The 144,179-nt window shown below is 35.3% G+C and overlaps 1 protein-coding gene across 2 annotated transcripts; it reads right to left on the reverse strand.

Annotated features, from left to right (window-relative positions):
• Positions 1–22,326: 22,326 nt before the first annotated feature.
• Positions 22,327–99,915, reverse strand: LOC125669484 (galactoside alpha-(1,2)-fucosyltransferase 2-like). 2 transcript variants are annotated; one of them, XM_048904012.2, is made up of 4 exons: positions 99,655–99,915; positions 37,748–37,997; positions 31,480–31,524; positions 22,327–24,201 (listed from the first exon to the last, which is right to left on the reverse strand). In XM_048904012.2, the coding sequence occupies exons 3-4, from the start codon at positions 31,499–31,501 to the stop codon at positions 23,228–23,230; spliced, it is 996 nt and encodes a 331-aa protein (XP_048759969.2). In that variant the 5' UTR covers positions 31,502–31,524; positions 37,748–37,997; positions 99,655–99,915; the 3' UTR covers positions 22,327–23,227. The 2 variants fall into 2 exon arrangements, with proteins under 2 accessions (XP_048759969.2, XP_056019258.1); XM_056163283.1 differs by lacking the exons at positions 37,748–37,997; positions 99,655–99,915 and having other exon boundaries at positions 31,480–32,467.
• Positions 99,916–144,179: the final 44,264 nt, after the last annotated feature.

The following is a 144,179-nucleotide window of genomic DNA, read 5'->3' on the forward strand; positions in this document are numbered from 1 at the left end:
TAACAGAACTCAATATAAATATTCATGAGGCTCAATAACCATTGTATACAGAATGTGGAAAATAATACAACAAATTTAGCTTGAATTCAAAAGTTTAACCAGTGGTATTAAATGGAATAATATTTGGACAACATTGCACCGTAATGTTAGGCTAAATCTTATCAAAATCATGTAACCGTCATTTCTCAATGCAGAAATAATGAGACAAGACGTCGCGTGCATTGATCAGACTATTATCAATCAATGCACTGTGTCACGTCGTGAAGATCAGTATGAATTATCATTAGTATTGACAAGTTCGCAAACCATTTAATTTACACTAGGACTGTCCTTCATCATTCATCTTCTGCCGTTCATGCGGTAATTGTCCGACCGTCAGTCCCACTTCGTTTTCCGCATTTTACTTTCATCATTGATGTCTATCTTGCTGGGCAGTCTTTTAATGAAAAACAATAAGGACATTTTTGAGTTATCGTGTAATAATCCCTCGGTCGTTACTTTGACATTTGACTTCCTGGCATCAAAATTAATTAGTGTGAAACACAGGGACTAAGCCCGTTTTGGGGCCAGAACTCTGTAATACCATAAATATAGAAAGAGGTCTTAACTCTGATCCATTTAAAAACTACCTACTCGCTTCAAATGCCTAAAAAATCAGATATACGTAATTTGCCGATCAATAGATTAATGTTTTGACAACTTGCATGCCAAATTTCAAGCCACGGGTTCTTAAAATAATAGAGATACACGTCATCGTTCTCTCGATTTCTTTACCTGTCCAGGTCACCAGGTGGATTTTCGCCTATGACAGCAGCAAAATTCAGACTAGTGTGGAAGATTTCGGACTTATCAATTAAAAAGTGTCTAAGTATTTTCCACGAGGTAAAGCTCTAACTATGTCCTTATATTGATAAGTTCAACAACTGTAGTGATGTCGCTTGCACTATGAATGTCTCAGAGCTTCTACTCATGTGATTGTTTTGTTTCTTCATGACTGACTGAGCCAGGTTTAATTACATCTTGTTTTTTATTGTCTGATGTTAGTTTAGTTTAGATTAGGATATGGACAGGACAGTGGCGTGAAAAAAGTCAAGTGGTAAACTCTTAGTATAGGGGATCCTCAATACAAAATGACTGCTGAGACTCTTGTCATTGCACATGCACCTGGTGGATAGCTTATAATACACATACCTCCGGATCCCATTCAATCAAATGGAAAAGTAGATATAGAACCAATAATTTATCCAAATATATGTGATTTCCCCGCCGATCATCTTCATAGGTCGTTCTGCTTAGCCAATATCTACCCTCTGTAAGCTTTGTGATTTCCCCGCCGATCATCTTCATAGGTCGTTCTGCTTAGCTAATCTCTACCCTCTGTAAGCTTTGTGATTTCCCCGCCGATCATCTTCATAGGTCGTTCTGCTTAGCCAATCTCTACCCTCTGTAAGCTTTGTGATTTCCCCGCCGATCATCTTCATAGGTCGTTCTGCTTAGCCAATCTCTACCCTCTGTAAGCTTTGTGATTTCCCCGCCGATCATCTTCATAGGTCGTTCTGCTTAGCCAATCTCTACCCTCTGTAAGCTTTGTGATTTCCCCGCCGATCATCTTCATAGGTCGTTCTGCTTAGCTAATCTCTACCCTCTGTAAGCTTTGGAGATGGTCACTTGTGAGATACTAATAAATGTAAACGTGCGCAACAAAATAATGTTAACAAACAGGGGGCTAGCCATTCGCTTCGAGACCGATTCATAGGGTATAGATAACTTTACCAAAGGAATAATCTGCGCATAACGTGTCAGATTAATGTAGTTCTACTTATGTCTTTCAAGCAAACCCCATGTCATCCGTTTTATTTGTTGTATTCTGCCATTTATTTCACCGGACCCGAGTTTTTACGTCCATTGATAGCCTTAAAGGACACACCGCATGTTTTTAAACTTTTTAATTTTTTCAGCAAAATTAATTCATTTCATGCCTAAAACTACTTTACATGTGTTTTAAATGAAACAGTTTGCGTAGTTTTCGAGTTTGAAAGCGATGAAATTCAAATCTTGCGATATGCATATTTTCTTCGATATTTTACGCGCCATTATCTGTGACGTCATATGCGACCTCGAGCGAGAAGATTTGAAAACAGTTGATAGTCATTTCATAAACAGATTAGATTTAATTGACAAGCAAACAATTATCACATTAACAGCTTGTAAATAGCACTGCATTAGGGTGTTTTGTGCCGTTTAAGGGTGTACTTGCTGTCAGTAGAGAAGATTTGGACTGTGTTTTTTTCAATTTTCGAAGGAAGGTATGAGGGACAAGACATGAATATTTTTTGTCGGCACAACGACTTTGCCATAAAAACCCCAGTAGAATTTGTCCCTGTACTTTTTTAAACAAGCACTTGGACAAATACGTAGATAAACTGCGAGAAAATGGTTCTATCGAAGCTACGCACTGTTACATATAGGCCTACGGCATATGCTTTCCGTTCTGCTCTCGAATTCAATACACACTCGCACCAACTGACCTTCACCTTGTAACAACATATAGGCAGAACTTTGCTAACAGTGTCTACCAACTGGTAGTTTTAAAAAAGAGATTTAAAGATAAAAGATAATTGAACTTTCAATTTTAAATAATAAGATATAATATTTCCCGACTTTGAATTGAATTATAATGCTTACATTTTGTTTAAGGAACGCGTACGTGTTTACAACAACAGCACGCCGCGCTCCCACTTCCTAAGTAACAACGTGTTGATAACCAAAAAAAAAAAAAAAAAATGATTAGGCCTAATAAAATTGCTTTAATAAAATAATTTAAAAGTATTGTGATTTTCACAATAAGTTTGATCATTATTATTATTTTTTCTTTTTCGAAATGCACCCGTGACAGTCAGGCCTAGTTGTCATTGATACATAATCGTATCATAATTTAGGTCTATCTAACTTCTCCAAAAATAAATTTAATAATATATTGCACTGTTTATTTTAGAAAAGCAACACCGCTAATTACAGTTGTTTACAGAAATGGCATTACCAAATTGTGTTTAGACAGTGATCCCATGTAAACATTATTTACTCGCAAATTTATGCAGATTTCATACTCGCTTTCCTTGCTATATTTGGGTCGCTATTTGTATGCACTGGTGGCTAAAAGACATAAGACTCGGGAAATTTGTCAACATCGAAATGAATGTTATCCATGGTAAATAAATTAGGTCCCTAAAACCCGAGTTTTTAAAAATATCTAACACTACTTTTACAACAAGTTGATCGACGAAGGTCGCATATGACGTCACTGTACCACGTGACTACCTATCTAATTAACTAGGCTTTTTTGAAATTGGGGCTTAGATTTAAGTCCGTATTGTGGCTAATTATCTCATTACTTCAGCGAACGAACTATTACAATTAATTTCTATAAGCATAAGGAAGACAAAATGCATATAATTCTGTATACTTTGAAAACACGAGATGTGTCCTTTAAAGGAGATAGTGACATCACTTTTTGTGGTGCGTTATCTGATTAGCTCTTCGATATTAAGACGCCCTTAGTGTTGTTTTTTTTAAGATATGGAACTTATAGTTCTGTATTTGATGCATGTATCAAACGCTACGCGCATTGATGAAAAAGTTTTCCATCCAATTTTTCGTTTGATACATGTATCAAATAAAGAATTATAAGTTTTATTTCTTATCATTTAATTATGTTTTTAGAGTAAAAAACAAATAGTTTCCCTCATCAAAAATCTTGAATTAACGTTTTTCAAATGGTGCGTAGGAATACCTAGATAAGGAACAATGAAAACAACAACACAACTGGCTGTGCGTTCAGGTCAGGCAGAGTTACTGTGCAGAATATTAAATGCATTATACGCCAAATTAAAGGTGCAATGGTTAGAAGCTGTATTATGTATAAAGGAAGAGAACAAGTGGTGACTGGATGTATGTTGCATTGCGTTCGAGGAGACATTGAACACTGGTTGTGTCGTAGGAACGGTGGAATGCGACTCCGCTTCATTTTAACATCAAGTAAAAACCTCAACACCTCTTCATCTAAATTACCGTCGTTGACTCCCATATAACGCAGTTCAATTTCATTAATATGTCGCAGATCAGAAGTCACTGCTTGCTCCGTCATGTTATCGAACTCGTAATTTTTTTTAAAGTAAACGATACATACTGGGAACTCGTGTTTACAATCTGTCTACTTCTACCAGTCAGTGTCCTACGTCATCAAGTTGACTATTCTGCCACGTCATTACTAGGGCTATGTGTGTTGTTTCTTTAAATTAATTTGTATTTTATTCATATCTTTGGTTGTGTTTATTTTTGGTAACATCAAAGGAATACATTTCGTTTACAATGCTTGTGTGGAATTTCCCGTTCTATGAATTGCGCTAAAATTAGAACAAGGAAGACGCATACCAGAGAAAAGTAGTCTCGCGTGCTTGGTGCAGATGAACTCCGGACGAAATTTTTATTGACTAAAAAATCAAACGAATTTTTCAACCAATCAGCATCGTTGTTAAGTCATCACTTTAAAACTTATCAAATGATCTAGCAATCAAGGAAATATACAAAAGAGCTTTTCTAAAAAAAAAAAATGTTAAAGTGGCATGTTTTTAAAAACGAAAATGACTGAATGAATATCAACCTAGATTATTTCATGGTAAAATGCTACTTTTGATACATAACTTTATAGAATTAATTATTTGAGGATGATAATCAATCAAATTAATTAAGCTAAAATGCTTATATCTGTTTTCAGAATGATGTCGCCTCCGGCATGTTATCGACTACTCGGGATAAATGCAATAGAAACAAAAACAATTTCTGTTTGGTAGAACAAAACGCTTTATCAAAGGAATAGCTGCTTCGATTTTAAACATGGTATCATATGTTGACAGAATATGACGACTTTCGAATAATGTTAAGATTTTGCTCCTAGAGACAGACATGAAACACACGTCTTAGAAGTGGCTATCAAATTAAAATAAAAATGTTAAATGTCCATTAACGATTTATTCATTATTTTTTGAACGACATCTTTGGTACCGGCAACTCGTTATAAAGAACTACGCACGATAACTCTGGATTCCCGCCTACATTTTCAACTCTTATATTTTCAACAGCTTTGTAATTTTGCTAATGAAAAGTGAAGATAACGAACAGTGATTAATCTCATAACTCCTATAAGCAATACAAAACAAAGAGTTGGGCAAACACGGAGCCCTGGACACACCAGAGGTGGGGTCGGGTGCCTAGGAGGAGTAAACATCCCCTGTGAGCCCTATATCTTGATCAGGTAAACGGAGTTATCCGTTGTCAAAATCAGAGTGCCAAGAACGGCCTAACTATCGGTATGAAACAAGTCAAACAGCATTTGACCCATAATTTTTAAAGTACAAGGTAGAATTCATTAGTAATTGATTATTAACTTTGATACCAATGTTAATTAATCAAGATTATTTGATACATATCAAATAGTCCACAATTAATTAAGATTGGTTAATACAGTTCGTACCGTTTACGAAATAAACCTGGTTCGAACTATCTTGCCTCATACAATTCCGCCTAACGGGGAACGAGTTAACTTTTCATTTTGCTCAAACCCAATCTCTATCCAGAGTTATCGTTCCCGCTACGCTCCACTAATACCTCTGTCAACGTCTAAAAATTATATCAAAATGAACAAAAACTAACTTAGCATATCGAACTGTAATGATAATATCTGAGCAAATCAAACAAATCTCTGAATTTTTTTGAAATCAGAAGATGGTAAATATGAGACACCTGAGCGAATTAGAAGGTTTATATAAATATTCATTCATTCAATAATACTAGTATAATCATGGAATTCGTTATTTTTGTGAACCTACTTTAAGATTTAAAGCATAAACTTAAACTTATTAAATTATTATCCATGATGCTATAGGTATAGGTAAGTTTTGCCAAGAATCTTGACATTTAGACGTTGACAGAAGTGTTGTAGCGCAGCGTAATACGCCCTCTGGTGAGAGATTGGCTCAAACCTTAGATTCAAAACTTCATAGTTATTTCGAATTTCAAACATTTCGGTTGAGCATCACTGAAGAGACATTATTTGTCGAAATGCGCATCTGGTGCATCAAAATTGGTACCGTATAAGTTTTACATTCAACACATTGTGAAAAATGATTTTCTTTAGGTGGTATGCTACACCAGAGAAATTTGACGTAGATGAAAAGTGGAAGATATGTTCAACAATATTTTGAAGTTGAAAATTTTCAAATTTACTTTAATTTGTCAAAAAATGCAGTTTCAGTGGAAGGTAATCTGATTTTTTTTTTAAAACCCCTGCTGAACTCGAAACTGTGACCTACAGGTCAGCAGTCGGTAGTCTAACCTACTGAGCTAATCGGCTAGGTATTTAAATGGAAAAGGAAAAGTCAAATATTGCTGATATCGACTTTTTCATCCATGTTTTTAAAGGAAGTCAGTCATTATGACGATGTAAAGTACTACCTTAATGACATCCATTGCCATCGAGCTAATTTATTAACATCGTACAATCGTATACGCAGCCAAACAATCCTATACCAGTGCAGCAACAGGATGAAGCCAAAAAAAAAAAAAAAAAAAAAAAAAAAAGGGACAGATAGAAACAATACCGATCGATTGGTTTTTGTTTGGTTTTGTCCATGGTGAAGAAAACGAACCTATCTAATTCCTATAAGCAATACAAGAAAACATCTCTTCCAACAATGGAATCGTCACCACTGTCGGCGATGGGTTGCCAAACTTTGGCCAGCGTTCGGCGTTTTCTCGGCCGCTTAGCGGGGAGCCTCAGCCTCAGCGATTTTTATCGTGCCACCTGCTGTGATCGGACCCGCGGTTTAATTTGAAGGCCTGTTACAACTGCGATGGGTGCTGTGGACCGTTCTATCCTGGATCCCCACGGGACTTGAGTCCGAGACTAGGAGGGCATGCCAGCCAGTCAAGGCAGTGAAGCACGGCAACGTTATGGTCACCCCCCCCCCTTTAAATGCAGGAGGTACCCATTCAGCCGGTGATAGGGGTTTAATCCCGGGCGAACGCTACTCTCCTTTCTCAAGGTCAACATGAATAGAATCGTCACCACTGTCGGCGATGGGTTTCCAAATTTTGGCCTGTGCTCGGCCGCTTTGCGGGGAGCGATTTTTATCGTGCCACCACACACGGACCTTTCTAACCCGGATATCCACGGGACTGGAGCTCAAGACAAGGACGGCATACCAGCCAGGCAGTGAAGCACGACAACGCTGGTCATTAATTGATTATTAACTTTGATACCAATGTTAATTAATCAATTACTCTTAATTACAACTACTTTAGATTAGGGGTAAAAAAATCTGTTCCTAGAAATCAGGCTTTAAAACATCATATACTTTAAAATGCTTATTGATATAAATAAATAATCATTTAATTTGTCAAATTACTTTATATCATTAAGTTAAAAGTGATTAATCTTCATTTTTCATAGTTTAACCTCATTTGCAATTGATCAAAGAGTGAACATTTTCGCCGTAAATCGGTCTGTAAACATATGCCTCCCCCCCCCCTCCCCCGTGAAACAACAAAATTTTTGGTATAAATTTGCTAAATGACAATTTATAAAAATACATGTATAGAAAAGGATTTTGTGTTTCACAGGGGGGGAGGGGGGGGAGGGGGTTAAAATATGGTTCGTTTTCCATTGATTTCTATTGTGAAATATGCGATTTTAATCCAAATTATAGAGTTATCTCTTCTCCATTTGTCAAATAAGTGAACTTTTATGAAAATTCATATAAATATCTATATTGACATTAAAAAATCATTTTAAAATGATAATTTTGAAAATTGACCAGATGGTACAGTGTAGACGGCGAAACAATACTATCGTTCGCAGTTCTTTGTTTACGATCGGGCACAAAACGTGCCTGCGAGTCTGCGACGCCATTTTTCTCGTTATGTGACCCAAAGTAGGTCCACTATGGTGATGTATAACGATCAAGATTTGTTCTTACTTGACGGAAAAACGTATAGAGAGCAATGCTCCGATCGCTATTATGACGTCAAATCTCTGACATAATACATGCTATATATTTCACGTGGTCAGTACCCTACTTATCCGTTCTGTTATGTAAGAAGTAAGTGATCATTTTCAAACAAGTGAATATAAGATAGAAGAGACTTACAACCTGTACAAGTATAACACAAATGGATTTTACGCTAAACGTTTAGGGAGGAGTGTAGTTTTAATATTACTTAACTAGTTACAGACTTCCAACAGCTGGTATCAACAACGAAACTAATAAAGCAACTACATCTTCAATAAAGGGCACAAAAATGCGAGGCAAATATGATCATATGATAAAATTTCGTCAGTAGGGTTCCCCTTCCTCACAACGTAAATAACAACTGCCACTACATGCCAAACATGGAGCAAATATGGAAGACTCCTGGGTGTCTTTTATTTCGAGTTCACTGGGATACATGTCAAGTTGAAGGCCATAACAAGAGAGTGTTTTATTTTCTGAATAAATCTTACTTCATGAGTCAGCTAATAAAGGAGCACAATTCAGGCCCATAGAAATTTCAGGACTGTTGGAAGACCTGATCAACAAAGACAACATGTACGTAGATATTGTCAATGAGGAACTCTAGCATCTTTTTATGTTAACCTCAGAGTATCAGAATGGTGTTTAACAAATCAAGTTTTTGGATGACTGATCACAAAACATGAATATTTCTGTGCTCCATTTTTATTGAAGAAGCAGCTAGTCATTAATTTATCGTGAGGAATGGGCGTGTAAATTGTTGAAAAGTCATATGTATTGATGATGATTATATGAGAAAAGTTTTATATCAAATCGTGGCCGAGAGGTTAGAGCGTTCGCCTCGCATGCGGAAGGCCGGGGTTCGAATCCCGGCCATGACAGACCTAAGTCGTTAAAACAGGTAGTGACAGTTCATCGCCAAACGCTCGGCATCAGGTGTAAATGTCACGGGTCATCGGAGATGACCTTAAAAACGGATGTCCCGTGCCACGGTAGCTGTAGCACGCTAAAGAACCCGCACTGCTCAATAGCCGTCAGCGCTGAGCATAGGCCTAATTTGAAGCCCTTCACCGGTCTTGGTGACGTCTCCATATGAGTGAAAAATTCACGATTGAGATATTAAGCAAGAAATCAATCAATCAATTAAATTTACTAAACGGTCCTCTGAAAATTTTCAGAATCCACATTTGATTTGCACCACTTCTCACACATGAAAATAACAGTGATCAATCTCATAACTCCTATAAGGAATGCAAAATTAAGAGTTGGGCAGACACGGGCCCCTGGGCATACCAGGTGATAGGAGGAGTGGGCACCCCCATTGTGACCGGGCACACCCGCCATGAGCCCTATATTTTAATAAGGGAACTGGAGTAATCCGCTGTCAAAACCAGTGTGTAAAGAACGATGTAACAATTTGTATGAAATGCGCTCGACAGACTTTGACCCAATGACAGTAATGGCAAACTAGATCGTTGTAACGACTATAAAATTTCCAAAATGTTGATTCTAAACGAAGCTGTTGAAACCCCCGTAACATCATCTTGTTTGTCAGTAGCCTGCCTCGATTGAAGAAAAAAAATGATTATACGCAGAACAAGCTCTTGTGTAACGAATCAGTTGAGAGACGTAAATACCACATGCAGGTAATAATAGAATATTGCTACATAAATATGGTGTGTTGATTAAGGAGAAGCTGGAGTCATCCCGTTTGTCATAAAGTTCAGTTGTCAATTTGCCATTAACATTTATGTTCAATACAATGTCCAAATACGGAAGACTACATGGTATCTTTTATTTCGAGTTCACTGGGATATATCGAATCTACGAATTGATGAAAATGAATAGTGTTGACAACTAATTCGATATATCTAAATGTCGAGTTGAAGGCCACGGTAAGAGAATTTTTCTTCTCGTGTAGAAGCTTTTGAATACATTCTAACAGGTCAACTAATAAAGGAGCACAATTCGTGTCCATGGGAATTCCAAAAGACTGTTGCACGATTTGATAACCAAAGACTACGAAGATATTGTCAAGGTTCTTTTTAATATCAATTTCAGAGTACGTGTGCGCAGAATCAGAGTGGTGTTTAACAATGTATTTTATTTTAATTTACCGTGAGGAATGGTCGTGTAAAGTGTTGAAAACTAATACGTTTTGATTTTTCTGATTTGCGGAAAAGAATTGATGAAAGATGAAGATAAGGAACAGTGATTTCATAACTCCTATAAGGAGTACAAAATAGACAGTTGGGCCAACACGGACCCCTGAAAATACCAAAGATGGGACCAGGTGATTTCAAATTTACTAAAATTTCTTTAGATTATCTTACATTTCACATTTGATCAATACCATTTTTCGCATATGTTGTGGCACAGTAAGTTTGAAGTTTCTCCACAACAATTAATATTTTTGTGAGGAGCAAAGATAGGGGCTCTATCGAATATTTTAACTGGATCCAGCCATGTATCTATGTTTGTTTGAGTTTTTGTGAAATTTAGGAATCCAGCATAGGAACGACAACTTATGTTCATTCACCCTATAGACTGGGATATCAAATGTGTTTAAGGATGAACCTCGAGAATGATTTTGAAGAATGTCATCTTTTGAATGGGCGATTGGAGTATAAGTGGGATTACCAAATATGGAATTAATGCCAAGTTCCTTTAAAATACAGTTGTAATAATGAGCCGTACAAACCAAGACAATGGTATTACAAGTTTTGTCGGCTGGAACCAAAACATATTCCTCATGTAACCTATATCATTCTTTTTATAACTTCTGGTTTACGAAACACACAAAGGATAGATGGTACGCCCTTTTGTTTAGATGTGTCTAATACGTGTTTTCATATTCTTCTTATACTTTTTGTCCATAATATATCCATTTCAAATATCTTAATATGAAAGATAGTAAAGCTTTAGTAATCCTGTACTTGCTGCGACATATTATTCACGTGTATTGTTATATGTATGCTGAAATGCATCGATTTTATATCCTCAAAATTGTATCTGTATGTCTACTCACCCTCTACTGTCTTATTTGTATATATTTGTAAATATTTTGTATTTATAACCGATGAGCTGTATAGCTTATCTGAATCTAGTTTAGGTGATGTCACTGCTATTTGCTGTCATTAATTTGACATAAAGTGTATTGATTTAATTGGGGCTTAACTCCTTTCCTCCAGTATCTAGATTTTTAAAGAATTTCGGGCAAAGTGTGTCGACACCAGTACCAATACCCACTAACATCTTAATTTCTTTACCTTCATTATATACCATATCAAATACCGTATAGCGGGGTTTTTCCGCGGGGTGATGCATTTGGTTTATTTTAGCGGTTGGATAGTTTCCGCCAAAATTTTACGCCAAATATGCGACTGCATTTGCAAGAGAGGTAACTATTCCTTGTCCGCCAAAATTATTAGCATACCTTTAACTAGACCTGCGGGGAAAATCCGTTATACGGTAATATCTTTTTCTTTTTCGCCTTATTGTTTCCCACTAAATTTTATGAAAGTTACTCAAGTTTTCCTTCAGTCTCCTCCCCGTGTCAGGTTTGAATTTTTTCTTGAAATCACATCATGACTACTGAAAATAGATAACAGGAATTTGCTATCATCTAAGGTTTGTTTGGGCTTAACCCGTTGTTTTGCCGGCTTATTACCCCTAAATTCAACATTGAAAAATTTATCTATTTGTTCGTAAGCGATTTTGTTTAGAGCTATGCATTTCATTGTTCCAGCTTTTACCAGCATCAAAGGGACATGGACACAATTTGAGCTGGGAAGTTTCAAAATTTGTTTTCCCACTTTTAGGTCACCTGAGTAAACTGTCGTCCGTCGTGCGTTAACAATTGAACATTTTTAACTTCTTCTTAATAACTACCAGTCCAATTCTTTTCAAATTTAGTATGAAGTATTATTGGGACAAGGGGGACATAAATTGTAAATTACAGGTCTCCAGCACCCCTGGGACATTAGGGGTGGGACAAAAACTGCCCAAAATTGACCAATTTTCAAAAATCTTCTACTCAAGAACCGGACATGTATATATATATATATATATATATATATATATATATATATATATATATATATATATGTGTGTGTGTGTGTGTGTAAACCTAAATGCATGGTGATGTAGAGCAGGAAGGCCTCTACCTAAATTGTAAATTTCATGATCCCCGGGGTAAGGGTTCTGACCCCAGACCGGGGCCAAACTTGGTATATAGCGTTTATATGTATAAATATATAAAAAAAAAAACCCCACTTAAATAACATCTTTAGTGCTGTTGATACTATATGGAAACTAAATAGATATTTAGATTTAGATTCGAGCAATGGATGAAAAGTATTCCATGCAAAAACTCAGTTCTATTCCAGTATGGCATAACACAAATACGTGTGTTGGTAATAAAGACATTTATGTTAAAACATGGTATCAAAATGGTGTGAAAATAATTGGAAACTTTTTAGATGAAGATGGAAATTTTTTATTACTACAAGATTTTTCACAAAAATTTAGACTAGCAAATGTATGTACAATGCAATACAACAGTATTACCAGTACTATATCATATACCTAGTAGTGTATCAGCCCTGATACACCTATCTTGGCTAGGGTGAGACAGCTGCTAGGAGCTAGGGCTGTCTCGCCCTAAGGGCCGAGATATCTCTGTCTCGGCCCGTTGTCAAGGGGCTGTCTCGCCCTCAAATTTCAAATGGCTATTTCTTCTTTAATCTTTTGAAATCTAACATAATTACATGAAAAACTGATGTTGCACACAAAAAAGTTGTCTAATGTAATGCTTTTTTTCACCCCAAAAAATAATTTAAGCAGTAAAATTAAATGAAAAGTTTTCAAAAACAGCGCCAAACTGTAGCCCTACGGGCTCGGGCCGAGATCAACTCTCGGGGCCAATCCCAGGTCCGAGATCAACATTAGAGTGTGATATTCTATATATATCTAAGTTTTTAAAGACTTTGTCTGTTAAGAGATCAGATGTTAAAAAAAATTGTACAACATTTATTCCTTTTTACGTTGAATTTATACTGTTGAATGATAAATGTTCCAAAGTGTTATATGATATGATAAATAGTAATGATCTCATACCCAAATCAATTCAAAAATGGAACACTGAATTATCTGTACATTTAGAAGGCAATGCTTCTGTCAAAGAGCTGTTTAAAGTTTGTTTTAAAACAAGTATTGATACCCAAGTTCAATGGTTGCAGTACCGAATTCTTTACAAGCTTCTTCCTAAGAAATATTACCTCAAGAAAATCAGTATAATTTCAGATGACTGTTCATTTTGTAAAGAAAATTTAGAAACAATGCAACATATGTTTATGTCTTGTTCTTATACTTTAGCACTTTGGAATAATCTTAGCATGCATATTTTCAGAAAAACATCAAAAAGAATTGGTTTTAATGTTAGTAATGTTATTTTTGGTGAAACGCCTCTCAGTTTGTGTAATAAAGTTGTTAATTTCATAATTCTGTATACCAAACAATATGTTTTCAATTGTTCAAAACAAAACAAAATTCCTCATATTACTGGGCTGATACATTATCTTTCTTTCAAATACAAAGTTGACAAATTTGTAGCAATTCAATCATGTGAAGTTTTGAAATTTGACAGACTTTGGGAAAACTGGAAAATTATTTTTTATCTGTAACCTAGAATAAGAAGTATTCAACCAATAATGCTGAACTAGTAGTGTGAAAGAGTGTGAGAATGTATAAAATGATTAATATGTATCTTCATTACTATTACTGATGATAATGTGAATATGGAAAAAGAATAAATTATATAAAAAAAATAATAGATATTTAGAAAGAGCAGGTAGTCCTTTACCAAAATTGTAAATTTAATGATCCCAGGGGTAGGAGTTTTGGTATCAGGGTGGGGCCAAAATGATCAGTTATTAAATGTGTGAACAATAGACATTTTTAACTTGTTCTTGATAACTATCTTTCCAATTCTTTTCATATTTGGTATGAAGCATCTTTGGAACAAGGGGGACATAAATTGTAAATTTTAGGATTCCTGCACCCCTGGGGCCTTAGGGGCGCGGCAAAAACTGCCCAAAATTGACCAATTTTCAAAACTCTTCTTCTCAAGAACCACACACGTTTAAGAAAAACTAAAAGCATGGTGATGGAGAACAGGAAGGGTTCTACCAAAATTGTAAATTTCATGATCCCCAGGGTAGGAGTCTGACCCCAGGGCGCGGCCAAACTTGTTATATAGTGTTTATGTGTAAAACACTTAAATATATAGTGTTTATGTGTAAAACACTTAAATAACATCTTTAGTAAATTGAAACTAAATGGATAGAGCAGGTAGTCTTTTACCAATATTGTAAAGTTGATGAACCCCAGAGTAAGGGTTCAGACCCCAGGGTTGGGCGGAACTTAGTACATAGTATATATGTGTAAGTTTGCTGATACTATATAAAATCTAAATGCATACTTAGGAATAGCAGAAAAGGATGTACAAAAAATGATGAATTTCAATCAAAACCCAGGGTTATGACTTAAGGATGAGTCCAAATTAGTCATATGTTTTGATGTTTTAATGTTAATACCCCTATTATTTAAAGCCTATCATCAGTGTATGCACTTTTGAAGGCAGTGAAGTTTTAAGAACACATCTTGTTTTATACTGTTGCAGAACATTAGAATTTAGCTTAGATATTCAGAACAGGAAATTTTTTCTAGATTTCATAGCCCATGGAAGTAGTGATACTTTTTCAGTAGTATCCAGGTGACCGATAAGGCCTGTGGGCCTCTTGTTGATGTTTAGAATGCTTAACTAAGGTATTTCTAGTGGTCAGCAAAAATTTGAATGTTAGTTGTCAAGGTACATGGGAGATACAGAGTTCACAATTCTTTGTTATGTAAACAAGGCTAGTGCAATGTTTTCATTTACATAGGTTAAATATACTAGTACAGGTTCGTTAAAAGCAGATTTTTCAATTTACAAGTTAATTCTGAACACAATTAAATAGTTTCTAGTGTTTAGCACACCTCATTTTGTTTTAAACATGCTATTTTCTAAAACGCGATCTATATGTAAACAAAAACATGGCACGAGCTTTGTTTACATTGCAAAGAATTTTGATTGCTGTATTTAACTCAAAAAGTGATATTCAAATTTTAATTGAACATTGTCTGTTGAAGATTGCTATCAAAGTCGTAAGAATCAGTGCCAGTTTCTTGTATGGAGTGCCATGTGTCTAGATAAATACCCTTTTTTAAATACGTGGTACATCAACACATTGTAAACAATAAAAATGGGGAAATAAAATTTTAATAATTTCAGCTCAAATCGTGTCCATGTCCCTTTAAGGTGATTGCTGGTGTTTGCTGACTGGGCTTTAGGGTAATTGAAATACGTGTGGGAGCCCTCGGGCTCACTTTGGTTTTGCGTTTTGAAACCGTAGATATAATACATTTTTGTCTAAACCGAGTACTAGTATACAATTATGTGTAGAAGCAGACCTCTGATATTCTGTGAATTTCTTAGCAGTTGGCAAGAGTCCGCCTCGTTTACGTCCCTTGGTCTAGCCTCTCGTAATCTTAGAATCATGTCGGCATCATGCAATATACATTTATAATATGGACATGAGTTAGGAATCAAGTCAAAGGAAGGTCGATAGAATGGTAGGCTTACCGGGTTTGTTTCTTCATAAAATGTGCTAATTCAGATAAAAATTCTTTTTCAATTTGAGGTTAGTTTTGAGTTTTGAGACGAGCTCTAATTAATAGCTCGGATTTTTCTATGGATCCATACTTCCTATCAAGGAATTGGCATTCTTCTCTGAACTTATTTTACTTCTCTGAAAAAAGGCGCTACCATGCAGTACCTGATAAACTGCTAGCATGTTAGAGTTTTTTCGAGTTGTAGTTCCTTCCATGAAAATGATCAAAAATTTCAAACTGAGCAAATACTCACTGAATTCTCTTTATTTATCACACATCTGGGGCTCCGTATATGGAACTTTGGTCTGATAGAGGAAAGATTTCTTTCTTCATTCCAATTTTGCAATTCATTCATCGGGATTATGTATGGGACAAACCACATTTTGGGTATTGTTTGTTTGCTTATGTATGATGTTAAGCCGAAGCTGTGATATTTCAGCTATATACCGGCTTGGAAGTTGAATCAGTGTTCCATTTTGAAGTGTTTAGGTCATTTTTGTGTTTCGTAATAGGTCTGTTCTTTTTGTGTGCCAGAAGGGTTGTAAATCCTGACGTAGGACACCATTGTATTAGTATTACGCCCCATTCCACTAACCACTCATTTACCAGTTTGATCTGATTTATGATAGGACACTCATAACCTAATGATTTCCCTGTCATCATTGCTCCTCTGTTGATTTCAGATTCTCAATATTTCTCTATAGTAGCTCAGTTTTCTTTCTTCCTTTCTAATTATTCATATTTGCTGCGTAATTTCATAATCTTGTCCAGTATTTTGCAGCGTTACGTGAAGATGGTTTGAAAGTTTTGTTTATTGTTTTACGTCTCATTGGAAACTTTTCACTTATGTGGAGACGTTTCCAGCTCACTAGCCTCACAACTTTCATTAGTAGTCATAATCAAAATATGAGATATAAAAAGAGTCAATGAAGTTACAGAAAACTGGATATCTTCATGGGATCTATGAGATTGATCACTGTTCGTTATCTTCACTTTTCATATAAAAATGAGTTATCTTTTCTCATTACTTGATTTTTCATTAGATTCCAGATAAATGGGTCCCGTGAGAATCCAGGTAAGAATAGGTCCCCAGTACCCCTAGCTTGTCGTAAGAGGCGACGGAATGGGGCGGTCCTTCGTACGAGACCGTAACAATCGAGGTCCTGTGTCACAGAAGTTGTGGCACGATAAAGATCCCTCTCTGCTCAAAGGCCGTAAGCGCCGAGCATAGGCCTAAATTTTGCAGCCCTTCACTGGCAAGGGTGACGTCTTCATATTAGTAAAATATTCTCGAGAGGGACGTTAAACAATATAAAATCAATCAATCCAGATAAATGGAGACGAACACACAACTACTAGTATCCCACTTTGTAAAGGTTTTGTCTCGGATCGCAGGACATCTCAGAAATTAATTACAAATCAACCTGGAAACATTCGCTGTCCACGGAGGAGTAATCACTCATTATCAACTACACAACCTGATCTTGGTCAGCTTAATCTACCCCTGGATAGCATAAGTCAGGATGGGGGAACCAACAGAGGACCAATCGACATCACTATAGGTAATCCATCCTTACAGAATTTCATCACTAGGCAGACCACTTCTGCTTAGAGGCATACGTTGCACAAAAGTGCTAAGGTGATCATACAGTACATGTATAAATGCATTTATTCATATCTACTGGACATCAAGCAGACATACTGTTTGTATGATTATTATGAGCAATGTGAAATGTATGACCGTTGGGTTCAGTTCCCAGGGTGAAGCTTAGTTGATCATATGTTGAAAATGCAATACATCTTTGAAATTATTTACACCTGGACATCAAGCAGGCAATCCGTTTGCATAATTATAATGAACAACGAGTCCTCTTTGAAAACTGTAAAAATTCATTTACATTTTAGTTGACAATGGAGAAACTGAAAGCATCCCGTTTGTCATTAATTTTGTTAGTTTATCGTTATCTATGTTCAGTAAAAGATCAAAGTACGAAGCAGATGTGGAAGACTGTTGAGTATTAGATTTAGTTCACTGGAATATATGGAATCAACATATACAATTTCCAATATTTATGTAGCAATATTCCATTATCATCTGCATATGTTGTTTATATCTCTCAACTGATTCAACACTGCGTATCATCAGTTTTTAAATCAAGGCAGGCTACTGTCAAACAAGTTGATGTTACAGGGGTTTTAACCGACCGTCTTGTTTAAAGTCAGCATTTTGCAAATTCTATGGTCATTATAATGATCTAGTTTGCCAATACAACCTATCATTGGGCCAAATGCTGTCTGACGTGTTTCATGTCGATTGTTAGACCGTTCTTTACAGACTGATTTTGACTAGGGATTACTCCATTTATCTGATCAATATATATGTCTCTCGGCGGATGTGACTGGTTGACAGGGGATGCTTACTCCTCCAAGGCACCTGATCCCAACTCTGGTGTGTCCAGGGGTCCGTGTTTATCCAGCTATCTATTTTGTATTGCTTATAGGAGTTGAGATTGATCACTGGTCGTTATCTTCACCTTTCTTATCATTGTCTTTTTAAGAATATCCATCTTGTAGTATCTGTCGTAATTTATGTGAGGACAATTACCATTTTTTTCTCAAACAGTCTAATCGCGTGGGGATCTGTGTTAGAATAGGTATTCAGTACCCCTTTGCTTGTCGTAAGAGGCGACTAAATGGGGCGGTCCTTCGGATGAGACCGCAAAAACCGAGGTCCCGTGTCACAGCAGGTGTGGCACAATAAAGATCTCTCCCTGCTCAATGGCCATAAGCACCCAGCATTGGCCTAAATTTTGCAGCCCTTCAGCGGCAGTGGTGACGTCTTTATATGAGCGAAATATTATCGAGAGGGACGTTAAACAATCAATCAATCAGACAGTCTATATCATAATATACAAAGAGACTTGCTCTTAAGTACTTGTAACTGTCACCAATGTCCCTGTAACAATAGAAATATTGTTGTATGGTGTCGTTGGCGAATCCCTTAGTACTAATTGAAATTACTGAATTATGTTGAGACAGTGCACATTTTTATTGAAATAGTAAATGATTCAATATCTAATGCAATTGTATTTGTATCAATAACATTCAATATGTATCTATCTTAATAAACTGTGCTGATTGAAAAAGTTACATTCGTAATATTGTTATAAAAAGAAAACAACTGATGATATATAGATACATAACACATATGTATAAGCATTTTTAAAACCTATTTTATAGATATTTATCTACCTGATACTACATACATGAATATATAAATGAATGTTTCTCAATCAAAACTAACAGTCATCTCTCCATTTCCCTCGTTTTCCGTTTACTTTACAATTATTTTACGATTTGTTGCAATTTTTCGCGCACTTTATCATGTTGTTTAATCACTCTATATATGTTTCTCAATACACATGACGTTGAAATAAAATTTACGTTGAAACACACGATGGTACATATTTACTGGTGTACATTTTAGAAAATTCGAGTGGACATAGGTGTCGCAAGTCATATTTGGTTGACCTGAGATAATGAACTAACGTGGATTAACTCCATTTCATCTTAGTCTTATGATCTCTTGCATAATATAGTGCGTCATACTTACTGGAAATGAATACGTTTAATGTATAAAGAAATGTAATACCTAGCATAGCCGGGACAAGAACAATACGTCTTTTTTGACGAGAATACAAATGATGAAGTGGAGGATCTATCAACACTTCAAGGTTAATTTATCATGAACCCACAAAGCGAAAATCAACCATTGTAACACATCACCTACAGCTGGTGACATATCTCTGCGAGTTAAAAATTATAGAACTTAAAAGAACACAAGTAAATGTTATAAGAAAAGGAATGATAGCTATCTTCTACTGTATCACAAGGATTGTCAAAGATACTGCAGCAGAAATCTTCATTGAGAATACTGTTGTATTAAGGACTTGTAACTGGTTTGTTTGAATATTGTTTACGTACCATTAGATAATTGTAGACCCATATAAAAACGTCACTAGATTTAGGACACGTGATACAATATAAAGGTGTCACTAGCTTTAGGTCACGTGCTACAATATACAGACGTCACTAGATTAAGGACACGTGATACAATATACAGACGTTACAAGCTTTAGGTCACGTGCTACAATATTGAGGCGTCACTAGCTTTAGGTCAGATGCTACAATATAGAGACGTCACTAGCTTTAGGTCAGATGCTACAATATAGAGACGTCACTAACTTTAGGTCACGTGCTACAATATAGAGACGTCACTAGCTTTAGGTCAGGTGCTACAATATAGAGACGTTACTAACTTTAGTTTGTTTGATATTCGTAGGATTGGTTAACTATATATCGTTAACCGATTGGTGACTGTATTATCTGCCATAATACTATCCATCTCATTGCGATCCAGCCTCACCCTCCAACACCTCCCAAATGCACCAACATAGTGAAGTTGAAGTGTGTTGTAGTAACATACATATGCTCCGTATGGGACGTATGGGTTGTCCCATGGTTTAAAAATAAATAAATATAAATAAATAAGGACCACCGTGTACCAACACGTCTGATGACTGTGGTACTGTCTTTTGATGGCCGGACACATACATGTGATGGTCGTATGTCATAAATCATAATGAAATAAAGAAGTAACTTATATTTATTAAAACTAAATAAAAAGTAAAAATTAATGAAATAAATTATATTTTTTATTTATATAATAATTTTAATAATAATTTTTAATTAATTTGTTCAATGAATTAAAAGAAAAAAATAAGTAAATTAAAATTAAATAATTAAAATATTTTTTATTTATAATAAATTATATTTTTATATATTTATATAATAATTTTAATAATGATTTTTATTTAATTTATTCCTTAAGTATATTAAAATTTAAAAAATATAATAAGTAAATATAAAATTAGATATTTAAAATATTTGTTATTTATTTGGATTCTAATAGAAGGTAATAATTAGTAATCGCACGAGTCTCCGTCCTTCGTCCAATTCAAGATACACCGAAATAAATATACCATAACTATTACATAATTAGTAATATTAGCAACAGGTAATAGTAATATGGATGTAGGTATGTATATACATGTGAAATAACTAAAATATATACAGAAAAGAATTAGGGTAGGGTCGCCAAAGAAAATTTTGATAATAGAGTGCCGCTAGTTATTACTTTGTTAATCATAAATTATAAAATTATGCCAGACAACAATTTTGAGATCGTCATCAGGCAAGAATTTTGAGGTCGTCGTCAGGTGCTACACCTCAGACCCTGTACCATGTTTCTGTAACTGGATCCAGCTCGTAGCACGACATGGCTCCATAATTCTTATTCGATAGTATGTATTATGTGTATAAAACTGAAGATGTATAATGTAATAAGTGGTGAGTTAGTACTTATGTTAAAATTGTATGACAGATAAAATATCAACCATAAGAAGTGGTATACTTAATTACATAACATATAGATTTAATTAAATAATGAAAATACAGAATAGATGCAAAATCACAAATCGCATACATCCAACAAGCTTACAGATATTAAATATAATAGTATGCAGCAGGCCTGCATACATACAAACTGCGACATTGCATCTAAATGTTTGTCATAAAAAGAAGTTTACAAAATACATACGTATAATAACATACCTGAATTTTATGTATATTTGCATATACATATACGTATAATATATCTGGATTTGATGTATAGCTGCATCTATATTTTAACTACATGTTTATATAAACTAAAACGATAAAAACGCAAAGTTTATATTCCTAATAATTCCAATGTTATTTATTACAAGTGTTTTGATTGGACAAAAATAAAGCTGAACAAGAGTTTATACATCAATAAATCCGAAAACGCAATGTATTCATACACGCCTGAAAACAAATAACATAGTGCGGGGAAACTATTCAAATTTTTGCAATTGTTAATAAAGTGAATGAATTGGAATTATAAGAATCAAACATTCTTTTTGAAGAATTTATCGATGTGTAAACTCCGGCCATTTTACTCACAAACTTAACATAAAAGTGCTTCGCACTTTTATTCAGTTTGTGAGTAAAATGTCTGGAGTTTACACATCGATAAATTCTTCAAAAAGAATGTTTAATCCTATAATATTAATATGCTACGATACTTAATATGTAAATGTTTAAATACTAATAAACATATAGTTATACACGATAGAAAACCCGAATTATATTCTTAGATGTTTATATAAGTATAACACATGTAGTTGTTTCTATATTAGTAAACATATAAAAATTTAACATTAGAATAATGATGCTTAATGGTTTCCATACTTATAAACATTAGGTCAGGTGCTACAATATAGAGACGTTACTAACTTTAGGTCACGTGCTACAATATAGAGACGTTACTAACTTTAGGTCACGTGCTACAATATAGAGACGTTACTAACTTTAGGTCACGTGCTACAATATAGAGACGTTACTAACTTTAGGTCACGTGCTACAATATAGAGACGTTACTAACTTTAGGTCACGTGTTACAATATAGAGAAGTTACTACATGTAACTTTAGGTCACGTGCTACAATATAGAGACGTTACTAACTTTAGGTCAGGTGCTACAATATAGAGACGTTACTAGCTTTAGGTCACGTGCTACAATATAGAGACGTCACTAACTACTAATTTTGACATATATGCATGGCGCTCAATGCTGTAGCAATGAAGATTCGTTACCGTGCAAAAGGCGAAAGTTTTTTTTTTATATTTTATATCCGAAAGACCCACGACGTTCACTTCTACATAAAATGTCGGACTCTTAGCGGAGTAACATTCACTATGTTAAATGATTCAGGGCGCTGGGATCAGAAGTAGAACCTGTGAATACGAAGTGAACGCCTTCACCACTCCGTTACTGCGACAGGTCGAGTTATGGTTAATCCGGATCACCCCTAAACAAACATCAGGATGATCCAAACAAAGCTTTATATGTGAAAAATAGGAAGAAGGGTGATGTCATGAACGCAGTTCAAAAATGTAGACAAATTTTCATATCGTCTTATCATCAGAGCTAACGAATATTCGCGTGTGTCAGTTGAAACAAACAAATTTCATACATATAGCCTACACTTTAACGTTCTATAATCTGGAGTATTTCTTGTCACGTCATTTGATGAGTGAGATCAAGAGTTGGAAATTCAGCCGACAGATAAGCAGGAGTTAAATTGCGGTTTACTTTATGTATTGTTTTCAGTCTTCTACAATAACAGAATATCTTGATGATAACAATATAAACCCATTAACTATTCTAGCTTCAAGTAATTTAAGTTTCTCAACCTTACTCAATGAATTGGACTACACCCAGTGGATCATACTCTACTAACGAGAAAAAAAGTGGTGTAAATAAATGATAAGTTTCCCCTTCGCTTTACTTCCCATGTTTTCTATTCATTCCATTGGAATCCATCCAGGGTATATGAAGTCATCAATGGAATTATTTCGGAACTCTTTAGCGAATCCTGATCCGGGTCTGAAAATATTTTTATAATATATCGAAGTTCCACGCGCCATCCATCCAATCCACCAGCCAAACGTACCAACAGACATGATAGTATGATTAGCCAGAGATAGCATTGCCATGTCTTCAGCAGCTGAATTCTCTGTTGAGTAGTAAACGTTGTTTTCTGAGGCTAGGGCTTTTTTTGACCAATCCATGTCGTTAGAACCAACAACAAAGAGAACAGTCTTATGTTTCTTTTTGAAATATCCCATGGCATTCATATAATAGGATTCATTCGGTGTGAGCTTTCCGTACTTATAATGTCCTTCCGTTGCATAATCACCCCTTCGAATATGTATGCTGACTATAACATTATCCTTGTCTACATTGAACTTCATTTTATTCAATATCTCTCTCATTTGTACGTATGCTTTTTTTCTTATTGCTTCTTTAAACGTAAGTATATCCCGAATTTCCTCTTCGTATTTTATCCAGTATTTCCATGACTGAAAATAACCATCAAATTGCACACTCTTAGAAGGCGGCACTTTTAGCAGATTCTCATCATAAGATAGTCCCCATCTTTCTGAAAGTTTTGGCAAACTGGAACACGCAGTTGCAGGTTTCTTTATCGCTGAAAGTGTCGTTCTCTGAATGTCGAATACTTGAAATAATTCCGAGTTTTCCGGAACAATTGGATATAGCTTTTTGATCTTTGCTATTGTGTATAAAAAGACGTATTCAATCATAAGATTTCCTAGTCGTCCTTTGAAATTTACACACGCAATATTCTTGTTGTAACTAAACTCTACATTCCTCACAACACGGGATCGGCTAGTAACCACTGAACTCCTCTTGGGGATATAGATGTGCCATGCCATAAACACAAACAGCAATCCGATTGCGGTTAGTAGAAACAAGTCTGAAATAAGAAAATAATGCCATTAAGAACCCTTGTACGCTGCGCTTACATTGTAATCCAATGATACTTGAGTGTCAGATGGATTCAGCATGAACGACAACAATTTTATTTTATATTTGTAACCCCAAGTGTAATATCTTATATAAAATATGTATATGATAAATTATATTGATAAATATAAATGGTTTAATTATTGTTCCATAGGATTCATGGTATTAAATCGTGTAGCATATTATGGAAGTAAATTCAATAAACATGTGATAGTGAAATGATTATATACCAAAATGTCTAAATCAGAATTGCTTACATGTTTCCAAGTCTAGCAAAGGTGATATAAAGACATCAAAGAATTACTGAGAAACATTACAGTTTTATATCACTATTGCGGGGTTCATAGAAACAAGTATGGTTGTCGTTCATAGCAAAAAGAGCCCTTAAGTATATTAGTGCTAAAGTGTGAACTCTAGAGAACATCTCTCAAAATATTAGAGCAATGTTGATTGTCGTTAAAATATTGCAGTCAATCAAAGATGACAACCAACTCGTGATTGGTAATCATGACCTTTTTCTTTACAAGTATGCAAAAAATGACGTTACGTTTTTTCATTATGACGTTTTTGAAAAACACTATTGGATAAGATAAGGGCCTCTTTTTTTTTTTCTTTTTTTTTTTTGTGTTGTTGTTGCTAGAAGCGACTCGTTTAATAAGTTATTGGGTAAAACCAGAGACATATTTAACAAATAAATGTTATGTACGTCTCGGGTTGAACGTTAGAACGTATTTTATTGTAATACAATTACAAAGTGATTAGACGCACGTTATAAAAACTTAGATCACCCTCTCGTTTATAATTGTTAACCTAGAAATCTGACATATTGCATTGTACATCTTTAACATGTATGGATGTTGTAAGGAATAATGCTTAGATTTTACTAACATCAATTCTTAGGGGGAATAAAAAAAATTTGAATCAAATTTTTAATACCCGTATGCACAATTATAATCTAAATAGGCCTAGTGCATTGTTTGTATTGTCATGATTTTAATAGTAATTGTCTTAATTATTTTCAGTCTAGTATGGAAGCCCATTTAGGACCTATCAAAAATATTTTTGAATTTGAAATAACGAATTCCAGGATTCGTTATTACGGATTTAATTTGTTTTTTCAAACCTTTAAATTCGTTCTCACGAATTACATTTGTTGTAACGAATTCGTTGAATTTGTTTAAACAAAATTTCAATTTATTTCAACGAATTTGAAAATACGAATTTTAGAAATGGTTATATCAAATTGTCAAGTTCGACATAACGATTTATGAGGTAGTTGATATCAAATTCGTATATAATTCGTGATAACGAATTGCAGAATTAGTAAGAACAGATTGAATAGTTTGAAATTATAGATTTTCAATTCATTAACACGAAATTTTAAATCGTAAAAAGGAATTGATACAATTTGTTAAAACGAGTAGTTAATAAAATTTAGTTGGAGGAATATGTCACAAGATCAGGCACCTAATCCCACCTCTGGTATATTCAGGGTTCCGTGTTTGCCCAACTCTTAATTTTGTATTCCTTATACAAGTTATGAGATTAATTCGTTATTTTCACCTTTCCATCGGTACATTTTTAAAAAAAAAAAATCTTGTAACGAATTAGGCAATTTAATATAATGAATTTCAGAATTCGTTATTTCAAATTTAATTCGTTATTTCAAATTTTGAAATCGTTATTACAAAGTTTACAAATTCGTTACAACGAATTCAATCCGTTATAACGAATTTTAAAGTTTGAAATAACGAATTAAAATCGAAATAACGAATTCTGAAATTTGTTATTTCAAATTAGTAGTATAATTTGATAGGTCCTAAATGGGCTTCTGTACATGATTAGATAAGATATGAAAAGTGTTGACCATGCGAAATAAAATGTGTGCACGTGGCGTGAGGCGGATTCAAACCATGGCAAAAATTCAATCTCTACCCAGAGTTGTCGTTCCTTGCTCTCACTTGCATCTCTGTCAACGTATCAAGGGTTTTACAAGATTTTTGTAAAATGGCACGTATGCTCAAATAAAGTATGGTTTTGACTTCAGTTACAAAAATATACGTAAATAAATAAATATTGAGCAGATGTCAAGTCTTTTTTTGATACAAGAAGCATTGATTTGGGTTGAAACGTGGATATTGGGTAGTTTTATACATAGGTACATGAAGAATATATAGTAATGGGAAAAAATCTACAAATAGTTGCTTGTCCTACATTTTTTCCATATTTTATAAAATAGTTCTTAGTTTTATTAGCCGTAAAAAACGTGGATTTACATGTGAAATAACATTGCTTATTTTGAGACGTTAACAGAGGTTTAAGTGAGTGTAAGGAACGACAACTCTGGGTAGAGATTGGCAAAAAAATAATCACAGCATATACTGCCAACGGTGCAACTGACAGCTATTCTACGCACAAGTAAAACCTGTGTAAACATGAACAATTAGGTCTTCAAAAAACAGAACCCCTAATTTTTTGTCGGGTTTTCTTGAATTTCTACCTCAAGGCAGGGGTGTCCTTATAATACTGTTGTAAAGTGTTCTTTAAAGGTAATCTATCAAAATATCGACAACAAAAGGCCTGCCTTGAAGGACTTCAAAACCAAAATGCATACTTTGAAGGTTAATTTCAACATTGAAGATAATGATTATAGGTTCGAAATGAAAAGATGAAAAATTCATATACATGTATATAACTAAAGATTGATTGTTTGTTTTACCTCCCGTCGAGAATTTTTCACTCATATTGAGATACATAACAAAAGAAACTTTACATACCATTGTGACTTTTTCCGGATAAATTGTTTGTCCCTATAGGTATTTTCTTTAGTTACCCTGCATTTATCTTTCGTTTTAGCACTAAGAATCGATTTGGTATTAATAATTTTCCTTTACTTTGAAAAATCCATAACCAAGCCATCGTTAAATTCAACCTAATTCAATGACTGCAATTAAGAGTTATTCCTTCCCAGTACAAAATGATTTCTTCTGAGTTTCAACATTACACCTTGGAAATATATTTAGGTTAATATATATACACTATATACAGTGTATGTACATAATGTATATGGCGCATATCATGAAATTCGAATTTCGACATGAACGCACTAAATACCCGATAGACTTAAAATTTCAAATACCTTAAAACTGATCAAAACATTATTCTTGTGATATTGCACTTAGAGAAGCAAATTGAACATTATATTTTGGCTTTTTTAATTTTTGGTTTTGTTTATTCTATTTCATTTAGATTATTATTACCCATTTTCCCCTTCTATAAAGTTTTAGACATTTCGGGTATTTAGTGTTTTCATTAAAATGGCAGCTCTTGTCAACAGTTGATGCTGCTGAGGAAAAATAAGTCGTGTAACGTCTACACGAAGAACATTATTAAAATATGAGGAAGTAAGTAGCGTATAATTGATGTGAAATTTTAATTGACAAGTCCGAAATCTTCCATACTAGTCTGAATTTCGCTGCTGTCATAGGCGAGAAACGACTCCGTGACCTGGACCGGTAAATGTCCTAGTAAAAATAAACAAGTGAAATCGAGAGAACGATGACGTATATCTTTGTTATTTTAAGAACCAGTGACTTGAAATTTGGCATGCAAGTAGTTAAAACATTAATCTATGCAAGGAAACCGACAAATTACGCATAGCTTACCTAGTTTAAGATTTTTTAGGCATTTGAAGCGAGTGGTTAGTTTTTTTATCTGTGTCAGAGTTAGACCCCTTTCTATATTTATGGTATCACAGAGTTCGGGCCCAAAACGGGCTTAGCCCCTGTGTAATTAAGTAATTTTCTTATACCGGTTTGTGGTCTCTTTATTTTATTTACTGTTTTAAATATTGTGTTGTGAAATATTTATAATACATTGTCCAAATTAGGTTTCATTCCGTCGTTCGTATATTACATAACGCTGCGTTATAATACACTGTCAAGGTAATGCACCGTTAATATGTAGGTTTTATATATTATGTCGTTGTTTTCCGAATGATTTTAGAGCATTCGGAATTTCTCGCACCAAAACGGTTACGAGAAAAGCATTCTCTATAGTCTATACCTCTGTCAACGACTTTTTACAGAAATCTTGTAAAAGTTTCTAATATCCAACATTTATGTTTTGGACTAAATATTTAGCATAGGCGTAGCTTGGGTTCGAATATTACCGAGGCAGAGAGTCTGGGGGGCGCAGCCCCCGAAGCTATCGACATTTTAACAACGTAAAAGGTGTATTTTTTAACCGAGGCAGCTGCCTCGGTTGCCTCAATGGAAGCTACGCCACTGTTTAGTCATATTATGAAGTGAATTTGGTGCAATTGAATTGATGCTTACTGTGAATTGTTTAAAATAGCTGTTTTCTGATCCTACATGTAATTTTGGAGCTTCTTCGTAATATGTGCATGAATGTAGGACATTCATGTGGTGGATATCAAAAGTAAGAAAGGCTGTAAAAAATACAATAAAAAATTGTAAAATAAGAGACAAACAACTAAATGGTAAACATGCAGAACTTTATCAGAGTGTCAGTGGGCTATAAAAAGAGCCTGATGTATCACATGTTGCCAGAACTTTTAAAGGGAAAGGAAACGAGAATGATTGTGTATATCATGTGATTATATTCAGCAAGTAAACAGGAAAAATCATGCAACTAAAAAAAGTTTATTTCTATGCATTTTCTGTTTAGCGTGGACAGGACAAAAGAGCGTCCAAAACGACTATGGTGTTTTTGTGATAAAACAGGACTAGGAAAAAATTAGGTTGAAAAAATCCTATGAGAAGACATTGGCAGAAAAACATATTTAAAACGAAGATGGGGGAAATGTGGGCTTTCTGAAATTAGTCAATGGGGGAGGGGGTGAATTACTTCACATTACCCAAAAGCTGTAGCAAGTTAACTTTAAACTGTTCATGGTCATCTAGAAACTGCAGGTCAGAGAAATGTGAACCCCAAGTGACAATATATGTATACAAATACAGAGAATCTATTCACTGAAGCTGTAGTTAATCATCCTGAACAGTCTGGAGAATTAAACATTAAAAAATGTGCGACATTTGGAAAACTATATATGGAAACACATAGTCATGTAGCACAGAAATTGTAAATTTGATATCATTATTACCGGGGTAGAGGTTCTGACTCCAGGGCAAGGCCAAATGATCAAATGTCATCGTATGAGTTTATGTTTGGTACATGTATCTACGTGCCATAGATGAGATTGTTCCTCTCACATCATAGACTGCAATTTTAATCTGCTCATTTTTCTTTCGTTCATATCTGTTTCATTCACATGTATGAAGACTTAATGTCTAAGACGACAACATTGGATATTAATACCGGGTTTTTTTTTATCCTAAAATGTTCTCTCCGCAATATAGAAACTTTCGATGCATCCACATGATTATCTAGTTCAGTGTCAGTTTTATCGGACATTCCAAACTTTCTTATTCTGCAATAGATTGTGCTTTCAGAGATCGAAAGTAGATATTTCTTTAATATTGAATTGTCTTTTAAAAGGTTTTCTAAAACTATAAATTCCTTTGGACTAAATCTAGAAATCTTGTTTTGGTCTTTGAAGACCATATGAAACGCATGCATATCAATTCCCCAAAACTTCATTTCTTGTGCTAATAATAAACACACAGGAGAAAATCCTCTAGTAAGAGTATTCTCCAAAGCCAAGTTTTCCCAAAATGTGGCGGATTAAAGCATTTTCAAAAATACTCATTTCATACAAAACATCCACTTTTGAGAGAGAAATCTTCGGAACACAGCATCATATATATGACGACTTATCATACGTTGATTTGATGCAATAATATTTCAACACAACAGGAAGATATCATAGTAACTTCACATATTTTAACTTTTTCTCAATGTATCACATAAACGTGACTTTATAACATGTAGTCACATCAAACTGTTATAATAAAATTACCTTCTAATGACACGTTTTGACTTCATATTGATTAATTTGAACCATGTGCTATACGGATATAACTTTACGGTATATAGTTTTGACATGATACATCAGAACTTCGACTATATAATACATTGTTATGACACCATGACCTAGTTTCACGGAGGTTAGTTAACTTTAACTAACAGTTAAATTGTCATTAGGTCTTATGTCTATATAGTGTTAACTAGACGTTAACTATCAGTTAAACTTAATAATCTTTTGTGCAACTGGGCCCATATTATTGCTTCTTCACTGCACTGCATACCATATCAAGTGGACTTAATGATATAAAGGATATACTTAATATAATATGGTTTTGATGTCATTGTTTAAAAACGTATGCCATGTTGTTTTGATATCACCTCATAACGTCTGAACCCACTGCTTTATGAATGTGACTTAATGAAATACAGTTTAGACGAAATATTATAGACTGAATATTATGCGCATTCGACAATGTTATACATTGATTTGACATCATAGGATAGGGTTTCCACTACATATCATATCAAGTAGATTTAAAGATATAAAGAATAGACTTAATGATATAAAGAATAGACCTAACGATATAAAGAATAGACTTAATGATATAAAGAATAGACCTAATATTGTATGTTATGACAATTTGGTGCGTATTTTGTAGCCTTAAGACAGTTGTAGCGTTCCATAGAAATTAATTTCCTAAAGATCTCCCATTTCTAAAACTTAACAAGATGTGTATGTGAAACACAAATGCCCCCAACAATGCCCAATTCCAAAGATGGCCAAGGTCACAAGGGCAAATATCTTGGTACCAGTAGAACGATCTTGTCAAAAGAAATGCTCATGTATAATATGAAAGCTCTAATATTTACCATTTAGAAGTTATGACCAATGTAAAAAAAAAATTAAAAGTAAGTTAAATGTCAAGGTCAAAAGGTTTAATACCAACGGAAAGGTCTTGTCACAAGGAATACTCATGTGAAATATCAAAGCTCTATCACTTATTGTTCAAAAGTTATTAGCTAGGTTAAAGTTTTCAAAAAGTAGGTCAAACTCCAAGGTCACGGGGTCAAAAATGTTGGTACCCACGGAAAGGTCTTGTCACAAGAAATACTCATGTGAAATATCAAAGCTCTATCACTTACTGTTCAAAAGTTATAAGCAAGGTTAATGTTTCAGACAGAATGACAATCTCGGGGGCATAAAAATTATACATTTGTATATCATAATAGTAAAACGTATATCAAATTATTGATCTAATAAGAATTAGAGAAACCTTACTTTGCCAGCGAATCCTCCGCATTTCGGACCAAATCACACCCTTATCTACAATGTAAATGCACAAAATTAGTATTCTGTTTAAAAAAAAAAAATAAAAACGTTTTCAATTCTTGATAACCCTTTGAACAATTTTTACATTTTGAGCTTTAGATTAAAAAAAACTAAATTATTAATAACCAGAGAAATGTATACAATAACATATTCTATATATCATTGAAATACTCCGAATAAGGCTCCGTGCGGATCTGGGCTAGGATAGGTCCCTTGCTTATCGTGAAAGGCGACTAAATGGGGTGGTCTTTCAAATAAGACAGCAAAAACCGAGGCCCCTTGTCACAGCAGGTGTGGTAAGATAAAGACCCCTCCCTGTTCAAAGGCCGTAAGCGCCCAGCATAGGCCTAAATTTTTCAGCCCTTCATCGTCAATGGTGACGTCTTCATATGAGTGAAAAATTTCTCGAGTGGGACGTTAAAAAATATATTAAGAACCAACCGAATAAGGACTCATACCACTGCTATTGAACAAGACATACAGAATGTTGAAATTCTGACTGAACTGAAGTAGACGAATAATTGTGTTTGAAAAGTATACACCAAGTAATGTTAAACGTATGTATGCAAAATGTTGTTTGGGATGCTGTATGTAAACTTATAATTTAACTGTTGGATGTTGTATGTAAAAGATTTTGAAATATTCTTTCGGATTTGGATATGAATGGGATTGTAACCATACTGACAAAGGTGAAGATAATGAACAATTTTCGATATCTTAAATTTTATAAAGAATACAAAATCGAGAACAGAGCAAAAATGGGCCCCTTGAAACACTAGACGTGGGGTTACGTGCTTAAGAGGAGTAAGCATCCCCCGTCATCCCAGCCGTGATTTATCTACAGGTAAACTGAGCAATCTGTAGTATGTATGAACAGAACGTCCTAACAATGAATGGAACATGTCAGTGTCCCATACATTATTCGTCCTAATGACACGTTGTATCTGAAAGTACGATGATTATCGCCACCAGAGAATTTGCGAAATTCTGACTTTCAAGATTCTACGGCATCAACGTATTTTAAAAGTAGCTTGCCTCGATTTAGAAATTGACAATACGCAGGTAACACATGATGTAAACTACATTACATTTATTTACACTATATACATGTATTTTATTTATAGATACAAAACAGTCATACGCATGTATGCTTTGAATTATTCATTTATTTCAAAATTGAATACGTTGTATTACGATGCCATTAGGCCTATATACATGTATACCGTCCGGACTATTAAATTTCTACTTTAAAAGTTCCAAGCAGTAAAAGTGGGGAGAGCCACTAGGATGGTATATTTATTTCCCCGTGGCAAATAATGATATGGTCTGATTATACTAGTAAAAATAATCCACTGACATAATCTCGCACAATACATTACAATGTAAACACACCTTCCTAAACTCTTCTTATATCGAAATGCATGGTCACCCATTGGAATTTTAAGGTTAGTTTCTTGACAAATTTTCAATATACTCAATAACAAGAGGTACTGTGAGCAATGCTCACTAAGAATACCCCCTTCTTACCCCAATCTCCCAAAGGGTGTTCCATGCGATGAAAAAAGCCGTTAAAGAATTTAAATGGAAACCATATTGCTACTTCGATGTCCAGTTCACGTGACCTTTGACCCTTTGACCCCAAAATCGATAGGGAACATCTTCATCCCATGGGTAGTCCATATGTATGATATGGTGACTGTAGGTGGAAAGGATAACGCTTTAGAGCCCGGAAACCATATTGCTACTTCAATGTCCAGTGCGCTTGACGTTAGACCTTTTGACCCCAAAATCGATAGGGAACATCTTCATCCCAGGGTAGTCCATATGTATGATATGGTGACTGTAGGTGGAAAGGATAACGCTTTAGAGCCCGGAAACCATATTGCTACTTCGATGTCCAGTGCACTTGATCTTTGACCTTTTGACCCCAAAATCGATAGGGAAAATCTTCATCCCATGGGTAGTCCATATATATGATATGGTGACTGTAGGTGGAAAGGATAATGCTTTAGAGCCCGGAAACCATTGCGTCTACAGACGGACGGACGGACAGACGGACAACCCGATTCCAGTATCTTGTTGCGGGGGGTATAAAAATAATGCTCCAGTGATATTATACCTGTGTCCAGTTCACGATCTTCTCGTGCTCTCTATATAGAGATGTTTCTGAACAAGTGATACATCCTGATCCCGATTGGAAAGAAAATTACGAATATGACCATTGGATATAGTAAAGTGGAGATAGTTAATTCATATGGCAGCCGACACATAGTTTACCCGGTGACCGCCACTTAATTTAACTGGCAACCGCCACTTATCATCTGCCACTATCTGGTGGCCGCAACTTCATTTATCTAGCGGCCGCCATATGAATTATAACTGGCGGCAGCCACTTAATTTATGTGACGTTTGCCCCCCCCCCCCCTCTCTCTCTCTCTCTCTCTCTCTCTCTCTCTCTCTCTCTCTTTCTCAAAATGAAAGGGGTGAAACTTCTGTAACTTCCCTCTCGAATAACTAGTGATATGCATATCTTATACAATTAAGAGTATTATTGTTTGTCGATTGTGTTGTTACAGTGTAGTTTATCTGGGTATGTGAATGTTCATGATATCAAAGGTCGACAGATTCGCGCACAAGAATATACACCTTTTATACCAATTATGTACCAGGCAAATACACCCAGAGTACTGCTTCTCCACTTTTTGACAACGTTCATTTTCCTTTATTTTTAATGTAAAATAAGATATATTGGCGGATTGGCCCCCCACTGTACTCATTTGATAGTAATAATGAATGGTGAAAAATCGAACCTTGAATAAACTGATGAATTGAAGGACCAACGGAGCCCACCTCCCTTTAATTAGGAATATGAAGTCTGGGCAAAAGATATATCTTTAGTTTCCTTTTCTGCTTGTCAACATTTTAGTGCATGGTTCGGGGAATTTCATTTTATATGAAAAAATGCATTGATTTTACTAATAGAATTAAATATTTGTGAGAAAAAATACGCTAAATACTTCATAGATATCCCAGAAGGGGTGGGTGGGTCAAACAACCGGGCCTCATCCCCCTGTTTGGAATTCAATAATGATGATATGCAGTAGCCCCCAGAACGCCAAACTTCAATTTATGTTTTATATGTGTTGGTATTTTATACAAGAGGTATTGATATGTCCATGTATGTAGTTTTATATTTAGGGGTTTTCATGTGAACCCAAATAAACTCTAAACTTAAACTCTATTGGTTATTTATAAATTGAAATTTAATATGTTAAATTATCAGTTCCTAAACAGCACCTATTATGTAATGAATACTTTTTTTTTTGCATAAAAACAAACCTGATGAACAAAAGTAGACAAAGTTATGTACAGGGTATACATTGTTTATAAATAATAATTTAACATATTAAATTTCAATTTATAAACAACCAATAGCGTTTAAGTTTAAAGTTTTTTTGTGTTTTTTTTTGTGTTTCTGTCCAAGCCTTCATAAAGTATGTGGGAAATCAGTCGCGCTTCGGTTTGAATTTAGTTCAGCTTACATTTCAAGTGAATCGTTCGAAAACTCACAAAAATCAACCCATATATGATTTTTACGCAAGGGAATATAATGACCTACATTTTTCATAACGATATGCGAGTAATTTCCCCCTGATTACAGAGGGCGCGCAGCAAGTTATATAAGGAATAAATAGAAGATTTACAATTTTTGATTGCAATCAATTGCCAGTTAAGAAATTTTTCTAAGATTAAGTGTAATGACTTAAAAATGGTATAATTGAACCAATTATTTTACTAATTACATTTATATGTTTCCCTTGTGAAGTTTTCTAGCAAGCAATGTATGGTCATGATGTAATAAAGTATGTAAATATGACCTCGTCCTCGATTTCTTTAGATCAGAATCATGATGTCCTTAGTATATCAGCAATTCTTCATTATTATTTTTTATCAATATTGTTGACAACCAATACACACACTCACAACCCCCCCCCCCCCCCCCCCAAACGCATACATGTACATTATCAATTTATCGTTTCACACTGAACAAAACTACTTGTTGCTAAATGTACACTAGGTGCCAATAAATAACGCATGTTAATTATCTTGAATTGGTATCTCTAGTGTAACATTTTAGTTAAAATATTTTTTTCGCGTGTGTTTCAATCTTTTGAAATTAGATTTTGTGTACATCAACTTGTACCTCTTCTTGCACTTCAATTACTCAAATGAGCACAAAAACAATCATCAGGCTTGTAGCAACAATGGGTCTGCCTCCTGTTATTGTTACATTATTTTTACGTGCAGATATAATATTACATGTATTATTCTATAATGAAGCCCAGTACTTAATCACGCCGTCTCTCTAAAACCATAACATATAACATATTATCCTGGCCGCCGATAATAAATTGTCAATAAACAATTTTTAAGTCAAACAAACATGTCTCCAAATTCGATATGCAATAGTGTCTGATAATGCTACTCTCCTCACAAAACAAACCTAATTTTCGGGTTTCTGGGTTTCCTGCTAGCAAAGCGGTTATATACCATAGGCTTCCAATTTTATCCTAGAAATGTTATACACGTGTAATATGTGACCCTAAACCAAAGTCTAACAAGTTTGTTAATCCCTTCCCAAATAAACAAGAACAGAAAACGTTTTCAAAAGGAAAACTTTTGAGTCTTAATGGTGCCTATTTTGTTCATGGATCCGCCGCAACATATACACAGAGACAAACGCAACTTTCTCAATAATGTATAATTTTTCGTGACATTTCGGGTTTGATTCGTATGCATGTTGTGTCTTATTTCTACCAGGAACAAAAACCGGGAAAAAACACCAACAAACCACCCCTCGGGCGCATTACCAGCTGTTTTAAAGTTAGCAGACTTTGATAGTTCCGGGTTGTGACAAGTACAATGTAAAAATGTCAAGTCAACTATTATATATTACAGGAAGTTGTATATATGAACGTGCAATTTGTCGCCAAGACTTCTCATATTCATCGTGACCAAACGTCATTTGGATACAACCATTCCTACGCAGGATACAATCGTGTTTTTAACGCAGAGTACAACCAACCCAACGACAATATTGACTATGGAGAGTGTAGATGTCCGTGAGGAGTGGTTAGAAAGTGGCCCATATTTTTCTTTATACAGATTAATTAATTAATAATTAAGAATTATATCGCCTATCAGGTTGCTGTATAATTAAAATACCCCCATGTTGTTTATATGGCTACCCCAAATGCCTTGGGAATAACTTTTCATTACGTGTACAGGTCACGTTTGTAGAGACACTACGATAGTACCATGCTTTCTCTGATTTATGAATATCTAGTCATTTATACATTGTACGACATATGATTCTATATTATTTAACGGAGATGATTATCTAAGTTATAGAACTTGTATCCAATCCTTTTGTCTATCTGGTAATAAAATAGGAATCATAAAGGGTTCTGATAATCGGTTGGTTTTTTTTTTTTTATCAAGAATTCCTCTTTCGATTTTGGAAATGGTGTTGTACAGTGTCCTAACAAAATCAAAACCACATGACCATAAAGTGAGAGTAGACTTAAGTCAAATTTTCAAATTGATCTAATCATTTCAATAATGATATTCATGAGTCAATAAAATTCATATTGAGGTTAGATTTTAAATTATTCAAATGTTAATACAGTATTTCTGTGATTCTAACAAGTCAAGGATATAAACACAAAATCTTGTTTTTGACATGCATCTCCTACCAGTTTATGGTCATGGAGCAAGAACATGTATATTTGAAATGATATAAGGATGAAAAACTTTTTTTTTCATATATAATCAGTACTTTCTCCATGTAGCTAAAGTATCGTATTGACCTTTAAAAAAATAATGTTAGAAAGCACTGTCTAGATATGCATAATTATCACATTTTCCATTGTAGTGAATCCCCCCCCCCCCTAATATACCTAACAAACGAGACAGTGCCTCCTTACATTCATATTGGAATATAAATTCGACGTATCAAAAATACTGTCTAATAGAAATTGAAATCCTTATTAATTTTTACATAGGCCCCGCCCATTGACCTCTCATTTTGCTTGAACTGAGAAATTTACATCCAGTTGTAAGTTGTGGGGAAAATTAAGGCATTAGAGCTTCAAAGGGTTATCACATAGAAAACAGTTGGAAGTGTTAATAATTATAATTGTAGAGTGTAGCATACCTTTCAAACCAGGACAGTGTAATGCTATTTCTTAGACCATGAATACTTCTCATTCCAGGAGAACGTCCAAGTATTTCTCTATGGGGTCTGTTGTGTTGACTTCCAATGTCTGTAACTTTGTATCACTCTTTATATCAATATCCACAGAATTAGTAGTAAGGTGTCCATGAAAAACGTATATCCACACCAGAACCAAAATACAACAAAGCACTATAGCACCATATCTGCGCTGATTCCGCATAATCCAATTCTGTAATATAAAACCAAATGCATTTTTAAAAGTATTGCCCGAGACTGTAGGAAGAATGGATGATGTGAAGGTCTACATGTAAATGTGCCTCCTAAGGCACTGTAAAATCACTCTGATGGGATTGCAATTAAATAATACATAACGATATTCATCTGCAATTTTTGTTTCATTACATAAAATTCATAATATTTCGTTATATGGTATACTAAACCATCGGCCAGTCTCTACTGTGAGGCAATGGTTCACGTTACGGAATTTCAAAAAGATGCTACTAGTTTTCAAGATAAGTTTCCAGACCATTACTTGTTATAAAAATGGGGCATCGCTAAACCGGTACATGATACGCCCGCATACATTATTGAACCGGGAATTTGAGCATGTAAATCCCTATCCAAGGATAATAATTTGGATCAATATAAAATGTTCTACGAGTTGATAAATCAAAGTATTTTGCATTAAATAAATATAAGTCCAAGGGCTGTAACTCAAAAACAGTGGGACAACATTCCCCTTGTAATATGCACATCTACACATTGTGATCTTCCTGTGTATTAAGTTTCATTGAAATCCCCCAAAGGGTTTAAGAGATGTTGCGAAGACAAAGTTAAAGGGACAAACGGACGACAGCGGTATAGCATAATACGCCCGCATTTTTATGGTGGCGTATAAAAAGGAGAAACGACTTTGTCAAACAGGTTAAGTTGGCACTGATATTTCTTATAACTCCATACATAGGTTTCTGGGCTTGTTCGTATAGATGTTGTTTTTTTTTTAGCTTTGCAAAAAGAACCTAACCTGGAAAATACAATGCCTAGATATTTGAATTATTTCACATTCTCAATAATACTTCCATTATGATAAAAACATTTCTTCAACATAGGGCCCTTTGAGAAAATCAAAATTTTAGTTTTTTCAACATTAACATTCAATTTTCACTGCGTACAGTACACAAAAAATTCATTCAACGTGTGTTGTAAATCTTCAGAAATTTCAGCCAAATTAGCTGTGTCATCAGCATATAATAAAATTAAAAGTTTTAGATATACAATTAATTCCTCGTCAATTGAATCAAAGATGCATGTACTTTGAAGGCCAATTATTCCTTTCTCTTGTAAAAATATATGAAGATCATTAATGTATAATGAGAACAAAAGGGAGATAAATCTCCCCTTGTCTTACTCCAACATTGCATCACTGATCATATCATATATCTTAATAATTGATTTTATCCCCATGTACATATCTCTTATATAAGTAAAGGATTTTCCTTTAATACCATTCACAATTAACTTGTCCCAGAGATCATTTCTCCACACAGTGTCAAATCTACAAATGCACACAATATTTCTTATTTCTGTTCATAAGAATTTGTGACAAAAATTGTAATGAAAGAACATGGTCTAATGCTGAATAATCTTTCCTGAAACCAGCTTGGTTTTCATTTATTAAATCGATTTCTGCTGCGTAGGCTTCAAGACAGTTCTAAAATACATGTGGAAATTTTGCTCAAACAGCTTATTCAAAGTATAATGGGACGGTAATTTTCTTGTGACATCGGATCGTCTTTGCTTTTGTATATGTAAAACTTATACGGTACCAATTTTGATGCACCAAATGCGCATTTCGACAAATAATGTCTCTTCAGTGATGATCAACCGAAATGTTTGAAATCCGAAATAACTATATAGGTTTTACAACTCCTAGTGACCATTCATCTGGAACAAAGCCATTTTCAAATATCATGTTAAAAAAATTTGTACAAAGGTAAAAATAATGAGAGTTGATGTGATATGTTCATTTATCACATTATCATAACCTGGGGCTTTTCCATTTTTAAGTGTTCCAACAGCCCTTTTAATTTCGTCTTCAGTAATCACACAATTCAGAATCTCATCAGAAATATCTACTTCATTTGAACAAAATTCAAAATTACCGTCAGGTTCATCATCGCAATCACCAGCATTAATATCGCTCATAAATCGAAACATTTCATTAATAATGGCAACGCACTTACTAGACTTTCTAGAAGAATTTAAAATCTTCCGATATTCTTTAGAATTTGTAGAACGTAGTTGACTGAGTTGGCACACACATACATACACGTGTGTGTGGGTGCAAGGTTATGTCAAAATGAGCCTTGTGGTAAATTATATATTCCTCCATAATAAAGTATGGCCTAGGGAAATATAACAAGTGACTTTGAAAATAACCGTGGGTCTGGATTATGACAGAATCTTTCGTAATACGACGTTTTTGTGCCGAATATGAACTTCTGATACCTCCCCATGACAGAATATAGTTCATTCAATAAATTGAATAGAATTAGACAACAGGCATAGCCTAAAAATACCCTCTCCTGACAAAAATACCCTCTCCTGATAGTATTATAAGGTATGATATAATACTAGTACATTTATGAGTCACACAAAAATAGTAAGGAATTGTTTGAAAACATATTGTTTAAAGATATGGACATAATTAATAAAAAGAAGAATGAAATAAAGAATGAATGAAAGAAAGGAAATCCTAGAAAATTTAGGTTATGTACTACTGATTGATAAGAGAATGCGAGAGAGAGAGAGAGAGAGAGAGAGAGAGAGAGAGAGAGAGTCCGGTTCATTGAATGGGTAATTCAACAAGAAATGAATGTATACAATAATACAAATTAGTTGATAAAAATAAGTAAATACAATATTTGTCGATACAATTATTTTAAATATCAGAATATTCAAAGTGCGTTGTAATTTCCATTGCAAAGTTCCGATCCGAACAGAGTGTTGGATAGTTACCTCCCTTTGTGAGAGTACAGGGCCCTCGGTTTGATGCAACAATTGCAATGAACTCTTTTAAAAGTAAACATAAAGTTTTGCTTTTTATGAAGAAATGTTTAATGTAAAGTAAATTAGTAGAATATGTCAGTAATCATGGAGAATGTTTTGGAAAGTGCAAAAAAGAAAAATTATTGAAGAATTCTAAAATTCTATGCAATGCTATTGATGAAATAATTGAAAACGCATGTGTGAGTCACTTAAACTCAAATAACATATAGTTATTGATCACTTTGTTGTTACTATGGTAACAAGGACAAAGTCCTTGAAAAAACAGTGAAATATACCTCTTTAAAGTCCAAAATAAATACAATTAAGATAATAAGATGCGTATTTTTTAGTTTAAGGTAAATGAAAAAGGTTTATAAAAATATTTGGTGAAATAAGAAATTTAAATATCTCAGCAAAATTGGTTGCCATGGCAACCAACATACCTTGCATTGTATACAGTCAAAAATTCAATAAAACAATAGATTTCTTAGCTAACTTTTTTCAGAAACGCAACTTGTTAGATTTTTATTTTAAAAAATAAAATCAGTTAAACAATTTTTAGTTTTTTGTAGCTGACCTGACCACTGACCAAAAGCACCTTTTTTTTTTTTTTTTTTTTTTTTTTTTTTTCATGTTCTGCTACATTTTCGAAAATCTATCAAATTACTAGGATGATGATCTAATTTAGGTCAAGAACATTTGCCTTCTGGGTACATCAATTACTTTCTAATGACATGCTAAATTCTATTGAAACTTGTAAATGACCTTGTCCTACAATCTCAAGGTCACATACATTAACCAGTGACCGTTGACTTAAACTGCATTTGTATTTAATTTAAACATGTATTTATCTTTTATCTACTAACCAACCTGTGTATATTTTTTTAAATCACATATTGCTGTGGTTTATATATATAGAGAGAGAGAGAGAGAGAGAGAGAGAGAGAGAGAGAGAGAGAGAGAGAGAGAGAGAGAAACTCGCACACATTTATTAATTAAGTTTGTTTGATGGATGCTTGCAGTGCATTACTATTAATTATAACTTCCATATGATCAGGAAGATAAATTGAACAGATCTCTATAGAATAACGAAATATCAGGAAATAGATATAAATATCAGAAAAGTTAAATGAATCACAAGATTATATTTTCAAAACTTTACAAATTCATTTTTCAAACTCGTGTGTAGATAAACACAATGCTACTTTATGAATAATACTCTTTAAAAGTATCAACAATGGAAAAATGTACATAGCAAGGTCATAGAACATAATTAAAATCACCAGGTTCGTTAAGTTTACTATTAGGGGGGGGGGGTCTGCCATTTGACACATACATGTAAGATGTTTACTATTAATTTACTATCTGTCATTGAGACAGTTTGTATGAATTTGGAATGATTACATGGATTCTAACTTCACTATTAACTAACATAAAATTTTATTTACAGAAAAATAGGCAAATTTCTACATCACCTTTCAAGTTTCCTGTTAAATGAATTCCTTAATGACCATCCAGAATTTTTTATGATGTCTGCTAAGTGATATTCATTCATTTCTTCCTTTAATTCTAGAGAGTTCGCATTGTAGTGTGGTATGAGTGTGTGCAGGTACGAGTTAACTAGACACCGTGTGTGATGCGCATGTACGAGGTTGTTGTCGTCTGGTCTGGAAAGTGAATGGTGGTGTGTTGCCAGGGCCGTAAGTAGGGTTCTAAATCAGGGGAGGCAGGGGATTGGGGGCCGCCGATTGACTTTACGACTGAAAATGACACTTTTTAAATCCCAATTTATCATGTTTGTGTTTCATTTGTACTATGTAAAGAATCGTAATATGGTGTCAAAGACAAAGGTGCTTGTCTTCATTTTAAACATATATCCTATAATATAACATTTATATAATTTTATTTTCTTTTTTGCCAAAAAATCAGACGAGGCAGTTGCCTCGTCTGCCTCATCGGCAGTTACGGCCCTGTGTGTTGCTGTGTATCCTTGTGGAACGATTGCACATTAATACTATTGTAAGTCTTGTATGATTAACACTGAATACATATATAAACGATTACCAGCGTTGTCATTTTATACATACAAATACTTCACTGGCGCTGCGAGCAATCGATTCTGCACGAGAAACTGTGTATTGAATTTTCTTGTGGCGGGAAACTGTCAAGCGTCACATGTAGTCACGGTAGATTATATACATAATAAGCAATAATTTATAGTAAGTTAGGCGAATTCCAGATTTATTACCGTGCTTCAGTCAGTAATATTCCTCGGTTTAACCACTGTTTTTGTTTTTGTGCAATTTCTTGAGAATTTGTGGTGAGGCTAATCACCGGAAAGTACAGTACGTGCACATCATTGGGCTCATGGTATAGGATACCGAATGCGAGACCATTGGCGGTTGAAAATTGATTGAATTGAATAACTTTCGTCATATTCACACGTATTTTTACGTATTTGAATAGGTATCTATCATTTGTTGTGTATTGTGAAATAAATCTTGCATTAGTTTTTGTTGTTTCACCCCACCCCCACCCCCCAATATCATGATGTCTAACTCGAGACGAAGTCCCTTTAGAGTAAACATCAACACCTGTGCCTATGAAGATTTGAGAATCCTACCAGGCGTTGGTCAGGTGTTAGCTGACCGGATATGGGAACTGAGAAAACAAGGTCACATCACAAAAGAGGTCTTTGTTACCATTCCTAGAATGAAAATAACTCAAGAACTACTGGATTGTGTGGAGTTTGAACCATCAGTTCACATTGACCATGGGTATGCTAAACAAACAACTAGTGATGGTATGGACGATTATCTAGCAGAATATATGGTGAACAGTTCAGCCAGTACTTATGACAGTTATGAGGACTTGAATATTATGGGGGTTACCCGTAAGGAAACAGAAAGCGTGACAACAGATCTTCCGTCAAGATTTAAGTTTCCTTATACAGCAACCCCACTAGCTGAACCAAGAAGGACACCACCCCTACCCTCACATCAGAGTTGCATAAATCCTCAGGTCAAAAAACGAAAATAAATGTGAACCTGATCAAACATTCCATATGCAACGAGGGCCAATATCTTTTAATCCACCCAGCTATTCAGGTGTAGACAGGGGACAAAGGATATCAGCAAAATCTGGAAATAATGGTGGTGGACAGCTTACAGATAATACTAGAAATTTGTCCTCCCATACATATCGGCGTACTTTGCCTTCACCTCAGTTATCGCCAACTTTTGTGAGACGTTGAGCGACAGTCTCGGAAAATCAAGGGCGGCACGAAACAAAACCTGTGTATCTGCCCAAAGCCTTGCGGTATGATAGAACCATTAACTGGGAAGCCTTCTTTGTGAAATTCAACAGATATGCAGATGTATCTCACTGGACGGCTACAGAACGCAAAGACCAGTTATGTTGGTGTATCGATGGAAAAGCCAGCGAGTTTTACACTAGTATTGTGAGCAGAGACTACGGCATAGACTATTTTGAATTGGTTCGCAAGCTAGAAAAACGCTTTAACTTTGTGGACCTACCAGAAACTCTCCAAGTCCAGTTTATGGGAGCCCATCAGAACACAGGAGAAAAACTTGAAGATTGGGCTGACAGATTATTATCACTAGCAATGAAAGCTTTTCGTGACCTACCAGAAGAACACATATACTCACAAGCTCTATGGAGATTCTGTCAGGGCTGCTGTGATAAAGAGGCCGGTCAAAATGCTGCTATGTCCAAACCAAAATCTATTGAGGATGCGATAGACAAGATAAAGTGGTACCAGCATACTACCAAAGCCATTTATGGTAAACCCATTAGACGTCGAGGCTTTTCTGAAGACTCGGAGAATGAGATTGATTCTGTGAGAACAATTAATGCAGCAGTGAAAAGCGACAAGAATTTTTCTCCACAAGCACATCAATCAGATCAGCTTACGTCTATGGAGGCACAGATAAAGATTTTGGTGGACAACATGCAGATGCTTCAAACAAAATTAAGCAATATGGAGAATAAACAGAGAAGACCAAAAAATACGGAGACTCGTACATGCTACAATTGTGACAGACCAGGGCATCTAGCAAAAGACTGCAGAAAGCCTAAGAAGTTGAGGACACAGAATCAAAGTAGAAGTCAGAATACAAACAGCAGTTCACAGTCTGAGATGACACCTTTAAACGAGAATGGGCCGGGTCAACAGACGTAAATCCGACCCGTAATACTGCAAAGCGCCTCGAGAAAAATTGTGCTTCAGAAGAAACAAGCCCAAAATCAATAAGGCATGCATCAAGAAAATGCAGGAAGCATAGAAGACCTAGGAAAAAACCATCAGACAGAAATCGACATACTTCCTATTCTGAGGATAAAAGCACAGACATAGATAAAACAATGACCATTCTACAGTTGGGATCAGCTTCTATGCTGAGATTAAATGTAAAAGTGAACTCTACAGACATTGTTGCTGTAATAGATACAGGAGCAGAAGTCACTATCATCTCGGATAGAGTGTATGAAATGATGCAGATAAAGCCGCCTATTAAAAAGCACACTGTCATGCATGGCGCAGGGCGTAATATGAAAATGAATACATTCATCATTGGTCCAGTTGACATCAAGACAGGAACCAGAACATACCCATCTGAAATATACGTAGCTCCTATGGCTGATGACATGCTTCTGGGACTAGACTTTATGCGGAAAAACAATGTAGTACTAGACTGTAGTAAGAACCAGTTCTCCATTAACTCTGAAGTTTTACAGATGTCATATGGAAAAAGTCGGGAAGCTCCAACAATTGCTAAAGTAACAGTGCCTTGTAAAACTGTGATTCCACCAAATTCAGCCATACATGTCAATGGTAAGCTATCTCAACATTTTGTGGGAAGCTACATTATTGAGCCTGAGGAATATATTCCGGTTATGATGCCACGATGTGTGTACTCCAAACAAATCTCACCTAGGCTATGTTTAGTTAATGCCAGTGACCGGTACTTTGCCATCCGAAAAGGCACCATAGTTGGAGAAGCTTTGTCAGCAGACCCAGTGACTATTGTACCAGAACCAAATCCCAAAGTGAAGGACCATTACCAGAACTTCCAGAGCACTTGAGTTCCCTTTTCCAGAAATCTGTCGTAAATTTAGACCAAAGTCAGAGCAAATTAATGATGGATCTCCTCAAAGAATATCAAGATGTTTTCGCTGAGAATGAATTTGATCTTGGTACTTTTACAGAAATAGAACATTCAATCAACACTGGCTCTGCATCCCCAATTAAGCAGAGAATGAGACGCACACCATTAGACTTTGTTCAGGAGGAAGAAAATGACTTGCACACAATGCTGGAGGCAGGAGTAATCGAACCATCAACATCAGAGTGGGCGTCGCCGCCCGTATTTGTTCGGAAAAGAGACTGCAAAGTCAGATGGTGCATCGATTATAGGAAACTAAACTCAGTGACAAAGAGAGATGTTTACCTTTTACCTCTAATCGAAGAGTGCATTGACACATTGTCCGGAAATGAGTGGTTTTCCAAACTTGATGCCAACTCAGCGTACTATCAGATAAAAGTAAAAGAGTCTGATAAGGACAAAACAGCCTTCATAACGAAGTACGGGCTATTCCAGTTTACCCGGATGAGTTTTGGTCTTTGCAATGCTCCATCGACTTATGCTAGAGTCATGAACTTAGTCTTGCGTGGACTGACGTGGAACACTGTGTTAGCCTTCCTGGACGACATCCTTGTGGGGAAAATCATTTGAGGATCATCTGCACAACCTGCAAATAGTATTTGATAGATTTCAACGATACGGATTAAAGCTGAAAGCGAGGAAATGCCTTCTATTCCAGAAAGAAGTAGAATTCCTAAGCAAGAAAAGTAAACAAAGCAGGATTGGCTATAGGAGACGAGTGTGTTGAAGCTGTGAAAAATTGGAAGACCCCAACAACAACTAAAGAAATTGAGAAATTTTTGGGTTTTGCAAACTATCACAGAACATTCATTAAAGACTATGCAAAGATGGCAACACCCCTTAACCGGCTTACAGGTAAGAAACCGTATGTGTGGGGACAAGAGCAGCAAGACGCTTTTGACAGTTTGAAGTTGGCACTTATAACTACTCCAGTTCTAGCATTGCCAAACTCTAAGGATTTATTTATCCTAGACACCGATGCGTCAGACTTTGCTATAGGTGCAGAACTCATACAGGTGCAGGAGGGTAAAGAGCGAGTTATTGCTTATGGTAGTTTTAGTCTCGCCCCAGAGCAACAGCACTATTGTACAACAAGAAAGGAGTTACTCGCAATTGTACGTTTCACCAAACAATTCAATCATTATCTGTTGGGCAGAGAATTTGTGGTTAGGACTGACCATAGCAGTCTAACTTGACTTCTTAACTTCAGGAATCCACAAGGTCAGTTAGCAAGATGGCTTGAAGTATTGAGCCAGTATAACATGACTGTGATACATAGACCAGGAAAGAAACATGGGAACGCAGATGCACTTTCCCGAGCACCTGGTGCGAAACCTTGTCCAGAAATGAAGGTGACAATAGACCCAACCCAACTTCCCTGTGGAGGATGCAAGTATTGTACTAGAGCACATAACAACTGGGGATAATTCACTGAAGATGTGGATGATGTCGTTCCTCTGGGTAAGACAGTAGAAACAACTGAAGTACATGCAGCTTTATCCTGGTTGTTTAACCAGAAGGAATCCAATGACAAGGAATTGGTTTTTCAAGAGTCAAGCTCAGACTTGAATTATACATCGTCGGAAATTTTCTTTGCAGACCCAGATATACCCATTCTCATTAGTATGGAAGACCAACAGTGTAATCAAGTATGCACTGCTTCCCGTACTAGTGGGTTTGCAGGCATTGAATATTCACCTGAAGAACTGAAAGAGTTTCAGAATAAGGATTCTGATCTTTGATTGATACTGCCTTATCTGGTGTCAAATGAAATCCCATCTGAAGATGAAATCTTTATAAGCAGTAAAGCAGCAAAGAAATACTGGGTTAATAAAGAGATGTTTTTCATCGATGCTGAGGGAATACTGCGCAATAACCCCAAGAATGGCGGAAAACCAAGACTGGTGGTGCCAAAGACCTTGGTAGATGAGATACTTGGGCTATGCCATGACTTACCGGTTATGAGACATCAAGGTATAACAAGAACATATCTACGAGTGAAAGAGAAGTTTTATTGGTATAACATGAATCGGTCAACCAGAGATTTTGTTCGGACATGTGACATTTGCAGTAAATACAAAAAGGCCAACAGAAAAGCAAAGTGTCCTATGACAAAATACCAGGCTGGAGTACCAATGGAGATAGTTCACCTTGATTTCTTGGGTCCTTTACCCGAATCTACTTCAGGAAACTCGAACATTTTAGTCATGGTGGACCAATTTACTAAATGGGTGGAATGTGTCCCATTACCATCACAAACAGCTGAAGTCACAGCTAGAGCTGCTATAAATGAATTTTTTGCTAGATTTGGTTTTCCCGTCAACATATTCACTGATCAGGGGAGAAACTTTGAAAGCAGACTCTTCAAGACTATTTGTGACATACTTCAGATTCATAAAAGTCGCACAACGCCTTATCGCCTTTCAGCAAATGGGCAGGTCGAGAGATTTAATAGAACACTTATGGATGCTGTACGCTGTTTTGTGGACAAGTCACAAAATAATTGGGATGAACATTTACCTCAGCTTGCGGGAGCTATTAGATCATCCGTGAACAGACACATTGGTTTCACACCAAACAAACTTATGTTATGCCGAGAAGTGAGCGTACCTGCTGATCTAGTTTTTCGACCACCTGAAACCAATGCACCCAATGACCATGAGGATTATGTGTCGAGATTACAAGACTCTATACAAACAGCTCATGGAGTGGCCAGAGATGTATTGAAGACACATCAAATCCATATGAAAAGAGATTATGATGTAAAGATTCATACCAGAGAATATGCAGTTGGTGATCTCATCTATGTGTTGGATAGCGCCAAAACTAAAGGTCGTTCTAAGAAACTGGACCCACCCTGGAAAGGACCAGGCATTGTTATTCAAAACGTATCATCATATCTCTACAAGGTCAAACTTCGAAATTCAGTCTTTATTACTAACCATGACAGATTGAAAAAGTGTTGTGACAGGAAAATACCAGACTGGCTACGCCAATGCCAACATCGTCTGCGAAGTGGAGAAAATGTTCTCCAGTTGGAATCAACTGACACCTTTTGTATCTGTGACAAACCTGATGACGGACGTCTTATGATACAATGTGACACATGTGATAATTGGTATCATGGAGCATGTGTCGCAATCACTCAAGAGGTAGCAGATACCTTGAAGACGTATATTTGTCCTCGGTGTCAAGTATAAAAACATACTTTATATACTGTGACTTGTTTATGTTGTTTTTTGTTTTTTAATGTATAATAGGTACCATGGAGAGAGATCCAGAGATTGAGGATTATGTGACCGCAGATGAGGCTGACATAACAGATGACGAGCATCTAACAGATGATGCGGGTCAAGCTCATGACATTGACGAATCACATGAGGATTCATCAAGCGCAGACGAGGGGCTTCCGCCATTTAAACGGAGAAGACGTGATTCAAGCATTGCGCCTGCTCAGGAACCTGAGGACGTCTCAGTGAGAAGCCATACCCATGGGGATAAGAGATCTTCCTGTCCAGTGGAGGGGTGCCATGGACGCTCCAAGCACTTGAAGCACCATGCTTAGGAATACCACATTCCCAGAGTTTTTTGGGATCGCCCTTGGAATGAGCTAAATGCTTCTCCTGACTATCACAGTCTGAGAGCCTCCTGCCTTCTCGCACTGGCTCAGTACATTTTAGGTCCAGCAGCAACAGTTCAGGACTTGGTGGACTATGTAAACAAGAAGATACCCTTGCCTCGGGAGTACCCGATCATGCAGAGGACGCTGCATCAGGTGGGTCAGTTGACCCGTATGATGAGGTGGCCTATGAAGGACACCTTCAGTATGTTGCCAATAAACTCTCCAGCAGTACTTATACATTGGAGGATTCTGATGGCCATAGTGTGCACTATGTCACCAGAGAAGAGGGCGGAGTTCAGAGCATGGGGAAAAGAAGACCTGGTAAAGTTAGAAAATCGGGTAAAGTCAAGGAGGGTAAGTTTGCAGAGAGTAGACCAGACGTTCATAGAGCAGGGGGAGGATAAGGCAGAAGAAGAATGGACAGTGGTGGATGAGTGTGGAGGTGAAACTGAAGTGTACGAAGTAGCCATTCTCAAAGAGGGGTACGCAGTGTCCGTCGAAGAGCAGAACAAGGTCAGGACTGGGGGTACCATAACACTCCTGAAGGGCCCTATGACGATAATTGTGAACACTGGCCACCCCAAGGACAAAGATCACATTCTGGAGGGTCTCCAGCAGAATGATGTATCCGTCGATGATGTAGAGTGTTGCATCTGTACCAATTGTAATGTGGACTTTGTAGGAAACCTTAATCTTTTCCTGGACACAGTCTACATTACCTCCTTTGACATGTGCCTGGGTGATCTACATCTCAGACATGACTTTGAATCAGGTCAACATTTTCCAATCGACAAATATGTTGATGTTATATCCACGCCAGGATCATCATGTACTGATGTATCCGTATTGGTCAAGACACTGAGCTGGGGACCGTGGCGATAGTGGGTGACCTTTTCCAATGCCAAGAGGACCTGGTGGACCCAGTCTTATGGAGGAAAAACAGTCTTAATCCAGACCGTCAGGAAAAAAGCAGGACCAAAATCCTTCAGATGGCAGATTACATTGTTCCTGGCAGAGGCAAGATGTTTAAAGTGCCCATTTAATTTAACTGTTTACTTTGCAAGGAATGCAGGGTAGTGTTTACTTCATGAACAGTATGATAGATGATATATATTTTTTTCCTTTTTCTTCATTGCACGTGTACTGTTTAATATAAATCATACTAGTGATTTGTACATGTTTATTCATTTTACATGATTGTATACTAGTAGGTTAACATGCATCGTACTGTTGTTTTATTTTACTTGGCATCATGCATGAGTGAAAGATACACAGAGAGATTTGAAAGTATTTTCTGCTGCAATTTTTTTTCTCATTAGCTGAAAAAGGATATTACTTATGTAGAGTTCATCATGATGTGACATATATTCATAATGTACTCAGCTTTCAGGTTGTTACCATGTTACATGTGATGTTGCTTGCTAAAATGCTTTATTACTATGTCCATTTCATACAAAATAGTATTATTATTTGCATAGTATTTATCAATCTCTTTGTATTCAAATCTAGTCACATGTAAGAATAGTAATTTTTAATAACAAGACTTGCATATATTGTATTAAGGTACAGGAGTTCCTCCCTCTTTTTCAAAAGGGAGGGGAGTGTAGTGTGGTATGAGTGTGTGCAGGTACGAGTTAACTAGACACCGTGTGTGATGCGCATGTACAAGGTTGTTGTCGTCTGGTCTGGAAAGTGAATGGTGGTGTGTTGCTGTGTATCCTTGTGGAACGATTGCACATTAATACTATTGTAAATCTTGTATGATTAACACTGAATACATATATAAACGATTACCAGCGATGTCAATTTATACATACAAATACTTCAGCATGAAAGGGGTAATAATTGTGTAAAATAGTAGACACTAGTGTAGAGTTTTGAGGGGTTTTACAAAAAAGGTTAAATTGTTTAACTGGTTTTATTTACTATATTGGTAGTATAAATAGCTCTCTTAAAAACGGTATGTAGAATCAATGTCAGCCCTGCTGCATTTCAGAGAAAATAGTGTCTGAAAAGAAGTCATAAATGTTCTTTTTACCTTAATTTATGACTTATTTTTAAGAATAAGCAAGAAAATACACATATTTTTAATCACAAGTACAATAATTTAAGTGCTTTCTTGAATTTTCATTCACTGTACATTGTTAGGAAATTGTTTTATTAGAAATATTTGTGAAAAGATTAAAAACTCAACATCTAATGATTTAACTGTGGGTACGGTTCGTTGCCATGAAAACACGATGCAAGGTTCCAGTAATTTTCACTTTTTGGGAGTTGAACTATGTTCAATCTCCCTGGGTCATCACGCACTTTTCTGCGCAGTAATTTGTATTGATTTGTATAGTGGTCGTCAGCGGGGGTTCTGTGTCAGCTGATTTACTCCTACGTAAATCAAAATAAACTTTTATAAACATCCGCCATTAAATAATCCATGTAACTTTTCTGAATTAATCTAATTTTGATAATTGACATGTAAGTAAATGCAATGATATTGTATTCAAATCAATTTGAATAGAGGATTTCGATCAAATTGATACTGATATACATAGAAAAATAAAAGATAAGGTTGAAAATTGTCGTTTGTAGCGCAGCGTCACCTATAAACATTGATAGGGAAACGAACGACAACTGCACACAAGATCTATTGACACCGTGGCGCGAAATATCGAATATGGTGCGAAACCTCAGAAAATTTACAAAAAATAACTCTACAACATTGCGTATGTGTATATATTTGGGTTTTTTTTAATGTGATATAAAAAAAATGCTTGATGTTACATGTATATTGAATTAAAATACGTCATTCCCAGTCAACAATTTTCGATTGGGATCGGAATACGAAATAAAATTTCTTATATCCGGTTGCAAAGTGAAACTGCTTCATGCTTCAAGTTATTGAATTACGTAGTAATTGCACGTTACATATTAGAGAACTGCGTAAAGCCTATCGATTCTGGGGTCACTAGGTCAAAGGTCAAGGTCACAGTGGCTATAAATAGACTGAAATTTGGAGAACATTTTGTTTTCCGCACCATAGCTCTTGAACGAATCATACTATCTCAATCAAACTTAGATGGATTGTCACCCTCAGTAAGACCAGGAAGCCTATCGATTCTGGGGTCACTAGGTCAAAGATCAAAGTCACAGTGGCTATAAATAGACTGAAATTTGGAGAAAATTTTGTTTTCTGCACTGTGATTTTTTAACAAATTATAGGATCTCAATTAAACTTAGATGGATTATCGCCCTTGATGAGACAAAGAAGCCTATTGATTTTGGTCAAGGGTTAAAGGTCAAGGTCACAAAGGATTTAAGTTGGCTGAAATTTATGTACGCAAAATTTTGCTCCCTGCTTGATAATTCTTGCAAACTTTTCTGCCGGTTCCCTCTATGCCCATTCCTTGCGCAACTCGGCTTGTGCATTTCCGATGCCGGACAATTTTTAATTTTTTTGCATTTCATTTATTTTGAGTTATTATACAATTATTTACCATTCCATTGATCCTCTACAGGACTGTAGTATACTCAGGTGACAGTTTAGCATATTGGACTACCTTTTAAAGTAATGAATCCTTAGAATTAGCTACAACTAGGATTAAACTTGAATGTATATATACAGGGAAAAACTTCTTCATAACTGCAAGGCATTGAAAACCATATTGATTTGAATGTTTGGGCCATAATATGTGGTCACATTTTTCATGAGAATATAAAGGGGTGAAATTCTAGAAAACAACAACACGACTTCAGTTACTCGACGAGCGTTGTGGCCCATGGGCCTTCCATTATCCATGTTTGCTGTTGTAACGCTTTGAAAAACAACAACAATTGATTTGTATTTAAAATCATGATAATATTCAGTCATTTATCCCCCTACCCTTCCAGTGCTATCTGTTCTAACTGAATTTCCACAATGTTCAACTCCCACGAGTACTTTAAGTATTTTGATTAAACATTTACAATCACTATACACCAAAGTGTGAGAGTTTCGTTCAGATTTGTGATTTTTGCACTTTCCACTTTTTAAAAGACAATTCTCAATGGTTACTGACAGCTTCTCTTAAATTCACTATATTTGAGGTCAGAGTTTATGAACATGATGCGCTTGAATTCTTCTCAGGTTCTAAATCACAGTCATCATTGATTACAGTATCTTTATCCTCACTCAAACATCTTCAGAAAGATCATTTCAGCGACTGGATCTATTTCCCTTTGTAAAACCTCTTTTATAGACAGTATCACTGTTGAATAGATGAACGGTTCCATGTATATAGAATGTTCTATCATTAAAGTGATGTCCTACGGACCCAGTCTAACGATAGAACGCGATAGAAACACTCGCAAGGTAGCAAAACAAAAATTGCACTCAGTACACTGTACATGTACATGTTTCGGAGTTCGAACTGACTGGCTACGTCAACAAACGATATCATTTGAAGCTGAGAGTTTTCGGGTGGTATTTAATGAATATTTGAATGTATGCTTGGATACAAGTATAGTAGGAAAATATGTTAGGAATTTTCAGTTTGATATTGGTGAAAGACTGTGTACTTTATATCCCTCTGAAGTGACTTCCACTATCCGTTTTTTCTATTATTTCACATGATTTGATTAAGGTCTACTCGCATTCAACGTGATATATAAAATATAAAAGAAATATATGGTACAAATGTAGCCTACATATGTAGCAAGAAAAACCCGGGTGATTTTTAAAAAGCACTGCGAGTATTTGCAATATCCCAAATCTTGTGTGGTTAATCATATGCGTAGATGTACACTGTCTTGTAAGTTTAAAAAAAAAAGATTTGGGTAATTTTATCTTTTATTCACATTATATACGATATAAATTGGTTTGAAGCAACTTGATGAAACCCGCAAAGCAAATTATGGGTTATGAAACACAAGTAATGCATTCCAGGGTATACACGGACCCCTGGAAACACCAGGGGTGGGATCACGTGATTAGAATGAGTAAACACCCTTTGTCTCGCCCGCCGCGAGCCCTCTATAATTATCAGGTACATGGGGATAATCCGTCTATGAACGGCCTAACAATTCAGACAGCATTCGACCTTCCAACAGGTCACAATGTTTTGATGGAAATTGAGCACAGCAGTATCTATGCGAGTGGATAAAATATATTATATGGGGTATATCAAAGCTGAAAGCAACTGCAACCTTGATAGGTGGCGGAAGATACGCCATCTTCGACACTTTTTGTATATACAATTTGCCAAATTATCTGCTCTTATAACTTGAAGTTTTTTCCAGTCATAATATTGTATTTATGATTTTTTTATCTTGTACATATGTAGTTTTTAGGATTGTAACATTTTTGTAATGTTTATTAGTCACAATTCCTTAGCATGAATTGCAGTATTGTGTTTTTAGTTTGTTATATTTTTAACTGTTTTATATGATTTTTGGTGTAATACTTTGTCATTTATTAGTTAATAAATGACCATTCTAATTCCTCAAACCGTGTGATGTTTAATTGTGTCAAACAGAGCACCACCCTATCAGTTATCCATAAAATATATTACTATACCTTTACTGTTATTCTATATTAAATGAATACCATAAAACTGTCTATTTCCCTGAAAATGCACTACTTCCCCATCTGTCAAATAACTTTTAATATGCAAAAACACTAGAAATGATCGTTCAATTCTGACCGTGCATTTAAGATTGCATTGATTTGTCCACACTAAAGTGAAATAAATCTGGTTTAACGAATACTTTTGAAATTGTTTCGGTATAATAAAACAGTTATGGAATGGGTACGAGGGAAATAGCAAATTTATGGTGCCCCTCGGCTGGAAACTATTTCCCTTGGCGCTTCGTACTAGAGTTGAAATCGCAAACCAAATACATGTAAATGCATGGAAAACGGAGATTATTGGAATGCAATATTTTAGTATCAAATACAAAATTATTTACCTGAGAAGAGAAACCACACGTACTTTCCTTGAAATAATATGAAAAGTAGTGGAGAAAGCAGATGTACACTGCTTAGATAAAATTTAACTGAACGCTGGACAGTTCTAATTTTCAAACAATACCTCCCGCATGGATGTCAATACTGCTGGATTAGGTACATGTAGCAGCTTGATCACAGGTATGTCTTTGAAACAAGGTCACGAGAAGGTCACGACATCTTCACGGTACGTCTACACCAATTTAATTTTATACATGCCTTGTTATTGACCACCAAAGAAAACTTGTGCATCTCATTAATACATTTTGTTCATTGTACGTATATCATCACATAATGATATAGTGTTTGATTTGGGGGGAGGGGGATTTGTTTTGTTGCATGGTTTCTAGAGGGGATGGGGTTGTTGGGGATGATTTGTTTTGTTGGTTTTATCGAGGGAATAGGGATGTCCAGGGGGGAGGGGGATTTGTTTTGTTTTTTTTAAAGGGGAGGATTTTGTCGGGGTGTGTGATTTATTTTGTTAGTTTTTTAAAGGAGATATGGTGAGATGACATCATCATTGCGAGAAAATGAAATGACGTAAATGTACATAAAGACTATAGTGTAGTTAGACAGTAAGGACTCCATGTGTATATATATATATATATACATGTATAAATGAAACATTTTCAAATTGAACTTGAAACAACAACAAACGGTTGAATCGATCTTAAAAATTATGAAATTCCTGATCGTAGGGTAAAACATTCCCCAGGATGGAGTTATATATGTACATGACACATACCAGTGAGAATGAACTTCTGAACATCTAGCAAACAATTGAAGTTTATAATAGCCCTACAAAGTTTAGGTAATACATAATATACAGTAATCACAATGTATGTCTATCTGCCATTTGAATGTGACTCTTGTTATGTACTACTTACATTCAATTGTCACCTGTGACATAGATTGTTCTAGAGTTCATGTGTACTTTCTTTAGTAGAAAGATGACGTAATGGTTACATCACTGTCTTTCAAGATTATACTAGAATTTAGAAAATTCATTCTTATTATAAATACACTTTAAAAAAAACTCTGATTAGAAAAGCTCTGGTTAGACATTATGTATGCATTTGGATTTTTATTATACTGGGAACTAGGATTTTATGAAATTTACAATTGTTTGTGTGTATATATTCAGTTCGGCACGGATTTTGATATTTATTGTTCAACTACCATAATTTAGTAATTTGTTATTGTTACAATTTTCTTTCAATTATTAATTGTAAACTAGAGCAAAGCTCGTTGCAAAGCAACGAAAGGTCTTCCGTCGGAGCTGTGTGACATAAAAACCTTGAACTTGACCATATGTCCTTGGGTCAGGTCCTAATGCAGCCTCAGTTAACATGAAAATCTGTTATAAGTATGAAATCTAAACGTTTCTTCATTACTTGATATGGCCAGGACAGGGTTTGTATTTTCTAAAAAGTGAACTTGACAATGTGACCATGGGTCAAGGCCAGGACATATTCTTTGATCATATGGCGCGTGTATGTGGGATTAAATTCTTTCAGCATTTAACTTTTCAGTCCCAATAATGAAGAAAAATTACTATTTAAAGAACAAGAGCCACGAATACCCAAATATGGCCCTGTGATTTTGAGTAAAATAAAGTATCTTCATTCCAAAATTTCATCATGGTATGAAATAGCTTATACCTTCTTCTTTATAAATCCAGTGTGTTTTTTCCGCGAAAATTCACGCATATAGAAATTTTAACATGCAGAACCCATAACAGTTGTGTTATATTCGTAAAAGTTGATAATATCCAACAATATGCACCAAAAATTTGTATAACCCCCAGACCTCGATCCAATAAATATTAATGAATTGTAAATTAGTATATTACATTCTGCATAGATGTTAAGAGTTTTTTTGGATCGAGGCCTGGGGGATAAGTGAATTTTTACTTTTTATGTTCTGCAAATAACCGGAATTTCACATTCCATGCACGAAATCCGAATACTTTTCCATTCTACAGGTTTAATACAAATCGTAATATTTAAATATCATAGTTGGGGATTGTTCCATTGTCTTTTTACAAAACCAGTAATTATTCAAAGTTAATAAAATATGATTTTTTCAATAAATATTATTGAAATAAAACCGGATCCGCGCCATTGTCGGAATCGGGCTACGTACATCAATTGATTTTGCCCCCAAAATTTCAAATAGATTATATGCTCAATTTATGAACTTGAATATATATGTAACCATGTTAGGGATAGTTACAAAAACCTTGCACTAGTTAACAGTTTTAGTTATTTGATCAAACAATTACGAAGCTAAGTCCTCCAATCCACTCCAGATACAATCGAGATCCACCCATCGTCTGCGCCGCGCCTTTACTTCCACACATTTTCTTTTTATGTTATCACACTATATATATTTTAATTATCTGAAGGCCGTTGAATTTAATAAATATCTGGCTTCACATGTTTCATTTCCGTGCATTCAGTTTTCTTGGCACTGATGAGCATGTTGAAATTGCAGTCGCAGTACATAAAAAGACTGGAGGGCCGAGGGGTGCCTAACTCGATAAGCTACTTCTAAAGATGCGAAGATATATTGGCCTATCCCGTATTGTTTAATGATTTCTAAATTATAGTACAACATATGGGTACCAGACAAAAATTAGGTGTCCACATAACAATACAAAGGATAGACTGTAGGCTACAAGTCTCTGAGCGAAAGATCTACAACATTCGTTCGGTTGTTTACGTGTCAACCGATTTGGATATACGTCATCGGGTACCGTTATATTTCGACACACAGCTATTCCGGTCTATTGCATATTTCATCCGTCAGAAATCAATATATAGAAATACATACAAATATGAATACGAAAAATATATCTAGCAATATGGATCTTGTTTTGCTTTTAAATGAAATTCATTGACAAACAGAATTACATTTGATCTAATTAGCAAAAATACAAGGCAGTTAATAAAAAGGGATAATAATAATAATGAATAATTCGAAAATGAAAAAAAAAAAAAAAAAAAGAATGTTAACGAAAATAGTGTATTTTTCATTGTTTCAAATATATTTATCATTGAAAATTCAGTCTCAACAGCAAATATTCAAAACCACAAATCTTATAACGAAATAAAAAAGACAAATGGAAAAAAGAAGATATCATTAATACTGATTAAAATAGAAGTGAACATATGAATCACACTCGTTCCTGAAGTAAAAGTTGATATATTTATTTTTTAAATATATTATCCTACATAATTAAGTAAAATATTACTAAGCATTATAGAAGGAAGAACTGAACACATTATTAAACCACTGTCCTGCTTAATTTAGTTTGAGTGTTTGTAACATGGAGGAAGTGTCTGATAACGGAGAAAGGTTTCCCTCATGCATTTTATGTAAGATAAGAACTAAACCTAATGACAAGAAGAAATGTGAAAGTGTTAAAATAAGCAAATTTTATGGTGGATGCCAAACTACAGATGTGTTAATTCACCATAGAGTTAACCCCTTGGTTGATAAAATTCTTGTTTCTATTTATGTGAAAATAACATCCGCTTAATTTTGTTTGCACACTAACCAAATATATGCGAGGATGGAGTTTGGTTCTATTATATGTAGCAGTATCAGAATAAGACTTTTTAATTAATGAATTCGTTTCATAGATGTTATGGAGTTAATGATAATAATTAAGGCATTTTGAAATACACACAGGTCTAGATATTATTGTAATAAATTATCCGGATAGGAAACTAATGAAATTAAATAAATGGAACATATTTTACCTGATGATTAGTTCACGTGAACATTTTCTTAGCTTAATGTAAAATAAATTATATCCATATGGCTAAACTAAATGTTCATGTGTTATTCTCTACATGTACGGCTACTTTTGTAACAGTTTCCCTAACCCCCTCCCCCCACACTCATCATAAACGTAACTCCCTATATAGCAAAACACAAATAAAAGTTTGAAACATAGGATTAAAATGTTTACTCACTGTCCAAAGTTGTACATGTAGCAAAGTGCGTCTGAAATAACGCCGCTGTCCAAAGTCTGGCTATTACTGTTTCCGGCGTGTGTACATGTACATGCGGGATAATAACACCCCCCACACAAATAATAAAAATAAAAGCCCGCAAACTTATAAAAGATTGTTAAAAGAAGTGATCAATATGCAACATAAACTAAATGTAATATTGAAACGCATATACATAGGTCAATAGATCTTATTCGTAAGTCAACGGTTGGATCCACCGTGTTTTCGTGTACATTTTAAGATGCCCCCCCCCCCCTCTTCCATAATTTTTTTATCGGTATGTGCAATAAATGGTTATACAGTTAAAATATTGGAATTGGGTTTATCTTTATGTCATACTTAAATAGCAAAGCTAAGTAAAGAGGTACTGAATTAATATTACTTTAAAACTGTTGAATGGTTGCATATATAAAGATTTAAAAAATATAAAGGGAGGGAAGGAGACAAACAGAGAGAGGAGAAAGAGATGTACGAATATACTATATAGGTGTGTGTTTTAATATAGAATTAACATAGACAGATTTAAATATTTATAATATTATAATTAAATTGCACTGAATAGTGTTTTTGTTTCACTTTTATACCTAGAGAACTTTCACGTAAAAGTACTTGAAACGTTGTAAAATTGTGACCTTACATTGCAAAATTGCAATGTCAATAACAATCTGGCCAAAACAATGGGTACTTTGAACGTCAATAACTAAACAAAATGAAAAGATATCGAAAAAAAGGATCACATATTTAAAAAATAGATATTCTTGATTTCTGTCTCCGAGAATAATATCATGTTCTGACTAAGGGCCATTTTTGGCTATTCGTGGCTCTGGTTCTTTATGGCTCAGGACATACAATAAAGGTTTATAGCTGTTACCAATATTTTATCATACAACAAAATTATGATAGCATAATATTCAGACTGAAGAGAATAATTCATCGAGTTGGAATTATTTATACATACAAATTAAATAAATTGCTCTCAAATCTTGATTTTTTATTAAACTTTAATATCTATCTGCGTAAATACATGTAGGTATATTATGTACACAGTGCGCACAGAAGTCGCGTATGAATGCCAGGGGCACGTGCCGAAGTTACATAATTTGGACCAGGAGTTCTGAATCAATGTTTAATCAAAGTAATTGTTTTTAAACAATAAAACAACAAATCATTTGAAATGAGACTGGTCGGCCATGGGTTTCTGAATATTCTATACGCATGTTTAGATTTGGTTTAATCATGATTATAAACTATTGATTTCAAAACATGTTCAGAAATAATTCGTTATGTTTGTAAAATGTATCCATTTTCTTTTTCACAACGAAGAATTTGAGTAAAGCTTGTGTGTTCATTTAAAGTAGTGTGAAATCACAGATCGCTAGTCCAGCAGCGATGAATCTCCGATATTAAACACACATTCAATTAGACATGATTGAGAAACGAACTGTATATTAAATTGCAGATTTTAAAATTGATGCCTGACTCAATGCTCTGGAGTTTTGAATTTAAAACAAATCAAACGTAAGACCAGGGACATATAAACAGGTATATACATCCCCGGAAAGACTGAATTATTCGAAAAATCCAATATAATCAAAAACATAAATTCTGTGTTATATTTAGGACGACAATGTTTATTTTGTGTATATGCCCTGGTTCACACGCGATGGTTCCTCGAGGCGGTTACGTAATTGTAAAGAAAAACAAACCCCGCGGTGTTTGTAAGATGCGTGTAGTTAATGACTGAGTTATTCTATGCTTGAAGGTTTGTTTCTTCAATAAAATATATCGTTGTTTTAATAACAAACGTAGAAGAGATAACCTTTTCCTCTTTGGAACGATTGTTTATATTAAAGATACTAAATAATAAAAAAAAAATCTCGATAGATGATTTTTAAAGGAACCATAGATCACGTTAAAACCTTATTTTAAAAGAATATTAGCATTTCATGAAGTCAGATTTATCAATTAAAGCAAGTTTATTTAAGTTATACGCATATTTTCCCCCCTTCACCTACCTAATGATACGGTTACCTGTTTGCGGGTCAAGCTTTATACTCATATATAACACGATACTCGAGCAAAATATTATGTTTATGAGATCAATAAGATGTTAAAGAACAACTTTTCCACGAAAGCCATATCGAAATATTTACCGTTTTTGAGTTATAAAGCGAAAACTTTGAAGATCCCCAGATCCCTAATTTAAGGGGCCAGCCCCTTTTTAGGGATATCAAAAGAAAGCTCTTAACATTTTGCACAACTTTTGTTCTACACGTCTTAACAAAATATTTTTAGTTTGAAAGATACAAAGGAAAATATGTGCAATTGTTTGCTCCTTTAGGCGTCCTAATTTTTTTAACCCTGTCAACCACCATTTCGAAAGCTGTAATCAAAAAACGATGTGCACAACTACAATGCTCCTACTTTTCATTTTCAATGCATTTTCTGCTCAAGCTTATACAGTCTCGGAGCCTTTGTCTGGAAACCGAAACCCCTAAAATTTCATTTAAAGGGGAATAACTCGTGAACAGAAGAGAATTTCTGAAATGTAATACATGATTTCAATATTGTTCTGTAAAGTTAATAAACCCTGAAAATTTGAACAAAATCCATGCAGAAATGAGCGCGATATAAAGCTTCAAAGTTAGCGTCTAGGAAAAAGAAAGGAAAAAAAGAATAATAAGAATAATCTTAACCAGCACAATCAGTAGAAGGTCTTCCGTTGTTACGGAAGACCTTAATAAATCTTGTTAGTTGTCTGATTGTCTTTGTTAGTAAATTCTGCTGCTGTATTATCAAGGGTAATTCTGACCCATAACACTCTGCCTGCGGGTCATAACTTTGTAATGGAGAGATATTGGTACAAAGGGTTTCTTTTGGCCAGTAACTATGTAATGATATAAAAAGGTAATAAGGTCGACATCACTAGTATAGACCCTAAAGCTTAATACTACACTAACTGAGTCGTTCCGTTACGGTTACATTCTAGACTAGAATCGTTCCTCTCCCACACCAAACATTTCCGTTCTCAGGCCAAACCGTTCCTTTCTCATCAAAATCTGTTCGTTCCCCGCAAAGTGTTTCTTCCCTCAAACCGTTCGTTCCCAAATGGTCATTCGGAACTCACCTTTCATCGAGTCATTGTAGATCAACATGGCGCTTGGTCGGAGACGAAAAAGACGAAATGTGTAAATGGGGGATCCCCCCCCCGATCGATCCCAAAGTGGTTTCGAACACAAACTAGTGTAAATGTGTTTAAGTCTTAGATTGATAACATGTTTTTGTGAAATTTTTAGAACGTTAAAATGATTATTTACTTGTTATAATCTTTACATGTTGTCGTCATCGAGGGTAGGCGTGAATTGATATCACCAGTGAACTATTATACGGATGAATAGACACGGAGTCTACACATCACCAGGGGCCCGTTTCACAAAAAGGCATACGACCAGGCGTAAGATAAGCCGGGCGTAAAAACAGGACTAAGTCATAAAACCGTTTCATAAAACAGATTACGTTTGCACCCGACTAAATTTATGGTTTAAATGTAGGCCTGTTCATGACAAGGTGTAACTCTTGGTCTGTAAACAACTAAACGAATAATGGCGCATTGGGTTCTTTTGGCTGCCGTTGATTATTTCCTCATCCAAATATTCGAAATCACAATGCTTTTCAGATCAAAATTTGACTCCATAACTTTTTCACTCTCCATATTCAGAATATATCGCTCATTAAGATACTATTAATTCGTAGTACTTTCATTAAAATCCTTAAATTTTGATTGTGCAATGAAAATGCTCTCCCCATCAGAGAACGACATGTTGATATGGCTCAATACTACAGAGTGAGTGAATATAAAACCTGTAGTACAAGATTACTTACCTGACACTGTCCAATAAGTGAACAAAAGAAACAGGATTCTACACAAGACTGGTTATACATGTATTGTAAGGCTATTCAAAAATAGCTTTATTCATAATTATCATTGTCAATGGATTTACTCGATCCAGTCTGTTCATTCTTAAAACAAAAGATGTAATGAATCAATTGAAGGAAACAGTAATTGAATTATTCCACACTGTAGTCGGATTATTATTCTCTTCAATTGAATTAATGATCAATTTAATATAAAGATATCTTTAATTCTAAGTTATTTAAAAGTACATTCATTTAATGTAAGATATTGTTTATTCGTTTGCTGAATTAATGATATGTGTATCATGATTTGAATCATTCCACGCATTGTTTTAATGAAGATTATTGGGAAAGAGCAATAATTCAATGCTTGTATTAATTCAAAATGTCAAATAATTCACATAACAATATTCAGGGTTCTATGTCAGTATTATACACATGCATTTCAGGTGTCCTAGTCAGGAGATATGACTTCAGTGAGGCACAAAGTGGAAAATCCTATTGCGATGCCAAAATAGCTCACATGAGGGCAAAAATTCGAAAAAGTGTGACAGAGGGAAAAAGTGTTTTAAGTGCTTCTGACATGAAGGCAGCCCTTGATGAATGTGGAGGAATCACAAGCTGTCAGGCAGCACATGCAGAAATCATGATTTCCCCTCAAGATTCAGCCACTGGTCTTATAAAAGGAATCTCCAAACTGTCAAACATTGAGATCAAAGATGATGGATCGCTGCATGCTTGGAGATCATATGATATAGGTTGTGGACAGAAATTAGAAATTCAAAATGATCACGACACAGCTTACAACAATGATGAAAGGTAATACATGTGTGCATATAGAAAACAAAATCATTTATGTTACTTTATCAGTCAGCAAAAGCAATCAATACACCTTTCATATATATATATATATATATATATATATATATATATATATATATATACATGCAAGGTGAAGATAACGAACAGTGATCAATCTCATAACTCCTACAAGCAATACAAAATAGATAGTTGGGCAAACACAATACATTTTCATATATATATATATATATATATATATATATATATATATATATATATATCCAAATTGGTTTTTTTAAAAATCACAGTGTCCAGTATAAGGTATAATATTTTATAATCCTCAGGCGTTACTATTTTAAAATTTAACACCTGAGGATTATAAAATGAAAGCGCTTGCGTTAAATTTTAACTTTGTGTACTGTTTTATTCTATTTCTTTTAATATATATATAAATATATAAGTATATATATATATATATACTTATAAGTATATATATATACTTATAACCTTTTGTAGGTCATTGAAGATCATTGAGGACTTTAAGTTGCCATCAAAAGTAGAAGGATCTATCAAAGCAACACCTGTAGATAATGGGTTTGGTTGTCCAGAGGGATGCAGTCAGGCCTTTTCATCCTTTAATGCTATGCATGAGCATTGCCTACTTGGAGACCACAACTTTGACCTCCAGCAAATAACCACTTACGACAAAATCAAGCTAAGATGGTATGATGCATGCACCAATTTGTCTGAGATGCTGAACATTTCAAAATTTGATCATGACCAGCAGAGCAGCATAGTGCAGGAATCCTGTCAGAAGAGTGACCAAGGATAGGCATTGAAAAAGGACAGGAAGAAACTGCGTTTCTCAGAAAAAGTAAAGGCATATTTAAAATCAAGTTTTTTTTTTGATGGAGAAAACACTGGAAGTAGAGCTAATCCTTCTGCCATTGCAAAAAACATGCGTGTGGCCATGGAAAATGGCATAAAAGTATTTGCATCATCGGAGTATTTGGAACCCAGTCAAATTGCTTCCTTTTTCTCCAGATTGGCTGCAGAAAAGAAAACACAGTCCAAACGTCCTGAGGACATTGAATCAGCCTTATCTCTCATTGAAAAAATAGAGGCCATTGAGGAAATAACATCTGTATTATCCAATTGAATTGTGTTTACATCTGTTTGCTTTCAGTGCTTACTTACAATTAATATTAGCACATCAGAATTTTGATCAATGTTTTTTTATTGATACCTATTATGTGTATGATGATTCTTGAAAGGAATTTATTATAAAATGCTGATACATTCATTGTAATGCATGTTGCTAAAGTAAAATTGATTTCCATAGATACTCTAAAAGAGAATAAAGCTGTAAACATTTAGGTATAATAGTTTTAGGAGCAGCTTGGATATAATTATGTTTATTTACATGTAGATCTGATAATTTTACAAAAGTAAAATTGTCGATATGTATTGTAAACTACAAATTTTACCATGAATGTAAAATAATTCCAAAGACGTAGACATAGAATTCATGTCAATGGAGAATTATATGGTGATGTTTTTGTATTATACTCTGATTTCAGTGCAATTGTATAATACAAATTGAAATTTTAGGTGTGTTGTTAAGGAAAATTCATTGTTATGGAAACATGGTTAAATCTAATGTCTTCAGTGGGTCCAACATGTCAATAGAGAATTTTATTGTGATATATTTACATGAAATTCTCACTTTAGTGAAGTTAAATAGTACAATTTGAAATTTTATGGTTGTTGCTAGGTGGGAAGATTGGTTGCTATGGAGATATGGTTAAATGTGATGTCTTCAATAGGCCTGACATATCTGTAGAAAATTATATGTTGGTATAATTGTATCATATCCTCACTTCATTGCATTTGAATCCTACAACTTGAAACTTTATGTTCGTTGCTAAGGAAAATTGGTTGCTATGGTGATATGGTTAAGTCTAAAGTCTTCATTGGGTCCGAATTGTCACTTAAATATTGTGGAGCATTATGAATTGTATTTATTATTAGTGAATATTATCATTTCAATTCATACATTGTAAATAATCATGTTTTAGTGTGTTATAAATGGGCCCAAAATAGTTGCCTAGCAACCATTACTGTGTGTGTTTCCGACTCTTTTGATTTTTGTTTTGAGTACACTTAATATTCCTTGTTTTGAAATTATGCACCAGAATTTGGCACTTTTCCGAAAATTTTAGTAATATGTATTTAAAATATCATAAAATTGTCAAATTTACAGAAAATTGTTTGATATTAAAACGATGCCTATCCCAATATCCTCTACATGCATCATATAACAGTATTTCATTATTATTGTATATTTTTATTTTGAGGTAACCCTTGCCTCTCCCAAATAAATTGTCACTTTATTTTAAAACGTTTTATTTTCTTCCATATACAAATTTCAAAAAGTGTGCATTTGTTCACTTTGCAATTCACTATGCACTGGTTGCTATGGAAACCCAAATACTGAATTTTCCACAGCAACCGTTGTCGCACAGAAATTTTACTTTGTATGTCATTATATACCATTGTAACGAAGAGTTATGGAAATTTTTGTTAAAATCCAAGATTATCAGTATGCCACCTTCTGCATGATTCTTACAGAGACTAGTACTTAAGTAGGATATATACGAAAGCCCAGAAGGCTCATTCGAAATTCAAAATACGAGATTCGAATTTCGAAATTCAAAACCCAAATTAACCAATCAAAATGTAGGTCACAATAGATTAAAGGTTAGAGGGTACATGCATATACATGTAAACTTAAAATATGACAGAAAGCTTATTGTTCTAATATGTTTACCAAACAACGAAACATTTCTTTTAAAACTATAAATGTTTTGATGCATGCTTAGCATGCAGACAGGCCCATAGAAAGCGGAAAGGGAGGCGGACAGAAAACTTGTACCAGCTCCCACATATTAATTTTGCACTGTATGTGATAACCAGGTAAAATAATGACGAATACACATCATGATATACCTTAAAGTGAAATCGTATATGAAGCCTATTAACCGATGATACCCCTCCAACTATTGATTTTAGTTCGATTTTTTTTTCAGTTATCTATATATAAACAATGGAGGAAATTCGAATCATAAATATATATTTATCTCGGATCTATGTTGTATCTATTTACATTTTTTTTAGGCTCCAGGAAGCTTAACTACGTGCGTGGTAACGGCAGAATACTAATCCACGTTTTAAAAATTATCAGCCTACGTATCACAGGAAGTGGTAATTTTGTCACATAATATAATAATAGTTGGGGTCTATATTATACCAACACCTAATATTTATTAGGGGGTGATATAGTATATTATTATACCTCAGTATGAGAATTCTATGCAACGAGTAATCTGATTGGTCTAGACGGTCACATGCCAGGGAAAACAAAACTTCATATCTCCCTCTCAAACATAGTCTCGTGCAACCAGACGCTCTGCTTTTTCACACAGAATGGACAGTTTTTGACTTATATTCTTTGCATAAATATTAGTTGTGTATTCGCATTCAAATCATTCTACATTCATATAAATAATCACATTTACCGTATTTTTCCGAATATATTTAATACGCATCCCATTTTGGGGCCTGTTAATTGAGGAAATATCACAGTTCGTGTGTACAATTTTGTGTATTTTCTTTATATGTTAATGATTTTGAGATGAGCTTTATTAAGGAACATTGTCCACAAGTATCGATATTCAAATGATAAATTTATTCCTTTTAATGTATGCAGATGACATAGTTATCATATCCGAAACTCCTGAGGGTTTACAAAAAATGTTAGACGTTCTGAAGAAATATACTAATGAGTGTAAACTAAATGTTAATGTACAAAAAACTAAAACTGTTGTTTTCAGGAATGGATGAAAACTTAGAGAAGATGAGACATGATCTTATGATAATTACCTTGGCATACTGTTTAATTATAATGGTAAATTCGTCAAAACACAGAAACATGCCGAAGAACAAGGGATAAAAGCATTATTTTCAATTTCCAATAATTTGAAAAAAACATTCTTTTAATACAGAAACACAATGTTACATTTTTTTATACCTATGTCAACACGGTTTTATTATACGGTTCAGAAATATGGGGTTTTCATATAAAGCTCGAGATGTTGAGAAAGTGCATATAGGCTTTTGTAAAAAGCTTTTAGTTGTAAACAGTAAAACCTGCAATAATTTAGTTTACTGCGAACTTGGTAGAGTTCCTCAAGCAATCAAAATGAAACTTAAAATACTCAAGTATTGGCTTAAATTACTACAATCAAATAACTATCTTAAAAGCATGCTATGATGAACAAGTTTCCTGTAATGATAGTTGGACTGTAAACATTCAAAGAGAACTGGCAAATCTTGGTTTACCTTATCTTTGGAATGTCTCAAATGTAAATAATAATACTTACAAGTTAATTGAACAACATATGATTGATGTTTACAAACAAACAATTTTAGAAAACATTACAAATTCACCAAAAAGGTTTTTTATATCAGCATTTGATTGATAACTTTTGTTTACTTGACTAAACCCATTGACTCTGTGCACAAATCTTTTATTACTCGCTTTAGAACTTCATCGCATAAACTGAATGTTGAAGTTGGAAGACATAATAACATAGTCAGAGAACGACGGTTATGTACTGTTTGTGAGCTAAATGATCTAGAGGATGAGTTCCATTTTATTTTAAAATGCCCTCTATATGATGATTTGAGAGAAAAAAATGTTAAGAAATTCTATTATACAAAACCCAGTGTTTACAAACTGATTGAACTACTCAGTGTTAAAAATACTAAAGAACTGATTAATGTTGGAATTTTTTTTACTGTATGCTACGAAACTCTCATATGGTGTGATATCATTTGTCTAAATTGTACATCGTTGTAACATTGTTGTCTACTCACTCTCCATAATGCCATTTTTGTTTGTTTGTATAATTGTATTTATGTATATGATATCCAATGAGCCTGGGGTTCACGGAAATAAAGAATCTGAATCTGAAGAAAAAAATTCTGACTAAGCGGTATTCTTGGCCTTATGCATACTACAAATCGCAGTGATCTTTTGCTGAATATTTTTGGGGAGATAATGTTAATTTCAGCAAAGCACGAGATTTTGTGGCAATAAAGTTGTAACAGACTTGATATTTTCTTTGTTTAAACTCCAAATCAATTAAATAGCCAACGTTATAAGAATCGAACGAGTGTTCAATGTATCGTAATCAGAACACCACCAAAGCTGCGAAAAATGACGTACACCAAGGTCCAATATAACGACCCCCTTGGTAATTATAAACATCATAATAAAGCCAATAATTTGATCAGTACTAAATGAAGAATTCAAACATAACCCTCCGAAATTTTGCCGCATTTAGATGGGTAAAGTACATCAGTCGTTTACTGCAAAGGGAAATCGCATATTCCTAAACCCATGAGAATCGGGGTGTTGCTAAAACGTGGAACAGAAAACGAAACGGAAGACGGAACGGAAAATATTGTATGCAATAATGTTATATGGAGATCAACATTTTGCAAAATAAATAGTTTATCATGAAAAAGAAAAGCAGAAATTACAGAGAGAGCGGGATGTCATCCACAGAATCCACCGTTTTATATTCTTCATACTAATGCATATGCATTTTAAAATCATTAACTTACCATGATAAATATTGATAAAGAAAAAAATAGAAAAAATAAATAATTATGCTGAAAAAGACTTCAGTTTTCGAATTTTATACCCAATGAATAAAAGCCCCCCGAAAACAACATTGGAAAACATGAAATAATTCTTTCAACAATTTCCCCAAACATGGCCTTCTTAAATCGAACTTCCTTTTAGGGTCGGTGTAATGTCCTGATAAGTGTAATGTCCTGATTGACCTGATGGGCAATAATTCTATCTACAATAATGCTTATTTTACAAATATGAATTTTAGTTTAGGATTTATTCTTTTCTTTCATGAAATAATAATTTTGAGAAAAATATATGTATTTTAATGCATAATAATTCATCATTTTCAAAGCCGAAGAGTGTAATGTCCTGATACAGTGTATTTAGTGCAATGTCCTGATGAGACATTTCAACAAAAATGATATATGTACATTTTTACAATGTTTTATGCATCCAAATTAATTTTGTTTATCAGTTGGTACATGTATATATCTTAAGATATTCAACTACTATTTCTAATACTTTATAGTTACATTTTTCATTATTTTAGGTTTAAACTAAACCAATGGTGTAAAGTCCTGATATCGAAATTACCTGATGACACGGTAGAGCATTAATAGAGTAATGTCCTTATGTGCTATTCTTATTGTCATAAAGCTTATTTTGATGATGTTTGTTTTCAAACCTTAAATCCGTCACAGGGTGTCGCTGCTCGGTACCACATCTGTCAATGTCGACATTTCAAAATTCTTGTAAAACGCTTAGTAAATTCTTACACAAACGTTAAACTTCGCTTAATCAATTTATGATGCAGAATTTTAAGAAAAAAATTGTTTTACCTATTGTAAACAAATTTCCAAAATTTGATTTTAATCATAATAAAGTATTTTCTTCCGATTTTTTGGTGTTATCATAGCTACATTAATCATTCTGATTCTTACATTTTTTTTCTGTTCCATTCCGTTCCGCGTTTTAGCAACACCCTGAAAATCGTGCAGCATACAGAAAGCTAGTTGAATGATTCAACCGTGTCTCGGGACAGGCCCTTATCATTTTAACGATAGATCATTCTTCTGACACAATCAAGTGACCAAGCACATGTTCTAGTCACGGTATTATAATATCACGACAGTTTTAAAAATTGCACGATGATGAATGTTAATTTTCATTGTTTGATAATAATTAGTTACAGGGTGTAAATACAAATGTATAAACTTTTCTACAATTTTACGCTTTTGAATAGGTAAAAAACGCAAAAAGGCGCATAGTATTTATACATAGACTATAAAGCTACAGTGGTATATAATACGCATCCTTTTAAAAAAAATTAAAAGTGCGTATTATAGTGTAAGGATAAAAGTATGGAAGCCCATTGATGTCATTGTAACAGTCGGTATGTCCGTGTTTCCCAAGTACGGAAACCCATTATAGTCATATTTCTAAATTCATGTGACTATATTTGAGAATCTATGAACAATTACTTATGCCCCCTTTCAAAGAAGAAAGAGGGGGTGTATCACTTGCTCTTGTCAATTGGTTGACCACATGTCCGCTCAGTATCTTCAGAACCATTCATTTGTTGGATATGATATTTGATATATGCTGGTGAGTTATGAGTAAAACAGTGTCCCTATTTATTTTCAGGTCAATCCACTCTTGACATAGGTATGCACTTCATACGTTCAATATCTTGATGACCCTTTGCTTGACAGACATCAGAACACTTGTACATCATAAGGAGTAGATGACTCCTATTGATTTCGAGGTCACATGGTTTTAGGTCAAGGGTCAAATTGGACAAAGGAATATACTGTCCGTTCAATATTTTGAGAGCCCTTTGCTTGACAGACATCGAATTTGGAACACTGGTACATCCTAAGTAGTAGATGACCCCTATTGATTTTTAGGTCAAACGGTTAAAGGTCAAGGGTCAAACTAGACATAGAAATATACTGTCCGCTCAATATCTTGAGAACCCTTTTCTTGATAGACACCAAACTTGGCACATTGGTATATCCTAAGGAGTAGATGACCTCTATTTATTCTTAGGTCCCATGGTCAAAGGCCAAGGGTCAGTCCACTCTGGACATAAGATATTGTCCACTCAATAATAGTGCCAAACCAATTCAAGATAGCACGAATTATTTACTAATTTGATATCAATGAATTTATAAATCGTTATATCGAATTTGACAATTTGCTGTAGCCATTTCCAAAATTCGTGTTTTCATATCTAATTCGTTAATTTAAATTTAGAAATTTGTTATAGCAAATTCAACAAATGTGTTTAACAAATTTAATCCGTTATAACGACTTCAAAAGTTTGAAATAACGAATTAAATCTGTAATAACAAATTCTGAAATATTTTGCCTCTGATAAAAATCTTGATCATTGGCTAAAACCCATACTAAATATAGAGAATATTACATGGTAAAATCCATATCATATGTCTGATCAGCCCTAGTGGCCCCATAGAATATAATTACATGCGAAAATTTATATCATATGTCATATAAGCCCTCGGGCCCCATGTCAACCCTCGCTCTTCGGGCTGATATGGGGCCACTAGGGCTGATAAGACATATGATATGGATTTTACCATGTAATATTCTCTATATATAGTATGGGTTTTAGCCAATGATCAAGATTTTTATCAGAGGCAAAATATTATCCACTGTCGGCTACTAATGAAACCAGTAACTTAAATACACATCTTTTAAAAAAATACTATTGGCAACCATATTGGAGATAATGAACATTATCTTATGAGATGCATGCCCTGAATTCTTCCTCCAGAAATTTGAGGGTGTTGCACCGTAGCGGGAATTTTTCCTAATCGGAGCTCGGTGCCAGCACTCGTGACGTAGGACTGACCTTCATCCATATTTATACTCTTATTGCGTATTTGCCATTTAAATACCCGTAGGATTCCCCAATACTAAGAGCAAGCCTAATACATTTTATGTGTCAATACATTATACCTGTAGCATAAACACAAGTTTTGAAATCGTGAAAATTAAATTGTGTTTTTTCCCCTTCTGAGTATCAGAAACAATTGGATTTTAACCCAAATAAAACTGTAAATGTTGATTTTACTCGAAAATCAATGTCCTACCCTACAATCCATTTTGGCACTCAAGGTGAACCAATTATGAAATGTGACAAATGACAAAATCCTTTGATTTCTTGAATTACTTTATTGGGAGAACTTAATTTTTTCCAAAAAAACCCCTTAAAATTTGGGTCATTTTATTAATTTCACCTTATTAAAATGATAGAAAATAGTACAAATGACTTAATAGGATAAATATTTCAATAAAAATATCGAAATATATTTCAATAAAATCTGTAAAATCCAGGAGCTTCCGGGGCTTCGCCCCGGGAACCTCTAAAGTGGCGCCCCCGTAACCACAATTCCTGGATCCGCCCCTGAGTAGAGACTCCCTTATCAAAATATATTTGTCTTTTATCAGACCAGTACTAGAATATGCTGATGTTGTATGGGGTGGTTGTAGCATACAAGATTCAAAATTACTAGATGTACAAATTGAAGCAGCACGAATAATTACAGGAATGAGATATAATTCTTTAAGAAGTAAACTCTATACTGAACTGGGATGGTAACCTTTAGAAATCAGAGGAAGAAATCATAGCCTTAGTCTTCTCTATAAGATTATAAATGGATATACTCCAGACTATCTTGTAGAGATGTTAGAATTATGTGAATCATCACATCATAATTACAACCTTAGGGCCTCTGGGACTTATACTGTTCCTCAGGTTAGAACATCATCATATATGAATAGTTTTGTACCAGCAACAATAAAGCTATGGAGTAACCTTCCTGAAGACATAACAAAATCACCTTCCATTACATCTTTCAAAAACAAACTTTAAAAAACCGCAAGAAATAAATTATATAATTATGGTAAACGTAGAGTAAATATCATACATTGCCAACTTCGCAATCAGGCTAGCAATCTCAATGCGCACCTCTTCAATCATTGTCTTATTAGTAATCCATCTTTTAATCTTTGTGGTAATCCATGTGAGGATAGTTACCATTTGTTCATGGAATGTCCATTTTACAATGCACAAAGAGAAATGCTCTTGAATAACTTAAGTTCAATTATTAATATCCCTGTTACAGTTGAAATATTGTTAAATGGTGTCAAAGGCGAATCTTTTAGTACTAATTCAAAAATATTTGATACAGTTCATTCCTTCATTGAAAAAAGTCGAAGATTCAGTATTTGATATTCTTGTGCAAAATGTATGTAAATATGTACTCGCTCAATATTCACTGTATAGCTAAACATACATGTACTTCTGAATCCAAAATATTGTATGTATTAATTGTTATATTCTTAACTTAACCGGCACATCCTCCCTTTTTATAATTGTTTATTTTTTCTTTTATTTGTAAATATCTTTTCCTTCAATAATTTTGTTTTATTTTCATGTACATATACTATATTAATTTTATTTTGTCATAACTGACCTTTGACCTATGGAAAGGGCTTATATAGGCATTGTGCCTGCTGCCTAATCCTATTTATGTATATATTTTCTATATATATACATGAATAAAATACTGTTGAAATCAGAAACAATGTACATGTATACGGTTACATGTTACAAGTGTATCAAAAATTTAATATTCTATACTACTAGTCTAAAAGCTCTTATACTCTATGTATTATTTTCTACCACCAACACACCAACAATTAGTAACTGCACATGACTCTGACCACAAACAAAATATGGAAAGTTTAATACGCATTTATAAAGTTCAACAAAACTATATGTACATGCACCTGAAAACATGAATTCACCATAGCAATACATAACATCCAGTCAAACTGTTTAACGATTATTTACCTTTTTTGGCCATAAAGTTTTTCATTTCATAGCTTTGCAAAGTTCACAACGGTTTTTCGTGAAAGACACCAAATTATGCTTTTGTCAACACCTTTCACTCAGAAAAACATTTAAGTTCTCGAAAGCAACCTTGACTATTAAAAAAAACAGGTATTGCATGCTGTATGCGTGTTCACAACGAATCCCATTCACAAACTAAACAGCGTCCAGGTTGGAACCTTATTTCAAACTCGGCACATTGTAATAAACAGAGATTTGATCTGAACCATTTATAAAAACTAGAAGTGTGTTTCAATTAAGAAAAAAATCTAGATGGAAAAAGTAATATGAAAAACTGAATTGTGTTCGTGAGGGATTAGAACCCGGTCGTTTTAAAAAAGAACACATCTTTACATATTAAAGACGGCCACCTTATCCACTGAACCACGCAGTAGACCATACATTTCTAATGAAAATTAACATACAGGTGAAGTTGAAAATAATATCAGTGAATTTTTGAATTTTACAAAAAAAATGCCCCCGTGAAACAAAATTTCAAAGCGACAGTTTTTAAGTGGAAAAACTCGAAGAACATATTCATGCTAAAAAAAATTCTGAAATTCGGGGATACCCCTCCATTTGAACGCTAAAAATCATATAAATCGCTTATTGCTGGATTTAAACTCGAATTATTTTGGCTAATTTTTGTCAATTCACGTCTTTTAAACTTATTTTCAAAAATGTTTGAATCAAGACATAAGTTCCAATTGGTTTTGTCATATATTTGAATAACTTAATTTTATCGATCTTTCATGCAATACCTTTAGGGAAATTATCATAAGACGTGTGACACCTTCTTTGAACTAATAAACAACCTTGCTAATCTAAATGTGCATTGCACATGTACCTTTCAACTTGGATATTTTATTAAAGGGAAACTCCCTGTGGTCATGTGAAAAAAAAAGTTGTTTTTTTTTTTACCTTTTACATCCATATATTAAGTCAACAAAACGCTTTTAGATATTCTAATATTCAAAATCATTGTATTAATTTTTGTATCATTTGACAAATATTGTATTTATCTATTTTCATCAACTCACTTGTATTACTGTATACACTTATTCCTTATTGCATTACCCATTCAGTGACTTGGTCGTGGGGATCTGGTTAGAATCCTCAGTACCACTTTAAGGTAACCGTCGCTGTGTATCCGATGTAAGCGAACAGGTAGGAAGCTTACTTTTACTTCTTTTTTTATGAATAAAGTCACTTCGACAGAAAACTTTGTGATAGGTTACTGAATGAATCAATCTAATTAAAATTAGATCCGCTCCTCTACGATACGAGGAGCGGATATACAAGTCTAATTCTTATTAGATTGTTGGATGAATATTCTTGAATTGCCATGTAAGAAGAGCAAACTTTGAGACGAAATGCATCGGACGGCAGATAAGAGGATAGTTTCTGATACGATTTAAGGTCCATTTCATGACTTTATATCTCGGTATAAAACCATTACTAAAAGCCGAGGTTGTAATTTACACTTTAAAATCATTTTAAATTCAAAGTATGCATGGAGAACGATAAAAGTGTCACAATAAACAGTTGAACATCGTTTGATAAAACATCGTATGGGTATTACATAGCGAGTTACTTCGTAATTTTAAAGTACTACGTAATGCGATGCTGTTGTGACACGGTGTCCTTAATTAGTGCACTTGTTTGAATATGGCAAACAAAATATTTGTGTACCGTGTGGATAACTATCCGTGCACGGTTTTTACGATGCGTTATGAATTATTCATTATTATTTATGTGACTTGTGAGTATCGAAGGGAACCATTTTCTCATTTAAAAAAAAACCATTCAACAAGCATGTTTTTGTCCATACACGATATAAATGCCTTAAAACATAATTTCCTAGCGGGGCGGGGGTAAGTCTATTTCGAATTCACATGGGGGTAGGGTGAGGACATAAAATATATATATGCTATCCCCACTGAATCTTTACGACAATTTTCACCTTATTTTAGTTCAATATATCAATCAAAATGCACATCTTGCGAATTGTCATTTTATGAAGATTTGGCAACGCAAAGTTTTGGGAACACACACACACACACACACACACACACACACACACACACACATACATACATACATACATACATACATACATACATACATACATACATACATACATACATACATACATATATATATATATATATATATATATATATATATATCATCTTATCATAGTTCAACGCAGTAAATTCAAAATACACATTTTGCGAACTCCCATGGTTTAACATGTCATTTGCTTCTGAAGATCTTATAATATTTTAAAATCATCCCTTAAATATTCACACCTGCTTACCAAAATCATTTCATTTCTTTGGTAATTTTTTACATGTATAGTCATTATTTGTATCATATCATTTCAATTTCCCACCACTGTAACATTTACAGTATATTTTGGACTGTTATCTACTTTACACTGTATGTATAATATACAATGAATTTTGAATGCAAAACATTTTTTTTTTTCAATTTTGTTTCTCGGTCACTGCTAGTTTGGGGTTTGGGTGTCCCTATCTCGATTCATACTCCATCACGTAATACATTCTTTGCCCTTAATTGATGCATTCCTTTTGCTATTATCTTTCCCTTTTCAAAGTTCTTTGGGGAAGCGGGCACAAACCCCTACTGTCCCTAAGTACGATAATTTGACATACATGTATCTCGAACTGAATTCAAGACACGTGGAGTTACAAACGTAACAACGTAAAGATACGAGTTTTTACTTTGTAATATACCCCAGATATCCACAGAAAATTTAAATACTTTGTAATATACCCCAGATATCCACAGAAAATTTAAATACTTAATTCAGTTACATGAGAAAGACAATTTTCTGGGACGAGCTCATTTTTTAATTTTCCACTAATTTGAACGTATCTGCAATGGAATTGAACATGTGCAATTCATTTGATACTGTTTAATTGTACCAACTTGAAATTATATAATTGAAGCTATATCTTATTATAATTATGTTCAATTATTTGAAGATGGGTCCGATTAATCAAAAATAAATTCAAATATTACAAAACAAAATATTTCACTCAATATTTTCAAATATTTGACACTATCTTCAAATTATCTCAATTAGGGAAAGGGTCAAATTCTATTGAAGGTGGGTCAATTTCACTAAAACTTTCTGATTGAATTGAATCAATTTATTTATTTCATTTGCAGGGATGTGTTCAATAATTTGAAGATACATGTAGGTCTTCAAGGGGCATGAACATGATTTGAGCTGAAAATGTTCAAATTCCATTTTCATTGTTTATAATGCTTAACTTAAGTATTTCTAATGGTCAACCAAAATTTGAATATCAGTTGTTCCGTTACAAGTAAGATACAGCTCTCACAATTCGTTGATATGTAAACAAGGCTCGATTCATATTTTTGTTTACATATAGATTACTCAACAGAAAATATCATGTTTAAAACAGAATGAGACGTGCTAAACATTAGAAACTATTTAAATGTGTTCAGAATTAACTTGTAAATTGAAAACAGATCAGCTTTAAACGAAACTTTCACTAATATATTTAACCTATGTAAAAAACAAAATCATGGCACGTGCCTTGTTTACATTACATAGAATTTTGAACTCTATCTCCCATGTACCTCGACAACTAAAATTCAAATTTTGGTTGACAATTAGAAATACCTTAGTTAGGCATTCTACACATTAAAATTGGAAAAATGTAAAGAAAATCTTCAGCTCCAACCGTGTCTATACCCCTCTAATACCAACTCTCGCGCACAGTAAGGAGCGAAATAATTTGTTTACACACAGGGTGGGACAAATGTCATACGCCGATTCATTTGATACGCAACACAAGTAAGTATAGTTAATTAAGTATTCAGGGAGTTGATAAATGTTTGAAATACTTATTATATCACGTAATTCCTTGTTCATACGATATTAGTAGCACACATGACATTGTCTTTCGATAGTATTATATATTTCTTACAATAATACATTTACATGTTAAGGTGGCTCACTACACCCAGAAATAGTTTCTCAAATCAGTACGAATTGATTTAATCATAAAAAATATGATGATATACAATAGGAATATATGCCAAAAAATATACAAATTTGGATAAAAACATGATTTTCAAAAAAATTATTTCAACACATATGAAAAAAAGACTCTGGGGGATTTGAACTCGAGATCTGCGGTTCACCAATAATTTCACAAAACATTTAAATCGCCATCTTGTGACGTGGTGTCATACAAAGTATACGCTTTAGTGTAGTGAGCTACCTTAAGCAGAAGCCGCTTTTTATAAACTTATCGTTTTCCTCGCTGACTGGAGGTGCATTACGTCCAACACTTAGGTGTTCATTAATAGTACTAAAATCACCTCCTACACAGAAAAGCTCCTATCTCGAAACCTGCTTATCATAAAACGTCATTCGGAAAAGAAAATCGAAAATGACAAAAATATTTAGACCAATGATAAAGAATTAATTGAACTTTTTCCATGTGATGCAAACAAATCGCATTCAATTCAATGCAGTTACGAGGAACTAATTACAATCTATTCATTAATTTAGAAAAACATACCATGACGTCTTCTTGAATATTCTTTCAAAAACACATGAGATGGTCATATGAATGGGCAGGAGAGTATGGGATTTAGTAGACCAGCTTAAAATTTACAGATCCAAATAGTATATAAATATCCAAATCCTACTGTTCTGTAGAGCCTTTTCTATTATTTTATTCCCTTTAATTTAAATCCATGTATTCTGATTGGGTATATGTAGTAATGCATACAATAGAGTGGGGGGAAACATATCTCAAGGCTACTGTGACACATTGGTAATGTACATGAGTTGCCATTATTATCTATGGACATCGGTTTGATTTTGATTATTTTGGGGGGAGGGGGTCTAGAATTTCATGGGTTCCCCGAACGGCTAATCGTCAAAACTTTAAGGTATGTAATGCGATTAAAACATATGTAGCGAAATCTTGTATTTACCTTGCTGGTGCAAGATTTGATAATACATTAAAGGGACTGGCTCACGATTTTTGAAAAAAAATATTGTGCGTTTTTTATGTTAAACATTAAAAATATAACTCATACAATGTTGACAGCCAACATTTTGACCTTCTGACAATATTTTAGCCTAAAATATGTGTTATGTAAACAAAGACTCGAGTCTTTTTATGTATACAAACAAACCAGTGAAATATTAATTTTGTAATATAAAGCATCTTAATTTTGCATAGTCACAAATTTTAACTTTTAGATGACACATTCTACCCAAAGAATGCTTGAAATGTGAAAGATATAATAAACTTAGATCGATATCCATTTCTTTTGAAAATTTCGTAAACAATAACATAGAGCAATCTTTGTTTACAAAACAAATAATAACCTCTCTAAAATGACCTTCTCTGATAATGTATAACCTCAATTTTAATGCGAAATTTTTTAAACATATTAGACAGTAGGTTTTGATCATTAAAAGTGAAAAACGAAATTTTGGGGGAAATCGTGAATCAGCCCCTTTAAATTTCATCATTATACCCGTATTGTCTAAAGAAAGTTCGGGTCTATTGTTGTTACCCTGGTCCGCCATTCTCTACCCAGAGTTTCGAGCTCTGTTCGCACTATACCTGTCAACGGTCAATTTACAGAAATCTTCTAAAAGTTTCTAATATCAAACATTTACGTTTTCATTTTTGAGCGCTGGTGTGTCCAGGGGTCCGTGTTTGCCTAACTATTTATTTAATATTGCATATGGGATTTTTAAAATGGTCATTGTTCGTTATCTTCACCTTTCATTGTCCTGTCTCCGATAAGTATCGTGCGAACAACATGAACAATGAAAGCTAAAACCATCGGGTTCTTGATACCTTGCATGAAAAAGAAATCTAGTGCATTTTTATTTCATTAGTGTTTATAACGAGGAAAAATTATCAAACAATCGCGAGTACATTGTAAACAATGTGGCGAGTACATTGGAGATAATCTATAAATATTGTCTGACGTCACGGTATCAGAAGGGAATGTATAAGTGTTGTATCTCACTTGTAACTCAACAACTGATACTCAAAGTTCGGTTGACCATTAGAAATGCTTTAGTTAAGCATTGTAAACAATAAAACTTGAAAAATAAAATTTTATAAATTTTCGGCTCAAATTGTAAGTAGAACGTTTTTGGATGTTGCTGGTATTTTCCCCGTCTACGGCGTACACTATATATACGGAGGTATGACGCCGACACGAACGTGATGGGGGAAATGCGTGGCTTTTCACGCCGGTTATATATCTGCAATTTTTTAAACAAAAAAATATTTTGCATGTGGATTTTCACTTTTAATATATTTACGGTGTGTATATATCAATCTTGTCCAAGAAATCGCAGGTATTTAGAATGGCTATTGAAGATGTCAAATCACGGAATTTTTGTCACTTTTCTGTAATCATAGTGACTTAAATGACCTCTTTACACTACAAGCACAAAGTATTTGTTTTAAATCACAAGAAAATAAGACATTATAAATGTGATCATGAACTCATGAATTTCCTCAACTGTTATTAAGGATTAAATTTTGGCTATGAAGGGGGGCCTACAAGCAAGCATACCATATCTAGTCCTTTGTAAATTTCATGATCTTCGGAATAGAGGTTCTGACTACAAGGTGATACCAAACTTGGTAGATAGTGTTCATGTGTAAAACATTTCAATAGCATCTTCTTTAATGCAATTGATACCAAAATTAAGACTAAACAGATATTTAAAAGGAGCAGGTAGCCCTTTACCAAATTGTAAATTTCATGATCCCAGGGGTAGGGTTTTGGTTCCCGGAACAGGTTGGGCCAAAATTATTCTAATCACTGTTGCGTTTACCAACATCATATACAGTTTATATTTCAACATAGTTAACAGTTTCAGGACATTGTTTCCCATCCATATCTGTTATTTTCTTCTAAAAAGAATGTATCATTTAGTTGTGTGAAAATAAAGAATAATGCATCAATTTTCTCTCCTGCTGTTTCTCCTCATTAACATTGCATACATTTATGAGGTCAGTTTAGCGCTTTTCAGTACTTTCAGTACTTTGATCTTTCTAAATAATGTTGAATTGTGCACGCAATATATCAAGCCAGATGCTCAGTTTATATGTACGTTCATGATCAGATTCCTAATTTCTATAAACTGCAAAACCCCTGACCATTCAATATAGGAAAAATATCCCCCCGATTGAAGACATCCTGATTGGCAAAGGTGAAATATAATGGAATGACAACGTGTTGTAAATTTCTGTCGAGATACAAATGGAGTTTGTCATTTTAGTTTCGTGGATTTATCAAAATAAAGAGAATCTAACATTTTCGGTAGTGCATATCTCCGATACTTGTTGAATAGTTGTTCGCATTTGATGTGGGGTTTTTTTTTGGGGGGGGGGGAGGGGAGGGGGGGGGGAGGGGGTACAGTGTAAATCATTTCTCCGAATTAATTTCATTTTTAAAAAACTGGAAATACTTCAAAGTATGGAAGAAAAGCTTTTTTCACATTGTGTCTAAATTATCTAATCTTCGGAATGTTGTAATTTTGTGCAAAAAGGGATGTTTTAAAACTTGATTTGATTTATTTTTTTTTTTCATTTCCCATGTATGTGCATTGGTCGAGTCCACCTAGAAAATCACTCGGGTGTGACAATCACATTTTGGGTATATACGAGCAGTGTACATTGAGACACCTGAAAGAAATATGACGGATAAGAAATGTCTACGTATTTTTAATTTCTGTGGAAACGAGGGGGTTATTCATATTCGGTCTTTCTTATTCCCCCGTTTCTGTCCAAACCTTCATAAAGTATGTGGGAAATCGGTCGCGCTTCGGTTTGATTTTATTTCAGGTTACATTTGATGTATATTTTGAATATCTTTCTAACTACGCGTCTGATCTAAGTTTGTATGTCACTTAAATATAATTGTGATCATCGATATTTTATATCAATTCATATGCAAAATATATAATAAATATGATATAATAAATAATAATAAAATATATAAAATACACTATATGCATATTTTATTTCATTTTCTATTCAAAAAGATATTAGAAAGATAATATATCAATGAATATTTGAGGTATCTCAAAGATATAATATAGTGTTTGTGTGGGAGATTTATAGTCAGACCGAGATCCGCTCCGCACATTTTGTTCTTGTTCGCTGTCAGCTACAATATTATCGCTCTTCGCATTTATACTGCGACGGTGTCTCGGAAACGCGTGCATTATTAGAATTGGGTAGAGATGGAGACTCTCATCGCTTACCTCCCGCCTAATTATTTTAAATCATTTCTATACACAAAATTAAGTATAACCTGACATTGTATAGCAGAATATTTGTAAAAAATGATATTCAAGAAAAAGTATTTATGTAGGCGAAATTGCATACCAAGTGCGCTATACTTCCTTAATTTGTTTTAATTGAACTATCTGATAATACTCGGAAAATCTGCACCTTGATATCTGCACTAGTTTAGCAGATGTAAGCAATCAAATGTGACATTTTCTACCAGCTGCTATCATCATATCTTAGGCTCATTTTTCGATCATGGTTTTTATTATATCTTGCGTAATTTAAAGGGTTTTTACCACGATTTTTAATGTAATTAAAATCAGGAGTAATTGATACAAACATGCATTTTATCTGCATATATTCAAAGCTTCCGCTTCACAAATCGTCACCAATGAGCTATCTAATCACGTGATACGTCATGACGTCATACGTGCCAATGTGCTGCAGCACCTATGTGTGTGTGAATAGATTCTATTGAAAATCATAAATTATACAGAATGGATAGTTAATGTTCCGATATCGATGACATCCCGTTAGTATTTAAGATTCAGCCATACATGTTTGAACCTGCCGCTGTGCCAAATCTTCAAGAAATTCCCTCAGCAAACATTTATATTAGCCTACATCGACATAGACGGACTCGGACGGAGATCCCGCTCACAGAAAGGATGGAACGTATTGGTAAATATCTGAATGACACATTTCGTTTGCAAACATTTTGATTGTGTTCCCTTGTAGATCATAATATTTTTTAAAGCATTAGAGGTCTGTATATGTAGAGTGTAGCATGCATTAGCCAATGATGATCTAATTGAAATAAGTTCTTCTCTAACCGTTACACTGGAGAAGGTAGAGAAGATCTGCTGATGCATTAACCTACAACGTGTCGAAGGAAACAGCCGATTTACTGATATCGATTTAATTTATAATTTTATTTTTCAAGAAAGGAAGGGGGGCAGCCGGATTTTAATATTACCAATCTGATGAAATCTCTATCGTACGAAAGCCTATTAGTATCATGAAAAAAAATTAATTCACATTCCATTATCTCGTAATTACGAGAAAAGATCTTGTAATTATGAGATAATTATCTCGTAATTACGAGAAAAGATCTCATTATTACGAGATAATTATCTCGAAATTACGAGAAAATATCTTGTAATTACGAGAAATTTTTCTCGTAATTACGAAAAAATATTGATATAAAGCCGAGTTGCACAACTTATGGATAATCTTGGAAACGTTTGACACTATTTCCTTCTTTGTTGATTGGTCAGGAAATCAAAATGATCTTATTCAAAGTGTGTGTGACGGTACATATTGTCGTCCGGTGTCGCATGATTTAGGAATGCTAAATACCAATGATTTTCGTTCCGGGTTATCATTTACGTTCCGGTCCGCGTAGGTTTAGTTCCGGTCATAATCACACATTTCTTGTCGGTTTTATTTCTTTCATCGGGTTATACAATATTCAAAGACTAATCAAATTTATCCCTTTAAGATAAATACAGTTATTGAGAATGACGAACTTGACATGCTTGAATATTCTGAAGTGCAATTCAATTTTTCCGGAATTTTGCGGTCCTTTCTTAACACCAGACTTAGTCCATAAATAGTCCTAACGCGAGCATGCGCTCTCGGGCTTTTCATTTTCATCCTTGGGCAAGTGCAGACGAATTCCCCTCCCATCCCTCCCTTAAATACTATGGTTGGTTTGAAGGTCCATTTCTATTGTATAATTTGATGAACTCATTTTCTGCTGTGAGTTTTCTTTCTATTTCAGAAATCGCCATGGCAGTTAGAGACTGGTGATGAAATCTATAGACTTGCCTTTGTCAATCTTTCTAACGTGTTGGCGCAATTTTGACAGAAAACCATTTGCTGAGGGATACTGTTGTCTCCAGGTCCCCCCCCCCCCCAGCTCTGATATGGTTTGTTGAATATTTGTGAATGCTATGCTGCCAAAAGCTTACAGGTGGTAAGATCGGCGCATAGGGTATGAACATGCGAGTGGCATGTTAACGGTGAATGTTGTTTCAAATAAAAAGCCATGACAGTTCTGCCAATATGCTTTTGAGTACTTTTTTTCAGGTTAGAGGTGGTTAAAATAAGTAAAATACCCACTAAGCTGAAATCTGTAGACATCGGCTTTATTCACGTGTATTGATTAATTTTAGTTTTAGGAATTTCGAAATAACTATTATCACGCCTCAGACAAAATTGTTGAAATCTAATTGGTCAGATCTTGGTCACATGACGCCGTGAAAAAAACCGTATCATGCGAGTAAAATCCGTATTGGGCGAGTAATTTTATTTATCGTCGGGTTCGACTTGCAGCCGTGTCAAAAGGAAAGACATTTGACTAAGTTGTATGATATAGACCCCCCACATATCCAGTTAGAAGTCTTCGACGTGATAAATTCGTTACACAGTTAGTTAGTGACCTGATACGGAAAAATACATGGTGTGAAAAGAAAACCCGTATCGCCTCGCCCGATACGGGTTTTCTTTTCACACCATGTATTTTTCGCCTCGCCCGATACGGGTTTTCTTTTCACACCATGTATTTTTCCGTATCAGGTCACTAACTAACTGTGTAACTAATAATATCATTAGAACCGGAATATTTATACGTCTATTTTTGTGTTTTCAACATTTGTCAGATCAACCGGTGTTTATTCTTGTGTTATTACGGAGGTTTGATCTCCAATTCAAAGGACAACTGTAACTGTAACTGGAGGTGTGAAACCTGTATATATGTAGATAGAGTTGTTACATGACTCCTACAATATGTACCGACACAAACCCTCACCATTATTAGATGTACATGTAGCATCAGGTACTGATCTACATGTAGGAATGAGATTTCTTGAACTAAGTTTGAAATTTTATTTTTACAAATCTAGAAGATTTAATCAAATGTATGCAATAGTTTTCTTTTTTATTGATCAATGCCATAATCGATAATCGATTATGGAAAATTTTCCGATTATTCAACAGTAATGAATACTTGCAGTATTTTTTCAAGAATTTCTATCTAGTTTGTTTTGACATTTGGGTTTGACGTATCTAAGCTCACAAAATTTCTCCCGAGTTGCCTCGTTGGTAAAAGTAAAGAAACTCTTCTTTTTTGAGCTGATTATTACAGCTATATACTGTACAACACAATACAATGGGACTTGTAACTGTTGAATATCTCCAATTTGTATCAATAGCCTGCTGTAGGTGCTGTTCACAACTTGTTTAATGTTTTCATGCTTTTTCGCTTCACCGCGATTGACGTCACATACTAATGGCGCGAAAATCTCTAACGAGAATATGCAGATCTGGGCCGGGTTTCACAAAACTATCTTAAGATTGTCATAAGATAAATCGGATCTGACTTATGACAATCATAAGAAACGGCAGAACCGTTTCACAAAACTATCTTAACTTCAAGAAATCTTAAGATAAATATCAGGACGTTGTTACATGTACATGTATACTCGTTACATTGTAAAATGCCGCGTTTCCTTTATTATCTTTTAACTGTATGGAGGAATTTAAATGTTACACGTAATTAATGAAAGATTAAAGTATGCAAAAATATAAATAGGATGTTGAAATATTGCGATTTTAAGCATTTGTAATTATCTAATATATTTATAAAATTTGATACATTGTACTTCTTTCTTAAATCATGTGACCTACACTTTATTTCGTATTTCAAAAGTTACATTCTATTTGTGTACTATTTGATTTCAGAAATTGTGATACAAAAATTAAAACATTGAATTATATTTTTGTAGAAACACTATATATCAAAATCTGATATATTTTTCTTAATTTTCCCCCCAATTCCTCTTCTCCGAAAATAGAATATTTGCTTAACTAATTTGAAATAAAAAGAAAAGGACAATCTGGATTGCAACAATTGTTACAAGTTAGCAACGCCGCACTTGTTTTATTCAACAAAATGATATACTGACTTTAAAAAATAGTATTCAGTAAATGAGGGTGTGGGTGGAGAAAACCAAAGACACAAGTGATATTTAAGCAAATTTATAACGAATGACGCATTAATCGAAAAAGAAAAAAAAATTGCGTGGAATTATATCCGTGTTTGACTATACAATGTACATGTATACTGGGCGCAAAGGCTTTCCTATGTGAAAAAGCCTATAACTGAATGAAATGAAATAGTACGAAAACTAAACAAATTAAAAAACCGTGAAGAAATAGATTCACCCAACACTGCTTTTGTGCCTACAAACAATAAGTAATGGTTATCTTCTAGCATCCGAGTAATATTCACATTATCAAATAGATGGGCGGTCCTTCTGTCACGAGTGCGCGGAGCGCACCAGTGACAGAAGGACCGCCCATCTCTTTGATAATGTGAATTTTACGAGGATGCTAGAAGATGACCGACTTGTCACATATTTCAAAAGCTTCTCATTTTACATTGATTGAACCATACATTCATTACAATGGTAAATTGTCATATACCATCGTCGGACGATGCATGTGTATATAAAATTTAATTCGCTTTACCAGTAAAACACCCAAACTAACTTAGCGAAAACTGATTATCCCTGTTAGTATCAATCACATATTGGTGACTTCATAAATTATTTTTTCAAGAATTTAATTCTATACATGTATTTGTACAAATGTTTTAAGAAAACATGTATAACACAGATATTAAAGTAATTTTAAGAAAAGGAAAAATGTCAATATTTTCCCTCCTGATACTTATATTGTTTTTCAGCGTTTTGAGCCAATTCCAACGATACCAAACACTATATATTATGTTTTTGAGAAAACCTGGTTTTGAAATTTTTTCTTTTAGTCTTTTGTTCTTCATTAAAATATTCTTAAATTCTATGTTTAAATAATGCGTACTTGCAGGCAATTCCTGTTTTGAATGCGAATTAGTATATTCAGTAAATGAAAAGCATACATGTACAACATGTAATAGGGATATTTAATAATTACCGGTGTGCTCTCTCTCTCTCTCTCTCTCTCTCTCTCTCTCTCTCTCTCTCTGACAAATGCGCTGTTTAACATAATTACTTTCATCATATTATGTTAATATGCATCTTGACAAATATAACTTGATCCAATATAGAAATTAGAGCATTGTCTATGATTAACAATGATTAACAAATTGGAATTAATTTATTACTTAATTAATAGAAGCAAAAATACAAACCATCGAATTATTTATTTTTAAAATCCCGAGTTAATTACATTTGACGGAGACTTATGTTCAATGTATTTTCAAATTGATAGAGGTTTTCATAAAAAAAAAAATTTATCGGGAGTGTCTGGATAATGTAATGATTTTTGTATAATAAGAATACAAGGGCTCCGTGACCAAATGGTTAGAGCATCGCGCTCAAAATCACACGCCCTCTCACCTCTGGTCGGCGCGGGTTCGAATCCCGCTCGCGCCGATAAGTGAGAAAGTTTCCCAGTTTACTTTCGGAAAGTCGGTGGTCCCTTCCCAGGTACATTGTATCTGTGTTCTCTCTTCCACCAATAAAAACTGGGCGCCAACATATAACTGAAAAATTGTTGAGTGTAACGGAAAATAGCAAAACAATCAATCAACCAAAAAGGTCAAAGCCATCCATGAGATGGAACCTCCAAAGAGCCGTAGTGACTTAGAAACTGTGCTAGGCATGATCACCTATCTGGCGAAATTTGCACCGAATTTGTCGGAAGTGACAGTTCCCATGCGGATGCTTTTGTCGTCCAAGTTTGAATTTCTTTGAGACGCTGCCCAAGACGAGGCTTTTGAAAAGGTCACAAACATCCTCATAATGTTTATGTTACGCATCAAAAGCACTGACTCCTAGTGAAATCAATTATGCCCAAATAGAAAAAGAAATGTAAGTCATTGTGTTTGGATGTCGCTATTTCCATCAATACATTTATGGTAGGCAGATTACAGTTCAAACTGACAATAAACCGTTTGTTCCGATTATGCAGAAATCCATTCATTCTGCATCAACAAGGTTACAAGGCATGATGTTGCAACTCCAGAGATATTCCCCTCATCTCACTCATGTCCCTGGTAAGAAAATTCCCCTAGCACACTCTCTCTAGCCCGATACCTTGCCCTCTATCTCGGATGATCTTGAAGCCCAAGTCCATATGGTATCTAGCACCTTGCCTATTAGCAATACCTACCTTGACAAAATCAGATTGGAAACCATCCAAGATAAAAGTTAGTAACTTTAATCCAGTATTATCCTGAACGGTTGGCCTGAACACTTGGCTCAATCCCCATACTCGGTTAAAGAATTTTGGAATTTCAGGGATGAATTATCCATCTATGACCAACTAGTCATGAGAGGTAATACCGGTAGATTAGTCATACCAAGGTCCATGCAACCTGAAATGCTACAGAAATTGCATACGGGTCAACCAGGGGTAGAGAAAATCCTACGATGGGGGTCATGACTATATGTTCTGGTCTAGTATCTCACAATGAGTAAGTGATGTGACACTTAGCTGCACTATGTACATGCCTCGCCTATCCTAACTCCAAACCCAAAGAACCACTAAAAATGACGGGTATCCCCGACTACCCATGGAAAGTCATTGCCACTGATCTATTTACATGGGACGACCAAGAATTCTTCATTGTAGTAGATTATTGTAATCGATTCTATGGTCGTTATAACAATCTAGTTTGCGAATACAACCTATCATTGGGTTAAATGCTATCTGACCTATTTGATATCAATTGTTAGACCGTTCTTAGCACACTGATTTTGACTACGGATAACTCCGTTTACCTGTACATGTTTCTTTGCAGAATGTGTGTGTGTGTATATATATATATATATATATATATATATATATATATATATATATATATATATATATTACTGTATGTATGTTAAAAAAATAGAGGTAACCCAGAGTAAAATTGTCTGTGCATAACAAAATTAAATTAGCATTAATACATATAATAATAATGATATTAAAAAAGAATACGTGGATATATAAACCAATGTTAATACAAGTTTGGTTGGATGGAAGATCAAATTTAAAAGTACAGTACACGCAACGTTATTCTTGACATGATAAACGATAGAACACGATACACGCACGATAGGATAGGATACACGCACGATACGATAGGATACACGATAAACCTGATAAACGCAAAACCTGATAAACGATCTTCACGATAGACCTGATAAACGCAAAACACGATAAACGATCTTCACGATAAACGGAAAACCTGATAGAAATGTTGTAAATTTAGAAACGGTTTAGACGGAACGAAATTTTGATACCTACAACATAATTACATTATGTTTACATTATGTTGATAATAATATTGAAGGATTTCAATGTTCATTATATACCTACATTACGGACAAAACGGATTTCTTGTTTCCCGCGTTCTCGCGATGGGAAAAAATCTAACGCGGTAATCTATAGGTAACTCAGGAAAACCGCGTTCTCATCGCGGGATGACTATCAGCTACCTGTCCCCGTCGCGGTAACATTTGTTTAAAACATTGATCGGTTTTGTACCATATAATTTCTTTAATCCACGGTCGTACGTTGTTTTGTTTTTTTTTAATGCCATCACAGCTAAAATTAAAAAAAAATAATAATAAAATATATACGGCATTGAATTCATTATTTGATATCTATATGAATTTTATCAGCCAATGATTCTAAAGCTTATATTGTCACCTAATGTTTAATATATAGATTATACAGGGAATTAACTAAATGTAATATAATGTAGTGATATCATGCTTCAGTAGCTCTCTTATGCTAATGTATATTACCTTGAGTATGAAATAAAACCAAGTAATATTGTGCGTGTAGCGAGGAGAGGGTTATTTTGCATCAAGCTCTAAGTTCACGGCTCATTCAACATCTCAAGTTATTTTCATAACCACCGCTTTAAAAAAAAATCAACCGCACTACACCTGTTAGATATTTTTACACTATGATTGATAATTGATAGTCATAAGTAATTGGAACATATTTATTTGAATTGATATTTTGTTAACAAAACATAAATATACTGTTTAAAAAACATAAACAAAACCCGGCTTGTTTTAAATTCGCAATTTTGAAACGCTTAGTGTGTAAAAAAAAATTCAAATAATCATCAAAACCAACATAAATTTCCAGTATCTACACGTACGAGTATTGGTACATGTGTACATGTACAAGGTATATAAAAAACAAAACAACGATGACAGCGGAATCGTGCCCAGTTGAGCAGAATTTTGGGGGATGCAACACCCTTGCACCCTTTTAAAACTTAATCTTCTAAATGTGCGAAATACAATGTCCCTGAGAATGTTAGCTGTCAAAACACGGGTGATACACAAAATCAGATATAAGGACGCGCACAAGTTCAGCAGTTGCTATATAAGTAGCATACACGTGGAAAAAAAATCGGAAGAAAAAGAACCATTATTAAAATATACATGTATGTGATAAACAATGTAATTTACTGATTTTTCCTTTCAAATTGGAACTCCCTATTTTTCTGTTAGTATTAATTACAAATAACTGTTTCGAGACAGACAAATGTTTATGAACTTCAGAAGGAGCTTTCAGATTTACTGTGCTCGGTTTACTGTCCTACTTTCCAGACTACTTAGAATTAAATTGTGATAAATTTTCACTCTCTCTCTGGACAGACAAATATCTCTTCTTCTGCCTTAAAATCGACAACTTTATGTTCTCCTTCAAATATACCGTCTTTCCTCGATTCCTAAAAATAGCTTCTTTAACAAAACGAATAAAGGTTTCGGAAAGTATCGTACTCTTTCATTAGATTTTATAAACGATCCCGATAGTTTCCGAAGCTACATGATAAACGATTTTCACGATAAACGGAAAACCTGATACACGCAAAACACGATAGACCTGATAAACGCAAAACACGATAGAAAACGGAAAACCTGATACACGATAGGATAGGATACACGCACGATACGATAGGATACACGCACGATACGATAGGATACACGCACGATAGAGTACGATAGGAATGTCAAGAATAACGTTGCGGGTACTGTAATTACTGTTTAGGATGTTTAGCAATATTTTTTTTGTTTGATTATCATTAGAAGATTAAGGTTTATATAATTGACAAATATAGTAGAAAGTCACCATTAACCACAGGTTTCTCATTTAACATCGATATTGTTTACACAGGGAAAATAAGCAGCATGCTCTGTCATAGTTTTTAATGTCAAGATTGATTGATTGTATATTGTTTAACGCCCCTCTCGAGAATATTCACTCATATGGAGACGTCACCATTGCCAGTGAAGGACTGCAAATTTAGTCCTATGCTCGGCGCTTACGGCCTTTAAGCAGGGAAGGATCTTTATCTTGCCAAACCTGCTGAGACACGGGACCTCGGTTTTTGCGGTCTCATCCGAAGGACCGCTCCATTTAGTCGCCTCTTACAACAAGCAAGGAGTGCTGAGGACCTATTCTAACCCGGATCCCCACGGGATTTTAATGTCAAGAAATGTTATTATGTTCTTATTATTCCTCTTCTTTAGTGAGAAATTTGTCCGCGCGATTTTTTAAAAGTGCTTTGACAGATCCATTTCAAACTTTGTGAGCTGATAGGAGATCATAAGGAGGGGTGCAATCAACTTTTCAAAATGGTTGCCGTTTCAAAATGGCGGCCAAAAACGTCAAAAAATCAAGCTTGTTGGATTTCAACCAAATTCTATTTCTAGGGTAATTTGGTGACCCCGAGTCCATATCCATTTTTTTTAAGCCGCCATTTTCAAAATGGCCGCCATATACCGAAATATTTAAAATTGTTAAAATCTCTACAACATTTGGGTTCTGAGGTCAATTGAGGGTCCACAGTTCATTTCTAGCATCAGTATTCCCTTCCAATCAATTTTCAAATGTTTCAAAATGACCACCATGGAAGAAAATGGCGGCCACAAATCAAGTTCCTCGGATTTCAACCAAATTTACTTTCTAGGGTTTATGGAGAATTCTGAGTCCATATCTGGCATCAAAAACCATTTCTGACATGGAGAGGTGTTCGGGGACATTTGTGTTGGCATCCCAACACAGTTGTAGCTTGTTATTATTCTTTTTCTCCGGTACTTTTTTGTCCGGTAGTGTTCTCAGAAACTACAAAAGCGATCGATATGAAACTTTCCAGGATGATAGTATAACGTTTGTAGATGTGCATAATGTGCATAGTGATAGTCATTTTGTCTGCACGTGCATGTACGCGCGTGCACGTGCATTGCAATTTTGGTACAAAAAATGGAAAATCAGAATATTGAAGGAAGTGATATAAAACCTAAATAGGATGATAGTATATCATTTGTACATATGAAAAATAATAGTTTTTTGTCAGCACGCGCACGCATGCGCGTGCACGCGCATTACAAAATTTGTACACTAACTTTGGAATTAGTCTAACTTTTTTGTTGTTCATTGAAATGGCTTGAAATTCATATCATAGGTAGATATTGAGACCGTTAACTGATATGCATGGTCAAAATTACCAATTTGCACGCGCATGGATAATACTAAAACGTTTGTAACTATCTTATTTATGAAGCGAATGAGATGATATTCACAGCATACGTAGACAATATGTGTATCTATATATTGGTGTAACAAAAAAATGCCAACCCACACGCGCATGCGCGTGCAACGTTTTTTATATGTTCAATTTTTAAAGGACGATAACGTTTTTGTTTTTCATCAAATTCTATTGATATTAATGGTTTAGATGTGTCTTGGTACTCCTTACAAATTGCTGTGGTTAGAATTACTGCTCAGCACGTGCATGCACGTGTGCTGAATTCTGATTGGACGATTTTAAAATCGCTATAACTTCCTTATATTTGATGGAAACGTTATGAAATTCACACTGTGGGTATATGATACAAATGCCTGTTGAACGACATCAACAAAAATTCGGAATCATACACGCGTGCGCGTGTATGCGCGTGCAACGCTTTCTTTCATTTTTTGGTACTGAAATGACCATATTGAACGTACTACATGTAATTAAAGGCTAAAATAAAATGATTTTTTGCTATAGATTCACAAGGACATCACTTTTTAATTGGGGGAGGTTTGGGGAACATCTGTAACGGTCCCCGTTACAATTAGAACTAGTTTATATTTGTTTTTAAACAAAAAACAAAACAAACAAACACTCAATGAAATAATTGATTACAGCGGTTCCAGTAGGTGTCAAACAAATTTTTTTCACCATTTTTATATGCAATATGTCTTTGAGTTTCATAAAATGTATTCATTAGCGATATCGCAACATTTACATTCAGTGTCTTCCCTTTACATCTCATAGTATTGATATAATATTTCAGCCAAAGAGCAAGATTATTTTGTATAGTTTTCTTTTCATTCAAAAATCCAAAAATAAAATAATTATTTGTTATTGATATTTGAAGATTGGTCTTATGTTCAAAACAAACTTCAAATTCTGAACACTATCACATTCCCAAAACAAATGTTCAATTGTTTCTTCTATCTGACAGAATGAACAATTCTTATCATCTCTCATTTTGATTTTGAATAAGTATGAGTTTGAAGCTAAAATTTTATTCAGAATTCAATGAAACCATTGCAGTTTACAATTACTTGTAACTTTAAAGGGCAATCTGAAGATCATTTTCCATTCTGTGTCATTTAATTCAAATATTTCATTCCACTTTCTTTCACTAGTAGGTTCTGTGCAGTTTTGATTGAGAGGAGTATAAAATTGTCTTGATTTTTTGCATCGTAGAAGAGTGTATATACTCGACATAATCAGAGGGTTTGTTAATTTAATTAATTTTTTATCAAACTTGACTTTTTTCATCCATGCTTTAATAGCATTGATGACTCATATATTCTAAAAAATTAATTTTCACTTTTGGATAAATGTTACAGAAAGATTCATAAGTCAGGAACAAACCCTCTTCATCAATAAGGTCATTAAGGTATTTAATATTATTGTGAAACGTGGATTTATTAAGAAATGCTTTCCCACCCACAAGAAAGTTAGAATTGTAAAATAATGGAGTATCTGCTGTTACTGTAAATGGATTTGTTTATGCTGTAGCTCAATCCAAGAATCAAATACATCAACCCAAAATTTGTTTTTCAGCGATGTCTTTATGTATTCTATTCCACATGTAGTAACTTTATTAAGATCTAAATTTGGTATGAAATTATGCAAACCCCTATCTGAAAAAAGGAGTTGTCTCATCCAAAACAATTTTAAAGAGGCTATAAAAGCCTTTACATTGATCATTTTTAACCCACCATCCTCATATTGCTTTACGATTACCTCTTTTTTAATTCTATGTTGAGAATGGCTCCACAAGAAAGAAAAGAATAGTTTATCTAGTTTAGTAAATATCAATGTATCAAATTATTGAATTGAAAACAAATCAGAAATATATATCAAATCTGATGAATGTATTTACCATATTTTAAGGAAATACACCATTAATTAAGCGATTAAGGAAAAGAGCAGTATCTAATCTCTTCCAATGGACAGATCCAGCAAGTCCAGCCGTGCTTGCCAGGACTAACTGACTGTTAACTCAATATAACCAAAAAACCTCCATTAACAGACATTTTCCAATTGTGACTTAAGACGTTGTGACACATAATCTTATTAGCATAACCGCAATGAATAATCCACATATCAAACACCTATAATACAATATTCTATTTATTTTCATATTAAAATCACTTATCCAAATATTAATTCATATTTTGAATAAATAATTCAGAATTCTCTCAAATATCCAAATGTACCCACAAAATGTATCATGGACATGGTCTATTTTCAAAATTAAGGCATTCAAACACTTCCATTCTTGCATTGTGAATCAGCGTCTACTGGGAACGGATTAGATGACATCACAATTTTGATAACTTATATTATCAACATCACCATCTTAGTTATTCTGCAAAATTTTATGTTTGTATCATTAGTTTTAAGAAAGCTATTAACATTTTGGTAGAGTGTCTGTGACACCGTCGTTACCTTTCTGCATGCAATATTTACGTAAATATTAGAATATCCAAGCTAATAGATTCAATAATTCGCATTTTAATAAAATGTATTGATATCGAATGGATAGAATGTAAAATTGTTGTCAAAATGATATGCAACTTTCGTATAGTAAAGTGTTTTTATTTATGTAAAACAGCCAAATGATACCATGTTGTGTAATACGTTTTGACACCAACAGCGTGCACGACGTCTAGTGATGAATACCATTTCATTCAATAACACTTAATGATTAAAATTTAGTCTCGTGCATTATATTTCTTTTTCCTTCACCGACTATATATAATTTTGTCACCTGCGTTTTATTGATTGAAGTCAGCATTTCGCAATTTCTATGGTCGTTATAACGATCTAGTTCGTCAATACAACCTCTCATTGGGTCAAATGCTGTCTGACGTGTTTCATACCGATTGTTAAGCCGTTCTTGGCACACTGATTTTGACTGCGGATAACTCCGTTTACCTGATCAGGATATAGGGCTCACGGCGGGTGTGACCGGTCAACAGGGGATGCTTACTGCTCCTTGGCACCTGATCCCACCTCTGGTGTGTCCAGGGGTCCGTGTTTGCCCAACTATCTATTTTTGTATTGCTTATAGGAGTTATGAGATTGATCACTGTTCGTTATCTTCACCTTGCATTCATCTCGATTTCGTTTGATTTTCATATTTTGTTTTACATTGAAAACGTAATTTTCTTGAATAGTTTCACAGATAATTGAACCCATCCACAAATAATGAATATAAGAATATATACTAGCGGGAAAAAGAAACTGTGCATTATAAAATTTAGTATACTTTTTCTATACTTATTGTTTATATTTATGAAATCTAAACAATCGATAAAGATGATGTTTTTAACAATATCGGATAGTACCCGACTCAGATGCACGGACTTTCTCATGGTTAGTGAACACATGTTGTTTATTGAAGTGTTTTACTGGCCAATACTGTTTGGAGTAAGAAGTGTAAAAGGTTTGTTTGGACACTATTCGTTAAGGAAAGCACTTTAGTTTTGACAAAATTTACCCTTTTGTCATGCCACAACTCAGTGAAAACCAACGTAATCGTGCTGTTGGGATGCTTCAAGCTGGAATGGCACAAAATATCGTAGCAAGACACGTTGGAGCTCATCGGAACACCATCCAGTCATTATGGAGACGTTTCCAACAATCTGGTAACACTCGGAATCGACCATGTTCTGGGCCTCCTTGTGTGACGCCGTGTCGACAGGACAACCACATTAGACTTGTGCACCTGAGAAATCGTTTCCAGACAGCAAGTTTGACTGCTCGTAGCATTCCTGGACTTCGACCAATCAGTCCAAGAACTGCGTAATCGTCTGCTCGAGCACAACATCAGACCAAGACGTCCACCGGTGCGACCAATACTGCTTCAACGTCATCGTATCGCTAGACTAGCGTTGCACAGACGACATCTGCGATTCAGGATACAGGACTGGGCCAATATTCTGTTCACTGATGAATCCAGATTTCATTTGGATAGCAGTGACAACTGTTGTAGAGTATATCGTCGCGTTGGGGAGCGGTACCAGGACGCTTGTGTTGTGTAACGTCGACACATATGTGGAGGTAGCGTTATGGTGTGGGGTGGAATAACAGCACGTGGAAGGACCCCTCTACAAATTGTCAATGGAAATCTCACCGGCGTACGCTATCGAGACGAAATTATTCGGCGCCATGTGATACCCTTCATACAAAGACAGCAAAATCACATCACTCTGCAGCAAGACAACGCAAGGTCACATGTTGCACATGTCAGGAACTTTTTTGTTCAACAGAATGTCAATGTCTTGCCTTGGCCAGCTGTTTCCCCCGATTTATCGCCGATCGAGCACGTCTGATGAAATGGAACGACGTCTAAGCCGTTTACCAAATCAGCCAGTGACATTGGCTGATTTAGGACAGGCTTTAACCAACATCTGGAACAACATCCCTCAAGCATTTCTGAACACTTTAGTGGCATCAATGAGGCGCCGTTGTCAAGCATGCATGAATGCAAATGGTGCTCACACGCGTTATTAACTTTGTTAATTCAATTCGAATACCAGTGTCTTTCGAGTGTGCTGAAATTGACGTTATTCGACGTTAACATTAATGGATTATGAAATGCTGTAACGAATACATTTGTTAACAGTATTACAAAAAATAAAATTTGTTCATTGTTATTTTTTTTAAAGTATTTTTTCATATATTAAATAATGCAGTTTCTTTTTTCAGCTAGACAGTATACATTTTCGGCCGCCGGATTTGGTGATATTTTGACAACCAGTGGGTTACACAAAGTGGATGCAATATTCAATTCTGAATGGTAATATAGTAAAGTAATATAATATATACATGTACTTGTATCAAAACAGTTCATCAATACGAGGAATGACAATCATGAATGAAAATATGCTACAAAATTTTGATCTGACCATGATATCGGTACACGGTGTCGAAAATCACGAGTCAGTATTCATAGTTACATGTATATATACATCAGAACAAATCAACATATCTATATCATATACAGTTGAAATAATGATTTAGTCGTGAAGTTTATTAATAGAATGTTCGCACAGTTATATTTGTAGGTTTTTAACAACAGACTAAAGACTTTTGCTGCCATCTATATGATCCAACAATGGAGATGATTATTCAAATGCCGCGTTTTTAAAATTCCAGAACGAGACCCGGTTTTAGTTGTATTGTGTGCAATTCATCTCCAAAGAAGGGGAACCGAGAAACACCGATTAATGATCCGAAACGGTCCTTTGTGGTTATTATTATTATTATAATTTCAATCATTAAGTGTTTAAAGCTGAATAAGTAATGAAACTCATCCCCAACATCATTTTCACATCAAGTACAAATTCTCTGATTTCTGGGTACATTACTACATCTGCCTGTCGCAACAGGTAGTCTGTGATAACTTGTACTAAATCTTGCCTATGTAAGCATAATATTCCTTGGTACATTGGTTTCTAGATAACTTCTCGACGAAAAATCACTACATGTCTTTGTAAATAAATTATAAAGTACATGCACCTTTTCCTGATGTATTACAATAAGAAGTGAATTATAAAGTACACACATGTATACCTTTTCCTGATGTATTACACTCATAAATTAAATTTCAAACCATGCATAAACATAACACGTTCCTTGTGAATTTGTCGAACTTTCCACGAAAATCGGCTGGCATAAACGTTCATACAAAGAGTAATCAACTGATAATATGATTCAATATATAGATTGAATAAAATTAGCTAACTGACTTACTGCATTTTCCCATAGACCCCTGCTATAATTCATTAAGTGCTCAGTTCAAGATGTCACCCTGTAATGTGCAATGAAGGGTAGGTCCGCGGAAAGGAAGTCAGGCGTGTACACTACCTGGCTGAATTCGATATTGCGGCTTAATATTTGCAATATGGCGGCTTTCATTGTGCAGTGGATCATAAAATTGAAATAACACTTGCAAGTTCATAATATCAAGGTTTTATGTGTGTGCGTGGTGTTTTATACTCTGCATTGGGCAGAAGTGGACCAATTAACCTATTTAATATTTTACTATCCTTACTGTCCATTGCAGTTTAATATATTTTACACTTGCGATTCATAATTTAATTGATAATTTTATAAGTGCGCCATAGCGCACGCAATGAATGAGTAAACATAGGTAAGGTTTAATAATGTATTCTCCCGTCACTTCCGGAATCCCGAGCCTATTTAAAGAACGAGATCGCGCGAGATCTTCCTTTTTTATGGAGACTGAGAGTTCGTCAAGGTCAAATTAGTGCTTAGGAATGTAAAAACGCGGACGTGTTCCTTACGGTGTCCGCGATGTAAGATGGACAAAGATAATATAGTTTGTAACCTTTATATTTATTGCTTTTTTTAAGTCTATGTTGTAAATGTAATCAGTGTCTCTGATGAACATAAAAGGAAAATCAAATTTGTAGTCACTACGTCAGTGGATAATGCACTGTATAGTAGCAGTCTTTAGATCCCTGGTTCAATGAATTCTTGGCGGCGATTTATGACGGCTCTTGTTTGTGACTGTAAAATACAAAATGAAAAATGGTATGAACTCCCAGTTATTGGGAAGGGTTCGGTGGGAAGTTCATACCTTACCTCTGTTTACTCATAAAATCTTAATTTCATTGCGTGCGCTATGGCGTACTTATAAAATTATCAATTCTATTTCATAAACAGAGGTAAGGTTTAATAATATATGTTTAAAGGCTGATTTTCCTTCTTTTTTTAATTTTTTTATTATTAATTTTTTTTTTTTTTTTTTACATTTTGAGTACTTTGTCTACAAATGTGTCCCTATAGGTTTGTTATAGAATTTCAGGAAAGTGCTGCTTGATTTCCAATTTGCTTTTTGCATAATTTGTTGGATGGAGAGACCCAATTTATTTGCTGTTGAGGTACAAGCTCCCCTTGTGGAGTGAGACTTGAATACACTGGTATTAATACCTGCCTCAGAGAGCAAGTTTTTGATCCACCCAGCTATGGTGCAAGGCTTAACCGCTTTATGTGGTTTTACAAAGCTGATCAATAACTTCGACTCTCCCTCTCTCATATTGTTAGTTTTGTCTAAGGTAGTATGCATTTTCTAACATAAAGTTTCTCCACGTCATATTTAGGGAAATTCATTTCTATAGGTTTATCAGATACTTTCCTTGTTTTGGATAATTCTGTGAGAGTGAATGTTAAAACAAGAATTTCATGAATGTAAAATTCATGAAATTCATGTCCAGCTTACATATTTCACTTGACCTACAGGCTGATACCAAGGCCATTAACATGGTGACCTTGTGTGTCAATTGTTTTAAAGACAGATCTTGATTGTCAGGTAAACTAAGGATGTATTTCAACACCTGATCCACATTCCAAGTTTCTGTGTATCTTGGAATTGGTGGTCTAGAATTGAAGATACCTGTCAATATTTGCTTAATCAGGTCATTTTGTCCTACTTTCATGCAAGGTGAAGATAACGAACAGTGATCAATCTCATAACTCCTACAAGCAATACAAAAATAGATAGTTGGGCAAACACCGACCACTGGACACACCAGAGGTGGGATCAGGTGCCTAGGAGGAGTAAGCATCCCCTGTTGACCGGTCACACCCGCCGTGAGCCCCATATCCTGATCAGGTAAACGGAGTTATCCGCAGTCAAAATCAGTGTGACAAGAACGGCTTAACAAACGGTATGAAACACGTCAGGCAGCATTTGACCCAATGCGAGGTTGTATTGACGAACTAGATCGTTATAACGACCATAGAATTTGCGAAATGCTGACTTCAATCGAGACTGTTGAAATCCCTGTACCATCAACTTGTTTGTCAGTAGCTTACCTCGATTTAAAAACTGACTATACCCAGAACAAGCTCTTGCATATCGAATCACTTGAGATATATAAACACCATATGCAGATGATAATGGAATATTGCTACATAAATGTGGGAAGTTGACGATGGAGAAACTGAAATCATCCCGTTTGTCATACAGTTGAGTTGTCAGTTTGCCGTTAATGTCTACTTTCAATAAAATATCTAAGTATGAAGAAGAAGTGGACGACTCTGTGGTGTCCTTTATTTCGAGCTCACAGGGATATATCAAATCGACATATGAATGAAAGCTATCATTGTTAATAGACAAAACGTCATCGATATATCTAAAAGTCGAATTGAAGGTCACAGCGAGAGATTTTTTCTTCTCACGTAGAAGTTTTTGAATAAATTCTGCTTCATATGAATATAAAAACAGGTCAGCTAACAAAGGAGCACAATTCGTGCCCATGGGAATTCCAACAGACTGTTGGAAGACCTGATCACCAAAGACCACGAAGATATTGTCAATGAGGAACTCTAGCATATTTTTTATTTCAACTTCAGAGTACTTATGCGTGGAATCAGAGTGGTGTTTAACAAAGTAAGTTTTTGAATGACTGATCACTAGATATGAATATTTCCGTTTTCCGTTTTTGTTGAAGAAGCAACTGTCTATGATGTCAAAAAGTCTAGTCTTTAATTTATCGTGAGGAATGGTCGTGTATAGTGTTGAAAAGTCATAGGTTTTAATGCTATTGATTTGGGAAAAATTCTGTGATTTCAAGTTTACTAAAAGTTTTTTAGAATTTTTTAGGCCATCTATAGTGGGATGAAATGCTGAAATAACTGATCTGTAAGAATTGATAGTTCTGTACTCATAAGCCTTAGTGTATACACGTATCAACACTTCGCCGCGAGTTACGTCCCTTTGCGGGGTCAACCAAAGGTCAATCGGTGAAAAACCAAGTTTTCCTTCTTTACTTTACCAAATGTAAGATGTTATTACTTTGAATTTTAGCCAATTACCAAGTTTTCATACAAGTTAATGGGTTGCCCCAATCTTGGGCATATTGTAGTTGACTGCAATTGATGGAAAAATAACAGATATCAAAGCTACAGAGAGGAAAATTACAAAGGCCAACGTAGGGAAATACGATTTTTATCCGGGAGATGGCGGACAAGGGACGTAACTTTCGCGAAGTGTTGATACGTGTATAGATCAGATAGGAAATTTGCTATCTGCTCCATAGGGACACAAAGGGGATCAATTTGTTTCTGAAAACACCAGCTGTGCCAGTGTCTCCAACAGCTATTGTAAGCTGATTGTGTCCCTTTTCGCCATGCTGAAGAGAGTAACATTGAAGCGTTTTCTGATATGCCATATATTTGCTTTGATTGCCAGAAATTTTCCAGGCCACTAATTTCAGTGTTTTTCTCTCTATGAGTGGGTGTGTTTTCCCCACTGGTGATAGCAACAGGTCCCTCTGAGGGGGTAACAGTATTGGGTCTGTTATTGACATTTCTAGCAGTACTGTGTAGAATGGCTGACTTTGCCATGCTGGGGTTATTGTAATAAGCTCTCCTCCTTCTTTTTGAACTTTTGCTAGGCAACGTGGTATCCGACAAAATGGGGGAACGCATAATCTTGCTGATCCCGCCATTTTATCATGAAAGCGTCTACAGCTTTTGCCATGGGGTCTGGTTTTAAACTCACATAATTCACCACCTGTGCATTCAGTCTCTCCGCAAAAGCATCCAATGATATTGGACCAATTAGTTTGGTGATCTGACTGAAAACCTCGGTGTTCAATTTCCAATTGTTTGAGCTGTTTTCGAACACTTTCCGACTCTCTGAATCTGCTGTCTGATTCTGAAGGCCCGGTAGGTGTTCTGCAGTAATTGTGATCTGCTGTGACAGGCAAAATTCCCATATCTTTTTTGCTACTTGTGTCAAGATTGGGGATTTTGTCCCTCCCATTTTGTTTACATAAGCTACTGCTGTCATATTGTCCATTTTTAAGGGGGCATGGATTTTGTTTTGTTCTTTGCTAGAGATTTTATGGCTATTTCTGCCGCTTTTAGTTCCAACACATTTATGTGATGCTGTCTCACCTGAGCATTCCACATCCCCTACCCTCTCTTTTCCCCTGTTGCAGGGCAGTGGTACCCCCACCCTTGCAGAGATGCATCTGTCTCTATTATTAAATTTGGGTTCTGAGTTAAAATTTGTTTCCCATTCCACTGGGTTATGTGATTGATCCACCAAAATATTTCTTCTTTGCACTGACTTGTCAGTTGAATGATTGATTGGTAATTTTGAGACCTTACAAGATATTTTGTTTGGTGCATTTGTAATTGTCTGACATACAGGGCTGCTGGGGTTACTGCCTCCATTGTTGAGTGGAGGGTGCCTACGAGACTTGCCAATTCGTGAATTGTCACTTGAGTGGCGTTCAGGAGAGACTGACATTTCACCAGTATATTCTCTAATTTTGTTTGTGGCAGTGACACTGTCATTTTTTCTGAGTCCAGTTTGCATCCCAGAAATTCTATCATTTGGGTTGGGTGTAAAACAGATTTTTTTCCAGTTTATCACCCAACTCTGGTTGTGTAGCACATGTAGTGCTGAATCTCTGTCCGTTTCCATACCTTCTATTGTTTGATTCAATATGATCATGTCGTCTAAATAAATCACTAGTTTCACACCGGCCCGGCGAAGAATTGCTATGGCCGGTTTGGTTATCTTTGTAAATAGTCTTGGACCTGATGCAAGCTCAAAGGGGAGAACCCTGTACTTTAGTACTTTCCCCTTCCATTTAAAGCGCAGATATTTCCGACAAGATTGATGGGTTGGTACACATTGATAAGCATCCTTTAGGTCTATTTTGCATAGAAAATCCCCTGGTCTCATGACATATTTGACCATTTGAAAACCTTCCATTTTGAAGTGTTCGTATTTCACAAACGTGTTCATTTTCTTGAGATTGAATATTGGTCTTGACCCTCCGTCCTTTTTTAGACGAACAAAATGACTGCTGAAGAATTGTTTTTATGGTAATTGAGAGGGTACTACTGTGATAGTATAAATATGAATTTCTATAGGTATTTATTCGTTTTGATATTTTTCATTGATCGTTTTGCTAAATACAATCTTAAAATTCACTTTACCGTAAGTTCAATTACGCATCTGGATTGAGTTGGCTGAGTAAAGTTTTATTCTGTTATTTCATTGGTTCTTTGATTTCATTGGTCATTTCATATTTCTTTATCCAATAATAGTATTTCAGTATATGTATAAATCTACCGCGCTTACCTATGTAGTTAGAGCAGTAATACGTTTTGAAGAGTTGCAACCAGCTGATATCTTCCGCATCTTATGGTATGTTATTTCTATATTAAAGTATATGTTTCATTTCCATATAAAGAGCCGATATACGTAATTATTTTGATTGCAAGTGCTTTACTTTATTGTAATTTTGCTTTCAAAGTCGTAATGATTATATGAGTCTGTAAGATCTTAATCTAAATTATTTACAGAACACATGTACATATTTTTGTAAAGTATAGTATGCTTCTAAAACGTTTACTGTGGGTACAATTTACAATTGTCATATTTCACTTATGTTTTTCTTTCTTGATTTGTAATATTATCTATCTGTTATTGTAGGTCAATGCCTTTATTTTCTACTGAATAAATTAATAAAACCAACATCTGCCTTCCTGCTTGGTTACATATTGGCGCTGCGAGAAATTACATCATGAGGCATTGACTATGGAACTTATATTCCGTGGATGCGAATGCGAGTTGAATTCTTTTCTCTGTCAATGAAGTCTACCAATTATCTGGACTGTAGAATGAATTCTACTCGATTTTGGCTGAAGTATACCATTTACCTGGCCTGTGCGCAGTGAACTGCATTCAGCGTAACGGTACTTATATTACAGTGAATAGAGTCACTCATGTGAAACTTAGTGTCTGAACTCTTTCGAAATGATTAAAAGAGAACTTCAAAACCGTGTTTATGAACTGGAACAAGAGCTTTTAGAAAAGAAACATTCCAAGATGAACATTATTGAAAAACACACGTTTATTCCTGAAAGTCGCAAAATAAAAGTTTTTTCTGGTCGACCTAAAGCCGAAAATGATTTGTCGATTGATGACTGGATTGACGATCTGGAAGTGGCGTTTGCAGCTCGTGAAAGGACAGATGCACAAAAAGTAGATCTTATTTTCACTCATTTAGAAGGCCAGGCTAAGGACGAGGTGAAATACAGAGCAGATATTCGTCATGATCCGACCGCAATACTAGACTGTTTACGGGCAGCATTTAAAAATCCGGAAAGTGTGATTACATTACAGCAACGTTTCTTTGAGCGTCACCAGAAACACTGAAAGCATTCGCGAATATTCTTATGTGCTGTTGGATCTATTTCAAAAAGTGATTAAGAAAGACAACAGTGTATTTCCAGACAAACAACGCACCCTGTGTGAACGATTTGCTAACGGTTTGTGGGATCCATTCATGCGCAAGGAAGCGAAACGGTTAATTAGAGGTGGATATGGCCCAACCGAGTTCTATAATCATCTTATTCAGTGAAGAGGAAACAACGCAACACAATTCGAACATGCAGTCGAGACTTCCAGACAGTAAGCCGCCAGAGACGATCAGCGATCAGCTGAATTTAAATGTCCAGACACAGGATTCGTCTACTGCGGATCAGCTTTTGAAAATTATTCAAGCGCAACAAAAGCAGTTTGATGAAAGATCACAGTGTAAGGGAACATTCTACGGAACGCCGCTATAGCAAGAATCTGAAGTGCTTCAACTGTGGAAAAATCGGCCATGTTAAGAAATTTTGTAGAGCGAAAACAGACAACAGGGACATTTCGGGAAACAACTAACATCTATTGATACGAGTCCGTTAATAGATGACAGTCTTCAGGACTCTTCGTATTCATGTGCTATGGTAGGAAAGTGTCCAGTGATGAATATTAGTGTTTTGGATTTAACTTTTCAATGTTTAGTGGACACTGGATCGATGGTTTCTACTATAACTGAAACGTTTTACCGGAATTACATAGAACCGCTTGGAAAAACTTTGAACCCGACATGTCATTTGCAACTGAAAGCTGCTAACGGACTAACCATTCCTTACGTTGGATACATTGAACTAGATGTTAATTTCAATGGAAATATTATACCTCAGCGTGGTTTCTTAATAGTGAAGGACTCCAGTGATGAAAATACACGTAAACGGAAGGAGGTCGTTCCGGGGATTATTGGAATGAATATAATCAGTGCATGCAGAGATATTCTAGGTTATGTTGGTAGTGACGGATTTTTAAGTGAAGTATCTGTGACAAAAGATGCGGGTGAGCAAAAGTCTGTTTGTGGTTTTGCGAGAATTTTTGGAACTGTACCAGTTTATATTCCTGCAAATACCGCTGTAGTGATACCATGCACAGGACCACATATTGACGGTAACGTTGTAGTTAACCCACTGAACAATGGTGCACATCTACATAGGAATTTCCGCACAGTAAATACTTGTACTCAAATCACAAAAGGACAAATGTGGATTCGTGTAGCTAATGTTGGTGATGAGGACATTTACGTTAAACCACGTACTATGATCGGGACAGTGTCCAAATGTGAAATTGAAAATGAACCTTCTGACATTGGTTTCAATCGTATAGGAAATGTAGAGGAAATATTTATTCAGCATCACTTTGAAATTTCAGAAATAACTGCCCCTGATTCTGAGTTCGAAGTACCAGATGATATATTCAAACTTGACTGCAGTGATGAGGATAAATCGCTAATAACAGCATTATTCCGTAAACATAGGGAAGTATTCTCCAAGGATGGTGACGACATAGGATGCACAGATATCGTTAAGCATAAGATTCGTCTCACGGACAATACGCCTATCTCTCAGCAGTACAGACGCATTCCACCGTCCCAGTTTGATGAAGTGAAACAACATATTCGAAAGTTACTGAACAATGATGTCATTCGCGAGAGCACTAGTCCATTCGCTTCACCCATTGTTCTAGTTCGCAAGAAGGATAACTCCCTACGGCTTTGCGTGGATTATCGTAAGCTCAATGAGAAAACGGTGAAAGACAAATATCCATTACCTAGAGTAGAAGAAACATTCGATGTTTTACATGGGTCATCTATGTTCTCAAATATGGACCTTACATCGGGATACAATCAGATAGCTGTAGCTGATGAAGATAAGGAGAAAACCACTTTCACTACTCCTTTCGGACTATACGAATTCAACAGAATGCCCTTTGGACTTACAAACGCACCTGCGACATTCCAGCGTCTCATGCAACATTGTTTCAGAGAGGAAGTGTTCAATATTTTATTAGTGTTTTTAGACGGCATCATAGTGTATTCTAAAACGTTGTGTGAACACATAGATCGCCTTGACAGAGTGTTTGATATTCTCCGCAAGCATGGATTAAAGTTGAAAATGCGCAAGTGCAAGTTTTTTCAATCTTCTGTGAGATACTTGGGCCATGTCGTGAGTAAAGACGGAATATCCACGGACGACGATAAGATCAAATGTATTGAAAACTGGAAAGTGCCCAATACAGTGACAGAACTGAAATCATTCCTTGGCTTTGCGGGATACTATCGCCGTTTTATTCGCAACTTTTCCCAGATCGCTGAACCGTTATTGGATCTCTCTAAGAACAACAGAAAACATCCGAAAACAAAGTTTGGAGATAAATGGTCCAAAGACTGTCAGAGTTCATTTGAGAAACTGAAAACCGTATTATCTACGGCACCATTACTGGGCTATGCGGACTTCACTCTACCATTTATGATGGAAACAGACGCTAGTATGCATGGACTAAGGGGTGTGTTATCCCAGATTCAAAATGGACGTACAGTTGTGATTGCGTATGCCAGCAGAACACTGAGACCAAATGAACGATCGGCAAAGAACATGAGCAGTCTAAAGTTAGAATTATTAGCTCTTAAATGGTGTGTTACCGAGAAATTCCGAGACTATCTTCTGGGAAATAAGTTCGTTGTGTTAACGGATAACAATCCTTTGAAATACCTGTCAACCGCAAAACTTGGTGCGTATGAACAGTGGGCAGCACAACTTGCTGATTTCGATTTCGAAATTAAATACAGACCGGGAAAGCAGAACGCCGATGCATTATCGAGGATGTCTATGGACAGTGTAAACATTCTTAGTGAGTGTATTCATGGATCCGTTATTCCGTCGGAAATTAAAGTCGCACAGTCCTCGGCGATTTTTATTGAATCTACAGATAACTCAAAATCAGAGACTTTCCCTAGCTACTCTAACTCCGAGATGAGAGACATGCAATTGAGAGATACTGTGATCAACAAGTGCAAAGAGTTTATTGAAGGAAAGACTGTCCCGAAACCGAGTTTTTTCCGGAAACAAAGTAAAAAAGTTCAGGTGTTAGTGAGACAGCTAAAACATATGGATATTATTGACGGTGTGATTCACAGGAAGATCAAAGATCCGAAATTAGGTGATTTAACACAGATTTTACTTCCAGAATGTCTAAAGGATTTAGTGCTAGAAAGTCTTCATGACCAAAACGGATATCAAGGAATAGAGAGAACATTCAATATGATTAGACAACGATGTTATTGACCACAGATGTTTATGGACATTAAAAACTACTGTAAAAAGTGTGAGCGCTGTGCAGTTTCGAAGATTCCACCACCTAAAGTGCATACTAGTATGGGACACCTTACAGCGTCAGAACCATTAGAGTGTATTTCTATAGACTTTTCCGTGTTAGAGAAATCTCAGGGATTAGAAAATGTGTTAGTGATCACAGACGTATTTTCAAAGTGGACCATAGCCGTTCCTACACGAGACCAGACAGCACAGACAGTAGCCAGAGTATTAGTGAACGAACTATTCTTCAAATTTGGAGTATGTAAGCGCATTCATTCTGACCAAGGAAAGTGTTTTGAGGCGGAGATTATTGTACAACTTTGTGCTCTATATCGTATAAAGAAGACGAGAACAACGGCTTATCATCCACAGGGCAATGGTCAGTGCGAAAGATTTAATAGGATACTACATGATTTACTCAGATCTCTACCCCCAGCAAGAAAGAAGAGATGACCGGAATACATCAAGGAGGTCGTTTTCTCGTATAATGTGACACCTCATGCATCAACTGGATACTCGCCGTATTTTATTATGTTTGGACGTCAACCAAATCTACCAATAGATTTCTTATTAGGAAGAAGCAACCTTACTTCAACCAATGATATCAGTTTAGATCGGTGGATTGAAATGCATTCCGAAAAGTTGTCCTTTGCGTACAACAGAGCTAAGGCAGAGATACACCGCAATGAAGGTGACAGAAAACAGAGACACGATGCAGGAAAACTCGAAAAAGATCTGCAAATCGGTGACCGCGTATTCATAAGAAACAGGGGACTCAAAGGACGAGACAAGATATAGGACAAGTGGAAATCAGAGGTGTACAGTATTGTTGGTAAACCATGTAACTCTGTATATAGTGTTAAAGTGGAAAACAGTGACTCTGGTGGAATAAAAAATGTGAATAGGATGGAATTAAAACCGATTTTCAAGGACTTTTGATGTGTTTTTACAAATCATTGGTAATTATGATTTTGTAAACTCAAATTCTATTTTGCTTCATATAAACTTCTATTTGTATTTATTGTTTTCAGATGTGATGTTTCTGTAATCTGAGGACAGATTAACAAATTTCAAGGGGAGTATGTGATAGTATAGATATGAATTTCTATATGTATTTATTCGTTTTGATATTTTTCATTCATCGTTTTGCTAAATACAATCTTAAAAATCACTTTACCGTAAGTTCAATTGAGCATCTGGATTGAGTTGGCTGAGTAAAGTTTTATTCTATTATTTCATTGGTTCTTTGATTTCATTGGTCATTTCATATTTCTTTATCCAATAATAGTATTTCAGTATATGTATAAATCTACCGCGCTTACCTATGTAGTTAGAGCAGTAATACGTTTTGAAGAGTTACAACCAGCTGATATCTTCCGCATCTTATGGTATGTTATTTCTATATTAAGGTATGTTTCATTTCCATATAAAGAGCCGATATACGTAATTATTTTGATTGCAAGTGCTTTACTTTATTGTAATTTTGCTTTCAAAGTCGTAATGATTATATGAGTCTGTAAGATCTTAATCTAAATTATTTACAGAACACATGTACATATTTTTGTAAAGTATAGTATGCTTCTAAAACGTTTACTGTGGGTACAATTTACAATTGTCATATTTCACTTATGTTTTTCTTTCTTGATTTGTAATATTATCTATCTGTTATTGTAGGTCAATGCCTTTATTTTCCACTGAATAAATTAATAAAACCAACATCTGCCTTCCTGCTCGGTTACACTACAATCACCACTGCGTTTTTCTGGAGCATTTCCTGAATTTTCATGTCTAGAATTTGTTCTTCTGATTTTGACAGTTTTATTTCTGCAGGTTCGCTTCCCTGATTTTGATTACGGATAACTCCGTTGTATGACAAGCTTCTCCGTCGTCAACTTCCCATATTTACATATTAAAACTGTAATATCATATTTGATGTTTTGCGTATATCTGACATTTGAGGTGTTTCTGAAACAATATCGAATTTCATGTAAAATACTTAGAAATAGGAGTCAGCGATGAGTTAGTATCCGCCTATTGCATTTGCCTGTAAACAAGCGTTTGACAAAAAGCAAGTATTACAAAAATTCAAATTTTCAATATACAAATTGTCAGATAGTGATGAGCAAAACTAAGTATTTTATTTCACGTGGTCTTTGGTGATATAAGGGGTGTATCCGAAGATTGTTTACCTATAGTTCTGTGAAAAGGGGCGTGTCATTGCTTAATATCAAAATATATATCTTAATATAGAAAGCTCGTAAAATTCCGTACAAACGAAAAATTTTTACCACTTCAATGCATTTGATTGTAACATGTAACATCAGCATTACACAATAGAAACAAATGTACATGTAACATCAGCACTACACAATAGAAACAAATGTACATGGAACATCAGCACTACACAATAGAAACAAATGTACATGTAACATCAGCACTACACAATAGAAACAAATGTATATGTAACATCAGCATTACACAATAGAAACAAATGTACATGTAACATCAGCATTACACAATAGGAACAAATGTACATGTAACATCAGCATTACACAATAGAAACAAATGTACATGGAACATCAGCACTACACAATAGAAACAAATGTACATGTAACATCAGCATTACACAATAGGAACAAATGTACATGGAACATCAGCACTACACAATAGAAACAAATGTACATGGAACATCAGCACTACACAATAGGAACAAATGTACATGGAACATAAGCATTACACAATAGAAACAAATGTACATGTAACATCAGCACTACACAATAGAAACAAATGTACATGTAACATCAGCACTACACAATAGAAACAAATGTAGATGTAACATCAGCACTACACAATAGAAACAAATGTACATGGAACATCAGCACTACACAATAGGAACAAATGTACATGGAACATAAGCATTACACAATAGAAACAAATGTACATGTAACATCAGCTTTACACAATAGAAACAAATGTACATGGAACATCAGCACTACACAATAGAAACAAATGTACATGTAACATCAGCACTACACAATAGGAACAAATGTACATGGAACATAAGCATTACACAATAGGAACAAATGTACATGTAACATCAGCATTACACAATAGAAACAAATGTACATGTAACATCAGCACTACACAATAGAAACAAATGTACATGTAACATCAGCACTACACAATAGAAACAAATGTACATGGAACATCAGCACTACACAATAGAAACAAATGTACATGGAACATCAGCACTACACAATAGGAACAAATGTACATGGAACATAAGCATTACACAATAGAAACAAATGTACATGTAACATCAGCACTACACAATAGAAACAAATGTACATGTAACATCAGCTTTACACAATAGAAACAAATGTACATGTAACATCAGCACTACACAATAGAAACAAATGTACATGGAACATCAGCATTACACAATAGAAACAAATGTACATGTAACATCAGCTTTACACAATAGAAACAAATGTACATGTAACATTAGCATTACACAATAGGAACAAATGTACATGTAACATCAGCATTACACAATAGAAACAAATGTACATGTAACATCAGCATTACACAATAGAAACAAATGTACATGGAACATCAGCACTACACAATAGAAACAAATGTACATGTAACATAAGCATTACACAATAGAAACAAATGTACATGTAACATCAGCACTACACAATAGAAACAAATGTACATGTAACATCAGCATTACACAATAGAAACAAATGTACATGTAACATCAGCACTACACAATAGGAACAAATGTACATGTAACATAAGCACTACACAATAGAAACAAATGTACATGTAATATCAGCATTACACAATAGAAACAAATGTACATGTAACATCAGCATTACACAATAGAAACAAATGTACATGTAACATCAGCTTTACACAATAGAAACAAAACATACATTTCAAATCTTAATAAGTGCATTTCTTACACATCTTCAAACAAATCAGAAAATATTTAATTTTTGATTGATACTAAAGCCAGTAAAGGGATAATCAGTTTTCGTGAAGTTACTTTTGTTGTAAAGCATGCGCTGATCGATGTCTGGGACGTTGAAACAGACAGGAAGTGTTATGTAACATATATACACAAACCGTTTTTTCACAGTCAGTAATGTTAAATAGCTCTCTCTCTCTATCGGCTTACCCGGCGGGATACGTGTGCAATTCCGGTTCATAAGCAAGTGTGTCACCGGTCATCGCCGATTAACCCGGGTGCGCCGGATCGTTAAAATCAAGTATGTTAAAGAAGCAGATCAACAAATACAGGTTTAAATCGCTCAGAACATAACCGATTACTCCCTTGTACACTAGTATATACTGTACATTATCGATATAAGCATCTGACATGTGCTTGTCCTAAATGCCGTACCCTGTGGGGGTCCGGGTTAGAATAGGTGAGACCTGAAAAACCAAGGCCCCGTGTCACAACAGGTATGGCACGATAAAAATTCCTCTCTGCAAAAAGGCCATAAGCGCCGAGTACAGACCTAATTTTTGCAGCCCTTCACCGGCAATGGTGATGTCTCCATATGAGAGAATAATTCTCGAGTGGGACGTTAAATAATATACAACAACTGAATGCCGTAAAAGTTTTGAATTTTGCAAATGCCACTCCCAAATTTTTCATATTTTGTGTTGGCCCCTTTAAATTGTAAAAATCAGCCGTCGATTGTAAAAGTAAGCCTCTTCGTAAAACTCCACTGGTGATGTTGATATAGTTGAAAATGAGGACCTCAAATCACTTACTCTAAAAGGTCCTAAATACAGAGAACCTCGGTCTTTCAATTGGCGACAGAACTTCATCTCTATTATGAATTTTGTCGAAGATTATGCCAGACGATGGGCTAAATATGATAAAGAAGAACTTGATACATTGTCAGAATGGGTTAAAAGCATAAGAGGAATATTAAAATCTCGTATTAGACTCATCAAAACAAAAGTACTTACCATTTATCCATCTGTGTTTAGTAAACCAGAAGTGATAAAAGAATTAGATAGGTTACATAGGAATATGTTTTGGTTCCAGCTGACAAAGCTTGTAACAACATTGTCTTTGTTTGTAAGGCTCATTATTACAACTGTATTTTAAACGAACTTGGCATTAATTCCACTTTGGGTAATCGTACTTACACTCCAACTGCCCCTTCAAAAGATTAAATTCTTCAAAACGATGCTTCAGTTTTAGACACATTTAATATCTCAGTCAATGGGTCGAATGAATATGAGTTACCGTAGATATACTGGATCCCTAAACTACTTAAAAACCCTTACAAAGATACGTTGCTGGATCGAGTAAGTGCTCTACCAAGCCCCTATCTTTGCTCCTCACGAAAATATTAACAGCTATGAAGGAGAAACTTCAAACTTACTGTGCGACTACATATGGACATATGGCAGAAGTGGTGTTAATCAAATGTGGATTCTAGAAAAAATCTAAATGACTAAATTTCAGAGCAATACCTGTGACCATACCAAAAACAATCTGGAAAACTGACCTACTTCTATCCCTAAAGTACTGTAGGTCATTGTGCTCCAATCCAGCTGATATGTTAACTGCACTTGTCTTCCTTCGAGAGGAAGCCTTTGACTAAATATCAGGGCAATATCGGTATCCGTAATGAAAAAAGCCCAGAAAACCGACCTATTTTTAGTCCAAAAGTAGGTCAAGGATGGATCAATCCAGCTGAAATGTTAATTGACCTTGTATTCCTCTGAGAGGAAGCCTTTGAATAAATATTAAGGCAATATTTGTATCCGTAAGGAAAAAAGCCTGGAAAACTGTTTGCCCTATTTTTAGCTGAAAAGTAGGTTATGGATGAACCAATCCAGCTGAAATGCAAACTGAACTTGTATTCCTCCAAGAGGTAGCCTTTGACTAAATTTCAGGGCAATATCTGTATCCATAATGGAAAAAAAGCCCGGAAAACTGTCTGACCTACTTTTAGTCCTTATGTAGGTCACGAAATGCAAACCAAACTTGTATTCCTCTGAAAGGAAGCTTATCTGTAAATTTCAGGGCAATATCTGTATCTGTAATGAAAAAAGTCCGGAAAACTGTTTGACCTACTTATAGCCCTAAAGTAGGTCAAGGATGGACCAATCCAGCTGAAATGCAAACTCACTCTTACAATTATTGAGGCAGATATTGTGATCAAATTTCAAAGCTGCACATGCATGGACGGACGGACGCACGGACAACCCCATAACATAACGTCTAATGACGGGCGTATAAAAACTTACCATACGCAGAACAAGCTCTTTCGTATCGAATCAGTTGAGAGATATAAACACCATATGCAGGTGATAATGGATTGATTGATTGAATATTGTTTTACATCCCTCTCGAGAATATTTCACTCATATGGAGACGTCACCACTGCCGGTGAAGGACTGCAAAATTTAGGCCTATGCTCGGCGCTTATGACCATTGAGCAGGGAGGGATCTTTATCATGCCACACCTGCTGTGACACGGAGCCTCGGTTTTTGCGGTCTCACCCGAAGGACCGCCCCATTTAGTCGCCTCTTACGACAAGCAATGGGATACTGAGGACCTATTCTAACCTGGATCCCCAAGGGACAGGTGATAATGGAATATTGTTACATAAATATGGGAAGTTGACTATGGAGAAGTTGAAATCATCTCGTTTGTCATAAAGTTGAGTTGTTAGTTTGCCGTTAATATATACTTTCAATGAAATATATAAGTATGAAGCAGAGGTGGACGACTTTGTGGTGTCTTTTATTTCGAGCTCACAGGGATATATCGAATCGACATGTGAATGAAAGTTATTATTGTTAATGAAAGGTGAAGAAAACGAACAGTGATCAATCTCGTAACTCATATAAGCAATACAAAATAGATAGTTGGGCAAACACGGACCCCTGGACACACCAGAGGTGGGATCAGGTACCCTGGAGGAGTAAGCATCCCCTGTCGACCGGTCACACCCGCCGTGAGCCCTATTTCTTGACAGTCGAATTGTTAGTTTGCCGTTAATGTCTACTTTCAATAAAATATCGAAGTATGAAGCAGAAGTGGACGACTCTGTGGTGTCTTTTATTTCGAGCCCACATGGATATATCGAATCGACACATGAATGATAGTTATTATTGATAATAGACAAAACGTCGTCGATATATCTAAATGTCAAATTGAAGGCCACAGCAAGAGATTATTTCTTCTCACGTAGAAGTTTTTGAATAAATTCTGCTTCATAGGAATATAAAAACAGGTCAGCTAATAAAGGAGCACAATTCGTGCCCATGGGAATTCCAACAGACTGTTGGAAGACCTGATCACCAAAGACCACGAAGATATTGTCATTGAGGAACTCCAGCATATCTTTTATTTCAACTTCAGAGTACTGAAGTGCGTGGAATCAGAGTGGCGTTTAACAAAGTAAGTTTTTGGATGACTGATCACTAGATAGGAACTTGTGAATATATGTTTAGTAATATGCTGTTGACCACCGTCTATCCAAAGCCAGAGGAGCCTTTGCAAGTTTAAAGAAAATCTGGAACTCCTCAAAAATCAAACTTAACACGAAAATCAAGATCTTCAAAAGCAATGTAATTTCAGTTCTTTTATATGGTTCAGAATCCTGGAAAGTCACAAAAACCATCTGCAATAAACTTGATGTTTTCCAGAGGAGATGTTTAAGAAGAATTCTAAAAGTTTTTTGGCCAAATAGAATATCAAACAGAGAAATTTACAACAAAACTAAAACAACAGCAGTATCAGAGGAAATTAAGAAGAGGAGGTGGCGCTGGCTAGGCCATGTTTTGAGAATGGATCCCACATCGATCCCACATGTTGCTCTAAGATGGACACCAGCAGGGAAGAAAAAAAGAGGTCACCCAAAAGAGACATGGAGGAGAGCAGTAGAAAGAGAGATGAAGGAACAAGGATGGGCTTGGGGACAAATAAAGACTTGGTCTCAAGACAGAGCATACTGGAGGTCTCTAGTGGAAGCCTTATGTGCAAACCAGCACGAAGAGGACTAAGTAAAGTAAGTAATATGCTTTTGATGTAGTCAGGAACCATATTGTGATAAATTTTATACATAACTGATCTTATTTTGGTCCTTCGTCTATTAATAAGTAGTTCTCACCCAGTTTCTAAATAGAGAGTCTCGTGATGATCAAGCAGTAAGACCGGTTACTATTGTGATGATAAAGCAGTAAGACCGGTTACTATTCGTGATGATATATAGAGGATATCTATATTGCGTGTTTTGATATTTGGTTTATCCAACTCGTTGATATAGTGTATTTATTCGCGAGGCTTGCCGAGCGAATAAATACACCATATCAACGAGTTGGATAAACCAAATATCAAAATACGCAATTATAGATGTTCTATTTATCTCATACGTTTGTTTTTTTTTCGCTGAATTTTGAGATGATCCCCAGTATGGTAGAAACAGCTGATTGAATTTGTTTTGAATCCGTGGCTCAGGCGTCGTATTATTATTCGTCCTTACGTGGGGAAAAATTGTGCTCATATAATTGATTCATGTATATTACAAAGGGCATTTTTATAAAAGTAACCATGGATGAAAATTGTTTTAGAAAGGATATACTTTATGGTTAATAATGGTTTTGCCATTCTAACAAAATAACAACTATTGACAGAGTATTTATTTTTTGATGTAGGCCTGACCTTCTGGTAAAAGTTTGATGTCGCCGTCTTTTTTAAATAAACATGTGTAACAACCATCATTGTAAATAGGCATAATATTTTAATGCAGCATTATTAGAATGTTCAACAGTTTACAATGAAAAGTAGAAGTGTTTGTGTATTTGGATTTTATTCACGTGGTTATGGCGAGAGGAAATCCTGAGGCACTTTACTAAGTTAGTAAGTAAAGCTGTTGAGATTTATTACAATCAATGTGGCTCCAAAGAAAAGAGAGTGCTTGTGAATGCTTGGTACCGCAGTATGTCGAAATACTTTCGATTAGACCTGTCCAGTAGGCGGTTGATTCCTTGTTGATGATAATAGTGTGGACATCTCTTTGTTTTCTTATCGTAATATTTTTAAGTAGTTATTGACCGAGTTGACATTTTTATGGCCGGTAACTTGCAGTGTATGTCAGTGGGGCAATCTCATTTTGATTTTGCTATAAAAGAAATTCTAAATAAATACAGAATAACAAGTTATACCCTTTATTTCATGCATCGATATGTCTAAACACAGAAAATATGTCTTCCAAGCGGGGACAGTGTCAAAAGTAGTTCGGAGCGGAAGTGCTTTATCAAACGGGCGTGTGATAATGCAAATGTTTTATCTCACACACGTATGAGATAAAACAGTAAGACCGGTTACTATTAGTGCGCTTGCTAATTGTAGTTTTTCAAGTTCCTCAAAATCTTTCTTTGAACACCCAACCCATACTTCAGGTGCATATTCCAAATGAGGTCTTATGTAGAACTGTCACCTTAAACTTTAGTTTTTTAAGCAATCCCAGTTTCTTAAGTGTTGGCTAGTAACGAATCAATGTATGTTGGTCAGGTGAGATCATGTGGGAATGTGACACCTATGTGTTTGCCCGTTGACCCAAACTCTAACCAACAATTATGAAACTTTAAACATGGTAAATAAGCATTTTTTCTGCTAAAAAACAGTCTTAGTTTTTAAAGGATTAAATTTAAATTTCATCAACCATTGTTTGAACCACAAGTCTAATTTGTGAAAGACATTATTCAACTGTTGTAAAGAGTTATCACCGACATACAGCCTATATAATCTCGACTTATTTTCAGCTATATCATTGACATATATAAAAAATAATAATGCACCTAGTACAGATACTTGAGGAACTCCAGTATTTAAAGATTTACAGTTAGACATTGTATTTCTTTGTAAAATTCTTTGGGTTCTAAAACTCAAATAACTTTTTAGCCATTGGAGTAAATGACTGCCAACACCATATGATTGTAACTTAAAAAGGAGTCCCTTATGCCATACTCAATACATTTTGACAAATCACAGAAAATCATACAACAATGTTTTCCCTCGTCTATGGTTTTGGCTAAGGTATCATGCAAGGTGAAGATAACGAACAGTGATCAATCTCATAACTCCTATAAGCAATATAAAATAGATAGTTGGGCAAACAAATCTCAATAAGCTGATACACAATTGAATAACCCAGTAAAAAAAAAACGGCTTCATATTTATTTTAAAAAGACCATTTGAATGAAACTAATGGTATACATATCTAAAAATAAAACGTTCCATGATTTTACCAACACAGCTTAATAATGACACAGGTCTATAATTTAACAATACTGACGGGTCACCTTTTCTAGATAATGGAAGTACATTAGTTAACTTCCACCGTTTTTGAAATGAACAATCTTTTAAAGACCTGTTGAACAATAATCTCATAGGATCTGTGCCGCTAAAAATAGTAGCCTTTAACATGGTATGCTTATATTATCTGGTCCTACTGCTTTGTTTACCGGGAGAAATCAAATTATATCAATAATGTCTTGTTTCACAATTTCAATTCTATTGAGTACATCATTACAGAATAAACAAAAACCAGGAAGCGTTGGTTCATCGTCAAGAAGAGATGAAATAGACACAGAATAATTGTTCGAGGCTTCAATTCTATCAATGTCGCTGTAAATTATTCGTTCATTAACTTCCTGGAGCGTAGGTATTTCGGTTCTTGTTTTGGTTTTGAATGCATCTTTCAAAAGTTTCCAATTCATTTTAGAGCTTTTAATACTTGCGTCGATAAGTGTTTTCTATATTGTTAAAAGAGATTTGGCAGGTGTCTTCAAAGTCTTCTAATGTATGGGTACCATTACGTGTACTATAATCAAAATGATGAATAGATGAAGATAACGAACAGTGATTGATCTCATAACTCCTATAAGGAATACAAAATAGAGAGTTGGGCAAACACAGACCCCTGGATATACCATAGGTGGAATCACCATACAAGCCATTCATTGAAAAAATGCAAGCATTCCTTTATCGAATTTAAATTAAAATTCTTAATTATCATTCATTGTCAAACTGCATGTACATGTATTGATGTATTCTAATTTGAAGATGCAAATTATTAAGAGAATTTGTACCAGATGGACTCGGATTTGTATTGATGTCGCCCGAGAGCAATAAAAAAAATCTATAAAGCTATACAAAGAGACTCAATTCCAGAGACCAAGATGCCATACTCTTGTATTTTTGTTTTAAAACATTTGATATGACTAAAGATTGTTTTTATGAAAATGTTTTCCCAGCTCCCCAAATTGGAAGTGCTCCAAATGAAACCTCCTCCCCTTAATGTACTGCATGGTATGGAGAAGAAAGCATGAGCAGGAACATACATTATGAACTCCGAAACGCCACATAGGAGAAGTGTTCACAAACTATTTTACACCCTCAACCCCTAAGATCCACTATAACTTTAAGGACAACAATTCGATCCTCCTGTCCCTGCAATATTTACATCTGCAAATGGTATTGAAATAGTGTACACAATTTCAAGTCTATCTATAGGAGGAGAAGCTTTCATAAGCTATTTTAACATCATCCACACCTCTTAGATCCACTTTAACTTTTAGGAAAATAATTGTATCCTTCTGTCCCGACAATATGCACATCTACAAATGGCAATGAAGCATTGTACAAAGTTTCAAATCTATCCGATAAGCCATATAGGAGGAGAAGCGTTTACAATATTTTGTGACGGACAGGCGGACGGACTATGGACTTAAAGTACAAAAACAATGTTTCCCCCTGAAAGAGGGGAGACATAAATATGATATTTTCCAACAGTTAGCCGGTTTTGATATTTTGACAACAGACTGTCAGTAAACAATGTAAGAACGCAAATTATGCAACACTGGACAGACATATTTACTGCAAGATTTTCATTTCCGAGATGTTACTACACATACATGTACATGTAACACGTTCCCTGTAAATTTGTCGAATTTTGCATTTCGAAAAACGGGTAGTATAAATGCTTTTATCAATTTCTCATGCAAAGGGTAATCAACAGATAATATGATTCCTTGTAGATTGAATGAAATCAACTTACTGTATTTTCCTGTAGATCATATTCATTCGTTACACGATCCAATGTGTCACCCTGTTAAAAACATTGCGGAAAGTGGGTCAAACATGCACCAGGTTGTCTAAATACCCCAGCTAAAGTCGATAGCTAGCTTACGATATACCGAATATTGCATTGAACAGTGGATCGCAAGAATTGGATGAAATTGAAGTAATCCAGGCAAGTTCATATCTGGTGCATCAAAATTGGTACCGTACAAGTTTTACATTTTCAAGAGTGGATTCTTGTTTTTTTGTTTTGAACACATTTTATTGATAAAACAACTTGCTCGCCCCTCTCCTTAAATATCACAATATGTCATGCAAGATAATAAACAGGTAACATGTACAATAATTAGTGTCATCTATAAATTTGTGAACAGCAAAAAAACATTTATATTAGTCTGTTGTGACAAATTAACAAAGAACAATGGTCACGTGGCAGTCAAGTGGCCACGCTGATTGGTTTAAAATACGAAACTGCAGTTTGGGTAAAACCAGACACAGAATAGTGTCACACAAGTCAATAAGAGATGGGTGTAAAATTAGGAACATTGCTAAATAAATAAAAGGAACACATGTCACATAAAGGTTATTATTATACTTCGTAATAAATAATAACGTATTCACTGAATGATAACATATTTGTATGAATATTGATCAAGAAAAGCGTAAAAAGGCGATGAAAAGATTACTTCTAGCTATAGAGCAGAGTAATTTTTATAAGCAATAACACCAGGTCATCGTGTAGCTGAACTGTAGCTCTCTGAAAAAATATTGTGACGGAACAGAGAGCTACAGATCCACTCCTTATAAAAACAAACAAAATCATCAAAAGCTGTGAGTTTTCGGGTCGTATGGGGCTTTAATGAATATTTGAAGGTATGTTTGGACACAAGAATAGTAAGAAAATATGTTAAGAATTTTTTAATATTAAATTCATGTGACAGCAACACAAGAATACAACGATATCAGGCCTCAACCGTGCGCAGCTTTTTGTGCGTCGTAAATCGAAGGTTTTTATAAGGGTGGATATGTAGCTCTCTGTTCCGTCAAAATATTTTTTCAGAGAGCTACAGTTCTGCAGCTAGTCATCGTGACTGTCGTTAGGATAAGATTATTTTCTCCAAGTCCAAGGTGTAGATATTACATATATCACTTGGTTAATTTACAAGCCGCCATCTTGAAGCTAGCAGCCATTAAATAGCACCCAATAAGATTAGATTTCAAGGTGTGTGGACGTGTTTTTGGGGGCTCCTGATTTTGGGGGATTTTATAAGTGTAAGGTCAAATTATCTTGCGACATACGTTTTGTGTATGTTAGCTCTTTATAATTGAAGCGATTATAGATACAAATGGGGAAATCTCGTCGTGAGAATCAGGATAAAAAACGCAAAAAAGAAAGTCAAAGTCTTAGCAGTTCGGACAATAGTGACAGTAGTACCTTGGCTGTGAGTAGTGTTCTCAGTGAAGTGAACGATGTGCTCTATGGAAGTTCAACGTTGGCAGCTACACCAATTATCGATACAAACAATCGAGAAAATATTACTTCTACACCGTTACCAACCGCAGCATCGCAGAATCAACAAAATGTCTCTCTGGTACAATCGCAAACAAATGATACATGTCCACCATGGGCTAAGGAACTTGTCAACGCTTTCCGTACGTTGGAGTCCAAAGTAAACGGTGTGTACAAAAAACTCGAAAAACTTGAAAGTGTTGAAACTAAAGTAGCGAGCATCGGCACAACTATCTCAAATTTTAAATCGGAACTATCCAACATAAAATCCAGTATAAACTCAAGTCTTCAACAAACAAAGGACATGATTACAACGCTCGGTGAAAGGACAGATGGAGTAGAGTACCAATGCAACGAAATGGACGACCGAATAGCATACCTAGAGTCAGAAAATCAAGCACTGAAATGGGAAATCATTGACGTAAAAGCGCGTTCTATGAGGGACAATTTAATCTTCTCAAATATTCCTGAGAGAGTCGACGAAACCCCTAATGTGACTGAGAACATTTTACGAGAATTTCTAGAAAAAGAACTGAAAATGGATACGGCTGATGTGAGCAGCATTAAGTTTGACAGAGTACACAGAATGACGGGACGTAACAAACCCCGAGCAATAGTGGCGAAGTTTAACAACTTTAAACAAAGGCAAGACGTCAAATTCAGATCCAGAGAACTGAAAGGTACAAACTTTTATATAAATGAACAATTTCCACCAGAAATCAACGAACAAAGACAACTAATTCACATTGCGAAGGAGAAACAACGACAAGGACACAGGACACGTTTAGTGTACAATAAACTGTACATTGATGGCGTCCCATACAAACCACCTACTAACCCACGGATCCAGGAACCGATGAGATAGGAAATTGCGGGGGTCGGACAATCATTGCGTATAGTCGCATGGAATGTAAACAGAAATTTAGAGCAAAAGATAAGTGACAGTGACTTTTACACAGTCATATCTGACTACGATGTAATATTTTTATCAGAATGCTGGATTCAACCTGGAACAGCTCTAAAGTGCGATTGGTTAAACGACGAATTTGAATACAAATGTTTTCCTAGACTGAAGGGTAAAGGCGGTGGCCTTGTGCTGTTATACAGAAAAACACTTCTTAAGTTTGTATCAATTGTTAAATGTGTTGAAGACACACTCATATGGTTAAGAGTAGAACAAAGAGATCATCCCGATATTTATATCTGTTTTGCGTATATACCTCATGATCATAACGTTTACTACACAAAGTATAATTGCGATTTATTTGATTGCATCTTAAATGATATGTCAATTTTTACACAGAACGGCACTGTTGTTGTTGCCGGTGACTTAAACAGTAGAGTTGGTAATTTACCTGATTATATTGTAGAAGACTCTCTTGCTATACCTATTCATGATATGTTGTCAAATGTTTTTGATTATAACACCGATTCGGTCATGCCACATCGAGTATCAGAAGATATGATGGTTAATAGGTTTGGCAGAAAGCTTTTAGAATTATGTAAATCTACTGGTTTAAGACTTTGTAATGGTAGAACACCAGTTGATGAAAATGGTCAGTTAACTTTTTACAATCACTTGGGTACAAGTGTTATAGATTACATTTTAGTAGAAGATGCGTACTTTAACAACGTCACTAAGCTTAACGTCTGTGAGTTTAACGAATGGTCAGATCACGCACCAGTAGAATTTACTTTGAAATGTATGAATGCTAGCTTTTCCAATAATAGTGATGTAATCACGAGTGGTCCAAATACGACACGGAAGTTCAGATGGGACGACGAGCACGTGGAACAAATGGAACGTGACCTCAATGACAAAGTCAGTGATCTGTATAATAATATGTATACGGTGTGACCGTTGGACCGAGCGAAGCATGCAATGGTCATTGGAGTGTCCCAAGTGGTAATCATAATTCCTTTAAGTACGGTAGATTATGATTCATTTAAAAAAATATATTTTTAATGAAATTTGCGCTAAAAACCCAGTAAGATCTCAATATTCAAGGGGTTTATATGGGGAGAACAGTTTTACAGGATCCGCCTATTCATTAAACGCGGGAAATAAAACGCAAGGCGACGTCAACTGTACATTGTGACGTCACATTTAGCCTCGACTTTTTTCTCTTTTTCAAAGCAAACAATTATAAACAACAATAATACATTCCGTATGCAATGAAAAAGGCCGTTATAAAACTAAACAAAATTAACCAATAAATTCAAAATGGTAAAAAAGTAACCGTAATTTTATCGTATATTCTTATTCAAAGAAACTCATGAACTCGTTCATCTATTTAGTCGTATTACGGTGTTATATGTAATTATTTGCTAAAACCTGTTATAATGATAATTATACTATTCATTTTTAACAAATTGGGTGTTTAAATTACGAATTGCACGTCAGAGTCTTCTATTATTGGCATTCAAAATAAAACACGAATAAATGTTGAAGCAGGTAATGAAAAAATAAATGGCGGCGCCCATATGGATCACGAAAATTTCAGTGAACGTATATAGAGATTATCTCTTTTTCTTTTGCTGAATTTGAGTTTTTTCTTTTACATACGTGTTACCTTTAGAGCCTTGCTTCGCAGACGGGCCTTCGGCCCGTCCGAGCTTCGCTCGGTATTATCGACTTAATACAATCATCTACCCTAACACTGGATCGTGGTATTGAGCAGTTTAATTCTATAATATGTTTTATGGCGTGACCGTGTTTGAGGGCGAAGCAAACAAGTTTTGGTATCAGTATCTATATCCAAAACAGACCAAAAACAACCTGAAGTTAGCAGGATTTGATCCGCCTATATATTGAACGCGGGAAATATAACGCAACTGATGTAAACAGTACATTGTGACGACATATTCAGCGTCGTATTTTAGCAAATTTACAAACATAGCGTCTGAACCACAACAAACATGGCGTTAATTGTGGAGTGATTATATATGATTAAGAAAATAAGATTTACATGCTTTTACGAATTTTTGTAACATCTCAGAACGACGTGAACTAGGGTAGACGAGATTCAAAATGGAGAAATACATGTCCACGCGATAGTATTCGAATCGACGCCATTAGTACCAAACTTTTCAAGTTCCATAGGTATGGTTTAATTTTTCATTCTTTTCCTATATTTTCCTTTTAAACATGTATATACGTGTTACCTATAGGGAGAGCTCCGCTCTCACGGCCCTTCGGGCCGTGAGAGGGCTTCGCCCTCTATTAAATGATGTTTTTCAACCTTGTTCTAGAAATGTAACATGTTGTAAAAAAAATTCACCAAATAAGAAAAGTTCTACCAGCAAGGATAAACCTTGGTTTGACGAAAAATGTAAGCACTTGTACAACACTTATCGTCATTTTATGTACATCTTTAATTCTGAGCGTAGTCCGGAAAACAGATGTAATTTGGTTGAAGCTAAAGGTGAATACAAACGCTATGAACGACAGGTCAGACGTAAGTATTTAAGATCAGAGGGGAACCAACTTAGTCTGTTACGTAGGAATAATCCTAGGCAATTTTACAAAGCGTTTAAGAAGAATTCACGGTCTCCACCTACAGAGTTGTCTTTGAATAATTTTTTTGAGCATTTCAAGTCTGTCTGTAACAATGATGGAGATAACAATAATACAGATGTGGACCGAGCTCAAAGTTGCATTTTCGAGGAGCTAGATGTTCCAATATCATGTGATGAAGTTTGTAATGTATTAAAGAAAACGAAAGCTGCTAAATCACCGGGCATTGATAACCTGTTAAATGAATACTTTTGTAAATTTCGAGTTATTTTTACTCCATTGTTGTCACATCTATTCAATATTATCTTTAATCGTGGCACATTTTCAACATGTTGGTCTGAGGGAATTATTTTCCCATCTTTTAAGAAAGGAAATGCTAACGACACTAATAGCTATAGAGGCATAACTCTGGTGAGTTGTTTGGCAAAAATATTTACTTCTGTTTTAAATGATAGGTTGTTAAAATGGTCTTACGGGAATAATTCTGTGTCAGATGCTCAGTTTGGTTTCAAACCAGGTTTTGGCACTACAGACGCTATATTTGCATTACAAAGTGTCATTAGTAGAACGTTATCACGCAAAAATAAGTTATTTTGCTGTTTTGTTGATTATCAAAGGGCTTTCGATAATGTCAACCGAAACAAGTTATTTTTTAAATTATCACGCTGTGGCATCACTGGTAAATTACTTACAATCATCAAATCACTATATAGTAACTTAAAATCCTGTGTTAGATTTCAATCCGAATTATCGAACTTCTTCTCATGTACAAACGGATTAATGCAAGGTGAGGGGTTGTCCCCCTTTTTGTTCTCTCTCTATGTGAATGATTTTGAGAATGCATTTATTAATAGCTTATGTGATGGAATTGACTTTAAAGATATATCACTGTTTTTGCTAATGTACGCTGATGATACTGTACTTTTTTCTGAATCAGCCACAGGATTACAAAACATGTTAAATACTTTATCAGTTTATTGTAACGAATGGGACCTAAAAGTTAACATTCAAAAAACAAAAGTTCTTGTCTTTCGTAACGGAGGGAAAATAAATGCCGCCAGCAAATGGTTTTACAATGGTAGCGAACTAGAAGTTGTTGACAGCTTTAATTATCTTGGTCTTACTTTAAATTTTAATGGTAAATTTTTAAAGTCTCAGTGTATTATCGCCGAGCAGGGTAGAAAATGTATGTACCATATTCTTCGAATTTGTGATAATCTGTCACTGAATATTGTAACAAAACTTCATGTATTTGATACTTATGTTTCAAGTGTTTTGAATTATGGTAGTGAAATTTGGGGTTTTAACCCAGGTAACGATGTTGAAAAGGTACATGTGGACTTTTGTAAGCGAATTTTACATGTAAAGAAGTGCACTCCAAATTATATGGTTTACGGGGAACTTGGTCGTGTGCCAATGTATAATTTACGTATGATAAAAATTATCAAATATTGGTTGAAAGTTATCAAAACCGACAATTGTATCCTTCAATCTATATATGATGACATGTTGATTTGCAATCACAAGAACTGTAATTGGCGCTGCCAAGTTAAGCATTTATTATTATCGAAAGGATTTGGTGATGTATGGTTTAACCACTATGTTAATAATGAAGTTTTATTTCTAGAATGTCTCAAACAGCGTTTAACTGACAACTTCATGCAGTCACGAGATGAATTTTTTGATAATTCACCCAAATGTATTCTGTATAGACACCTTATTGATAATGTTACCATTCAATTTTACTTGACAAAATCTATTCCGGAAAATCTTATTAATCTTTTAGCAAAATTTAGATTGTCTGCTCACCAGCTTAGAATTGAACAAGGTAGATATAATGGCACAGCAAGACAAGATCGATTGTGTGAGTTTTGTAATTTGAACGAAGTTGAGGACGAATATCATTTTATTTTAATATGTCCTTTGTACAAAAACCTCAGATCTGCATATATAAAAAAAATATTATTGGTCGCATGCTTCTATGTTTAAACTGGTACAATTGATGTCAATTCATAATAGAAAACAACTCTGTAATCTGGGTAAATTTTTAAAAGGTGCTTTACTCTTACGATATAGCCAAACTATCGTCTAATGTATATGCTGGTTTTTGTTGGTTTCTTTTTTATGTAAACTTGTCTTATAACTCTCTTCATGTATGTCCATCCTCTAATATCCACTCCACTTTTCATACTGTATACATCTTTTTTTGTTTATACTTTGTAATTGAATATGTATTATGCTGATGAGCCGTAAGGCTTAAAGCCAATAAACAATACAATACAAGCCCGCAGAAGTTATCAGCCATTAAGGAAAATCATCTAAGGACTGAGAGTATGCATAGAAAAAATATTTAATTTTAAACCTATTTTCAAAGAAAATTTGAATTGAATTCACGTTTTGAATTAATAAATGTCAATCACAACACGCATGAGCAACTTAGCTCACATGAGAGGTTACACATTAATGGTGAATTGAATTTATATCATGACTTTGTAATGAAAGAATGGAAGCAAATAAAATTTACCACACTTTTCATTTTCTGATCTTTTTAACCATTAATTTTGCCACCTTTCATGCATAAAAGTAAATGCACATTAATAGTTAAGGTCACCAGAATATTACGATCTTAATCTTAAGTACCAATGAATAGATTTAAATATGATAGGGAAAACTATATGATTTTAGGTGCTTTCCTATCTCAAGACTGATCCTATTTTCATGTGCCAATCCATTTAAAATCATATTGCTTTAAAAACTTTTCCTGTAAATTAGCTTCTAACAAAAACAATCAACAAAAATATTTTGAGAAAGTGATGTAAGGAAAGGATTAAATGATGAAACAAACTCTTCCTTTCTAATATCTGGGGTTTAATATCAAGCTATGGAATACGGAGAGCAAATTTATTTCAAAGGTGGTATTGGCCTAATGAAATGCGAAATTTATGACGAAACGGGACCAGCCATTGTTATCATATGTATTGGCACATTTGAACTTTGACATTTTGAATGACGTACTCCATACAGTAGTTTCATGATGGCCTCCTATACCGCTAATGTTTGATGACAAGGCAGACCGAACAACGGAGCAAGATAAGGAACCCCAAGGACTATCATTTCTCGCTTTCAGTTTGAGGCACCATGCTGTTTCTGGCGTCCGGACAGATTTAGAGTCCCTATTTCTACTCTGTGGTGTTAGGAAGGCTCAAAGTATCCACTGGTTCCAGTGGGGAATTCTAAATGGTACTCCATGTCATGCAGACAAGAGGTCTGTCAAATTCGAAAGTGTTGTTTAGCTCGCCTGAACTTGGATATTTTCTGTATCTCGCAATAAAAAAACCCGAATTTAATGACACTGTTTTAGTCCTGTAATCTTTGAAAACAAAGCGGAAAGAACATCAGGGCAAGGCCGAGGACCCTTAGGGCTATTATTTGCCGCTTTCGGTTATGCGCTGTAGTGGTACCACCCGGGAGTCGGAGCATATTTGGAGTCCCTATTTCTAGTCTATAAGGGGAGACAGAGACAGAGTGTCCATTGGTTGGAGCACAGAATCCTAAGGGGTACTTGATGACATGCAGACAAGAGCTTTGCGGTACTTTGATATGTTATGTGTCTCACAGGCAATAAAGGGGTTTACCAGTAATGTCTGCTTATCTAGCTGCAATCTTTGAAGACAAGGCATAAGGGACATCAGAATAAGATAGGGGACCCCTAAGACTACTATTTACCGCTATCAAGTTGGGGCTGTAGTGATCCTGGGGTCGGGACATATTTGGCGTCCCTATTTTTACTCTGTGAGAAGAGGAGGGGACGAAGTGCCCACTTATTGAAGTAGGGAATCCAAAGGAGTAGTCGATGCCATGAACACAAGAGCTCTGTGATACCCAAAAGTGTTGTTTAGCTCGCCTGGACTTTGATATATTCTGTATTTCAAAAGCAATAAACGGATTGAATGCCTGCTTTTAGAGCTGTAATCTTTGAAGACATGGTGAAAAGAGTATCAGGGAAAGGTTGGGACCTGTAGGAGTACCACCCGGTTGCTAATGAGGGTCGGGACATGGGTTCGAATAGAAAATCCTTAGTACTCGATGTCATACAGACAATTGATACCCGGAAGTGTTGTTTAGCTCTCCTAAGTTTTTCGTATATCAAAGAGAATAAATGGGTTTGATTACTGGTTTTAGAGCTATAATCGTTGAAGACAAGGCGGAAGGAACATCAGAGCAAGATAGAGTACCCTTAGGTCTAGGGCTATCATTTGTCGTTTTCAGTTTAGGGCTGTAGTGGTATCACCTGGAGGCTTCTTGGTGTCGGGACATTCGGAGTCAAAATGTCTACTGTATGAGGGGCGACAGGGATACATTGTTTTGTTTGGAGTAGATAATTCTAAAAGGTACTTGATACTAGGCAGGCAAGAGCTCTGTGATAACTGCCTTAACTTTGACATTTTTCGTATCTCATAGATAATGAAGGGGTTCAATGACTGCCTTTCTAGCTATAATTTTGAAGACAAGGCGGAAGGAACATCAGAACAAGATAGAGGACCCCTAGGGGTATTATTTGTCCTTTCAGTTTAGGGTTGTAGTGGTACCACCCGGTGGCTCCTGGAGGTCGGGACAAATTTGGAATCCCTACTTTCTACTCTATATGGGGAAACAGGGACAAAGTGTGCATCGGTTGTAGTTGAGAATCCGAAGGGGTACTCGAGGCAATTCAGACAAGAGATCTGTGATACCCGAAAATGTTGTTTAGCTTGCGTGAACTTTAATATTTCATGTATCTCACAGGCAATTTTTTTTTTTGGTTTGTTGACTGCATATCTAGCTGTAACCTTTGGAAACAAGGCGGAAGGAACACCAGGACAACATAGAGGACCTCTATACCTATCATTTGCTGCTTTCAGTCTGGGGCTGTAGTGGTACCACCCGATGGCTCCTGGGGATGAGGACTTATTTGGTAGTCCCTATTTCTACTCCATGAGGGGAGACACGAACAAAATGTCCATAGGTTGGAGTAGAGAATCCTAAAGGGTACTCGATGTCATGTAAGCACGAGCTGTGATACCCGAAAGTGCTGTTTAGCTTGCCTGCACTTGGATAATTTTTATATCTCACATGCAATAAAGGAGTGTAATGACTGCCTCTATTTGTAATCTTTGAAGATAAGACGGAAGGAACATTAGGGCAAGATATACGACGATTATTTGTCGTTTTCAGTTTGGGGCTGTAGTGGTACCACCCGGTGGCTCCTGGGAGTCCAGACAGATTTTGAGTATTAGGGACTACTACACTATGAAGGTAGACAGGGACAAAGAATGCATTGACTGTAGAACAGAATCTTTCTTAAGGGGTACTTAATACCAGGTAGGCAAGAGTTCTTCGATACCCAGAAGTATTGTTTAGCTCGTCTAAACTTTGACATTTTCGTATCTCATAGAGAATAAAGGAGTTTAATGACTGCATGTAGAGTTGTTATTGCTGATAACCAGGTGGAAGAAACATCAGGGCAAGGAGAGGACCCCTTGGGCTATCATTTACTGCTTTGAGTTTGGGGCTGTAGTGGTAACACCAGTGCTCGAGCTGGGCTTAGCCATTTTCGCCAATGGCGAATTTTTTTCAAAAATGGCGAAAAAAAATTGAAAGTGGCGAAAATCCCTTTTTGCAATAAATTGTATTTTTAATCCTTTGTCAGTGACACATTATCGCCTGTTTGTTTATGCAGTCAGTCAAAATCTGTTTATTCAGTCAACGCGTGCGACCGGAAATCTCGCGTCGCTCCAGTGCACACAGAGCTGGTCACAGCCTCAGGTAATTTATGGCTGCAAAAAAGTCGGTGATTATGTAATAAAGTACATCGGATAGCTGTTTACCCTGCTGTGGTCAATTGTTTAACATTTAAAGTCGTATTCATTATCGTGTTATCATCTCCACATTAATGTCAATTCTTAACCAGAGAACCGACCGGTAATTAAATTGGCCGTATTATTGTGTATAATGTATACATGTATATGAATACATCAATTGTTTGTTTTTGCGGCCAAACTTGTTGATTACAAGTTTTGATTTTGATGTGTTTGATTTTAGTTCGAATATTTCATAAACAATGCGGTCGGTCACCATTGATATGGACATAGCAATTTTAATAAATAATTTTCTTTGAAGTTCGGTGCGCAACAGTATAAAAATGCTAATCTCATAAGACTATGCACCCCATTCTATTTTGACACTAAACTTGTAGCTTCTGACCCTAGTCAGTCTAAAATTAAAAAATATCTATGTTTGGCTTTACAGTCAACCCCACCTGCTCAAACATCTGATTCTCTCCAAATTGCAAAATCTTCCATACAAAAACGGAAATTTAATAGGGAATGGTTGAGATACGACTCTAAATTGGGCTTGATGTTTTGTGACATCTGCATTTCGGCCAATGTGCACAATGTTTTCACTGAGGGGTGTAGCATCATGAAGTTTATATTTATATGATTTATTATCTGAATTTTGATTTCCATAACAGAATTTATCAAACAAATCAACTTCTTATTATTTCAGAAAGAAATGTTTAAGTATGGTAGCTGGATATGATTAAGTAATGTAACTGATTCAAAATGCTAAAATAAGTGTAATGAATAAAATAATATATAATATGATGGAAATAATTGTAAAGCATGTGATTATTTGTGCCGCGCCACTCCCCGAAAAAGTGGCGAAAGGGAATTCTGGTCCAGTGGCAGCACTGGGTAACACCCGGTGTCTCTTGGGAGTCGGGCAGATTAGGAGTCCCTATTTTCTACTCTCTAAGGGGAAACAAGCACTAAGTGTCCATTGGTTGGAGTAGAGAATCCTAAGAGGTACTTGAGGCCCATCTTCACAAGTCAAGGGTTATTGATTCGTTAGTTCGCACTATCCTTGACATCAGCCTCCGTTCAAAATATGGGTTTGAGACGGAACATGTGATATGTGTTGCAGCCTGTAGCGTGGAGCAAATAATAAATCGGCCGAAAACAAAACTAAACACTCATAGTGATCGACGGGAAAATTGTGTAGAATTTGTGGTCAGTTACCAGTAGACAGTTACCGTCGATTGATTTTTCGGAAACTCATTTTCTTTGAAGAAAACATTAGTCGACGTTTTAGATGCTTTTTACGGATCTTTTCGTCAATAAACGCGTTCGTTTACTTTCTGTTTATGTTTTTTTTAACTTTCTGTTTATGTTTTTTAACCAAACTTGCATCTACAACAAGGGATATCATTGGTTGATTTAATTTTAACATATTGCGTCATCCTCCGTCTCGAACCCATGATTTGAATGGTGACTGATGTCAAGGGTCAGTGCAAGGTAACGAATTGATAACCCTTGACTTGTGAAGATGCTTGAGACTATGCAGACAAGTGCTCTGTGATACCCGGAAATGTTGTTTAGCTCGCCTAAACTTTGATATTTTGTGTACCTCATAGGCAATATAAGGGTTTAATGACTGACTATATAGCTGTAATCATTGACGACAAGGCGAAATGAACATGAAAATAAGGTAGAGGACCCCTTGGACTATCAGGTCTTCCTTTTAGTTTAGGGTTGTAGTGGTACAACCAAGCTGTAGTGGTTCCTGGGGGTGGGGACATATTTGGGGTTCCTACTTCTACTTTGTGAGAGGAGGAAGGGTCAAAGTGTGTACTTTTTAAGTAGGGAATCATAAGGGGTACTCAATGTCATGAACACAAGAGCTCTGTGATACCCTGAAGTGCTGTTTAGCTCTCCTGGATTTTGATATTTTCTGTATCTCAAAAGCAATAAACGGATTGAATGACTGCTTATCTAGCTATAATCTTTAAAGACAAGGTGGGAGTACCCCTGGACTATCGTTTGCCGCTTTCAGTTTGGGGCTGTAGTGGTAATATCCGTTGTTGCCTGGAGGTCAGGACAAATTTGGAGTCCCTATTTCTACTCTATCGGGGGAGACAGTACAAAGGGTGCATTGGCTGGAGTAGAGAATCCTAAGTAGTACTCGTTGCCATGCAGACACGAGCCCTGTGCTACCTGGAAGTGTTATTCAGATCATCTGAATTTTAATATTCTCCGTATCTCATTGAAACTACTTCGTGTGATTTTCGTCTTGCCATCGTAGAGATTCCCCATACCTAGGCTTATCAATCAACGCGTTCTGTTTGAAGCTGTAGAGGTACGACCTGGTGGCCTTAGAGGGTCGCTACATATTTATGGTCTCTACATCTACTCCTTTAACTCAGAAAGGTCAAAGTGACGTTGCACTGAACCTCGTAGGGAATCTTTAAAGGTATTTCGTCCAAGCAGGCAAAATATGTGTGATTTCTTAAGGTGATTTAAGCTCGCCAAAACACTTCTTTATAATCCCCTATTGGAAATATGAGAGAAAGGAATGTCGCTGCATTTGAAGACAGATCAAACCTGATGGCAAGAAGAGTCTTTTGTGTCTTCAGGGGCGTTGGATTTTTTCGATCTGTAGGACTTCAGGGTGCGATGGAATTCCAAAGGGCGATGGTCACGCCAAAGTGCGATTCCCTGCGCCAAACCCAAGTGGTGCGACACGCCAAAGTGCGATGGTCTAACACGCCAAAGTGCGATGGTGTGAGACGAATGCGCCATAATGCGATGGTGTCGACACGACTAAGTCCGATGTTGCATACTTATGCGCCAAAGTGCGATGGAGTGACAAGCCAAAGTCCGTTGGTTTGTAAACGACACGGTGTTTTGGTACAGACTGTACCAACCGTTTGTTGTTTCATCAAAAATATCCGTGCAAAATCCATGCACAGAAATAAGGATAAGACGAAATCGTATAGAATGTTTTGCATTATAGCATATCGCCATGAATTTATTACATGTAGGTTACATCTTAAGTAATAAATGATTATGAATTAAAGAATATTTGGGTGGAGTAAATAGTTCGACAAAAATGTACTTTGCCGTCCTCACAATCCTCAACAATATAAACCTTGCCGTTACTGTCGCCCATGTCAATCTTAATCACCCGTGCCTTCCTCTAATATATCCCGAAGAAGTTGGTGTCAGCTCTGCAGCAGAAAGAACCTATATTTGTGCAAACTAACGCTGCATTCAGTTTCATTTTGAAAGACGTTAAGAATGACTTCACAATGACGTGACGTCACAAACGTTACTGAACCCCGCACCATCGGACTTCAGCGTGACCATCGCACTTTGGCGTCCGTAACGTCAACAAACCATCGCACTTTGGCGCAGACCATCGCACTTTGGAGCGACCATCGCACTTTAGAGTCTTACATAGTTGTTCTCTTTAAATTATTTCTTAGCTATATATTTTACTCTAGAAAGTTTGCAACCATAAACGGAGCATCTTGTGGGAGGTGATGAGCCTTCGAGGAACAAGCAAATTATCAATAAATATGCAACGGTTTCCCTCATTGATTTAACTGGCAGCAGCCACTTATTATCTGGCGGTAGCCACTTAAGCTGTTTGACGACCACCACATGATTCACCTGGTGGCTAACTGGCGACCGTCACTTTTAATTCCGTTAATTGGTTTATACAGTGGTTCCTATCTAATTTATGTGACGAACGCCAATTCAGTTATTAGCTTTTTCCGATTTATAAATGAACATAAACTCAAATAATTGAAGATATATCTAAATATTTCAAGATATCGTGAGCACAACAAATCAATTAAATATCTTTTCAAATGATTAATGATATTCTTAATTCTGAATTATTGCGCGCATTTATTGAATTGTTGATAGCATTAATCATTCTGCTGAATTAATTAGAGCTATAATCGAATTGTTGCTCTCCTCAATTGATTTCATTTGAAGAGAGCAACAATTCAATTAATGCGAACATGAAATGAATTGATGCGCACATTAATTTAATTAATTGCTCTCTTCAATTGCATTGTAGCGCACATTTAATTCAATTGTTGATATCATATTAATGCGCGCAATAATTGAATTAATGCTCTCTTCAATTAAATTAGTGATATCATTAATTCAGTTGATGTGCGCATTACTTATTTTAGATAGAACAACTATATAATTAGAGACATCTTCAATTCAGCATTTCCACAACAATATAGAATTGTTGCTCGCATTACTTATTTTAGATGGAACTATATAATTAGAATTGTCAAAAAAAATACCCTCACTGGTTATCATAACAGAACTTATAATAACCAGTGGCCTAGGGTATTTTTTTTTTTTTTTGAAAAGGGGGCTTATTTTGAATTATTTTGGACTTTATGGGTATGCAAGACGTTGTTGACATGCATTAGAAATATTTTCAACAAAAAATTAATTAAATCAACTCATGTAGATTATTTGGAAGGGGGGGGGGGGCTGAACCCAAGCACCTGCGAGATCATCAAAGATTTGCATGTGGTAGATCTTACGAATAAATAGGTTGATGCCTTCTTGTCAAGCAGTTAATTATACTAATGCGAAGGGGAGATGTGAAAAAAGGTTATTTTTCGAAATTCCCGACTCAACCAAGTCGTTTGAAAAGAAAAGACTACGTAAACTGTGGATTCATCATTTGCGTAATGACTAGTTGAGGTTCGCGACATTTGTATGAAGAAACGTGTACCGTCTGCCTGGTCTGCGACTCGACTGAACGTCTTCTTTACTCAATTTCTTCTTGCGAAAGAACAGGCTCAAATCTATACGGCTCCAAACTTAACTGTTCGTGACTTGTCATGTTTACAGTGCTGCTGATGAAATAAACCGGAATAGACGGTGTGACGTCATAAATTAAACTCCAATGGCCACTCTCTTAGCGGCGTGTAATTTAAAATACATGATAGATTATTATTGATTTAATTGTTAAGCAAGAATTTTTGTAGTTAAAGACTGTCAATTACGATATCAGTAAGTGATACTTTATTCATAAAAGCAACTATGTGGTTAGGGCTGCCTTTCCCTTTAACTAATTTGAAATATAAAGAAAAAAGACAATTTGATTGATACGTTTGTTACAAGTTAGCAACGCCGAACTTTTTCCCCCAACAAAATCATATAATGAATACAACAAAGGTATTCCGTAAACGAGGGTGTGGGTAGGTAGGGGAAACCAAAGACACCGGTAATACTTAGCAAAATAACGAACTTTGCATTAATCGAACAAAACGCGTGTACGCGTGTTCAACTACACCTGTATATGTATAATGGGCGCAAAAGCTTTCTTATGTGAAAAAGCCAATAACTGAATGAAATGAAATAAAATAGAGCGAAAACTAACAAAAAGATAACAAGATACCCAAGGGCCACATCGCTCACCTGAGTTACCTTGGCCCATATCTGAAGACTTTCCATATATATTTGCAATTAAAACCTTAGTCCGTATTGTGGCCCCAACCTACCCCTGGAGGCCATGATTTTTACAAACTTGAATCTGCACTATGTCAAAAAGCTTTCATGTAAAGCTCAGCTCCTTAGGACCATTGGTTCTTGAGAGGATAATTTTAAAAAAAAATTATATTTATTCCCAATTTCCCATTTAAAACTTTGATCCCCTATTGTGGCCCCAAACTACCCCCGGGGGCCATGATTTGAACAAACTTGAATCTGCACTATGTCAGGAAGCTTTCATGTAAATCTCAAATCTTCTGGCCCATTGGTTCTTGAGCAGATGATTTTTAAAGATTTTCTCTGTATATTTCTATGTAAAAATTTGATCCCCTATTGTGGCCCAAATCTACCCCCGCAGGCTATGATTTGAACAAACTTGAATCTGCACTATGTCAGGAAGCTTTCATGTAAATCTCAGATCTTCTGGCTCATTGGCTCTTGAGAAGAAGATTTTTAAAGATTTTCCCTATATATTTCTATGTAAAACTTTGATCCCCTATTGTGGCCCCAATCTACCCGAGGGGGCCATGATTAGAACCAACCTGAAACTGCACTATGTCAGGAAGCTTTCATATAAATTTCAGCTCTTCTGGCTCATTGGTTCTTGAGAAGAAGATTTTTAAAGATTTTCCCTATATATTTCTATGTAAAATTTTGATCCCCTATTTTGGCCCCAACCTACTCCCGGGGGCCATGATTTAAACAAACTTGAATCTGAACTATGTCAGGAAGCTTTCATGAAAATTTCAGCTCCTCTGACCCAGTGGTTCTTGAGAAGAAGATTTTTAAATGACCCCACCCTATTTTTGTGATTATCTCCCCCTTGAAAAGGGGCATGGCCCTTCATTCGAACAAACTTGAAAGCCCTTTACCCAAGGATGCTTTTGGTCAAGTTTGGTTATAATTGGCCAAGTGGTTCTTGAGAAGAAGATGAAAATGTGAAAAGATTACAACGACGCCAACGCCGACAGACAACGGACTTTTAATCAGAAAAGCTCACATGAGCCTTCGGCGCAGGTGAGCTAAAAACGTGTAGAAATAGATTTACCCAACACTGTTTTTGTGTCTACAAACAGTCAATGCATGGTATTCGAATCCGTTTACATGTGACCACATAGCGGTTACGAAGTCCGTGTGCATGCTCTCAGACAAATCGGTGTCAGAAGATTTAAGATGTCTATGAAACGTTGTCCAAACTTTTCAGCTGCTGAAATATCACTAATGTTTGATGAGTTGGAAAAAAGAAGACATTTGTTTTGAAAACAAAACTACAATTCCAATGCTATGAAGGAAACTTGGGGAGATGTTACTTCTAAAATCAATGCTGTAAATTCAACAGATTACGTCCTGTCGGGAGAAGAAATGAAAAAAAAGTGGACATGCTTAAACAGCGAATGTAGGGAAAGGTTGGCTGTGTGATGCTCTAAACAAATGTTGAATTCATCATAAAGATCACATGTCGCGGTATACGGAGCTTATCAATGATGTCCACATCCTCCATATAGTCTAATTGTTTCTGTCCCTGCAGAAACCACGTTCCCTCCGGATAAGCTACCTATCTCTTAGCACAACATAGTTCAGTATAGACTTAAGACAAGTATCTGGATGTCTTAAGATGTCTAACAATCTTAAGATTATCTTAAGATATGACAGCTTTGTGAAACAGCTATGATGGATCTTATGACAAATTTTGGTCTAAAGACAGATCTGATATGACCTTTACATGGAGGTCAGGTGTCGCAGCAGGCGTTGGCATGATACAGAACCCTCACTACTACGGCCCAGAGCGTTAAGTATAGATCTAAATTTGTGGTACGGTGATGTCTTGATATGAGGACAAAATTCTCGACGGGACGTAAAACAAATTATGTCCCAGTTGTTTGTGAAAAGAGTTTAACCCCCACCCCCCACCCCTATACATTATTGTGGTCCCACCATACCCCCGGGGATGTTATTCGAACATTTTGCATCTACACTCATTAAGAAACCTTTCATATAAGTTATTTTCTGGTTCAGTAGTTCTTTAGATTACCCTTCCCAATTATTTCCTTTTCTTAAATGTCTCTTTTTGGAAGGGAAGGTGCTCTTTCGTTCGTACAAACTTGAATCTCCTACACATAAGGATACTGCGAGTTAAGTTTCTTTGATGGTTCAAGAGAAGATAAAATTGTGAAAAGATTGACGGACAGAAGACGTGACAGATAACACACAAATGCTGGTCTCGTGCGCAGATTTATCTGTCAACAGTTGATATTAAGATCATTCGTATGTACGACTGATTAGTAATTGTGTGCGTGTTTTATAATTAAGAGCATTGTTTTGTTAATTTACAAAGTAGATCCTAACTCCGACACTTTCTCTATTTACAACGTTGATTTTCCGTAATTTTACTAACATAGAGTAGATTCAAGTTTATTTAAATCATGACCCCCGGGGTTAGGTTGGGGCCACAATAGAAGATCAAATATTGAGAATATCTTACAATATTTTTGTTAAAAACAAAAGGACTATGACTAGTCATGCGCACTTATTTGTAGGTAGTGCAGATTCAATGTTGTTCACATTGTGTCCTCTGAAGTAGGTGGGGTCACAATCACAATAATGTTCACATTGTGTCCTCTGAAGTAGGTGGGGTCACAATCACAATAATGGATCAAAGTTTTACATGGGGATATGTATGTATTTGGAAACATCTTCATCATCTCAACAACAGCGGAGCCATGGTTTCTCATATTGATATGCAAGTATCTGAAAGTGATTCACATTCAAGTTTGGTCAATTCAGGAGCTCAAGGGGTAGGGTGGGACCACCATATGAGATCAAAGTTTTATATTGTAATATACAGGATTTTTTTCAGAGCAGCAGGGCCATACTAAATCATATTTCCAAGTTGGGTAGATTTAAGATTTTTGTGCTTCTGCGACTATAGTCCGGGCATATTGTTTTCCTATCTCTCTGTCTGTCAGAAATTTTTAACCTTCCTCTTGTCTTATAAATAGTGAGTGATAGGGCTCTCGTCTTTCATATGAACATTCCTATTGATAAGACCTTATTTTAGTACCAAAATTTTTAACCTGTTGAACTTGGCGTTTGACCCACATTTAAGAAAACCTAACCTATTCAATATCCTCTGGACTATTTCAGGTAGTGCTTTCATAATTTGCATATAAATTTCTAGTGGAAAGCCCTTAATATGGAAAGCCATATCTGCCTTAATGTATTGTACATCATATTACATGGTGTGTTCCATATAATTAAGGGTCAGTTCACTATGTTATATGGTCATCACTCCTTGTTATAAGGAGTAGTTTAGGAATCCAGTATAGGTACGGTAACTCATATTCATTCGACCCAACGACTGGGATACTAAATGTGCCTAAAACTGAAACATGGTTTTCAAGAATTTCATCTTTTGAAAGGGCAGTTGGAGTACAAGTACGATTACCAAAAGTGGAGTTAATGCTCAAGTTCGTTTAAAATACAGTTGTAATAATGAGCCTTACAAACAAAGACAATGTTGTTACAAGCTTTGTCAGCTGGAACAAAAACATATTTCTCATGTAACCTATCTAATTATTCTATATAACTCCTGGTTTACTAAACACAGACAGGTAGATGGTACGTACTTTTGATTACATTTGTCTAATGCGAAATTTTGATATTCCTCTTATATCTTTAATCCATTCTGACAATGTATCAAGTTCTTCTTTCATATTTATCTCATCGTCTGGCATAATCTTCCACAGAATTCATAATAGAGATTTGTAACAAACGAGATGATTTCAGCTTCACCGTCGTCAATTTCCCATATCTATGTAATGATATTCCATTATCATCTGCATGTGGTGTTTAAATTGCAACTGATCTGATAAGCATGAGCTTGTTCTGCGTATGATCAGTTGTTGAACCGAGGCAGGCTACTGACAAACAAATTGACGTTAAAGGGGTTTGTTTCAACAGTCTCGTTTAAATTCAGCATTTCGCAAATTCTATATGGTCTTTATATTCTATGGTTTGTCAATATAACCTGTTAACGAGTTAAGTGCTGTCTGACGTGTTTCAAACCAATTGTTAGGCAGTTCTTGGCACACTGATGCTGACTACAGATTACTCCACTTACCTGGTCAAGATATAGGGGCTCATGGCTGGAGTTAGTGGTCGACAGGGGATGCTTACTACCCCTAGGCACCTGATCCCACCTCTGGTGTATCCAGGGATCCGTGTTTGCCTAACCATCTTTATTTTGTATTTCTCATAAAAGTTATGGGGTTGATCAGTGTTCGTTATCTTAACTACTCTGAACTCTCAGTCAGGGCTGAGTATAAATCAGCTGTTTTGCAACATAACTGACCAAACATCACACACCATTTCAAATTTTTCCGCGACTTTCTCAAAGTGCTGAAAATATTTTTACACTGATTGTTTTCTCGCTCAGATTAGAATATCTCTATCTGTCGTTGTCTTTCTCTTTCTAATTTTAATTTCTCTCATTCCAACTGAATTTCAAATTCCATCATTTTTACTGGTTCACTTGTTTGTTTTGGAAAATCATGTGTTTCCTGTAAACGTTTTTCGGTAACCTTAATACGGAAGTTCCGAGTTCCCCAAGAGTTATTTCCCTTTGTAGAAGTCTTCCGTAAATTATGACGTAAATATGATGACAGTGGGTACATTTGCTAATTACTATCGTTGTTTTATTTCTTAAAAGATGATATCCAGAGTTTCTGAGACCATCTTATCTCAGGGAAAAGGCAACTTTAGTGAGTTTATGAGTATTGGATAACAAAATGGCTCCAACAAATATTGCTAATTGTCATCTTTCTTTGATAAAAGCGTCACTCATGTAGAAGAGGAAACGAATAATGATTCAATAGTCAATTTGATGATCTTATTCAAACAAATTATGCTTGATATGGCCAGAATATGCATACCAGTGATTGATATAAACAAAAGTTACGCTTTTATTACATTAATCGTACGTAATCGTTATGTACAATGCCAGTCTACGATATAATGTATACATTGTGTACCCACCATACATCATAAAATGCGAAAGAGTTCGACAAAGGGAAATAACTTTTGGGTAACTCGGAACTTGCGTATTCTAATCTCCTGGGATATTTTTCATAGAAGATTTAATCTCTCACCCGAAGTCTAAAGCTAATGCTTTTCAAAATATTAAACACCTGGACGTTCGGCGACTCAAAAAAATTTGTGACCGAAAAGACATTGATTTCCCCTGGCTATGAAATTCAATAAATCAGATAAATTAAAAACAAATCTTAAAAATGCGATTTTTTTTATCCCGGATAAGCACCAATTTCTGCAATGGGTCAGAATATACCCACCAGAAATCAACCACAAAGAAATCAAAGATTTAACAATTTATTTACAACTATTTACAGAAAAGGGCTTCCTGCTCAATAACGGAAAACTGAAATGGCCACAAAAAGAATGTAACATTTTTTAAATGTGTTTGAAGTGAATATATTTAAATTACTATTTGCAAAACAATGTATTTTATTGTCTATATAATTCAAGATGAGTGACATTTTTACTAGCTTGAGTGGCATGCAACTTGGTCAATATCTCAATGTTTAAATTGGTGGAAATTTTTCCCGAAATGTGATCCCACAGATGAAAAATCAGATGCTGCAAATGACGAATTAATTTGTCATAAATGGTACGGGAACTAGACCCTCATTCATTGCCATGATAAATTCTAATCTTCCCCAGTGGATTTTGCCATTAAAGAAAACGACAGACCGTTGAAATTAGTTTATACAAAAAACATTAAGGAATTAAAATTGAAAAAAAAAATCCAAATGTTTTAAGCACTATAATTTACACTTGCAACACACCAAAATTTCTGTATTCATTGATGAAATTGTTGAAAGAGAGAGCGAGGAAGAAATAATGTCACGGAAGGAAAAGCTTAATACTCTTGCAAACGTATAGAAGTTTTATACACTAAAATCAAAGGTCTGCAATAAAACAGAAGTACAAATCAACACTAAAACAATTTGTTCAAACAAATCAGACACTAAATCAATATATATCGAAAAGCTTACAAAAGCATTTGATTACAACGGCAAAACAAGAAAGGTCAAGGTCTTGGGACAAAACGTAGAAAAAACCCTTTTGTTCGGCAATTCCTTGGCCGACAAAATTGACGAAGTAAGGGTGATAAAAAAAAGCGGAAGTTTTGATCTTGGGAAGGAAAAAAACCGCAGAAAATCTTGAACAAATGGATGATCGCAATAAACTAAAAA

The sequence above is a fragment of the Ostrea edulis genome, chromosome 4 (genome assembly GCF_947568905.1).
Source record: "Ostrea edulis chromosome 4, xbOstEdul1.1, whole genome shotgun sequence".
NCBI classification, from domain to species: Eukaryota; Metazoa; Mollusca; class Bivalvia; order Ostreida; family Ostreidae; genus Ostrea; species Ostrea edulis.

Excerpts from the sequence above, each read along its gene's own strand:
- LOC125669484 (XM_048904012.2), bottom strand. The coding sequence starts at position 31,501 with ATGCGGAGGATTCGCTGGCAAA. Across the intron at positions 24,202-31,479 it reads GCGGAGGATTCGCTGGCAAA|ACTTGTTTCTACTAACCGCA; the intron begins GTAAGGTTTCTC and ends TTCTTATTTCAG.